Here is a 144,179-nt window from a genome sequence, read left to right on the forward strand (position 1 = left end):
AAAATCAACGAAGGAATGAAAATTGATTACAAAGGATAAAGAGTATACAATAGCGATAGCGTTATTTTACCCATTTTTCTTATCTTTTCACCTCTAAGATTTGTCGGTACTCGTACAATACAGTTGGCACGTTTCAAAAAGAAATTCCGATTTCTCACTCATCAAATATACTAGCATTCTGTTAAAATAATATTTTCCTTCTAATGCTATTTTAATCCTTTGTAGTTCTTTTGCATTTCCCGGTTTTGTCTGAACATATTTGAATTAATTTGCCAAATTAGTGTTGGTATTTAAAGATTTATTTTTCTAATATTAAACAAAAAAGGCATAGCTAGTTGAAGATGTCAAGTAGTAAGCCGACTATTCTTTATGTTTTGAAGATTTTTTTTTTTTTTTTTTTTACTTTTTAAAAAAGCAAATATTCACATACAGCCTAAGTTTACGTGAATGTTTTTCAATGAACTGTCTCCTTCCTGTTATCCTGTTTCTTTCTGTTTTTACACACAGTGCAGTCATTTTGTTTAATTCCCCGTTGTTTCATACAACAATCAATACTACCGTTCAACTTTTCTTCTTATCCCATAATTGAAGGGCTACCAATCTTACTTTTTTGTCTGTTGCGCACGTCCCCAATAATAATCGGAGTTCTTTTTGAGTTGTATATTTGATTGGTTTGTGTCCAGAGTGAAACGTATATAACTGCGGAAAAGTGAATACATGCTCACTAATGCTACTATTTTAATAGGCCAAGGAAATCAAGGTACTGACACTAGACATTCGAAGACATCAATTTAAGAAATCGGGAATGAAGTTAAACGTTGAATCCGACTCGTCAAAGAACCTCCGCGGGAGCTCAAGTGGTTCGGGTTCCACGTTAAGCAGTAGGTACCAGAGATGGGCATTTTTGCTAACCCTCACTCACCCTCAATTGACTACCTCACCCTCACCCTCAGCCACCCTCACCCTCAGTTGGCTCCCTCATAGTCACCCTCAGCCACCCTCACCCTCAGTTGGCTCCCTAACAGTCACCCTCAGCCACCCTCACCCTCAGTCGACACCTTCACCCTCACCCTCACTCACCCTCAACCTCAATCGACACCGTCACCCTCACCCTCAGCCACCCTCACCCTCACTCACCCTCACCCTCAATCAACACCGTCACCCTCACCCTCAGCCACCCTCACCCTCAGTCAACTCCTTCACCCTCACCCTCACTCACCCTCACCCTCAATCGACACCGTCACCCTCACCCTCAGTCGACTCTTTCACCCTCACCCTCACCCTCAATTGACACCTTCACCCTCACCCTCAGACACCCTCACTCTCAATCGACTCCCTTACCCTCGCCCTCAGACACCCTCGCCCTCAATCGACTCCCTTACCCTCATCCTCAGCCACCCTCACCCTCAATCGACTCTCTCAGACACGCCCTCAGCCACCCTCACCCTCAATCGAGTTCCTCACCCTCAATCGACTCCCTAACCCTCAGCCACCCTCACCCTCAATCGACTTCCTCACCCTCAGCCCCCCTCACCCTCAATCGGTTCCCTCACCCTCATTCACCCTCACCCTCAATCGACTTCCTCATCCTCAGCCACCCTGTATCAACTCCCTTACACTCACAGTTTCTTTCATGTACTAAATAATCAATAAGTAAGGGTTAATATGACTCTCATTCAAGTGATTGAAATTTATATTACGTAGATATACGTTATATCTACGGTATAATATTATTTATATTTCATAGACTTGTATATATATAATAAATGGCCATTTTGCACTGGGATCGCTCGCGCTCGGGTTCACCAAGACAAGAAAGAATATCAAAGGGTCGCAGACAATAGCTCACCGGCAATAAGCTCACCGGGCATAAGCTCACCTTTGTTAATGCAAAAGCGGACAAAAGCTCTCCCGACATAAGCTCATCACTAATAATATAATTATATTATAATATTATAAGATAATTAATGCAATAAAGAATACAATAATGATAATTAAATACATTTATAGGTTAACTAATTTAATTGCAAAGGAAAATAAACCTGAATAAAATTTTAAAAAGCACCTGGAAAATGGCAAACAGAAAATATGACAAAAATGAAAACCAGATTTTGAATGTTAACATGAAGTAGATTTTGAATATTATTATAAAATATAAATTGAAAACGGATTCGGACAAACAAAAGAGTATTACTTCCTTTTACTGAAGAAAGTAATCCAACCCCCTCCCCTATGCTGAAACTCTCGGTGCAGGAAATTTTGCAGCACAGAAATATTGGTAAACGAAATTTTGGTGAAAGTATCTCTCCTTGTTATTTTTTTTACTATGGCTTAAATCAACTCAGAAATATATCATTTTCCTTTAGAAAAAAATGAAATGAAATCTTTTAAGTTTTACGTCCCACGATTATGCCGGTTAGGCTAAAGAAGACGGATGAATAACGAATGAAATGGTGGAATGAAGAAAGTGGGAGAACCCCGAGGATACCCACGCACAAGGTAGTTGTCCACCACAAGGTTTACTTGGCGGGGACTGAGATGTAACCCGGGATCCAAGCACCAGAGGTGAAAGCTCTACCACTGAGCTACCGCTCTCCCCCTTTAGAAAAACGTATGATGGGTATGAAGAGGTATTAAAATCTAGACTTTGACTAGTAATAGTCCTAATTCAGTAGAAAATAGAGCTATTAATGCTATATATCAGTTGTCAGATATCAGAATAAAATAATAAGAATGTTGCAGGGTTTAATGTGTTAAACGTGGGTTGGCTTTGAGGAACTTGTAATAAAATGCTCCAGATATTTAAATCTGGGCTTTGACTACTAGTAGGCCTACCTTCTCAATAGAAAGTAGGCTATATTACTAACGTCATATAGGAGTTATTAGACATCAGAATAAAATATTAAGAATGTTGCAGAGTTCAAGTCTTAAGGCTGTTATTATACTTGCAGACCAATGCTCATCAAATGAATCTCTTTCTTATTTTATTTATTAAGAACTAAACAAGAACTTATTAACCAAAAGAAAAACCTTTGTGTTAGTAAATTAGAAAGAGATATCTGTGAGTGTTAGGCTGCAAACACGACGACAGCACTAAGAAACAAGCCCTAATTACATCTGAGTATGATAAATTCGTAAAAAAAAAAAAAAAAAAAAAAAAGTTACAAACCAGAATCGCGAATTCCGTTAGGTAACCAAATTCTATTATGTAAGTATGCATGCCTAATCATGAAAATATTTTAATGCAGTGATGAATTGTCCGACCTATAACAGGCACGTAGCCAGGATTTCATGAAGGGGGGGCGGGGGTCCGTGACATGAAATGCTGTGGTCATCACACCAGGGGCTCGATCATTCTAAACAATTTTACTGGAACATATATTGGTTTGTTTAGCCAGGATTTCATAACGGGGGGGGGGGGGAGACATGAAATTCTGAAGGCCTAGGAGCTCGATCAATCTAAACTACTTTACTATCAACATATATTGATTTGTGAGGATATATCGGTAAGTATTTTAATAAACTATGAAGAAATCTCTAGTAAAAAAGACGTATTGAAAAAGATTATACAATATTTACATCTTTCGTCTGTTTATTCTAATATAACAATTTTCCTTTCATTATGACCTCAACTATTATAAAAAGTACATATTCACTATTATAAAAAGTACATACTCAATAATGTCTTGTAAAATATTTTGCAATATCTGCGTTCCTTTTCCTGTAAAATCAAATGTTAACAGAACTTTTTTCCACATATATTTTTGTTTTATTATTCCGTCAACTACTGTCTGTTTCACATTACAGGTTAAAGGAGCAGTAGAAAATTGTTTTTGAAATAACATATTCGATATTGCAAGAGTGCGATGACGAAAAATTATGATAAAAAATGTCCACACTGTTACATAACAGCACTATGCTTTCGGAAGCTTGAGATCTCCCTGACTAGTAGCAGAAACTCTGAGAATTCCGCAACTTTTCTAGAAATTTCGAATTCCCTGACTCATCCAAGATATATCGCTCACCTCGCAACCATGTATTGCAAGTAAAACACGCTGATCCTTCTTTTCCTCATTTCATTTTCTTTCATCCTTCCCTAATTTTTTTTCCATTTCTGGTCTCGAAGGGGGGGTTCCGGACCCCCCCTTGGCTACGGGCCTGCCTATAAGAAAAATTTGGTTCCAAAATTTCCAGGGCAAAAATTACGCCTACTGTCGCCGATGCTTAATACATTAAACTTGCAAAATTCCTATTTTATTCGGATATCTGATAACTGCTATACAACATTAGTAGCTCTGCTTTCTACTGAATTATTAGGCCTATTTGTAATTGTAGTCAATGTCTAGATTTTAATATCCAGGGTATTTTGTTACAAGTTCCTCAAGGTCTGTCCACGTTTAATACAACGCAACTCCCAAACTTTTTTTTTTTTTTTTTTTTTTACACCTGATAAATGATATAAGATAGTAGCTCCATTTTCCGCTTAGGTAGTAGCTAACGCCTAAATTTCAATATTCGGTGAATTTTATTCAAAGTCCCTGAAGGGAGCTTATGTTTACTATCGGTGAGCTTTTGTCCGCCCCTGTAATATAAGACTACCGGTCAGCTTATGTCCGACGGGCGGCGGTAATTTTGTCACCGGAAAGTTCGTCACGGTAACTTCCTCACCGGTAATTTTGTCACCAAAATATTATCTCTTATCTCAAATATGATATCTAAAATACGTAACTATTTATTTAATAATAATAATAATAATAATAATAATAATAATAATAATAATAATAATAATAATAATAATAATAATAATAATAAATTATTATTATTATTAATAATAATAATTTCAGCACGCAAAGTGTCACACATGTAAATATTTCGTGAAAGCAGAGAATTGTAAATAGCTGTGGGATTCTTCCTGTTATTTGAGGAGTGTCTGCAAATTTTGTCTACAATAGCTTTGCTCAAATAAATGACACATTGCTTCAGAAAAGTAATATTGTTCTTCTCCTATTTTTATTGCCTACTATAAAAAAGGAAAGAGCTTAATACTATTCAGTACAAAAAAGTCTGAACCTCTGTAGGGACCTCTGATTACAGATTCCGTTTTTTGGTAACTTGTTTACTTGCAGAGTTGCAGGGCTGTTCAACAATAAACCACATGTGTTCAGTTGCAGTCCAGTCTAAATCTGTAAGAACGTTTGCCTCCAATGAATACGATAAAAGATAATTTCCGGCCATACAAAATATTAAGAAGCGAAGTCAGCACTTTATTTGCCATGATATGTGGGGGTGGCGCGGTAGCTCAGTGGTAGAGCGTTCACTTCCGGTGCTTGGGGTCCCTGATTCGATCCCAGCTCGCGCCATGTCGACTTTGTGATGGACAAACACCGTGTTCGTGGGTTTTCTCAGGGTTCTTACGTTTCCTCCCACTTTCTTCATTCCACCATTTCACTCATCTCTCATCATCACCGTTTCCTTTAGCATAACCGGCATAACCGTGCGACGTAAAACTCAAAGATTTCATTTCATTTTTCTACCAGTGAGCCATCGCGACCCCATAAACAAGACAGAGAACAATACTTCACACTGCTATCATTTGTTGTAGGCCTACATCTTTATGAAGTTGTTTTCCATAGAAGCATAACCCTCTTTTCGAAATAGCTCCTTCGTGTCACAGAAGTGTCTAATTTAATCTTGTTTCGAACTAGAGTGAAACAGAAAAATGCAGCATTTGTTTCGCGGTAATTTTTTTTTATTTTTATTTATTTTGTTATTATTATTTTTTTAAAGATGAGCGAGAGTAAGAAACGAGATGAAACTAGGAGATCTAACAAGGAGTGACTTTCGGATCCACAATTTAATAGGGTTTACAGTCCGCGTCGGGAATCGATACCAATACTAGGTATGAGCTGTTGTAACGTAGAGTTCTTTTGTAGTAAAAGTGAACTTCAGTATCACACAAAAAACTTCAAGCATCTAGTTAATGTAATGCAATAGCAAAATACTTTGTCTATTACTACAGGTTTTTTTTTTTTTTTTTTTTTTTTTTGCAAGGAACAAGTAATGTGCAGCAACACAAAAATCTTGTTAAGACCAGAAAATCGTATTGTGTTTCTTTGCCGAACATAACATTCCCTTCCAAAGTATAGAAAAAAGCATGCTGTTCGTTGAAAAAAAGTTCACATTGTTTTTAAAATTTTTTTTAATATTGAGCCAACAGCTTTGTGATATCATACATTTCTCATATTGTAAACTAGCAGCGTTCACCCCGCTTCGCTGCGGTCACCCCGGAACGCAATAAACTTTGTTACTTAGATAATTTTTACTTTTTCGCTTTCAAGTGATATGATAAAAACCATATCGCCTGTCATTTATGTTAACCCGCCGAGTGACACGGTCATGCGGGTTGCATATAAATACGTTTATTTTTACCTATGATGAACTAACAAAGGATTTGTACGTTATGGACACTTGAATGGTCAATTATCTCAAGACACTGGTAATTAAAAATTAAAGTGATAGGATAAAAACCATCTAGGGTCCAAATCCTAATAACCCCCCAAAAATAAAAGAAATTGGTTCAGCCGTATTAGCGTGGTGAGGGAACAAAGGATTTGTACGTTCTCTTTTATATAATAGATACTGGCTTTTATATTACGAGAATAAGTTCAACTGTACGTTATAGGCCATCTAAAGTGACATTTTTCAAAATTATTTATCACTAGATGTTGTAAATTGTCTCTCTTTTAGTTGGCGGGAAATATTGCGTCTAATCGGTAAATTTCACGGCTTCGGACGGGAAATTAGCTGTTACAAAACTGGCATCACTGATTTGAAATTAAGTTAGCAAGTTTTCCATCCTGACGTGGTTCTTGCGTGTAGTGGCGGATCGTGGACATAAGCTCACCTATATTGATGCAGAAGCGGACAAAAGCTAACCGGACATAAACTCACAGTAAATAATCAATTGTGTTACAACAAACTATGTTATAACAATGATAAAAGTTATGTTTGTAATAACCTAATAATAATCAGCGCCGTTGCTACAGAGGGTCTGAACCTCTAAACCCTCTGAAAAATCTATCGTAGTGGCAAATCTCAGCATGTCATAGAAAATAGCATGCCAATCAAAGGCACTAGTGTTTTTTTTAATATTATTAATTTACAATAAAATGATAGAGAGTACACACTCCACAATATGGGTATACATTATTTTGTATTGTACATAGTTCAAAATACATTATTGTCATTAAATATATTAAAATACTCAATTGCAGCAGCTTTGTCGAAGTACTGCATAATACATATTTTTTATTAAACCGTTTGAGACTTACGCTTTTTTAGGTAAATTTTAGACTTTCAGTCAAGCAACTATTTCGTCGAGACTATTTATCGCAGGATCATGGTCCATACCAGGGATGGGCATTTTTGCTAACCCTCATTCACCCTTACCCTCAATCAACTCCCTCACACTCACCCTCAACCACCCTCACCCTCAGTCACTCTGGTCACCCTCAGCCACCTTCACCATCAATCGACTCCCTTACACTCACAGTTATCTACATGTACTTACTAAACAATTAGTAAGGGTAAATATCATTCTCATTCAAGTAAAGTAAAAAAAGAAAAACAGATTTTACTATTTTTTAGGATTTTTGGATATCATATGACCCGTTGCTGTTGACAAGTTTTAAAAAAAGGAGACAAGATGCCAATAAATACCATAAGCGCTGTTCTTGCCTTCATTAATTAGTGTGGTAGTGTAGTTAAAATTTTTCCTTTTTTTCTGGGAACAATATGTGGCTTCGCACTATATTGCACCAAGCCTTCCTTATATATATATATATATATATATATATATATATATATATATATATATATATATATATATATATATATATATATATAGATAGATAGATAGATAGATAGATAGATATAGATATAGATATATATGGGAGCAGGAAAACTTCGGTGTACGGAAAACTCGGTGTGTGTCAAGAAAGATTCGTTGTAGTAGGTCGTAGGATTTATTAAAAACTCAACTTTGAGGATAAATGAGCGTATTAGTTTCAAGGATGTAATGGAGGATATACGCGGGTATACGGCGTATACCCACCTCTAATTTTTGGAAACTATCGCATAGCTACCTAAAATTTAGGAAGTACGCCGGTATACGCTACATTCGATCAATAGTATACTCACTTCATTGGAACAAACAACAACTGCTTTTCACGAAATTTTCAAAACAAAAATATCTCACTAAACAGCTGGTCGTCAGGCTGTTACCGCGAATGATGTCTAAATTCTTTTAAAATATTTGCGTTTTCGGGGTGTGGGAATCAAATTTTCTTAGAATCTCTTCTATAATGGAAAGCAGCGCTCTGAACATGCAGTGATTTTTCCTCAAGATGTCACATGCGTTGTTCCTACCTTCCAAATTCCAAATTCAATTCAAAGTCTGTCGATTGGATACAATTTGAGCAAGGCAATATGGAATAGAAAAAGTTCCTTTCTTAACGCGGAAGGAGGTTCCGAAAAAAATGTGGTCTTTACTTTAAGAGTTAAGAGGAAATTAAATGAATGTATTTGCGCCAAGAAATCGTTGGCCTTAACAAAAATAACAAAACATCTGACCTATCGTTGGTCTAGTTCAGCGTTTCCCAACCTTTTTCAACTTGCGGCACACTACGGGTATTACTTGGATTCTCGCGGCACACTTATAGATATTATTTGTAAATATTAAACACAGTGGTATTTTTTCTGTGATTATTGATCTCCTTCTCACAGAGAAGAAAGCTCGAACACTGTTTTTTCCCCGTGGTAAATCAATATGCTTATTTTTCATTCTAATTTAAAAATAGAAAACAATTGCAATGAAATATTAGACTCAAGTTTTTAAAAATACGCTTTCTTTTTAAAAACTGTATCCAACCTTTTACTAAGAAGGGAAATCACTAAATAACGAACGAACAAACAAATATCATTTACTTTTAAAACACAAATGTAGGTACTTTGTCGAAAGGATTGAATGATATTTTAATTTTTTAAGTTAGGAAATAGTCTGCAACAATAAAGAAGCAATAATGGTCATAACAATGGTAACCATTTTTTTTCAACATTAGAAATGTACAGAACAGTAACCCGGTATGAAACTTAAAATTGTAGATTCACAGTAGAGGTTCATAGTAATGTGAAATACAAATACGCATTTTTCCCTACCTTTTGCAATTTGATTGCTATAAAATTAATAATTGTTTCGATTCCTCGCGGCACACCAGCGGCCCATTCACGGCACACCAGTGTGCCGCGGCACACCGGTTGGGAAACGCTGGTCTAGTTTGAAGCATTCACCGTCGTTCCGAATACCACCGAATACAACAGCGAACCTCGGATTAATACTGTTCATTTGTAGCCGCAGTTGACATCAAAGAAAGGAGCGATTAATTTCGATAAATAGTCAATAGCTAGTACTAGTAGTAGTTTTTCCTCAACCTACTGAAGAAAAAAAAGGGGGGACGGGGTAAAAGTAAACATATTTCTTCGTTATTTCATATTCTTTCAGATAAAAAAGAAAATTGAAGAAAATTTGTTAACAGGAAGAGGTAGAAAACAAAAGTCAGGAAAGACTTGTAGCGTATGAGCATGTCACACCAATCTTTAATCATTTCGATACAGCCGTCACTTCGAAAATACAGGTATTTGCTTAGTAGTGTTTAACCCTTTGGGAATTTATGGTACGAATCGGTACTATGGAATAGTGCTGTGTTTAAACGCTTATTAAGCTCATATAACACGTATTGAACACGTTTTTTTATTGGTCAAGTCAACCATGGACCAAAGAGCACCCCAGATGCGTTTCGGAACCGGATGGTAAACTTGCCGGTGCCAAGTGGGGGCGGAGGGGTGAGGTAAATAAAAATATCACCTTGATATTTTGAAAATAACCCTTAGTTTTCAAAATATCAAGATTAAAATTTTGCATCAAGTTTGTGTGCACCTTTGAATATTTCTCTCTCTCTCTCTCACTTTTTTTGGTGCCAATAAATATCATAACTGCTGTTCTCCCCTTTATTAATTGTTAAGTTGATTTTGGTTTAGCGTCCCTTTCAGCAGCAAGGCTATATGAGACGTGGACCTACTGATTAACGTGGAATCCGAACCACATGAGCTCCCGCCGGGAATCAAACCCGAGTCTCCCACGACAAAGGCCCGTACGCTAACCGCTTAGCCACGGAGGAGCTCTATTTTATTAATTGTTATGGTAGTGGAGTTGAAATTTTTCTTTTTTTTCTGGGAACAATAAGTGGCTTCGCACTATAGGCTATTGCACCGGGAATCTGGGACTCCGCAATAGTGTTCCCAATCGTGCCCCGCACTTTCTAACTGGATCAGATTACCTTCTTTTCCTTACTTTGAAGCAAGAAAACTAATTTTTTTTAACAGTGTGACTTCCCTCAAGAGCAGCCTCTACTTTTAATTTTGTGCTTGGGAACATATTGTCCTGCTAGAACACATTCAATATAAACATTTCTTTATTAAATCCAAATTTAATAATATAAAATTTAAAAGGGCGAGTTGATTATAACCTGTATTTTGCTAAAACAACAACAATTAAAGTGAATGAAAGCTCAAGTAAGAGGTTTGTGACTATGAAATTTACGTCATAACACCACATTGAGTCTAGAAGTTATGCGTAATACATTTGAGAATGATAAGCATAATGTGATTCTAGTTTTCGATTCATCTAAACATTTCTTTAAGTATATAAAAACCGGTTCTTAAGTAGCATAATATAACGGAAAAATAGTACACTATATAAAATGAGTTAATATAAAGGACTCCGTTAAAAGAGAAATGCAATTTTCAATTTACGAAGCTATCGTGTAACTTAGGATGTTTTGTGTTCATTTGGAGCTAAACATTTTTTTCAGCAGCGAGATTGTATGGGACTTCTCTCGTCCTGAAGGCGAGAACACTCACCACTCATTCGCATGAAATCAATACGAAATATATGTGCCTGGGAACACTTAGCTGTTTCTTCAGGTATGTGGTAGTCTTTACTGGAAAAGGAACTGATATATCCTCAATAAAAGTATTGTGGTAAACAACACCTAACTCGAGTTGTGGCAAACGACACAGCGTTGGTTCAGAGTAGCTTTCGAAAAAAAACTTTAATAAAAGAAAGGGTGTGTGTGTGTGTGTGTGTTCTAGGATGTTTCTTTTGGGTCTAGGATGTTTCGGTGTAGGACGTTTCGGTGTAGGATGTTTCAGTGTACGGATGTTTCGGTGTACGGACGTTACGGTGTTCGGGCGTTTCGATGTAAGGACGCTTAGCTGAAAAGGACGTTTCGGTGTATAGCCTAATATTTGATTCTATTAATCATATGGTTGTAATGAACAGTCATTAAGTGTCACAGTGTAGCTACTCTGCAATAGTTTAAACTGATTAACATTGTTATTAAGTCTCATTGTTATTGAGACAGTATGATAATACAACACCAATCCATTCGTAACAATAATTTCGATTCAGAGGTGTCCATAGGCGAGTTTTATAGAAAAATAATCAAATCTAATTCAAAAATCAAATTTACTGCAAAATATTCAGCGTAATTTCTGAATATAAATAAATATATTGCACAAAGTTCCTGAGATATAGTAATAATATATACAAACTGAATAATACCCCAAAGGAATTTTGTTAAAAAAAAAATAAATATACATAGAATCACTCAACTCAGAATCTAAAATTGTACGCAATTCCTTTTAAGAATGAAATTACATCAGATTTGTAATTTTCACAAACGTTGCTCAGTCTCTTCGTAACATCGGCGTATTTTTTCTTTATTCTGACTTTATGTCCGTCAATTATTTGTTCCATTTGAACAGCACTAACAAGGAGACTTACAGAAGTGTAATTTAATGATTTGAATTAACTTTGCATACTTGTAGAATATCAATAATAATAATAATAATAATAATAATAATAATAATAATAATAATAATAATAATAAAATCGACACGTAATTTTTTTATTTCGGCAATGGTGCGGGTTTAAGGGTAGGAACCACCCTTTGAATGTTAGTGGTGACCTCCAAGCACAAACAGAAAATAATCATTAAATTAGAAGATTAAATGATACGGCCAGCTTATTGCCAAGTGGGTTTTAGGACAGATGATTCAGAACCAGACGATATAATTACAAGATTCAAATTGGCGGATCCAATATGATTACTACAATTACAAATAATCCTCTGGTTTGAAATGCTCTGCAGTTAGCCAAGAACAATTATATTGGCAGGGGCTACTGCGAGAAGGTGCAGACTGGTTTGAAACCCCTTTCTGTACTTATTTTAACAGGACGCTTGATTAAAGTAAATCTATAGCCAAATTATTTAGAAGCCAGACCAAATGCATTTGTCGCGAATGTGAAAATCCTATCACTGATTCATAATCAGTTTTCTTCTCCTAGATTTTAATCTTATTGGGTATGCATGATATAAAAGCGGTTATTTGGAAGAAAATCCACCTGTGTTTGAAAATTTTATTTCAAAGATTGTGCAGCACTTTGCGATTCGTGCTCAGTTATTGCCGTAATAAGGTGTGTGTGGTGTAAACAATGTTTATGCATCACACACTTTTTTACGGAATATCATTACTGTAAAACATTTTCTCAATCAATTCATAATTATAACATTTGAGTATGAAGTTCTGACATAGAGTGAGGCGAGGGGACTCACTATAAATAAGCACCTCGAATAGTGGGAGGTAGAGACTTACTTTAATCAAGCATCCCATTAAAATAAATACAGAAAGGGGTTTCAAATCGGTCTGCAACCTTCTCGCAGTAACCCTTCCAATTATAACAGCATTTAATTTTTATTTTATTTATTAAATTATATTGTCTATTTCATGAATTTATTTCTCCCTAACGAATAATTTTCATTTTGAAGAGTGGACGTTTCGGTATAAACATTGGACCTTTTACACCGAACCAGCCTCACACCTAAACGTCCTTACTCCGAGACACCCGTACACCGAAACGCCCTACACCAAAACGTCCTACACCAAAACATCCTACACCGAAACAGCCGTATCCCCTTTCTTTTTTATTCTAGCCCATTGTTTTATTAGAGAAAGTATTCTTTTTTAATGTTCGTGATTTAAATTTTTTGATTTTACTAACTTCTCCTTCTGGCCTATTTTGGTGTCCCTTGCTTTAAAAGTATTCTTATATATAATGTTATGTTGCTTTAATTTTTAATGATAAACAGGGACATACGCAGGGGGTCCTGGGGGTCCGGACCCCCCGAAATCCGGACTTTTTTGTAAATTTAGTCTTATTATAGGGGCAATATTACAATTTTTAATATAATTTAGCCTGAAATTCTGTTTGAACCCTCCCCCGAGAAGCTCTGGAACCATCCTGAAATAAATTCCTGCGTACGTCCCTGTTCATAAATATTAAAATTACATCATACAGTGGAACATTTTGCGTAGTATACATTTAAAGATCTCAAGAAGAAATCAGTAAAATTTTCGTTTATTTCAAAGAATAAATAGAATGTTTCCTCATACAAGTTAATGGGCTGAGAAACCATGATGCTGTCGACATTCAACACACTTAAGTGCTACTCTTGTTTGTTGGGATTTATAAAACCTACAATTAAAATAATACCTATTTCGCTAGATATTTCTATGAACGCACGGGTTCATTAGTTGTTAGTATATAAATTTCCTACCTTGGAAACTCAACCGGTTTCCCTACTCTATGATGTTTATGTAAAAAGAAAAAAAAGATGCCGTGGAATTTGTTACTAAAACAACAAATACAAATGCCAGCCTCAAACACCACTCATGAAAATATATGAAAAAGACATTTCTATTTCCAAAACCAGCCTCAAATGTCACACACTCTTCAAGTGAATAAATATCACACATTACTAATAGTACATCGACTCTCTCGCCCGACTTCCGACGCAATCGACTCCCTCACCCTCACCCACCCTCACCCTCACCCACCCTCACCCTGACCCTCAATCGACTTCCTCACCCTCACCCTCAGCCACTCTCACCGTCAATCGACTCCCTCATACAGTTACCTTTGTCATTTTTTATTGGGCTCGCTTGGGCTCACTTCGGTTAGCAGTTGTGCTCGCACTCATTTCGGCTTGCTCTGACTTATTTTATTAGGATTCGGGCTCGCTCTTAATTATTGAGCCCGAGCTCAGTTGAGCGCGAGTGACTTCCTCGAAAGTTTGGACACCTATGTCCTAAGCCAAATTTGTAAAAAAAAAAAAAAAAAAAATAGTATTCTTGGATATCATATGACCCGTTGCTGTTGACAAGAATTAAAAAAAGAAGACTAGATGCCAATAAATACCATAAGTGCTGATCTTGCCTTCATTAATTAGTATGGTAGTGCAGTTGAAATTTTTATTTTCTTCTGGGAACAATATGTGGCTTCACACTATATTGCACCAAGCCTTCCTTTTCTATATATATATATATATATATATATATCAGATTATCTTCTTTCCCTTACTTTGAGGCAAGAAAACTAATTCTTTTAACAGTGTGACTTCCCTCAAGAGCAGCCTCTACTTTTAATTATGTGCTTGTGAATATATAGTCCTGCTAGAATACGTTAAATATAAACAATTCTTTATTAAATCCGAATATAAGAATAGAAAATTTGAAAGGGCGAGTTGATTATATTTTTATTTTGTTTTATTTATTTAACAATCTAACTCCAACAGGGACGATCATCTCCAATTATAGGAGCTTTACTACAGTTGATTTACAATTTTGTATCCTCTATTTTGCTAAAAAAAATAATAAAATAAAAAATAAAAAAATAAAGTTAATGAAAGCTCAAGTAAGATGTTTGCGAGTATGAAATTTACGTCATAACACCACATTGAGTCTTGAAGTTATGTGTAATACATTTGAGAATGATAAGCATAATGTGGTTCTACTTTTCGATTCATCTATACATTACTTTGTATATAAAAGTACACTATATAAAATGAGTTAATATAAAGTACTCCGTTAAAAGAGAAGCTATCGTGAAATTTAGGATGTTTCGTGTTCATTTGGAGCTAAATATTTTTTTCAGTAGCGAGATTGTATGAGACTTATCTCGTCCCGAAGGCGAGAACACTCGCCACATTTTTGCAAGGGATCAATACGAATATAAGTTCGCGGCAACATTTAGCTGTTTCGTCAGATATGTGCTAATCTTTACTGGAATAGGAACTGATATATCCTGAATAAAAATATTGTGACAAACAACATCAAAATCGAGTTGTGGGAAACGACACACCGTTGTTTCAGAGTAGCTTTCGAAAAAAAGACTTTATATAAATTTCCTACCTTGTAAATTCAAGTGGTTTCCTTATTCTGTTTTTTTTTTTTAAAAAAAAAAAGATGCCATGGAATTTGTTACTAAAGCAACAAATACAAATGCCAGCCTCAAACACCACTCATGAAAATCTATGGAAAAAACATTTCTATTTCCAAAACCAGCCTCAAATGTCACACACTCCTCAAGTGGATAATTATAACACATTACAAATAGTACATCGACTGTCTCGCCCGACTCCAGACTCAATCGACTCCCTCACCATCAGCCAAGCTCATGCACCCTCCCTTACCCTCAAGAACTGTTGGTAAGCCAAGCTCCTTAAATACGAAATTAGAATGGTTAGTTTAACGTTCCACGGCTATGCCCTTTATTCTAAGGGAGACGGGCGACTAATGCAAATGAATAAAGGTAAAATTAAGTCCTTGTGTTCGCTCACCGAGAATTGAACCCGTGACCCTGTGCATCACTGGCGCACACGCTAACCACTAGACTAGCGATGAGGAAGGTTTTAAATTTGTATTAGTTAAAGTTGAACTAACCACTAATTATATTTCCATATGGGAGTGGCAAAACATAATGTGTAATGACATTTAAGCAGGCAACCAAATCTCAAACTTATCAATTAAATTTAAAATACTTTAAGTTCAGTGGTGAAAACGATATATATATATATATATATATATATATATATATATATATATATATATATATATATATATATATATATATATATATATATACTGCTAAGCAGGCATGTAGAAGCTAATACGTCATTCTATTAAATTATAGATCATCCGTTACAACGAATGTTATGAGAATTTGTGACATTGACACGTCTTACAAGGAATGCTTTTCCAAGAATTACAGAATTTTCGTGACCTTTCCACCCCTCTCGAGCCTCTATAGTTTGCTTCTGACAAAAAGAATGTGTTTTCCGCATGAGTAAATAACTATTCCAAGAAAAAAGTGTGTGATTCTAACGACTGCAAAAATGTTTATTACCTGTTTTAAGTCAGACATAAATGTTATGTTTTTGTTTGGTTACATAAAATATGCTATCTTTTCTACCTATATGAACACTCGAAAAAAATACTAAAGAGGGGAAAAAATGAAAATGTTCTTCAGGGAGAGAATTAAATTTTTGTCACACGGAATATCTCTTTCACCATCCCCATTAATTCGTACACTGGGCCAGCTGATGTTTTGTGACCTAATTACGTGACTCTGTGCCAACCAGGTTGCTACTCTATTTGAAGTTCGCAGGAAAGTGCTATTTCAACCACTTCCCAAACAAATAACTTTCAAGCAAACATCCTTCAGGAATTCATTCTGGTGATGGGCATTTTCGCTAACCCTCACTCACCCTCACCCTCAATTAATTCCCTCACCATTACCCTCATTCACCCTCACCCTCAATCGACTTCCTCACCCTCAGACTCAGCCACCCTCACCCTCAGTTGGCTCTCTCACCCTCACCCTCAGCCACCCTCACCCTCAGTTGATTCCATCATACTCGCCCTCAGCCACCCTCACCCTCAATCGACTTCCTTACCCTCACCCTCAGACACCCTCACCCTCAATCGACACCTTCACCCTCACCCTCACCCTCACTCACCCTCACCCTCACTCACCCTCACCCTCAATCGACACCGTCACCCTCACCCTCAGCCACTCTCACCCTCAGTTGACTCCCTCACCCTGACCCTCAGACACCCTCACCCTCAATCGACTCCCTCGCCCTCACCCTCAGACACCCTCACCCTCAGTCGACCCCCTCACCCTCACCCTCAGACACCCTCACCCTCAATAGACTTTCACACTCACCCTCAGACACCCTCACCCTCATCTACCGAAATGAGGGTGAGGGCGGCCCTCTTGAGGGCAAAAATGAGTGAGGGTGCCCATCTCTGGTAGGTACCGTCTCATATGGTTTCGCTGCTGAAAGGGACGTTAAACTCACATTCAGCTCAGCTCAACTCGACAAGAAACTGCTTATGTAGGGAGGTTTGAACTTCAACCATATTTCGTTTTATAACTAAAGAATTTTACTAAATCATGCTAATTGTGAAGTATACGTCGTTAGTATATCACCCAGGTATATTTCTACTACTAACTGAAGGTCAGGGAAGCACTGTTTTGATATCCGTCAGTTGCCGTACTTGTTATTGTGAGTTTCAATAAATGTAGGTAATTATAATATAGTAGCTATAGATTAAAAGAATGAATATTCGTTTATGTTAAGATACGTTTTCATTCGTCAGCCGTTTGATCAAGAAGTGTTATTTTTAAAACAGTCAATCGAATAATATTATTGTCAATGGAACCATCACACACACACACACACGTCTGAATTGAAATTTCTTCCATTCAGTGCCAACTATTGCCTGCCATAATAAGAAAAGATAAAATGAAAAGTGTAAAAAATGGAGTAATACTCGTTATGCGATTGACTCATCAATGAAAACTCGATTTACATTAATTCCTGTTTCAATCCTACTCTTTTTTGCACTTTCCAACATTTATTTCATTTGATTCCACCTTCAACCCAGAATTCGGTCGCAGTTTAAAAACAGCTTAATCAAGAGATATGTTGACAATACATAATTTAGTATGTAGTTATGTTAATACTAAACTAACTCTTGGCACAAAGTCCCTAAAAGTTTAAATAGACCAGCCGGCGATTTTAAGTTGGAGAATTTGTTGCCACTTACTGGTTCTTTTAACCATAGTATGTTACTTAAATTGCGCAATGATGAACAATGTGCAAAAAATCCCGAGCGTCTAACGAGGAAGTTCCATAAACCATGAGAGGTGAATTTTGACGAAAATTAGTGACAAGATTCAGTTCGAGTTGCTAAGCAACGTAGTAATAGTCACCCGATGCACAAATACTTCGTTGAGCTGCTACACCGACGCCATCTTGATATCTAGTAGGCAATGTCCAAGAATACCCTTTTGGCACAAAAATGAAAAAAAAAGTTTGATAGATCTGACTTCACCAATGTAAACCATGATAAGTCACTTATATCTGGGGGTACTTCCAGTGCATTATCGCTATCTTGAAAGGCGCTGTATTAAATGGCGGTCAAAAATAATAAATGGCAAGTTGAGTCATGTGGGATATCAAATAGCACTGGAAGTTACTCCTGAATCCATTTCTGTAACCAAAGTTTACATATCTCATTTCACTTCAGAGTTAAGAGCTCTCTCACCTAAGGAACATATAAAACTGTTCGAGTTAAATTTGTGTTATGAAACGCGGTCGTACGAGCAGTGGCAGAGTTTCAATTAATGCAATAGAAGTCACTTGATGTATAATAGCCACTATGACAATCAGGTCTTGAGCCTAGTGAGAGAAATCGTTAATTGAATTGAAATACCTGTAGCAAAAAATGGAATAGCAGCATGCTACAAATTATACCTATTTCGAAGCGCAATGGAATAGACTGGTGGTCGATGAAACACATGTTTAATAGTACTGACGAGCAGAGAATACCAGAGAGATTGTTCGCATATAGGCCTATATTAGAAAATGATATAAACTGGTGTATATTAGTTGAACAACCAAAGTGGTTCGGATTCCACTAAAATCAGTAGGTCCACGTCTCCTTTAGCGTAGCAGGCATACTTGTGGGACGTTAAACTACAACAAACCAAAAACCTATTTAAGCAATTTTACATGATCCATTATAGTGTTAAGTTTTGTTCTCCAATCTTGAAACCTTACACAAAGACCCTCATTCTTCCCAATTTTGCGTTCTTTTCCAATTCTCATACTTGACAACCTATACTTTACAGTGCATATTACGAAGTTAAGATACTTGAATGCATTTATTGTCAGTTTGTCTAGATATAATCGATTTATCGCTGACGCATTGAACAATGAAGGGAATTTAAATTATCAGTTCACAGCCTATTCTTAGAAGAAAATGCATCTGGAAACTTAGAATTTACTTTTCTTGTGTCTGTTCTGCTATTAGTGATAAGAGAATGCATACACACCTGCTAACAGCAGATGGCAATAAAGATTATTACAAGATTCAATACCAAGTTGCAATCCATAAAACAGCCTCTCTCTCTGGCCTTTTCCTTCAATATTAAATAATTAAATAGCTGCATCTTTCCACCTTTAACGATGAAAAACTCGCTTATAATAAGGGCTTTAACATTCACAAAGATTGGTTAAAAAGGAAATATTTATTTTAAAGAATACATTTTTTCCTATATTGTAATTGTGAATACTTTATTCCAGTCTTTTCCACCCTGTGCAAACGCATGATGTGCACTTACGTTAAAGTCGGCTTATATGTGTAAATATTTTTGTAATACAGCACTTTTGTATCTTGAATAGATGTTAATGTCTCAGTTGTGCGCAAACTTCAGTGAGGTATATGCTGTCTGTCTTCGAATGACAAACTGTAGTAGTACAGTAATTTTGGTGCGCGCACGCGTGTGATGTTCGGTACGAACATATTTGTTGGACTTTCGTTCCGTACATAAAATGCGAACAATTAATCCGATAAACGTAGTCAACATTTTAAATCAAACAGTGGTGGAAAAAGATACTGTCGTGAGTGAGAATGGAGTAGAAGATAAGACATTTGTAAGTACACTGCTTGCAATGATAGCAAGCAAATATGCGTGTGACGTTTCTCTAACAGTTAGTGACACATTAGATGTAGACACTGACACAGAGTGAACATGAAGATTCGATAAACGAAATGGATTTGGAACAGATAACTAGTCCATCAATTAGTGACAGTGAGCCTCCTACGAGCGAATATGAGATGTCATTTCCAAGCCGGACGAAATATGTACGTGTAACAGAAGCTGTCGTCAACAAATACAAACAAATTCAAACAAATTAGTTGAAACCCTGCAACTGCTCGTACGACCGCGTTTCATAACACAAATTTAACTCGCACAGTTTTATAGGTAAGAGAACTCTTAACTCTAAAGTGAAAAGAGATGTGTAAACTTTGGTTACGGAAATGGATTCAGGAGTAAATTCCAGTGCTATTCGAAACCCCACATGACTCTCTTGCCATTTATCATATTTGACCGTGATTCAATATGGCGCCTTTCAAAATGGTGATCATGCACTGGAAGTACTGTCACATATAGATGACCTATCCTGGTTTGCAATGGTGAAGTCAGATCTATCAAAAGCTTCCTTTCATTTTTGTGCCAAAAGGGTATTCTTGGACATTGCCTACTGGCTTTCAAGATGGCGTCGATGTAACAGCTCAACGAAGCATTTGTGCATCGAGTGACTATTACTACGTTGCTTAGCAAGTTGAACTGAATCTTGTCACTAATTTTCGTCAAAATTCAACTCTCACGGTTTTAATGACCTTCCTCGTAAGTCTTACGCTTCTAGGCTGCCCGTTGACCTTGTCTAACTGTGTGAAATATCTAGGCGTAATTTTTGACAAGCATCTCACCTAGACCACCCATCTTTCCCTTTTAAAGCTAACATTAGACGTCGTATAAATTTGTTGCGAAGCCTCTGCGGCACCAACTGGGGTCTCAACACCAGGCTCATTCTCAATACATATAAAGGTTTTGTCTGCCCTGCCCTTACACATGCTCATGTTGCCTGGTTGTCAGCTCCACAGCACTTCTACGATAAATTACAAGTCCTGGAACGTCATGCTCTGCGTATTGCTTACTCCTTACCGCCACATACTCCCACTCGAGAGGTCTATCGCCACATACCGCCTCTTTATCGCATCATCACTCGCTATATTCAGCGCCGTATAGCGGAAGTACATTCAATCCTTGGTGAACTGCTAGATCAGACTCCTGTCCGACCACGGCATGCCTACGCACCTGTTGGCCATTTACTCGCTCTCCATGAACTTGAACAGGCCACTGCTACCTATAACCCTCGTCGTCGAATATATCATTGCCATCCGCATATCTGTAACCCATAACCTGTCCCCACCACATTTGCTTTTCATCCACGCCCATGCACTTCTTCCTCCGAATCTATAAATATAATTATGAAACTTAAGCTACACTTCTCATACCTCCCTGAATGCCCTCTATAAACCATAGCATCTAACAACTCCGTTTTCACTGGCCCCAGAGTGGGCGTTACCTTCTGAGGTCCGCCCAATTTCGACTGGGAATGAAATTGCAAGGTAAAAAAAAGTACAATGTGGCGAAATGGCTAAATAAAAATTTAATTGTTCATTTGTTTGTGATTTAACTACTCTTCCCATTATCACTACAGTTGTGTCAAATATGAATCAAAAGTTTCACAATAACCTCATATGTTTCAATCGGGAATGAAATTCAATATGTAGCAAAACAAAAGCACAAACAAAAGCTATAATATAAGTTCGTAAAGTTTCAGAACTTACTCTTTGTGACGCTATTTAGATAATATCCTTTCGCTGAAGTGTATCAAACTTAGTGCTATAGAAGTTACACACCACATTTTCCGTGAGTAGTGTTTTGGAATACATATACGAGATTAACTCAAATTCGCAAACAAGAATTCCTATGAGCTATCTCTGCTCTACCATGTGAATAACGTAATTATATATGTATAAGAAATATTTTATCAAAGAGTGCACCAAGGATACTAAAATAAATACAATTTGCAAAAATAAACATAATTTATTGCAACAACATTTGCTCATCACAGACAAACTTGAGCGGCAACAACAAATAACAAATACATTCTCAAACATATTAACAAAATATATATTCTCTCATTTATACAAAAATAACATCACACAATGCAAACAATAATATTATTAGAATAAAAATAAATTTCATTGGTACCTGAAATACGCACATATAAAAGCACATGAAGTCACAAAGGCACACAAATAATTAAACAAACGCTCTAGCATTCTATACACGAACACAAACGCACACGAACATTCTTCTATTACTACATTGGAAATATTATAACTTATAGTACATATTTACAACTAGAATCTCACCAAATACTCGTGAAAATGTGTCACCCAAACACTTCAAGAAGTTAAGAACATTTTCACTTACCCTACTTCTATGGAAAGTGCCATCACAGTCCAGATGCATGTTCGTGTAAACAAAAGAACACTGCAAAAATATCCAAGTACAGAAGTTTGCACAGTCTATAACTAAGCCTTCTGCTCAGAGTACAATATTGACATTAATTTGCTGCAATAGGAGTTTTTGCTTTTAATACCAGAAAGTTTAAATCTTTAATAAATTAAACAAAGGTATTTACCTGTCCACTATTTGTAAAATTTTAAGAATTTGTGTATTTAACTTATACTCTTTTATTTCAACACTTAAAACCTTTTAAAAAAACAAATGTTATTTTTGTTTACACTTGCATTTATTTTTGACTGAAAATACGGCAATTGCTGACCCATCGCCATTGTTGTACTGTTCGTCAGCCCAAAAACTATGCAACGTAGAAACCCGGTCGGATTTTGAAGCTTCACTTTTCAAATCACTTTTAAAATTTACTTAAAACAATTTAAATTTAAATATATTATTTTTACTATCTATATCTCTAGCTTTACCAAAGCTACCGATGCGATGGATAAAATGAGTATAGCAAGTCCCACAAGGATTTAGGTCTCAAAGCATTTTTAAACAATCCAAACATTGAAGGTGCATGAGGTTCTGGAACAACGTGGTCTTTTTTTCTATAAATATCAGGAACAGTTTGTTTAAATGAATTTACTGGTAATAGCACTTTTTTCGATGTTTTCGAAGCAGCACCATAATCAAAACCTTCTCTTGCAATGAATGGGAAGTGATAGAACAAAGACGCAGGCGTTGTTGTACGTTCAAACAATGGAGGAGGTCTTGGAGTTGTCGGATCTTCCAAGGCGTCTTCTGGATTTGGTGGGAACGTGTGAGGTCCTACATTTTCTTTGTTAACAAGCTGCATTATTGGTGATGGCGGTGGTTGTAGTTGTGGTGGAAGAAGAGAGTATGGACTTAGGCCTTTGTATCGAGTTCCTCGTAGACTGTTTCCTAGCAATCCAGTAGATCCATAAAGTCCATTGTTATTAAAGAAAGCATACGAACTATGAGCTCCTCCTAGAAGAGGGCGTTGAAACCGATTTCCTAATTGTAGGGAATTGAATGAAGGAAACCTTGAGAATGTTAGTGGAGACCCGCCTCCATAGGGTACTTGAGGACGCCCAAATGGCTGTTGAAATTGGAGAGGTAAATGTGCCTTTTGTGGAGTAAAGCTAAATTGGTAAGGAAATCGAACAATTACAGGACGATAGAATGTAGAAGATCCTTCTGGAGAGTGGTGAGGAATTGGCCTTGTAAATACCTTGTTTGGAATTCCTGAGATTGCTTTCCCTCGGTATGGAATATACTTAAGATTAGTAGGTACTAGAGGTTGTACAACTGGTTGATGGGACGAACCAGAATCCGTTTGATCAGCGTTGTGATGTACAACATTCTGGTAACTAATTGCTGGACTTGGACTTAAACTTGGAGAAGCGGTTGAACTATATTGATAAGTCTCCTGGGTTCGCTGTGGATCAGAGGTACTTAATTCTACTTTCTGTGAATTTATTGCTTTATTTGGATTAATAGAGTTTGCTGGTGGACTATAAGTTGTCACTTTACCATCAGTTACACTCTTTGCTGTGTTCACTTTAATAGGATTTGACGTTGTTGCATAAAAGGATTCAGTTTGTTGCGTTACATATTGAACAACCTGCTCGTCTCCCATTTGTGTCGAAACATTTGTGTAAGCTATCCCAGTTTGAGGAATGCTTACATATTTGCTTTGTTGAATATTTGGTAACTTGTAAACCAAAGCAGGTTGGAAATTTCTTATCAAAGGCTTAGATGGAATCCAACCAGATGTTGACAATAATGGAGATGACGGAAACACAATGGTCGCACCATGACCATTAAACGTTGTGGCGTTTTGAGTATTATTGGTTGTAGTAGATTGTGAGTCAACTAATTTCTCTGCCACTGGAACATTTGAATCAGACTTATCTTCTGCTTCAGTTTCTGAACTCCTGCGATTTGCCTGTTGATTGTCATCAGTTGCCGTTACTTTAGATGAATCTGCATTTACTTCAAGGTTGCTTTCTTTAACATTCTCATCCATACGATCGATTGGTATATACGAACTTCTACTGAAAGATTGATCCCATGTGTCGGTACTAGAAATACTAGTTTCCTCAGGTTGTACAAATTTTTCCAAAACATTTAGAAACGCCTTAGAGAAAGAAGACTCTTCCCTACCTTCTCTTTCATTATGTACAATAGGTTTCCAAGGATCGTTATTTTCGTTATGTTTCTTTACAGGCTCATCATCCAGACTTTGTGTTCGGCTTGTAGTATCTGCATACACAGGCAGAGCTAATGGCTGTCTGAAGTTGTTGCTTTCTACGAATGTTGGTGGTTTTATTTCAGTTGTTTCATAAGGTTTGCTCTCATATTCCTTCGGAGCACTTTCTTCAGCAATGACGTCATTAAATAAAGATTTGCCATCTAATTTCTTTGGGCTTCTGGTGTTGACAGGTTTAAATTGTACAACTTGAGGTTTGGCAGTAACATTTCTGTTTATTTCGAAACCATTTGTTTTTATACTGCCCTTTTCTTCAGCTTTATCCGAGTCTCCATTTATTGTGTTTCTTTTTGAAGTACCATTTGAGAATAAATAATCAGATAAAACCTCTAACAGAGGAGAATAGTTGGATTCTTGTGCTACCAAATCATCACTTGATTTATTTTTATTTGCAGTCTCATTCATATTAGTGAACGAATTAGACAATTTAGGTTCTACAGTAGATTGGGGTTGCACAGCGTCCCCAGAAAGTGACAATTTACTTGAAAGAACTCGAACTCTACGTGGTTTGTTTGTTATAGATTTCTCGTTTATATCACCTTTTGCTTCATGCGTTGGTTTCGACGTTGAAGTGGTTACAAAGACGGGACGGTTTTGTCTGATTGTTTTGAAACGATATGAGCCACGTGGTCCATGGATAAATTTAGGAACTTTACCATATCTGTTACCACGTGTTTGAGGTCCTCTGTTTCCTATTCGATACCTCGACGATATTAAAGACAATGGAGGAGAGTATGTTGTAGGAACAGGAAAATTTCGCAGCTTGAAGCTCATGACCTGTCTCTCACCATTTGTTGCAGGCTTTTTGTCCACATTGCTGTCGGACACTGCGGAAGATGTTTTGGTTATATCTTTCAAAGTAGAAGGATCATCTTCATCATCTTCAAATATTCTTTCGAAGAAGTTCACATCTTCTTTCTGTCCACTTTTACTTCTATTTACTTGTGTTACTTTCGTTGGTTTCTCAGTGTTATCTCTAAGTTCTAAATCTTCAGTAGAAGTGCTAGATTCAGTGGTGTCTGCGAAATCAAAGAAATTGTTAGTCTTGTCTGTGGAATCTCTAATTTCTTCGATATTTGGGATATCTGTCACAGACTCTCCATTGCTGTCTGAACTTGCTACTGTGTGAGATTCAATGGACGATTGAGTAGTTATTTCGTCACTATTTTTCAAAGAACTGTTGCTACTTATAGTGTCATTTTTCACCTGAAATTTTCCATTATCCTGAACAACTAAAACTAAAGACGGTTTATCTAACTCAGGTTTCTTCACTGACGTTTCTTCAGCATCATTTGTTGAATCCGACATAATTTTACTGAAATCGTTCATTGTAGACTTCTCTAGAATGACATTGTCTGGCTCATTATCATCGATATTTTGAAATATAGAATTGTCAAATTTGTATTCAGGAACATCAGTTGATAGTAAATGCCTTGTGTAATAGCTTGGTTTGTTTTCGTCTTTGGTTTCTAAATTTTTAAGATTAAATGTTAATGTTTTACCCATTCTGTGAGAAGCTGCTCGGTAATTTCGGATTGGACTGGACGATCTTTTATGAAATACAGAAAATTTTGTGAATGGTGCATGAGTTGCTGGAGGTTTATTCAGGGGTTTCTCAGTTACTTCGTACCACTTGGGAGTTCCAGTTGTACTTGTATTTTCAGGAGAGTTTGTAGCTGCAGTTGTATTTTCAGCTGTAGTTGCAACAGTGGTATTTACAATTTCTGTTTCAACCTTCTCCAATTTTGTTTCTGAATTCACATTATCTCCATCTTCGCCTTCATTATCAATACGAGTTTCCTCGAAAGCTGTATCTGAAGGATATTCTTCCTCCTCTGATTCATATTCTGGTTCATACATATTCAAATTGTCATTTCGTGGTAATCTCATAGCATGTTGGTAATCATGATCCATGGAAACGTTGTCTTCTTCTTCATCATCATCTAATTCATCCTCATCATAATTTAGCATAGTGTTTGATTCTGCTGCTACATGATCTTCGTGTTCTGGCAACATGATAACTGATGGGACAGGATCAGAAGCTGCAAATGACATATGTCCTAAATTATGCATAGGATGGTTCCCGTATCTGGGAACCGAGCGAAACCCACGAGTATTTCTTAGGTAAGCCGGAACAATAACTCTAGGATGAGGTTGATGATTTAACCTATGCTTAGGAGGGTTTGTAACATCTTGAATGATGGGGAATGTATTGGAAATTGGAATATGCTGTGTTAACCAAAATTGTTTCGTATGAGGATTTTGAGATATCTGAACATTTCCTGAAGGATATGAAGGAAGATGGTTCCCAGTGAATGGCAATTGTTGGTCAGAAGCCAGCTGGAGAGAAATAGGAAGTTGCTGCGTAGCTGGAAGAGCTTCCGGTAGATTTGACGATGGACGTTGCGATCCGAAATTATGTTGGTTGTTTAATATTGCAGGATCAGATAATGGAATAGTAACTGGGAGAGATGAATGTAACGGAGAAAATTGTAGAAACGGATCGTGGGCTAAAAAGTTATTTTCATAATTAATCGCCGATATTGATCCATTACTTACTTGACTCGAATTGTTTGTAGCATGGAACAAAGCCATATTAACTTCAGAGTTTTCATTTATAGCTGGAACTTCTGTAGTGGTCAACAAAGTTTCGTCTTCAGTAACTTGATCGTATCCTTCTGTTGCAGTACTATCTTCTGTAGGGATTTCGGTTGTTATTTCGTTTTCCTTCAAATTTTCAATTAAATTCGAACTAGAATTATTTTCTGGTGCCTCTGTTGAATTATTCTTCTCTATTTGACTTAACTGTATAATTTCATTTTGCGTTTCTGAGGCATCTTGTTGAGAATCTGCAGGTGCTTCTTCAGAACTACCCTCACTGTCTATTAACCTCTTAGATATAACTGACTGTGTAACAGCTAAAGCTGCTCGTGCGTGGCTTTCTCCTGCGTTTTCAAAACTATTTGTTACTGTTTCCGATGGAACAAGTTGGAATATAGGAACATGTTGTTGAGTTACTGTAGGAGAATTGTTCACGTATAATGCATTTTCCTGGTTCTTAATGTTTTGTATGCTTTCTGCCAAAGTTTGTTGTAAACTTGTGCCTCCTCCATGGGAATTATTATTGATTGCAAATGCCTTATTTACAGGGACTGAACCAGTAGGAATCTGTGTTCCCAATAATTGATTTCTCCACAAAGCAGCGTTGGTCAAACCTGGAATGCTAACAGGAATATGTTGAGATGAGCTAGATTGGAAAACAGGTGTTTTCACCAAATATGCTCCGTGTCCTGATTGACCGTGCTGATTAGTTAAAACAGGCGTTGCATGAAGTATCTGCGTCATAAATGGATTTATTGGATATTGATGAGTCAGAGTAGTTTGATGTGTAATTGGTAACTGATGGTGAATAACAGAGGGTTGATGAATTGTGGTTGTGACCATTGGTGAAGGCGACACTATTTGTTGAACGGCTGTTGGAGTTTGGAACACTATAGGTGGTTGACTTAAGGGTACACTTTGTTCTAAGTTTTGTGTAGATTGTGACTGTTGTATTGTATCTGTGGTGGCAGTCGGTTGAGAGTGGCCATTTTGTACTGGTAATGAAGAATCAGTTTGGCTAAATGGAGTTATAGTAGGATTCTGCTCTTGAACTGTAGTACTTGTAGGTATAACAGTTGGGTGTGAAGTTACAAGAGCTTGTCGATAACCAGCAGGATTGTGTGTCGTAGAAATCAGGTGATGTGTTGTAGGTTGTTGAGATGCAAAATACCTGTTTGGCGCAGGAACTTCTTTAGAATACGCAAGCCCATTTTGAGAGACAGAAGTGGTTAACCTGAATTTAAGATTCTGATTTCTCCCACCAAGTGGATGAGTAAACGACTGTTTAGTGTTTATTGGAAGTTGGTGTGAAGATAATGGATTATGTTTGTATGTTGAAACAAACTTCTGTTTAGAGGAAGCTTTGTGGTATATATTTCCATGATTGTCACGGACAATGTGATCAGAACTGTCCGGTGAATTAATTTGGTATGAATTTCTTTGACGTGGAGCCACATAAGCGTGATGGTATTTTTTATGTATATTTGTTCTCTTCGTTAATCTGCTAGAGGGAGGTTTCTCAGTATAATGCAATTTATAATCCCCGCCTCCTGGTGGTTGGTGAGAATTTCGGCTTCTGGAGCTCCTATGGTCTACAATAATGGGATTTTGCTGAGTTTCTTCTGTGTGTGCCGTAGAGTTTTCTTTGTCATCATCTTCCATGGCATACACAGGCGAAATAGGGACTATAGTCATTACAACCATAGGAGTATGCTGTGCCTCTAATCCATCATCATATACAGCTGTTCTAATTGTAATTTTTGTATCCTGTGAAGAACCGTGTCCAGAGGAATCTTCGTCGGGATAAGATTTAGAAATGGACATCACCGTGCTGGGCGACCGATATATGACTTCCCCATCTTCCGAGTCTGCATCCAAGCGATCCTCTGCTGTGGGAATCTTTCTGGTGTTGTTACTGTGAGGCTTGTCCGGATTTTTGTCATCTTTAAATTGCAACTCTTTTCCAGTTCTTATGACGAAGGTATAAGGTGGACCTATAATTGGCTCCAACTCTTTTGGTTTCGGTTCTTTGTCATGTCGTTCTTCGTGTCTTTGCTTATCTTCTTTACTTCTGTGATCTGTCACGTTGCTTTCCTTATCGATCGTTTCTGGAACAGCAGTTTGAACCCGTGCTCCAAAGTCAATGTTATCGTGGACTTTGGCCTTTGAAAGAAACAAAAGAAAAAATAAATTTAGTAAATTCATTAAAACGCCGTTGCTAAACGCCACACATTTACAAAAGTATATATATTTTAGACCTGAAATGCTGAATTTCAATGATTTCATTAATGCAAGGTTTCAAAAAATGAGATTGCAAAAATTAAGAGATTGACTGAGCCAACGTACAGAATAAATGTAATTAGTTCCATCGTCATAATCATAGAGAATGACAAGGCTTTCGTACTAAGTTCCAAATAACTAAGTATCAGTTTCGTTATTGTAAACTAGAGATTACTTGACTTGATTTATTTGAGACATGTTATCACACATTAAAGAAACTGATCGACTTTACCTACGTATTATTAATAGTTTATTACGAAACAAAGCTTTCCCTCACGAAAAATAATAGATTTACTCAAGTATATGTTTTGCCACTAAATAATATCCTACATACCAGGAACTTTCAGTTTCAATTTCTGTAATACTCCTAAAATGGCAAGGCATTAAATTTCTTATTTTCTTAAAAGCAAATGGACGGTAGTACTGCATATAATTCTGAGCATATGTTTTCCGCGGGTAAATGCCATGCACAGTGTGATGTGTGGAGGAAAATTGTCAGGAATCTGGGACTACAGTGAATGAAACAATGAAACTAGGAACAAAGCAGAAGCGTATTGCGTAATAAAGTTTTTGCACTTGCTGAGCAGAACAAGGAATCAAATTTACGATCAAATGGCCACCGTTTACAAAAATGTTGGCTTTCCCTTTGACTCTTTGACACCTACAAAATATAAAAACCCTTTTGTTTTTCGAACGACCAGGATTATTAAACTGTAGATATTGTTTGTGATCCAGACCGAGTACTTCTATCACATGCATCAAGACGGTGAAAAGCGATAATAGAAATGCCCCAACTTGAGCAGTAAGTATGCAGAGAATTATTTTATATACTAATTTCATATAATAATGGAAACTTTTCCACCGAACCTCGCCAGTATTGTTTAGAAAAGTGATTTTGTTAAAAGCTCTTTACTTCTACTCATGTTAGCATGTTTTGATATTCAAAACAGGAATACGAGCGTCTATATACTCTATCCACGAAAGGTCCAATCCATAAAAATAAAAACTTCGCTATGTGTTACAAGATGCACAAGGCATAGATATCCAATGTTGAGAGAAGCAGTTGCTGAATCTACCACTTCGGTTTCTAATAGAAGGATACCAACAGAAATTAAATCTATGATGTAAGGCAACATTTAAAGCTACATAGTTCTCATACAAAAAAAAATCTATCTTTTAGTACTTCTACTTTGTCGATAGACAGAAAGATGAACTGAAAACGTAATCCCATAATTCCTTCTATGCTTGTGGCTAGGATAGTTTACAGATCTAAAAACTTGTTAGTTGACAATTTGAACCTAACTTTCTGTAACGTAGAAAAAATAATATTTTGTTTAAGTAAGAAAATATGGACTCAATTAGTTGGCTGTACTGGATAAAATGAATTGTCAAGCGGCCATTTTCTTTAACTACCGACTATACTTAGCTTTATAAGAAACTTTAGGAAGTTAAATACTGAACAAATAAAGCGAATGTTTGTTTGTAATAGTGATATAAGTATGAACAAAGGTACACTAATATCCAAAATTATTGTCGCATATCTATAAATATGTTGTTGTAGAAATATAATTTGAAAACGAATTCGCCGGGTATTTCTTACAATGTCATTATATATATATAATCGGCAAAAAGATGTATGTGGAAAATGTCGTGTCAAAAGAGCAGTAAATAAGAACAATAAAACGAAAATAAAACTTTCTTGTCCATTTAGCAACATTTTGTTTTACTCATTCTAATTTTCGTATTTATAATTCTTTTCCTATGAAATTTATGAAAAATATACATTTCCCGATTATACACATAGTGTCAGTATTAAAAGTACTCTGCAACATCATTATCAAATTATATTCTTACAAGAAGACAGTTATAGATATGCGACAATCATTTTGGACATGAGTGTACATAGTTCGTGAAATAGAGTTGAATGTTATTTAAAGAAACACATATATGTAAAGGGTGTGGAAGAAAGATCTGTACTTGAAAAGCTACTAAATTCAAAATCAAACATGTGAATTTATTTATTTATTTGTTTCTGGAAAGTACCGGTACACAGAATGCTATTTTAAAATCAACTTCCAATAAGAACAAAACAAAACATCATTCAAATGGTGTTCTTCATTATTGATACAAAGCGTGAAGTAGAAGTGAAATTCATGCTGGTTCCTGCCGAAGACCAGCCATTTCTTTTAACCTAATCAACAAAAAGGTACAATGTTCTCCCGACCACGTGATAGTATAGATTGAAAACAGTACGTACACCAATGTTTGACAACACACTCTCCACTGCAGTAAACGCTTCCCACCCGAAACTATGTTCTCCCAAATGTGGGGGTTCTTTGGTGCTGCAGAACGGCAAACTTCCCTATTTGGGAGGGTCATAGCTATGGATGGGTTCTACGTACAGTGGTGCGGATTGTGTGATCAAACAACGATGTATCTGCGATTTTTAGTGTAAATAATGGCATGGTTGTGGGCGAAAGAACACTTTTTTTTTTTTTTTTTTTTTTTTTTTTTTTTTTTTTTAGATTGAAGAATGATCACTGGTAGCAACGCAGTGCATATTTCGCATCAGCTTTGCGTTTCATGACCATAATGGAGATCACTACTCAAGTGATATTTTGCTTAAACCGGCATCCTGAGCACTTTCCAGGTTGTTTTTCTTTAATCCGTATATTACTTGGTTTTCCAAATTTATTAGTTTTCTGGCGCGCCCTTTATATGTAAATAACGTCCCATTTAAATGTCAAATATTACTTGTAAACACTTCTACATTTTTTCCTCTTCTTTGCACAGATGTGTGTGCTTAAATGGAATGAACAAATAAATTAATATAACGAGTTGTAAACTACTGAACTTCATCATAACCATAGCTACTTCAGCTCTCTAGCCTGTTTTCGTATGAATTAGCCGAATATTATTAAGTGAACTGCATAGCATAAAAGAAAGCATTCGTCACTAAAAAACAGAAAAGACATAAAAGCTCTCTGAACTTCCGGGAGTATTAAGAATTACACTTGGCACCCAATGCTGTTTTCATGCAATAACTGTTTTGTTTATTGAAGAGACAGGTCGTAGTCAATTAGCTGGAATCACATGATGTCGTCATACATAAAAATATTAAGATGAGTGAGCACGTTGTTTTCACATTAAATAGAGGCAAATTTCGGAAACCTGAAGAACACAGGGCTTGAGTTCGGATAGACAAAGAAGGAGGAGGAATGATCGTATATAGCAGAATATTAAGTAGGTGGGTAATAATCCAGACAGGTTTTGCTAAGCAGAGAATAAAATCAAATGGGGAGGTTATGCTAGGATTGCTACCTTTCCCGAATAAGAAAGGACATCCTGAATTTTAAGAACATTTCCAGCTTCCTGAACTATGCCTATGAGGAACACATTATATGATGGGCGCCAAATTATTCAAAACGATTACAAAATAAGGTACAGAAATTCTTAGGGGCGTTTGTAAATTTCGATCAACGATGTGTGCCTATGACTATCGAGATATCAGCGCCTATGACTGCGATGTGTCGCTATAGGGACAGTCCATGTGAAATCAACCAATGAAATGAAAAAAATCTGACCTGAAGATGTTAGATTTTTAGTAAAAATCGGTGCACAGCTTTATTACAGTGGGAGATGAAAAAATCTCAAATATTACCTCTCTCCTTTTGAAAGTGTCCCCATACAAGGTGTTCAAAAATGCCAAAAAGGACATTTTTCAGTTACAGTGATTATTAAAAATTGTCATAAAATGATTAATATGTGCACTAGAGACATGGAACAAGCACCATTGGAAAGCTTAAAGATTGCTCTACAAGTTGTACTATATTAAAAATACCTGTGCAATGAAAAATAACACTTCAAAAATTTAAATTAAAATTTGAATTTTGAATTTCGCATAGAAATGTTCTGTGAATTTGTTCAAAATTGACCAGATTTTAGTCTCATATCTGTGCTGAAACACCACAAAGTTACATTTTGGGCACTCAATGGGATTCGATTCAACATTCAACATAAATTAAGCATTGCAAGATAATGACCATGTGAATATCTGGGTTCAGATCGATTACCATTTGCCTGTAGCTATTACCTGCAGCATCGAAGGAATTTATATTCAACTTCATTCGTTTTTTGATGTTTTCGTTTGAATTTACACAATTATTCACCTTTCGAGTTATTTAGAGAGGTATTACGTTTTCGAACAGTACTCAATATAGGTCATAATTCTTGTTAGTCAGTGCGCATGTTTCAAAATTTATATTGGCTACATTGATTCGTTATTTTCATTTCTTTGTTTCAAGATTGCTGTTACAGAACTTGTTATGAAAGGAAAGGATATATTTCCCTCCCATTCACAATATTTTTATCAAATGTGTTATGAAACACAGTGTCACTGTTCACAATCACTTCACACACTTTCAGCACAAACAATTAGCCAATAAATTCTTTTTTTTTCTATTTCAATTATGCACTTCCACATGCCTGTAACAGCAATCCTGAAACAAAGGAATAAAAATGACTTCTTTCAATGTAGCCATAATATAAATTTAGAAACATCCATACTGACTAACAAGAATAATGAATGTATTAAGTAATGTTGGGAAACGTAATACTTCTCTAATTAACTCGAAAGGTAGATAATTGTTTAAATTCAAACGGAAACATCAAGAAACAATTGAAGTTGAATATAATTTCCTTTGATGCTGCAGGTAAATAGCTACAGGCAAATGGTTATCGATCTGAACCCAGATATTCACATGGTCAATATCTTGCAATGCTTGGTTTATGTTAAATTTTGAATCGGATCCCATTGAGTGCCCAAAATCTAACTTTGCGGTGTTTTAGTACACATATGAGACTAAAATCTGGACAACTTTGGACAAATTCAGAGGAACATTTCTATGCGAAATTCAAGATTTAAATTTGAATTTGAATTTTTGACGTGTTATTTTTCATTGTACAGGTATTTTTAATATAATACAACTTGTAGAGCAATCTTTAAGCTTTCCAATGGTGTTTGTTGCATATCTCTTGTGCACATATTAATCATTTTATGAGAATTTTTAATAATCACTGTAACTGAAAAAATGCCCTTTTTCGACATTTTAAATACCCTATATGGGGACACTTTCAGGACGAGAGCGGTAATTTTTGGGATCTTTTAATCTCCCACTGTAATAAAGCTGTGCGCCAATTTTTACAAAAATCTGAGATGGATTTGACATGGAATGTTCCTATAGCTTTTTAATTTTTTTCAGGAGCGAAATCACTGTCAATGATTTTATTCTTTGGCCGGTTTAGTGTTCAACAAGCTGATATGTGTGTGGGGGGGGGGGGAAGAAACTCAAAATCACCACTACCACTAACGCTAAAGTAGGTCAGTGTTTGATGGGTAATTGTAAAAAAACAGATAGTGTTGATATTGTAAGGTATATCTAGTGTCTAAAGACAACAGGAGAGCAACTTGAATGAAAGAAATGGCAGATCTCGGTAAAAAGTTTTAAAAAATAAAAACTAACACACCATTGGATGGACCATCTGAAACCATTGGATGGCCACATAAGTTCTTCAAGACTTCGTGTTAAGGATATTTTAAACATTCATTTAGCGTGAATTTCAAGAAACTGCATTTTTAACAAGCCATTTCTCGCATACTAATGATTATATACTAATAGCAATTAGGTGGTTTATTTTAATAAAGGAAATTGAAAATACTTTCATTTGGTAAGACGAGAATTGATATTTTGTTTCAATTTCTAGAAGAAAAATACAACAAAAATTTGAAAGGTTTAATATTTTGAAACTAACAAAGTATTCCACCCCCAAATAATGCAAAACGAGGATGAAGATTTTAGGATAAAAGAAAATAAAATGAACAAAACAGTTTGCTTGTTCAGCTGTTTGGACTTTGAAATGCAGAATAGACTTGCAAAAATTTATTAAACAATCAACAAATTTGAAAATAAAGTGAATCACGATCTACATCTAAAAGTACCATCTCAACAGTCATATAGTGGAACTGAGAAAAAACACTTGAAAACTCTATCAGAACAATCGACTACATATTTCAACTCGAGATATCTCGATTACGAATGCTAAAATAACACCAACCTATACTTGTTGTAAAAAATAGTTATCATCACTTATTTTGGATTGGATTATTTTGAATTTAACGTTTCTTTTCAGCACTGAGGCTAAATGAAACAAGATATATTGTTGGTACCGAATCACTATTCTGGATTGTACCCGAGGCAAGTATCCTACCGGAAATCGAATCTGCAAATCACATACACAAAAAGCACATGCATTAACAACTCGACTAGAATGTGCCACTGTATAATTGTCATTGCTTCTTATTTGGCTAAGTTTTCTGTGTTTTATTTAATTAGTTCATTAATACGTTCGTTAAACTGCAAAATTAAGCCTCTAATTATTGAAAGAAGTACAATTTTGAGTTAATTATTTTCTGCTTATTTCGGGCCCATTTGATTATCACACGAGCTCGGACCTAAAGATTAAAACATTTCAGACTCTGGTCGGGCCACACGTTATAAAGTCACGGGCCGGGACGGGACCGAGCTAAAAATTCAGGCCCGTGCAAACGTCTAGAATGTAGGAACATTGTAAAATCCGATCTCGAATTCAAAGTTTTCCACAATCATTATATTTTCTTCTCTTCTATCGCCTCTTGAAAGCAAAAATGAACATATGCTTTTATCGTTCTACGAGGTACAAAGAGATAAATCTGGACCTATTCATAAGACTATCACAAGTAATACTGGAAACCCGTATGTTGCTTTACTATGTTACTCAGACTAAACAATGGATTCTTTGCCAGATCAGTATCCTTGAAGCTATGATTTGGCTGAAACTACTGTACTCTAGAGCAGTGGCGTTCAACTTCAGGTACGTGATGATTTCTTAAGAAGTACATAACATTTAAAATAGCATTGTTCTATTTTGTAACATAATTCCGTTAAATGTAGCATAATTCTCCTTGTAATAAAACTGGTTTACAGAGTACTTACTTTGATACAGACCTATAATTTTAATTAAGCATAGCTTAAATCTCAGAGTACATACTTCATTAGAAAAGGGGCCGCGCTGGCTCAGCAGTAGAACGGTAGAAAAGGGGCCGCCGTGGCGTTTACCTCTGGTGTATGGGGTCCCGTGTTCAAACCCTGATCCCACCAAGTGAATTTTGTGGTCAACAAACACCATATGCGTGGGTTTCCTCGGGGTTCTCCCGTTTCCTTCCACTTTTTTCATTCCACCATTTCATTCATTTGTCATCTTCACCGTCTCCTTTAGCCTAGCCGGCATAACTGTGGGACGTAAAACTCAAAGATTTCAGTTCATTTTTTTTTCACTTCATTAGAAAATTATTATTTAGGGTCCACAAAAATAAAAGGTTGAATATTATTGCTCTAGAGTGTTAAAGTTTCATGAAAATAAAGTTCCCAACTGAGAAGAATCGTAAAAACCCTGCGTAAGATGGGAGCTCCCTCGTGAGTATGTAGTTAGATAGAGTGTGCACCTTTGGCGCAGGAGACCTGGGCTCGATTTCCGGTGGAAACTCACGTGATTCAGAACTCATATTAAATTGTAGGCCCACTTTTTATATGGTCTGGCTGCTGAAAGGGATTCTAAATTAAAATCAAACGAAAACTTGGTGAAGATGTTGGTGTAGTTAATAGATCACAAATGCATTATTTCCATCTGTTTTCAGATGTATCATTTCCATGCTGCCTTTATTTCACTCGTACTAAATTTGGTTCATTTCTGTCACATAAATGACTTATTTATATAATTTTATTATTTACTGAATATCATTCCTTATCTTTCCTGGCATTGCAACTTTCCTGGCATCTTAATTTTAATAAATGCCTTTCTACGACAACACTCATTTGACGAAAACGTTCAGAAAATGATTCGAATTTTACTAGCGGCATAAGATCTTTATTTTTGAACAAATGCTTGAATAATAGCTTTACAATTTTCTTAATATTACATAAACATATTATACTTCATTAACCATATCAGAATGTATTATATATTCTTTGCCTTTAAAAAAATAGAAAGTGCAGTTTCACTGTGCTCTGGATTTTAGTTTGTTTTTTTTGAATGTGTCGAATGGATTTTATTCGAATTACTTAATGATATAATCCATTGCTTTCCATAAGAAGAAGAGGAGGGAAAGTGCTCTGGTTGGCTGAGTTTTGTTCGGGCGAAGCTTTTCTAATAGCTCAATAAGAATTTGGTTTGTATTTCATAACTAAATACTGTATAGCAAATACAGTTTGAAAGAATAATACTTACCGGAGCATTATGGCTGTCTCTGTCACTTGGTTTTGGAGTTAACTCGATGTTCGTAGCAGACACAGCAACAATTACGAGCAAAATTAGACAATGAACCTGTAAAGAAATAGTTTTTTAATATAATATTATTCATGGGCTGCAAAAAGGGCAAAATTGCATAATGTTAGTAAAATTAAAACATCATTTGGAAAAAAAAAGTAAAAAGTAAATAGCACTTTATATTCATGAAAAGATTTGCAAATAACTTTCTTTTCTTATAAAAAGGATAGTATACTTCTGTAAGTACATTGAACACTTTAATATTTTTTGACTGTCCATTTCAGAAATTATTAACATTATTTTACATTGCAGTCTCTTGTCTGAAAAGTCGAAGATCTGTTGGATAAATAAGAGGTGCCGAATACCATTTTAATTTGAAGTAGAACAATTATAATTACTTATTGAACGATTATAATTAACATTCGATTCTTCAGAGTTCACGCTACATAAAATTTAGATTGAAAATTTTATAAGAGCACATTTTAAAAGTTACTACTTTGACTAATCCTGTGCTTCTTAGTTCAAGAATAATGATACGACCACGTAAGGTATTTCAAAACTACTTAAACAGAAATTCATCAGGATTTAGGATTTAGATTTCTGGGCTTTCGGCATCTAAGGCCACTTAGCCCATTGCGTATACGAGGGACGAAATCTCTCGGTGAGCACTGTATCCGAGAAAGGAAAGGAAGAAAGGATTGGGGAAGGAAAGAAGCGGTCTGGGACATAAGTTAGGTACTATCCTTGCATTTGCCTGGTGTGAATGAGGAAAAACCACAAAACCTCACTCAGGATGGCTGGCCTGAAAAAGTATTTTACAGTTTGTCGACCGAAAGCCCCCACCGGGAATCGAACCCTGGACCGTTCGTACCTAAGGCGAGAGCACTGAAATTCATCAATTACAGTTTTAGACTGAGATTATAAATTTTTCACACGAAAAAATACTGTGAATTTATTTATAAAATCTATCAAAATAGTAACAAAAACTTTTAGCATAAAATATGAGTGTAATCAAAAATTTCTATTTAATTTTCTCGTTATTAAACAGTGTTCTATTCTTGCCCAAGGGATCTAAGTTTGACCAAGATAGTAGAGAAATTAGTTCACATTCAAATTTGAATCGGTTCACATCTTATATTAGTCTAAAAAGGGAGGAAAAGGATAATAAATACCAACCATTATTAGTAGTAGTAATGATAAACATATCGCAATAATAAATCTGTCAACATTTTCTTATAGTGGCTCGTTTGATATGATTAGTTATTAGTTTGTATAATCGTTATCGTGTCTTGTTTGGTTATACACCTGGTTTAGGCTCAAAATAATCTACCTCGACTACGAAACTTTTTTTCCATGATGGGAATATACCTAGTTATATAGCCTGAGCGCTTACATCCCATCTAAACACTACTTTATCAATATATTGGATTTTTAAATCTCACGTTCCAATTTTTACAGTTTAGGCAAGGAGACGATATGGTATGAAAGATGACAATCATATGAATGGCGAAAGAAGAATTTATAACACCTTATCGGAATTCAAACACGTGACAGATATGACCCGCAATAGCCAGTCTAATGCCTGAAACCACTCAACTTCGTCAGCCGGCTAAAGAGTTGTGTAGTATGTAAGGTCTGAGCTTCAATTCCCTTCACTCAAACCACTCATTAAAACACAAAAATCTATTGTGCATTTACCATCCATTTGCCATAACACATCAATCAAATTGTTGTGTGTAGCTTTACAAAACGTTTTGTAAAACTTGGAATTGTTGTTCAAAGTAGAGCTTCTACCACTGAATTACTTAAACTGGCATTACCGGCAAATAACTGTGCGTCTATCGAGATTCTAGTGATTCTATACAATAGATGATGTAATGATGATATGATTCGTTAGAATTCTTTGTGTGCTATCGAAACGATATAAGAAGTACTTAATTTTTAATACAAAAGCAATTTTATAGAAGTGATACTTTTTTCTTTAAAGAATTATTTCATACCATGCCGGACTGTACCATTTGCATTACTCTCCCGGACCGGGTTGTACCGTTGCATGACTCATCACGGTCAGGTGTATATAGGAAATAGGTAATGGTAATGAACCCTATTATAGTTCGATTTGATGGACACCTAAAATTTACTATTGCGCTGTAATGTACTTTCCCTACTCTTCCACGGGGTAATCGAATATCTGAGTATACCAGCAGCTATTTGAATATGGACTAATAACCACCGGAAGGAAAAGGTGCAATAGAGAATGGGATTAAAATCTTAAAAAGAGCTTTAAATTGAGAAGTTTTCCATTGTCAGTAATATTTTCATAGTGGGTATAAGATGTTTTGATTAGTACTTTTATTTTTCTATCGAAATTATCTCAAAAACGAGTGGTCATGTTATATTCAAGGTCGTACTACTAAGTATGTTCAGGCCAATACAGTATATTATTATTACGCTAATAGTAGAAGAAGAAATAAAATGTCATTTGTAATTAATGAATATTTTTTACTCTCTTGTTAACTTCTACGTTTCTTGCAACCCTGATGCGATATGTCCAGAGGCATACAGAAACTGGAAGACATGTTGGACACGCGATATTTACGAGGATTTTGGCTCCAATCGATTCATTTTCTTTAATTGATTCCTCGTGTCAGAATGATCTGTTTGCTGCTTTCTTTTTCTCTCCTTTCTTTCCATAGAAAAAAACATTATTTGATCTTTCCTTTTCAGTCTCCAATTGATTTTAATAGTCGTTTTCTATTATTTTAAAAAAGATATTTTCCATGCCTAAAATACCATGCCAAGCAAGTAATAAACAGTAGGAACTAAAACCACGACCAGATGCGTAACTAGAAGGAGGAAGAGAGGGCTAGACGCCCAATGAAACATCGTTGGCCTCCCCAAAATGTTTCATTAGATAGGCCTAACAATGGATGATAACAATGGTAAGTCTATCGCAGTTTATACAAAGCGATTTTTTACATGTAATAATGACTCTACTTCGTCCCCCTCTCTACCCGAGTACCACTTTGTTTGTTTTCTGCATGTGGTTTTGAAATCTAAATGTACACTCATGTCCAAAATTATTGTCGCATGTCTATAAATATGTTGTTCTAGGAATATAATTTGATAACGAATTCGCCCGATATTTCTTATAATGTTAGTATGTGTATAATTGGCAGTCATGTATGTGGAAAATTTCATGTCAAAAGAGCAGTAAATAAGAATAATAAAACGAAAATAAAAATTTCTTGTCCCTTTAGCAACATTTTGTTTTACTAATTTTAATTTTCGTATTTACAATTCTTTTCCTATGAAATTTACACAAATATACATTTCCCGATTATACACATAGTATCAGTATTAGAAGTACCCTGCAAAATCATTATCAAATTATGTTGTTACAAGAAGACAGTTATAGATATGCGATAATCATTTTGAACATGAGTGTACACGCTACTAATAGGTTGCCAAGCATAAAGACAAATATGGAGCACGTATATTGCCTTGTATTTTTGAGACTCAGTGGTATTTCGTCAGTCAGATTTAAGATATCTATAGATAAAAGATGGATTATGCAGCTTACATGACAATATTCTGAAAGGAGTCGAACAACAGTAACAAAACTAAAATAGTCGAACAAACCGAAAATAGCTTTTGAATTTACGTTTTCTTGATCTTCATCTGAGACACTCAACAACACGCAACACTCACAAAGAAAAAAACATTGTGTATGTATTATACAAATAATTTAGATAAAGAAATGTATTTTAGGTATTATGTTTCAGATGAGAGAAAAACAGCAATTCTTATTCCTAGTGGTGGTTATACGTAGTTTATTCTATGTTGATTGGATTGTACGGCATCCTTACCTCTTTTGTTTATTCTATTTTAAAGTCGAACATTTAAAAAAAATACTTTAATTTGAAATGTGTTTCTAAATATCCAAATATTCTCAAATAATATTTCTGGTTGGTTTGTTCAAGAAAATATAATACAGTAAAACCTGTTTTCAGCGGACCCTTTATTAAACGGAAAACTGTCTTAAACGGAAATATTTCACGGTCCCATGAATTTTGGAGAACAAAACGTGTAAAAGTCCCTTCATTAAGCGGAAACTGTGTTACGCGGACAACGGAAAGAAAAATAAACATTTAACGGAAAATTCTGAGTTCCGGACTACAGCGTTTAGATGTTTAGACATTTTGTGAGACATATACATTACACTGTCTGCGATAAAATGTTAGTTCTTTTGTTAAATATTTCTGGACAGTGTTTACCTTCCCCAACCACTACTCATATTCACCCCCCACAAATTGTCCTTAATCCCCGCAACTTAATCAAAAATCATACGGAATGTCGGAAAGAAGAAAACGAGATAGAGGAAGAAGAGGAATACGATACCGAGTTCGAAGACGAGTGTAGAATAAATAAATATCAAGATGCTCTCCGAAGTTTAAAGGAACTGAAAAATTTGTCTTACGGAAAAATGATTCTGATTCACTTAGTATAATTTCTCAGGCTAAAGTGTATGCGGAAAGTCAAGCAGCCAAGCAGCAATGTACACAGAAAACCGTGCTTGGCTATTAGAAAAATAAAGAAAACGAGTGCATAGTATATTTTGTATTCATTTTAATTTTTTTGTGCATTTATTCGTAGAAGAAAGAAGTACTGTAATCGAACAATGTACGTACAGCAATATATTTTCTCAGTATGCCCCTTTATAAGCATGTAGTTTTTTAAAAGGAAAGGTCTACCTCAACTAAGCGGAAACCTGACTTTAACGGAAATTTTTGCAAGTCCCGCTCGATTCCGCTAAAGACAGGTTTCACTGTATATGTGAACTATGAAAAGTTTTTATTTATCTGTTTGTATTCGTTCTTCCGTAGATGAAGAAATTCCTTTATTGTAGTTTTAATAATCAAGCAGAAGGTTTATTGACAAAAAAATGCCTAAATTTTTGCATGTCCGTACACAGCAGTGACCAAAATGAGTGAATTTGTGTCAATCGCTCACGCAAGCAAGTTAATTTCATAATCCGAAATTATAAGCATCTCAAGTTGCTACCGAAGAAGGAATAATATTTCTCCTTTTGGGTAACAATTAACATTCTGTATTATGAAGTATATGTATTTCATTCATCTGCAATAACCCTTCAGCACGACCAGTTCTTTTAGCGCAAAAAGACACAACAATATTTTTCTTAAAAGGAAATTCCACGAAATTGGCGAACAGGTAATCGCTAAGAAGTGAAATAACCTGTGTCCAGAGGAACGTTTCTGGACACCCGAAAAGAGAGGATAAAAGATCATCAATATCTTAGCCTTAATTACATGTAAAATTATAATTATTTTCAATGCTTTTGTAAATCCCTTAAATAAGTGAAATAAATATGCGAAAATTGTTTGGAGCACACCAAATTTTCCGTGAAAAATAGTGATGAGTACCTACATATTTAATTGTTTTAGATTTCAAGCTTTCATTGAATAAAATGCTACTAATAGAATTGTCTTATATATGTAATACTCTTAATTAATTAGTAAATTATAAAATCAACAAGTCAGTATGCTGATTTATTTAAATACCATAAGGAGGGGGTATTAGTTTCAAAATCGTAGGAAAAAGCTCCGTTGTAACCGAAATAAGGTATATTTCAGCTAAATTAGTAATGAAGTTTTTGTTACAAATAACATCTTTTTTTCGTAACAGTCTCTCACGCGCATGTTAACAATGTTCCGTTCTTTGTCAAATAATAATAATAATAATAATAATAATAATAATAATAATAATAATAATAATAATAATAATAATAATAATAATAATAATAATAATAATAATGAAATAAGTAGACGTTGCTAATATCAAAGCTTTACGCTACTAAACCTTTTCGTTCGAATAATTGAAAATTTTAATCAAAACCTCATGTTCTAATAATAATGAGTCAAAATGACTCTCACCGTCCTTGTAGGTATATATAGCAATATCTCGAGAACTAATCATCTAAATGTTTTTAAAATAGATATATAACATACCGAGAAAATGATGTGATAAAGTCAGGAAAGGTTGAAAGAACCGAGTGAAAAACAGTTATTTTTTTTCCATTTGAAAAATGAAATGAGTCATTTTGACTCATGCTGTCCTTCAAAATAGTTTCTGAAACGTACTCATTTGAAAACAATGGGATTCAGTAGAAATTGTTAGAAAAATTACACAACAACTAAGACAACCTACACCGTACAGTATTTTTAAAAGTGGACTTGGCAATTTACAAATACCAACGTTTATAGAAAACTATAAAGTACTTATTCTTCTATAATTTCTCGAATTACTTTAGATTTCAAGCAAGTGTGCTTTAGAACTAGAAGTTAAGACTAAGTTTTTATATTAGCTCTTTTTAGGAAGGTACAATACATTAGTTAACAGAATGTTGAAGCAATTAACCTCAGAACAATTATTGACGCAACTAAAATATACTATACCATCCATCAAATCCCTCACAATACCCGTTTTCTTGAATATCCTAACCAGTTTATTGTTTCCCGGTTTGATTACCTCCAACATATATCTTTTTTCATGGATTTTCTATTCGACTGATCTAATTCTTCATAGATTTTCTCATTCTTCTTCTCATCCACATTTTGGAAGCAGTTAGGTTATTTTCTATTGCGTACTGTCTCTGCCCGTAGACTACAATATTCACAATGAATCATTTGATAAGCCTTTCTTAACTGTTTATTTGAAAACGCACAAAAGTGTTGTTTGATTCTTAGAAACTTCTCTCTTCATTCTAATCCTTGCTTTTGTTTTCCGTTCGCGCTGTATATCGTCAGCAATAATACCAAGTAGGTACCGAAAAGTAGTTGGTTGTGCTACTTTCTCCCTACATTTTATTTTATTTTTTTATTTATTTATTCATTTCTATTCATTTCTGCCTCAAGACTAGCAGTGATCCTCTTTTAGTTACCGGCATCCATCCTATCTATTCTGACATATGGACCACCCATATACACAGGACAAGAGACAGAGGAATGACCACATTAACGTTTGGCGTGGCTTCTAAAATTTACATCTAGATAAGTTGTTTATAACAACCAGCTCTATTATTTTTATTTATGTGTATTAATCAAAGTTTTATTATTTTCTCTAATGAGGATTGGGTGAAGAACTAAAATGTGTGTGGATATTATGAAGTGCCTTAATTATTATCTAAATGAAAATTGAAAAAAAAAAAAATAATTTTATTGCTTCATATACTGCCTCTAAGGTGATTCAGTTCACTGATCATAACTTATTCTATTAAAGATATATATATATATATATATATATATATATATATATATATATATATATATATATATATATATATATATATACAAAAGTCAAAGCAAAGAAAAAGAGTAATTTTATAAGTAACGTGGGACTCGAGGCCTAATCAGAGCTAATTAGTGCAACTGCCTGTTTAGATTACTAAATATCGGATTAACCCAATTACTGTTGTAATTAAGAATACTTATTGCCTTTTAGACACATTGTTTAGTTTTATAAAGGAAATTTCCTTATTATATAAATTTTACTTGTTTTGGTGTTCATCCATGTTTTATTTATTTTATTTTAATTTACTTTCAAACGCACTGAGTGTGTTCACCGTCGAAGTTAATAAAACACGAGTGGAATACCAAAAAATGATTTTATTTAGTTACAGATACCTCCATGAAAATTATGTGGAATATATATATATTTTATTGCGTTCTTTTTTCTCATTCTACTGGTTTTCTTCATAACTATAGCAAAATGTCCGCTTCTTGCAAAAAAAAAAAATTCAAATAATTTAGCCGTCTTGTTTTGTTATGAAAAGGTGTCATACAACGTCAATTTGATTTATATATAGAGAGAGATTTATAGGTGTGTTAACATGTTATTTGTCTTTTGTCTCATGCGTTTCACAAAACAAAAAAAGTTTCAGTTTGTTTTCATACATTAGAGACTATTAATATCATAAAATTTCCAAAGAATCACAATCTGAATATTACATCTATTTACAAGTAAATATTACAAATAATTTGTAGGATTTTGTAAGTTTTAGTTAATATCAACGATCTTTAAACAGTTGCAACTATAAAAAGTTTAACAAAACGATCATGAAATGGAAATGTGATTAAACAAACCATATTTTTATTTAAACCTAAACAGTCGAAGAATGGTTTTATTTGGAAGATGTAAAGTCAGCAAATCGGTCCCATCGCTGTTTTATGTGAAATTTTATACAGTAGGTTTTTGTCCGTCCATGACTTGGTAATTAAAAGCCTGTACAACATACTATATACATTACATGTTTATATAAAGGTAACCAAGGAAGTTCTGTCGCTTTTTGTGGGGGTCTGTGTTCAATTGGCCCTTACACCGTGAGTTGAATGCGAATGGAGATAAGGCTAAGATCAGTTGTTGGTGTGGGTATATTAACATATTACCTGGTTGTGGCAGTTCAATTACTCAGTAAACTTGCGTAAGGACAGAATCAACTGGGAATTCCACAGAACGCCATAAGGATGTGTATGCTGTACGAGTTATAACTGGGATCAAACGCCGCTGCAGTGGGGCGCAAGTTATGCTAATTCTTTGGTGAGGGTGTCGTGACTACGCAGTCAATGCAGCGGTGGTTAACAAGCTTAAGGACGATGACGAAACAAACTGATGAGAGCGGGACGAAGCAAGCTGACTGTGCTTGCAGCGGGAATCGAGCCCGGGAATAAGTATTGACCATCCAGAAACAAATATAAAGCAGTGAAACATATTTAAAATTGTCACTGCAAACCCTATGTAAATCTGCTAACAATAGTTGCACAGAAAATATTTATTTATTTAAGTGCCAATTTTCATCTTTCATTTGATTTCTCCATAACAAATCAATTACAGAGACACTATATTTCTACGAGGATGGCAAAACAATTGGCCACCCACCTTGCTTTCGAAGGCCGTATTCTGGCATAGAAAATCTCATTGCCCCAAAAAATCACAGTTCCTCGATTTAATGTCAATTTTAGGAAAGTTCCGCTTTCGAAGAGCAGTGGGTAGCCAGTTTATGTATATATATATATATATAATACAACTGTACATCTGTACAAGCAAGCAAATTCCAACTTCATAAATTAGACCTATACAAAGATGACAGGATATGATATGTTACTTTTTCGGTCATGTTCTGATTTGGAAGTATATAATATATTTCGTTTTCAGTAGTGAACTAAAAGTATTTTAAATGTAATTCATAACATTGTAATTTGCTTGCCTGTATAGATGTACAGTCAGCGACAAAAGCTTTCTCTGTTTGATGAAATCTGTTTCATAAATAACTACAAGATCAAAGGACAAGTTGAGTAAAGTTTTGAATAAATTAAAAAAGAATGTTATTTTCTGTACGTTCCAGCTATATCACCTTATTCCTAAAATAAATTTTATCAAACTGTAAAAACTTTTGTGGGTGACTGTACATATCATGCTTTGTCATCCTCGTGTAGATCTATGGCACGACTTCAACCAAACTAAGAAAAAAAACTGGTTCAAATTTGGTGTGGTGGTAAACCTTGACTTGTTATACAAGTTTGTCAAATATTATGATGTACAGACGTTTGAATTCTAAGTTATACATGAAATAAAAGTCAAATGAAGAACGATTTTCTTTACGACTATGTGTAAAGACTTGGCCTTACAAGCAATATATAAGACATGCATACTTTTTTGTAATAGTACAATATGTAACCAAAGTATCTTCTACTAATTCTTGTAAGTTGGTTTATTAAGAACTTGTTTCCATATATATAAATGAAAAAATATAATGATTAACTTACGATATAAATAGGTCTTGGAAGAAACGGTTTTCCACTTCTGTTAAGAAACATTGACAAACGAAAGAAACTTTTCATTTACCACCAAACAGCAAAACTACGAACATACTGACTGCGTAACGGAAAGAAAAAAGTGCGTTTTAAGGAAGGGAATCGACTTAAAATCGTCAAAAATATAAAGGAACAACATATATCACATACGTGTGATTTTATTCCAGTAAATACCTTGGGAATAAAGCGCCTTGTTTGTAACCACTCGTTGGGAGTTTATGTATATATACTCGTAAAGCGGAATTGTTCATACAGTTTCCAAGACAATAATATACGAAAATAATGCTTAAAAATTAAGAAACAGGCAATTAAAGCCAATGGTTGCAGGAAGTAGCTATATTAAAGTTGATTTCCAACCTAATAAATAATGATATAACATTTCTTATAAGTAATGATCTGAAACAGAAATTATTCCTAATATTAAAATATTGTAAGAAGACACTTGGTAAGCTCGTAATGTGACAATTTCTAAAGACACATATCTGTTTCTTAACATGAGATACATATACAGGATATATGATTCAACTAATTAACTCTTACGAAATAAAGCAATGGAAGGATAAAATATTCCAACGTATAAAAACGCGTTGTTGCGGAGTAAAGGCCATGGGAAAATTGGCACAGACTACTTCCTCTGTAAGACTCAGAGAAAAAGAAGTGAAAAGAAACAAGATATAATTGCAAATAATCTACTGAATTTTACCTGCAGAAACTGGTTTGGTGAAATATCCAAATCATGTACGAAAAATTTCTCTAATTTTTGAATGGGACTATTTCATTTGCCTTTGAAGAATATAATTCCAGATTGGATTCTCGATAGGGTACAATTGCTATCAGTCTTTTGTATGTTGACACAGTAATATACTCTGAGAAGCTTAATTAGAATCTAAATCTGACCTTAGAATAAATGCATACATTAATGCAATGGTGTTAATGAGTCTAATGAAGGCAATTATGTATCGCAATCCAATGATGTTAAAGTATCTGATGAAGGCAATGATATATTGCAACGGAATTATGTTAGTGTGTCTGATAGACATCCAATAATGTCATCTTGTCTGATGAAGCCAGTAGTATATAGTAAAGTAACGATTTTAATGTGTTTGATGAAGACAATTCTATAACGCAATACAATGATATTAAAGTGTCTAATGAAATCAATGATATATTATAATGCAATGGTGTTGATGTATCTGATGAATTCAATTACACATTGCAATGCAATAATGTTCAAGTCTCTGGTAAAGACAATCGTATATCGCAACGAAATTATATTAATGTAATTATATTTAAGATAGCAATGTAATGATTCTATTGAGTTTGATGAAGGCATACATTGCAATGATGTTAATGCATTACAATGATATAGGTCTATTGTCCAAACTATAAAAGTTTTTATTAACATGTGTGTTTCTAGTTTAACTCCATTCCTGCTTTGGATCAAAAGATCAATTTCAATCAAAGATTTTCTTGTATGCCTTATATCTAGAGAACTACATATAGTTTAGCCAAGCCCAAAGTATCACTTAACTCAGTATGATGTGTTTATTCCGTAGAAAATACGAAATCTCGATTTAGGGGCCGTTCAAAAATTTTGTGGCCCTTGATCGAAAAACTAATTATTGGCCAAGATAGCAATCTTTTGATGCATTTTTAAAAATTATTCCTAAAATTCTTGGCCAAGATCACAATCTTTTGACCCATTTTTCGGATCATTCCTAAATTTCTTGTTTATATTTTTCTACTATTCTCCTTTTGTCCTAATACTTTATAAAATTGTGTAAATAATTCAATCTCAGTTTCTCTTATTACATTTATAAATATTATCATAACTCTATGAATACATATTTATGTTGTAATAATAAAGACATACGAAATGAAATGACAAAATAACTGTACTTAAAATTGGAATATTAAGAGCTTCAATGTGCAATTAACAAAATAATTATGCGTCTATTTTATTCCCTACACTGTATTTAATTTTTTCTTTAATAAATCTATAATAATAATTATTTACAAAGAAACTACATGATTGGATACCCAAATTCAGATCAGCAACCAGTTATCTTCCACGAGTGTGAACCAATGTTCAAAATATGTCAATTATGTCCTCATTTGGAAGAAACTTTGTAGACAGATGTCCGATAGCTTTTGAAAAACGTTTAAAGGAAAAGTGATTTTTTATATAATTACACTATGTGATATTCAAAAGTGTACTATTGTACATTATATATATATATATATATATTCTAATCATACGTCTCATCTAGCCTACAGGGCATAATCGTGGGGAGTAAAACTACAAATTACTTTAAATTTCATATTCAAAAATTCTTAAATTTGCTCAATTGCTCTTACCTTCAATTTATATATATAGTTTTACTACCCACGATTATATCCTGTAGGCTAGGGGAGACGGAAGATTAATGAATGTAAACAATAATGAAAGGCTTGGTGGAATGAGAATGTGGAAGAAACGATAGGATCTCAAGAAAACCCACGAATATGATCTTGTCCACCACACTCATATGGCCTAGGATCAAACTAGAGAACTCTCAGACAAGACGTGAATGTTCTGCCACTGAGCCACAATGTTCCTCTGTTGCTTATTATGTTGGTGTGTTGATAATGATTCTAGGATATTTTAATTACAAACAAAATACTTAAAAGGATAACATTTTTGTGAAAATTAATATGAACACAAAGGTTTAGAGTGTTTCCCCATTTTCTCTCGCGGGCCGCGGTGGCTCAGTGGTAGAGCGTTCACCTCTGGTACTTGGGGTCCCGAGTTCGATCCCAGCCCCCGCCAAGTGAACTTTGTGGTGGACAAACACCGTGTGCGAGGGGTTTTCTAGGTGTTCTCCCGTTTCCGCCCACTTTCTTAATTTCATTCATTTCTCATAATCACCGTCTCCTTTAGCCTAACCGGTATAACTGTGGGACGTAAAACTCAAAAATTTCAAATTTTCCATTTTCTTTCGAAATGAGCGAATCTTTGCTAAGTTTTCTCCCATTTTTTGATCCTTCTGAATAGTTTAAAGACGAAGAACATCAAACATTTCAAAAGTAAGTCAGATAATATCTGGAAAATAGTATGAAAGGAACTAATAATTCTTTAGAAGACCTTTCGAGCAGTGCAGAAATTTTAGTTCTCCACAATTACGGCACCATAAACTCTGCATCCTTATTTAATTACTAAAATTCGAAGAAAATGGCGTAAGCGTAGCAAAGAGGTTTAAGTGTAATGAACAGTAGAAGTGCGTATAAAATATTAAAACGATACATGTATAAGTATTCAGTGATAACAAAGGGTTATTACGTTGGGTTACCGACAGAATTTCAAGGTTTTAAAAATACAATATCATTCTTAACCTGTTTTGAGCATTTTGAGCGATGGCGGTAATTTTATTTTTCAGACTTGATAACCTTTTTAGCACGCCACAGACATATGATCAAACTCATAGAAGTTTTCTCAAAGTAGTAAAAGCACTGACCAAGTTTTCTACTTCATTATCTTTTTTATCTTCATTAGTATTACTAGTTGCTGCCCCCAAGACTTCGCCCTCTGTATACTGTATGTTAAAATGGTGCTTAATTAAAAGTTCTAATTATTTCACTTGAGTTGATTTTGAGTTTAACGTACCCTTCAGCAACAAGGCTATATGAGACGTGGACTTACTGATTAACGTGGAATCCGAACCATATGAGCTTCGCCGGGAGTCGAACTCTGTCTCTCACGCCAAACGCATGTACGCTAACCACTTAGCCACGGAGGAGCTCCTCTAATTATTTATTTGTGCTGATAATAAATAGCAAAGCACGTCCACGTTTAGTATCATCATTATCCATTACCAAATAATAAGTCATAAATAATAATAAATAATAATGAATCATAATAAAAATTCAAACAATGAATTTTAAGTTACAATTAAATCGTTAATGTATTGCTGTAGAAATTAGCAAATAATTATCTACAAATTGTCCTGCGTTAGTGACATCTATTAGTATTAGGCAGGCCGGTAGCGCAGGTATTGATACTTATTCACTTGACCACCTATAATTAGGAATTAGCGTTCGCACAAACTAACACTTTTTGTAATATAGAAATAATAATAATAATAATAATAAAACTATTTTAATCACTATCACACGTTTTATTTCGAAGAATTAACATCTAAGGATTATGTGGTGTAATCTATAATGTAAGTAGTTGTGAGATAGTTAATCGTAACGTGTTATTAGCCTTCATATCCTTTATCAATTTTCAATAAAGCACGAGAACGAAGATTTCTCTCAAAAAAGACTAGAGTAAACAATAATGGTTGCAGATCTCCATAGAAATCGTTATTGACCTAGATTGGAGCGAATTAGCTCAAGTGGTAGAGCGTCAGCTTCGCATTGAGGAGGTCGTGGGTTCGATTCCCGTTGCCGACAATCCTGACTGGGGTTTCCAGGGTTTTCCTCAGTCCTACCATGCAAATGCCAGGATGGTAACTACTAAAATAGGTCCTTTCCAATATATTCCCAAATCCTTTCCATTGTTATTGTCATTGTTAGATATCCAGTATAAAATGACCCCTGAGCTATATCTGGTGATTGTTAAATAAATAAATATAAATAGATTCTGAGATTGTTTCGCCACTGAGTTCAATGTTCCTTTTCAGGACTTATGTAAAAGAAAAGTCTACTGTTTAAAGTGTGTTTGTTTGTTTGATTGAGCAATGCATTCAGATCAAGATGAGAAAGAGAACTAAACTCAGTTACCAAAAAATGGAATCTGTATCTGAACATTTCTTAATCACATATTCTCTTATTCCTGCCTCCCCAATACATATTAAAAAATACCATTAGCTAAATGATATTAACTTAACTACTAGCTACAATGTGTATGAAATAAGAGAAATGTCATTAACCTCTTAAAATTCTTGTTGATATGTACATATATGGTATTGGTTAAAGGATACCAAATTTGAAAGTGTTTGACTCTTAACAAATGTCACCCGGAACCACGAAAATTAAAGGAACCTACTGATACTAATGGCATAACATGTAGTTCGTTTCACGGCGATATTTAAAAGTAAAAATGATAGCAGGCTTTCTAAAAAAGATTTTTAAAACTGACCTTTCTCCCTATAATTTGGCACGTAATTAAATATGGTTCTTGATGACTCGAATATAAGGCAGAAGAAAGTGCCCATTGAGAAAAGAATGTTTGAGAAAATCACGTACGCATGATATATTCATGACAATCATAATGGTAGAGAAACGTTTTTCGGGGCTTAAGTGGACTAACTTGGCTGGTCACTGAAGTTCCTTTTTTTTCGCATCCCGCTTTGTTGTTTATGTGGTGTATACGTGTTAATTTTCACTTTGGTCACTTCCAACAGACCTTATTCTACTATCATATTGACCTTGCGCTAACCTCTTGTCTTCATACTCCCCTCCCCGCCGCGTCTTCCTTCTCCAAGTTTCCAGTTTGGAAAGTCTTTCGCCGGCTGGAGCATCTTTCTGACTGCAATCAGAGCCGAGGAGAAAGTAGAAAAGGCCCGCGAGCACGGCTTTAAAAACAGTCGTCCTCAGACCAAAAACCGGCACCTCTGGTACACCGCAAGTAGGCCTTCTGCTACTTCTAGGATAACAGCAGACAATTTGAGGGATATTGCGAAATCTCTCACGTGAATATTTCTGCTTCTTTTGAAATCAAGAACGCTATAACGCTTGCTCTTACTCAAAGATAACTGGTATGAAGAGACTGTAGTTAGATAAAATGTTCATCGCTTTGACATTGACTGAAAGCTTATGGAAAAGATGTAATTTAAAGTTCTAGTGTTACATTCATAAATAAAGATATTAAAGACTATAATCCTTCCATTATATCTGATTATGATTCCCAATCGCTGATAAAATTATCCTTCATTGGTGTCGGCAAGTCTTTATTATAACTAGGTGGAGCCACGGTGGCTCAATTAATAATGGGTCAATTAATATTTACCACGTGCTATGAAATGAGTTAATAGTTAAAACCCGCAATATTTATAACATTTAACAAAACAAAATGATCAAAGATGAATCATATACCAATCCATAGATCTCATTGAGCTTACCAAATGATATGGAGAATCTTAATCCTCAATCATAGTATTCTTGAAAAAAATCGAGAAAAACGATTTTTGTAAACCTAAAATGTGATTCTATGTAATAACTACGCTGCACATTATGATGAAACTGATCCTGGAGTAAAGACTAATTAAATTTTCCATTACAACACTAGGGAGAGAAGAGAGCACGATGTCTCAGTGGTAGAGCGCTTACTTCTGGTGCGTGGTGTTCCTGGTTCGATCCCCGACAAATTAAGTTTGTAGTGGACGACATCGTGTCCGTAAGATTTCTCGGAACTCGTTTTCTGACACTTTCTCATTCCACCAAATCTTCCATTATCGTTCACTTGCTTTCATCAACGTCTCCCTTAGCCTAAAGAGCATAAATTGCGACGCTAAACTGAAAATTTCATTTGATTTTCTTTATTATAACTACGCACACGCTGCATGTGCAGGCCAATCAACATATCTTTTCATGGTGGAAAATGTGTGCCATTTTTCACTTGGACTTGGATCTTGGTGGGTAATGTCCACAAAGTTTATTAAAATACAATAAAGGGGCTATACCATTACTCAGATCATCCCCAAAAATTGAGAATGTTCGGCATCCACACCTAATGGCTGTGAACAATGTATAACTAAATATTTTGAGGATTCTTCTCATTATTCACTTTATTATGAATCATATTAATCTATAACAGGCTTGTTCTATGTATTTTTTATTTGAAGTAGCAATTAGTGAGTGATTTTTATGTTCGTCTAATTATTATTATTATTATTATTATTATTATTATTATTATTATTATTATTATTATTATTATTATTACTATTTTACAAAAAATTGTTTAAGACCGAATCCCAAATTCAATAATTCTGTAACCATAAGGTTTATTTTCAAAATATTTTACATGCATACTAATCAATAAGAGCTCTAGATCCACGGCAAATTTCATCAGCATCGTTTGATTTCAATAGATTGCGTATGGTATTCTCCTTGTGATTTTTTTTCATTCGATTCAGTGATGTCTCAATTTTCAACCTTCTTCATTGATTGCTATCCTGGAGTAAATTATGTAGCTACCAATTGTCAGTTACACTCAATTTCAGGAATTTCTTTATTAGTTTCTTGTCCTCAAGTATAAGAATAAGACGATAGATATTTTAATTACTGATGAGCTAGATATGACACGAAAATTTGACACATTTACTCTTTGAGTCCATAGTGTTTTCATTAAATTTACTGCTGTTCTCTGAATATACACAATGTTAACATATGCTATTTGTAAAACAACTTAATGAAACTTTTTTTAAAAAGTCTGATTAGTAGTGGCGAATATAATTGAATGTCGTTTTGGACGTACCGTCTTTAAGATATAAGTATGAGTATTATTTTCATGAAGACTAGTAAATATTTCTCAGGAGTAGCCATGCCCTCTGACATGACATATATCTTTATATCCACTTGATTCATTCTGCCAAACAATATTATTTGCCTTTAAATTTATTCCATGGCTCTCACCTCCAATCAGAGACAACGCTAAAGATGGGATGTTAGCTCTCCCAACTGCCACCCTCAGATATGTTGAATTGCAATACAGATCAACTACTATTTTTCGGTATACAAAATAATATATGTCCTTCCGCTTGCCTCCTAACCTAAGAAATTAAAGCTGGTGTCGTTACTTCCTTCAATATTTTCCTCTTCTCAAACCCTGATTCCAATCCTTACTAGAAAGATGTTATTCTATAATTATATACTTCTGCATTTTCTTTCATTTTGTCGCTAGTTTCAACTAATTTTCTTCCATCCCCACTGATGTAAAGTATAAATTATGCACTTTGAGTGAAGGTCCCACCTTCTGGGTAACCTGATATTTCTAGCGCACTTTTAGTTCTCCTTGCTGACATTAAATTACAAATAATAATAATAATAATAATAATAATAATAATAATAATAATAATAATAATAATAATAATAATAATAATAATAATAATAATAATAATAATAATATAAAATAAAAGTTTTACATATAAAAGTATCTTTATAATAGTTTAGAAACTATTAATAGTGTAGAAAGTTTAGAAGTATCTTTTTAATAGTTTAATAATTTAGTTTCAATAGTTTAATGTAAGACTATGCGGTCAAATTTCCGTGCATAATTTTTTCTGTCTTGTTTAGAAGATTCTGAATGTCAACCTCTTTGAACAAACCCTTTACTTTCATGTATAGTAGTAGAATTTGCTTCTTTTTAATGTGAATCGAATTTTGTGGTTTCAGACTATGTAGCCAGGGTCCCAAATTAAACTTCCACGAATATTATATGTCAAGGTTCTAAATTATCCTAGTACAATGTTGTCTTAAATTATCCTAATACTATCATTATTAGTTAAGGTCCTAAATTTCTCTAGTGCGATTATTATCCAAAGTGTGAAATTACTGTCATACAATTATGATTAGCCAAGGGCCTAAATTACCCTAGCAAAATTGATATTTACCAAGGTCCTAAATTACCCCAGTATATTTATATTATTCATCAAGATCCTATATTATCAGTATACACTCTGTAAAGAAAAAATAGCGACACTCGCTCGGATATAGTTTTCACAACATACATTAACCAATAAGAGTTTTTACATGAATTACTGATAATATCACAATGCATATTCTTAATGAGCAGTTCATTCTTAATACTTGCGCCGCAGTTTCAGGTTTTTTATATGCATATAATGAATTTATATGCATATATTAGTAGCTATATGTGTTTTCAGCAAAAACGGCTGTGGGAAGAATTATACATAAAAGTATGAAAAATCAACAATAACAGCACAAAACAAAACAAAATATTTCTTAAGAGTAAGACATATTGTGTACGAACATTGAGAGATACAATACATCAAACTTGATTTCGTATGTGGACCATGAACTCTAGGAATTGCAAGGGAATCGTCGAGACCTTTTGGTGACAAAGCTATTGCAAAATGCAACCTTGATTTCATGGAATCACTCCCGGATTATCTGTTCCGTGAGTTCCATTCTATCCGAGATAGTTGTCTATTGAGTCTTCTGCTCATATCGACCCAAACTTTACAATTGGATTCATTTCAGGTCAGTTTGGAGGCCACATGAGTCTTTGAATAGTCATATTCTTGCACCACGTATTAACGATTTTCGTTCATTGACATGAAGCATTTACGTCCTGGAAAATTAAGTAGTCCATATCTTCTTCAGGAAAGTTATCTTTAGCTGTTTGAAGAATTTTACGTACCAGAATTTGAAGACATTTTTGTACATCAAATGACTCTTCACATTTATCCATTGTTCTGACGTGTTTGACAGTGAAGCAAACCCATACCCTCACTCAGTAACTGAATATTTGCATCTCTTAAACAAAATCCTATCATGTTTCTCGCTCATTCACATCCACAACTTCACACCACTATCCTTTCCAACTATTCTAAACCTTTTTCAACGGAGAAAACAACATCCTTCCAGTTGTCATAAGTTCAAGTAGCATATCGACTCATAAACGTACGTGTTGAAGTCTTCAGTGTTTTTGTTAGTTTCGACTTTCCAGGTGTTTTTTTCTTCGCAGTATCCTCCTCATACAGTTAGCACAATTCAGTCGTACGACTGACTGCAGTTCCAAGATCAAAATGATTTTTGGGGAAGTCATTCCTTAAATCTGCAGTGCCATTGATTTAATATGGCGATCAGCTCTGGGTGATGCTTTCTTTTTTCTATTACACTGTTGACGAAGGAATGATTTCTTACACTATTTTTGCTTGTTAATTACTCTTTCCGCCGTCGAATGGTAAATTCTGAGTATTCCAGCCATCTCCCTTAGAGATGTAACTTAGCTGTGCAAAGCAAGAAGTATGCATTGTTTACGTGACGACAAGTCACATTTCTTACCAATCATACTTGTTTACAGTTCACATGTAGCAACAATTTCATACAAAAACAACACTGCACAACAACAATATTGCCACTTGACACTGCTCAAACAATTACAAATCATAGAACAATCACAAAATGCTAATTACCTGGGCTTACACATCACAAATGTAGTGCAGAATTCTCACTCCAATAACTTACTAGACGCTTTGAGGTGCCATCTGGAGAGAATATTACTGATACATAAATAATTAGTAAGCGCTATTGTACACCATAGGTGTCACAGATAATGGAAATGAATTATTACACTTATAATTTCCTTCTATTCCTCTTCTAGCCGGCTGCAACTATGGTTTTCTGTGTAAGTTACCTTGAGAATTGAGGTGTCGCTATTTTTTCTTTACAGAGTGTAGTTATTATTAGTCATACCACAAAATTACCCTAGTACAATTATCATTAACTAAGGCCCTAAATTACTCTAGTACAATTATTATTACCCTAAGTCCAAAATTTGAATAGTATACTTATTATTATCTAAAGTCCAAAAACTATAGTACAATTGTTACAATTATCAATAGCAAAGGCCCTAAATTACTCTATTATGATTGCTATTATCGGAAGTCCAAAATTTTAGTAGTACATTTATTATTATCTAAAGTCCAAATATCCTAGTACAATTAATACCAATATCATTACCCAAGGTCCTAAATTATTCTCCTATTATTATTATTAGCCGAAATCCAAAATTACTCTACTAAAGTGACTTTCAACGTGGACGTTAACGTCCTTAGGGCGTTATTGTTTTCAAAGGGTGGGGTGGAACAAAAAAGAGCTGTTTTATCGAGGCTAATTTTAAGAACTGAAGCCTTTTTCTGATTCTTAGATTGCTTAATTCAAGTCTTACGTCCAATCTCGTACATACGAGATGAATTGGGTTAAGATGACGGGGTAGCCCAGGGCAACCAAATTCATCCAGTGGAGTGCTAGGCTCGAAAAAGTTGAGAACCGCTACCCTAGTGCAAACATAATTAGGTAAGGCTCAAAATTATTCTAGAACTAACTAGATTTTGTGAATGAAAAGTTGAGAACCGAGTCCGAGAAAAGCTATGTCTTCATCGACAACTTACAAACATTAGTCGTATTCCTCTATGCGTAATAGAATGTACGTACATTGTACAAATCATTTGTTAAATTCCTTTAACTATAAACATTTTTATCCTTATTCTTTTTTATAACAAATCTTGACGACTTAAACATTAAGTTAATTATACCTTTAATTAACAAGCTATTTAAAAGCATTTTTAACATGTTTAAAACAAAACTTCTTACTGCATTAGAATACGAACGTTAGTATTCATAAGTTATTTACAGAATAAAAGGGACTTCTTACTCCAATACTTTGCTGTTGAGCGCATTATTGTAAGAAAAGTTTGGTAGGATAACTGAAATGGAAATTCGAAATTTCTCTTCTTTAAACGAATGTTTGAATGTCTTTTCTTTACGTAACATTGTTTAATAACATAAAGAATTGTCTTGCTAATTATGAAAGGGTAAGGAAATGAATATTTTTTCAAAACATTCTTTAGGAGAAAGTGTCCAAGTTGGACTTTAAAAGTTTTTTTTTTCACACAATAGTAATGTTAATGAAGTAATTAGGAGTTCATTTGTCATTCATACCAACACGGAAAAGGATACGCTTCTCTTTCTGTCATTGGAACTACCTGAATCTAATTTTCTATTACAAAAACAGTTTTCACTGATACAAAAGAAGTTTCCACTTCTACAAAAGCTTAAGAATGAACAGAAAAACAGTCTTTCCTGCGCTTACACACTTTTCTGAATTTTAGCTTACAGAGTAGTAACAGCCCTAACTCATAGTCTAGTTTCAGTAAACAAACACGTAGCAATGCCACGTACACATTGGGTATTTAGGTTTGTATGGCGTAATATTTTCTCAATCAATATTGAAACCGAAATGCTAGTAAATTTCTAGCACTTCCGGTTTTAGTTGAGAGGTTAAAGTGGAAATGGAATATATTCCTGAGACGCTTAATTGATTACGGAAAACCACTTCTTCGCTATCTATTAAAAGTTTCACTCTGTAACTATTAACGCCAAAACCGGAAATGGTTGTTTTCTTCCACACTTCCGGTTTGAATAGAAGATTAAGAGAGAAGATGGTACCTATTTTTAGAACGATAAATCGATTTTCAAAGAAACGCTTTTCACTATCTCTTATAGTTGTTGCTCTATGTAGACCAATATTGAAAGTGGAAGTGGCAGAAAATTTCAGTTAGATATGGAGATGAAATATATTCTTGGAACGCTGGATTGTACATACAAAAACCTTCTTGCTATTTATTACCGTTTTCGTGCTATAGTGACGAACGTTTTGAAGTCGGAAATGATTGATTACTTCCACTTCCGGTGAATGGATCAATTCCTTCAACTAACTAGATTCCTTACTTTTGATCTTAACAATGCTCCATCGAGTACTTCTCGAGATTTTGTCTCACAAGCGGACACACACGCACACCCAACAGGCAGTGTAAATAGGCCTATAAAGGAGTTTGGTAAACCAAATTCTTAAAAAACCGTTCATCAGAGATTCCAGAAAGTCTTTATTATAGGTACGTACGCACTGTATTTATTTAACATGTAATACATTAAAGTTTATCTTCAAAAATAAATGATTAACAGGTTTGAATCATGTATTTTCCTCTAGTTCTTGTTCTAAATAACAATTAGTGCATTTTCTCTTGATAATTAGACTAACTCCAAACCACAATGTTAATAGACAATAATTCTGAAAACGAAGTCTGTACAGAAACATATTTCACATACATACACTACGCAAGTCTAGTTCTACCTTCATACCAAATTTGATCAATATCGGATGAGTTTTGTAGATCGCATTGATATAAATATATACTCTCCTTGAGTATTTAACTGATATTTAAGGAGTTCAATTTGCCAGACACTCCTTTATATATTTTTTCTGAATGTTCGGGAGACAACATCTCAAGAACTGCATCATGGATCACGAGTAATATTGTTCAGGATGTATTGCGTCAAAGTTAAGAAACGAGTTCGTGGATGGAGGTGATCCATCCAGTAGATCCTAAGATATGGATATTTTTTTTTTAAAAAAAACGCCTTACTATGTGTTCCCATCGGACTATTTATGAATACCATCCTTGTTTGATAGACTTCTTGTAGTGTTGTTGCGATTAATGGGTTTGTATAATGCTCAGGATGCAAAAAACTAATCTATTCATGGAATAGAACCATAATGTGAAACTAAGTTACTCTCTAACCGATAAATACTCGTATAAAGACTAAACTATTTTCTATTTTTCAATATTCACCCGTCTTAACATCATTTAATTTGAGGTAAAAATACTTGATTTAAGCCTAGACTTGGTACAATTTTGCTTGTTAAGCAGATTCTTTCACCAAAACCCAAACAAAAACTAGTTTTCGTGATGTACAATGTGACATTTCTTCTTGATTTAAAAGGCAAAAATCAAATCAAGGACAAAAACAGAAATAAAATGCTTTTCTATGCTCAGTCATTTTTCTCCTTCGTCTTAATTTTAGCAAATAACTTACTGAAAAAATAAACGAATATTAAAATAATATTAAAAAGTAGGGTTTATAATCTGGATGACCTGTTCGTGACGCAATAAGTATTGGAAACACAAAATTTTAGGACAATATGAAACATTTTACGAATAAAAATTAGTTTAATAGCATTTGTAAATATGAAACGACGTACTTTTAAAACTTGTTTTAGTATTTACTGTTATTTGGTTAATTATAGTTTAATGATGGTGGCAAGCGCAATGATGATTATTAATAGAAATTTGACTATTGTATTCTAAATGTTGAACATTTCTTATTTATCTACTGTGTTCTTAAATTGTATTTAAATTTGAGTATTTCCAAGTAGGGAAATGGGAATATATTCGCTTAATTGACTGTAGAAAACTGCTTTTTACTATCTATTACCATTTTTAATCTATAGCGATGAACGGTAATTCGGTAATGGCTGATTTCTGCTGCAATTTCTGGTTTTAAGGGTGAGATTAGGGTGGAAATGGAATATATTCTTGGGATCCTTAATTGACTGCAGAAAACCAATTCTTGCCATCTGATACTGTTCATATTCTACAGTGGTCAGTGTTAATAGCGGAAGTGGTTGATTTCCTCCACGTCTGATTTTAGTACAGAGTTTACTGCGGGGATGGAATATATATTCTAGAGACGCTTAATGGTTTGTAAGAAAACGTTTCTCACCATCTATTATGTTTTATAGTGATAAACGTTAAAACCCGAAAAGGTTGATTCTTACCACTTCCATTTTGAACATCACCTTCATTAACGATCTAGATTCCAATTTTTTACCTTTTACATCCTGGCTATATTGATCCATCAAGAAGTTCTTGAGATACGTCTTACGGACGGAAGAACGACACACAAACAGACAGTGTAAATACATACATTTTCCGGCAAACCAAACTACATATTTTAAAAAATATATCAAAGATAATAATTTTGAGTCGAAATAACTTACAGGAAAAAGTGTATAGTGTTACTGTCTGAACAAAGTATTAAGAACGTAAACGATACATCCCAAATGTTTTAACGCATAGAGAAAATAAGATATGGGGAATGACAAACAAAGGAATAGTTCTAAAAAATGGAAGATGTGAAAAGAAAATGAAGAGTAGGAGGGTGAGAAACTTTACTAAAAACTTAGCCAAAAGAAAAATAACTGATTCCGCTTGAGACAGCAATTTAGCTCTAATTGAAAAGAGGAGATCAGATGTTATTTATGATAGAATCCTTTTGAGAGAAGTTATGAGATCTGTGGTGGAAAAATAATAGTTCTATTCAAAATAATAACCTATTTGGGAATTAGAAGACTAAAATGAAACTAGATTATTTTCTACTCGACAAATATAAAGACAAATATTTTCTGTTTTCAAATATACATTCATCTTAATGTATATACCTAATTTAATACGAGTTAAAATTCCATATTTAAGACTAGGTTTGGTACAATTTAGCTTGTTAAGGAGTTACGTTTGCCAAAATACAAGCGAAACTAGTTCGTATTGGAAATTCCAAGACAAAGGTAATTATTTGTTAACTCTTCAATTCGTACCAAGTAATCTACCAGTAGCGACAGAGCACTTCAATTATTACCCATTATACATGACTTGTAGCTCAGGCGATGCAAGCAATACAAAAACAACAATTTCTGAGCAGAAATATCTACGTAGAATTGAAGAAAATGCTGATGAAAACGTATATACGGAATCTTACATTATACGGATGTGAGTCACGAACTCTAGTAGAAGATTTAAAAAACTTAGAATGAAAGACTTCGAAATAACAAAAGAGTAATGGAAATGGTAGGAGATAAAACGAAAGTCCTGAAGACTAAGACGAAAATAAGATAAAAAGTAATTAACACATTAAAACGCATGAAAGAATTACGCTATTGCGTACGGAGGAAACGACAGAAGGAAAATATCCCAGACGAAGTATATGGAACAAATAATACAAGATATAGGGAAGTAAAGTTACAGGAAAATGAAAAGTGTGGCTCAAGATTACTCAAAAAAAAATGATAGCTGCGTTAAATAATCTTGCTTTAGTTGATTCAAGAAGAAGATTAAATAACGTTTACTAATCTACTAAATTACGTATGTACTATTTCACATTTTGATTTTAAAAATATTCACTGTGAAAGCATATAACCTAATACATACTTTTATGTATATTTTACTTCTGGTGTTCTCCGTAATCAGTTTTGAAATTGACACGTTTAGTATTTTGCTAGCGAAGGTATCCTTCAATTCAAGGAAGAGACAAGAATAATTGAAAGTATTTGAAAGGTAGACAGTCTCCTTATTTCAGGGTATTCATTGGCGCAAATTTGAACCCACAGAAGTTCTATATATCGCTCGCAAAATCGTTCCTAAAAGACTTTCTGCTGTATTGAGACCTAGCTCAATCTCCTTCCTGTAACCGACATTAATAGCTTCAATTCAAGTCATGCAAATCGTTGGACAAATCGTTATTTTCTATGAAATTGATTTTTACAAATTCATTCCGAAGACAATCTCCGGTTCAATAATTTTCTTCTAACCTAAAATGGAGAATTAATTGTTAAACTAGAATTGTTATGCAAAGTCCCAGAACTCAAAGAAGTAAGTTTCCAAGTTGTCTCTAAAGTACTGACAAAGCCAATGTCAAATAAAGTTGCTTTTTCACACCAAAAATGATGGAATCGCACATCCCATCAAACTACTACTCACTGCCCTCAAAATGAGTTTTCTCTTACCAAAGACTAGACCTATATCAGTCAATTTCTAGCACCTCAAAAACCGTAAATATATCACATGCGCTGAAAAGTATTAAAAGCAAAATCATCAGCATCTCTCCCAAAATGAATGTTTTCACAGCTATCTTTAACTGAGAGTTAGTTAACCTGCATTCCTGTACAGAAAAATAAAGAACTTGGTTTCTTGGAAATTTAGACGCACATTTTCTGCACGCAAGAACAGTAGGCTCACTGCGTTATGCTTAAATTGTTAGTTAAAATCTTTAAAAAAAACTCTTTGCTAGTAAGATTTTAGAATTACCAAGTAAGAAACTATTTTCACACTCAGTAGGTACTTCAACTATTTCTTTCTCCTATACATTCATAAAATCTCATAGAAAGTGTTAAAAAAATATTACAATTCTGGGAAATTAATTTATCCCTGAATGAGGTTTTCCTTAGTCGAAATTTTGTTAAATCTTTGTCGTTCCTACAAAACACTAAATTGTACAGTAAAAAGTTTCCAAAGACTAGTTAGTCAGCCAGTCATATGTAGCTTTTATATCCGTCTTTCATCCGGCAATCAGTATTTTGCTCCCCGTACCCTCACTTTATTTTACGTCCATATTGAATTCGTTTCAAGTGAACAATAGATTTCAGTTCTGTACAACAAGAACTCAATGTACCAAATGTAATCTTAAAATGTCTCCCCTTTCTCTACTTCTTCGTAATTCATAAAAGTGAACCTCGTAATCGTATTAATTATGTGAAAAGTCACACATAATATCAAATTTCATGTTAGTATGTTAGGAAACTCAACAAAAACATACAACAATAGTGATAAGTCATTTTACTTCTACTCAAACCAATGGATTCTAATTTCTGGAATTTCTGGAATAATCTAGGTTCCAACGAGAATATTTGCACTAAATTTTAACTTCCTAGGTGAAACGACTTCAGAGATTTCGTGGAACCCCTTTTAGTCTTAGAAGTCAAATCATCAAAGACTCCATTTTACCCACATTTTAAGGTTCAATGAGTACATTTGTCCGTAAACTTTCAAGTTTCTACGATTAACGATTTCCGAAATTTAACATGAGTAACTCAGTGTGTGAATCAGTAGGTTTATTATTTTTAATTTATTTAACAACGGTGAAAATATTTCACATTAACTTTTAAGTGAAATGTGGAACTGTGGAAGGAAATCAAGTAGGACTGTATCTGAAATTATCATTTAAAAAATAATTCAGTCAGAATGGACAGCTACAAGGTTAGAAATCTGAACCTCTCAACTGTAAAACAAGAGAATTGCTAACCATTTACCGTAGTTCACTCAACCAATATCATATTAACTTAAATACAGGATGCCCAAAAGTAGGTATACAGTCCTGTCCAGTATTTTATATCATTTCTTATTGTCATCAAACAGGTAGACCTAGTTTCTTTATTATTTGTTCTTAACGTCTTTTTACTTATAACTTAAGCCCGGAACAGTCGAAGTAAATAAATTCATAAACTACAATGTTTACTTGATCAATGCAGGGGTTTACACTTACTTTTGGGCTACCCTGTATATAGTGAACTGTATTAACCAAACCTGAAGATTCAATACAGAAATTTTTTACGCTCACGTGTTAGGCTATGTATTTTGAATTAAATGTGGCTTTCGAACACCGAGGTTAAATGAGACATGAATTTACAGTGTGACACTGAATCACATATACCTACACCGAATATGAAATTTAAAATCAGGCGTACAAAAAGTACAATAGTCGGCTATTCGAAAATATATTTCATGTTGAATTTAATCACAACTGTAAAACATTAAATTTTCTTTCAATTTTCTTGAGTAATTTTTACTACGTTATTTTTTCACTATCACATACTATCTTAATTTGAGGGCTAGCTAGTAATAGAGTGGTCACCTCTTGTGCGAAAGTTCCTGGTTCAACCTCCGGCCACGTCGTATTCGTCGATTTCCTCGGGTTCTCTTTTCCTTCCACATTCTCATGCCACAAATTATTTCATAATCATTCACTTTCATTAATTATTTCTCCAAAGGTATTATCATTACATAAAGCTAGGAATTTCATTTTCTTTCATTTCACTTTTTCCATCTCTATGGTTAGAAAAAAGCATTGATTTGTACGGAATAGACATGAGTATAGCAAACACGACACACAAAAATACAAAGTCCATTAGAAGAGATTTTGTTCATCAATATACGTATATACATCTTATGACTGTGGCAAAAAAGGAAGGTTCTTCAATTTCGCTTTCAAACACAGTAATAAAATTGATCCAGATAAAATGAAATAACTCATCCAAATATACCTACCTAATGTAAATGTTAGTGTTTAGTAATAATAATAATGCACTATTATAATGATAAGTAAATGTACTAATAAATCAAATTAAGAATTTTCACCTTATAAAATACTTAAATTATGACTTAGCAGAAATGATATAAAGTGTTACTCGGTATACGTCAAATTTCCATTCATAGTTTAATCTTACTAGTATATTTCATTGAATGAAGTCGTAATTTTATACAATTTTACGTATTTATTGAACAGAAGGTTTTGTTCTGTAAATATAACTACAATAAAGAAAACATTTACATTTATTCATATGAAGTGTGTAAAATGTCTAGTATGCACTATTTTGCTTTCTAAGCAATATCAGTTTGGAAATAAAATAATCACAAAATGCTTTTTTCTTTAAGCTACTGTTATATAAATGTCTGTCCATAAATATTGTAATGTCGTTTTGGATTTAATAGCACCAGCTTTTAGTGTCAATGTTTCAACTATAAAAACAACACACACTTAGCAATGATTTCACTGCCAAATGCTGGGAAGATGTTCTAAACAAGATACCACAAGGCATATACAAGAGAGAGAATGAACAACTGTAAGTTGTAATCAGGCTTGAGAACATAGCACAGAAGCCTCGAAATGACCACTACTTAATGGACAGCTAACGAGACGAAAGTGCAGGGGACGATGTAGAAAAAAATAAGTGCCTTAAGTCCAAAGCGAAGAAGGAAAGATTTGAAATCAGGTGTTGAATCAACACGCCATGATATTAATCTATAAGACTGGATGGACGGATGGGGAACCAACGCCCATCAGACCAACAGCTAAACTCATTAGCTGTTGGGACAGAAGAAGTGGAAACGAAAAAATCCAAGAAGACAAGACTGGTAAAGATAGATAGGCACAGATGGTCAGATATACTGTACCCACAAGAAGATATATGTATGCAACCTACAGATGTTGTATTCATGCGTAAAAATGATTGTGGGATGGACCTTTCGTTAATAACAACCATGGAACAAGAAGTACGGAGGCGTAAATGAATGTTTGAAATTGCAGGCAGAAGGTTGGAACTTTATTTATCAAAGGGACAGAAGATTGATTCTGCAAATCGTATTAATGTTACAGTACGAATTTATATGTTATTTATCTACGGGCTCTACGTACTTAATTTTCTGTAGAAAACCAGCATATAAAGTATCATTACCATTGAGTGAAATATATGGATATAAGAAAAATTAAAGAAAGTAACCATTACTTTCTCAGAGTCATTACTTTCAATTCACTTCAGCACATTCAAATAACAATATTTTCAATTTACTTTAATACACTTTTCAGATAATATTAATAAGACCTTATTTGATACTGAAAAATAAAAATCAAGTATAAGAATGACGAGAAATTAGAAAAGTGTATTTTGTGAGTTTTTGAACAGAGCGTTACAGATACGTTTCATAAAATGTTCCACGTAGTATATTGCACTGTAAAGGATGCGGGAGTAGAAATATGGACCTTACATAAAAATAATGTAAAATACTAAAACAATCTTTTTAAGTTTTACGTCCCACCGTTATACCGGCTACGATAAAGGAGATGGTAATAATAAGAAATAAAGGAAACGGTGAAATGAAGAAATTGGGAGAAAGCGGGAGAACTCAGAGAAAAGAAAACCCACGCATACGGTGTTTGTCCACCACAACGTTCATTTTCCGCGAGCTGGAATTGAACCAAGAAACCCATGTACCAGAGGTGACCGCTCAACTACCGAGCCACCGCGGCCTCTAAAACACTAATAGTTTGGAGACATGATAGCTCAGTGGTAAAGCAATCATCTCCTTTGCGAGGAGTAGCTGATTTATATTTAGAATTCTTGGCGTGGCACGAAAAACTTTCAGAAAAATTTGCAGTGCGGTTAAGATTAAATGAGGAATAAAATCATACTCGTGAAATCAATTCGTATCTCAAAAGTTTAACTGTATAAATAACCTTTAATGTTTTCTTTCACTGCGAGAAAAAATGCTATGTCTAATTTCTTTTTAAGCTCTTTCTTAATGTAAAATATACTTTCTTGTGTTTCTATGTTCACTTGTCTGATATTCATATTTTAATCTGATCAGTTTTTAAATATTTTGTATTCGCTTCTACATATAGCACATAGAGCAGCAACGTAAACTACCAACGACATTTGAGTTATTTATTATTATTTCATGAAACAAGAAAGAAATGACTGAAAGCGTACAGAAAACGGTTATAAGCTACTTCTAACATTATCTCAAACTATATCACTTACACTTTAGTTACAACAGTCTTTTACTATCTTGATCTAAAATCTCTTCCAAGAAGAAAATAAGAGAATGGAATCAATGTTCATTAAAAATTAGTTGGAAACAAACGAGTGAATTTATTTTTTTTTAGATATTATCCTCAATTTCAGCTTACAAAGTAAGAACAAAATACCTGTATATTATCTGTAAAGGAAAATAATATTAATTATACGGTATACATTAATTTTACTAGATAAAGCTATATTATATATCTTGCTAATGATAAATGGTAACGAATATCTCAGCATGTGTCATACCTGTATATACAAATTGTCTGCATATCTTCATATGTATTGTTTATGTAACAATGTATCCTAGAACTTTTCTGTATGACGTCTAAATAAAATATATTCATTTGCATGCATTCAATGTATATAATAATTTCATTACTTGAATCTTCATTCAACCTGTTATGTACCTATTTCCATATATTATTATTATTATTATATTTATTATTATTATTATTATTATTATTATTATTATTATTATTATTATTATTATTATTATTATTATTATTATATTTATTATTTATTATTATTATATTTATGATCATTAACATTTCTCAGTTTAGATCAAAATGATATTTTTTTCTGTACGAAACTAAGTAAAATCATGTTCATATTGTAGATTTATTTATGTATCATGAAGGGGTTTCTTCCTACTGTCATGCGAATATTTAAAATATTTTCTTGGTGTTTGAATTTATTTTTTATGTACGTTTTTTCTTGCATAAATCTACAGTATTATTATGTTTAAGCTCTTGTATAAAGAACATACAGTTACATTTTGAAGAGTACTCATAAATGACCTAAGAGTCTTAGTAGAAAATGCAGAATCAGCATTTTACTTTAGTGTTGGTGTCGTATTACCTTCAAACCACGTAATGTAATGTGTGATTCTTTAACATTTGCTGAGCAAGCGTCATGTATTACATTTCCAATGAAACTAACATTTTAAAAAACGAGGTTGATAGTCTACCGCACGGTAATGCGTTCCCATACTTCCTCATCTTCCTTTTTAGGTTACATACTGAATGACATGAACTTAATGACGTTTAAGCTGGACAGTAACCGTGTAAAGTATCATTCAAACAAGTTTGACTAACAGGTGTTCAAAACAATTAAAATGGAGGTTCAATGTAAAAGTCCCTTGGTTTACTGCTATACAAAGAATCAATGAACAATAGAATAATAAGGAGAACTATCAGGGCCTTAAACACAATGTTCATTGTTTATTACTGGTGAGGAATTTAATGTTACATTATTAAGTACCATTTGCTCTTTTAAAAGAAGCCGTTGTTCCTCATTATATGTGCGGAGTATGTAGAAAACCTAAACACTTTGGGCCTTATGCAGAGTAGTTTTGACGAGTGATACTAAGGGTTTGATTAACGCATCGTTATCGTAAGTGTATTCAGAACCTCTCATTAGCACGTAATTGTTGACTACGTTAACCCCATATGTGACTAATTAATTCAGTGCCGAGGGTATCCTGGTTTAGCCACAATAAACTTACGTTATGAGAATATGATGGCAATACTTGTCTTTCTTTCCTTTCGCCTCATCGGGTAAGTTAACTATGAATCAGCTATTAAGCTGAGTCTTCTACAATAGCAGAACTGTTTCTTAAAATGAACAATGAGAGATGAGTAGAAAATTTCCAGTTTTCTGAGGGATCCATACAACTGATCGATAAATTATCTTCCCTTATATGTACAACATAATCCTTCTATTGTTGCTAATACTCATATACTTCTACTTATTCCGCCTGCAAATATATTCCTAAGAAATGAATACGTTAATTATATTTCGATTTCGTAACTATTTATAAATGTCTTGATGTCAAACCATTTTTATAAATTTCTTTATTTCTTGTGATGTCAAATCACAATGAAAGTATTTCAAATTTCATATTTCATACATTTTCATTTTTATAGACTGCGCACATCTAGATTTCCGTAGTTTCCACATTTATTTTTCTCATTCGAGGTATTGGGGTTTTATTAGTTAATCATACCCAAATCAACTTATTAGCTGAACTCCAAGCAGATTCAGAATACCGAAAAGTACATCTTTCTTAGTATAAAGCTAGTACGACACTAACATCGTGTGACTTGCCCTTGATTAACGAATTATTTCTGAATAGCGCCCTTTATTGATAATTCAAAAAGCTTACAAAAGGGGAGCCAGTGATATGGTACTGTAGCCCAACTCTCTTGGAGGTAAGATAATGCAGTGAGGAACGGCCTATACTGTAACGATTGTTCTCTTACATGATAGTCTGAGCGCCCGCCAACTATATCGGATTCAAGCTTCAGTTGTGGTTTGGAGCTCACGTTAATAGTAAGTCTCGTCCTTCATAACCTCGATCTTCATAACGACGTAAAACACAGAAGCTAAAAAAATACAAGTAGTTGATTGGGTATTTTGTGAGAAGTAACTAACCCAATACCTCAAGGAAACTAATTGCAGAAGCGAGGCCTACCATTGGATCCTTATCCTGTGGGAAGAAAATTAAGCTCCCTAATGTTTCTATCTTCGTTCTCCCCCTAATGTTTTATATACGTATGTACATTCGCATCTTTTTCTTGGATTCTACAAAGGTGTCTTTTCGACAGGATTCACGTGTCCATTCTGCATGTATTTCTCATAGGAGGACCCATAAGTTATTTTCACCTAATGTATATGTGGTCAATTCAGTTACATTCATGTTCCTTCGGTTCAATTCAACTATATAAAATAGATCTCTGACTCAGTAAGCTACTGATTAAACTTGACGAATCAATTGCCAACTGAATTGAAAGATATTTCATTTTTTCAGGTCGATTTGATCTGATCGACCAGCACGGTCGATTAGATCGCCTAGTGGAAACACCTATCTCTAGAAAAGTTCTGTGAGAGACAACAAAGAAGATCGCGAGTTCCCATTACAAGTATTTTACAAATATAGTACTTATCTGCTTTCGAGTTACTAATATGATATTACTTCTAACATTGTAAGAGAAAATGAGTACCTATAGAATAGGACGAGCAGTTTTTACCAGAATTTCGCGGCTAGACATGCCGCACTAGAAATGAGAGTAAAGGAAATTAACTTGAAATAGGCATTTTCCGAATTATACATTAAACTTTTTTTAAAACAAACATTAAAACGACAACCGTAAATTCGGTAAAATAAGTAATCTGATAAAACATCTCATGTTGTTGTAATAGGTGTCCTCTTGGACATTTTTTAAATTGCCGGTACGTTTCGAATCGACCAAAACAGACGAAGGCGACAACCAGCATTCAACTATTGTTACAGAGCTTAGTTTACCAACACCCCTTTCTATATTCACCCTGTCTGTCAATGTACGTGTCAATCCATCAGGGGAACAAAAAATCTTAGAATAAGGGATCATTAACAATTTTTTCTGGGATGAAGAGGGTCAAAAGTTAGTAACGAAATTCGTTTGATGAAGGTGATCTACCGATCCGAAGTGGTAATCTTCCAGTTTCAATATTAATGTATATACAAAGAGTAGAAACGACAAGAGATAGTGATAAGTATTTTTATCATTAAATCGATTTAGCGTTCAGAATCAATTTTTGTACTGTCTTCTCTCTGACCTCTTATTCAAACCGGAAATGGCATGAGTTAACCATTTCCAATTATAATGTCGATACCCTTACTGTAAAAACGATAATAGATAGTGAGAAGCTATTTTCTGCAATTAACTAAGCATCCAAAGAATATATTCATCATATTAAAACCGAAAATGGTGGAAATCTAATACCACTTCCGGTTTCAATATTAATTGAAAAATATCACTCCATACAAACCCAAATCATTGGCGTGGTATACATGTATTCGGTTTAGACTGTTCGATTTAGCAGTAACTGCAGAAAGTCAATTAACGTGCGGCCAAGCTGAGTAAGTTAAAACTCAGAGCAAGACATTACTGTGGTATTTAGTGTTTCTATTTAGGACAAGCTTGGTTTAGTATCCGAAACACATGTTCTCGCACCGTGAATCGGACCCGCCTCTTCCCGCAATAAAGAAAAAATAACTTCAGGGATACTCTTGGAGTATTCAATATAGCTTATTTAACAACTAATGATAGATACATACCGTCGGTTATATACATTATGTCATTTTTTCCAATTCGCTCATTTTTTCTCTCTTCATTTTCCTCAAAATTGGGTTCTTCAGAACTTTCAACCCACTTCCATTCCTGATAGTGAGCTTGTTTGTTATGCATTAAAACCATGTTCAACTTTACTGACATGGAGAGCTGTTTAAATGACGTACGCACATGAAACATACAATGAAGTCGATTCGTGTAAGATATATTAACATGTCTATACTGTCATAACCGGAAATGTAAGTAAATGACTGAACTTTCTTACTAACCAAAAATCCTTAACAATACATTCTATGGAGATGATTGAAATTGTAGTTGGGGAATGTGAGGTCAGCATTCTATTCTAATAATCGTTTATTTTGAGTTCTTAGAGCAGAGTTTGCTATTTCTTAAGTCCAGTAATCATAAAGTGTTTTCATTCAGGAGATTTAATCCTGGACCAGCTGCGCTAGTCACTCGATGATACGAAAGCACATGTTTTGTTATATTTACAACTAATGTATTTGTATAGAAATATCATGTACGTAGATTTTAACGTGATTTTAACGCGATATTTCGTTCAATTTCTTATAAATAATAATATACAAGAAACTATTTATACATTATATACATATAATATAATGTGTAAGTATCCAATTCTATGTTTTATGAGTTCCATGATTATGTTTTGCTGATTAAAGAAAACAAATATGAACAACGATTGTAGAATTGGTAGAATGGGAAAGAAATAAAAATAGAAAGTTGTGAGAAAATTTCTGAGTTGAATGTTGCTCACGATAATCTCACATGACTTGGATCAAATACGAAAAATAACTTGCGCGAGAGATGGATTCTCTATCACTGTGCCCTATACCCTCTATCACTTGCCGAATAACCGAGCATTCATGGACTACACGTTATAACAGCGTATATTCATTGTGACAGAGTACCTCACCAGCATTTATGCTTTGACCCAGAGGGCCTATAGAAAAAAAATAAGGGACAGATATTCTAAAGAAATCCTCTATCAAGTCGTTGTAAGACAAGATCCAGGAGACTTTTAGTGTAATGAACACATCAAAAAGCGGTCGATGAAAATTGTAACCAGAACAGTTGATCGAGATGCAAGCTATATATGCTGTGAGTCCAAAAAAAATTACGGTGACTTTTGACTCAGTACGGGTTCTTCATTGACAGAGCACACATGGCCTTGCGCAAACGTTTGGAATTGTTCCCCCATAAAGTAAGAGTGGTTTAGCAACTGTTCTCTAAAGACATGGTTGTCCAAAACACAATTATAGTTGATTCATGGAATATGTAACGCCAGAAGAAAATTACTTCTTGCAAGATTATCTTTAGGACTCCGTCTACATTACCCATCTCATTGTATTCCGGAAATGGAAGACAATATTCGTTGCTGTGTTGTCAATATTTCGTAGGTAATACTGAAAAGTTTTCTCAATAACAAGGTTCGTCGTGTCCATTTGTGTGAAGAATGGAACGCCAATCACTTCCGCATTAAATGTAAAAAATGTATAAAAGAATAAGAAATAATAGAAAAAAGTTTTACCATAAGTTTGCGTAACTATTTGAATACCCAGTGAATCAAAGTTCAAACGATACGTGTCAGATTAGAAGTGTGTAACGTCATGGAGCTGAGCTGTCAGTAGTAAATAAATTAACGAATAGAAGAACCCAGTCCATAAGTTTGAAAGAAATATGTTTCACATTATAAGTACAATGCACCTATGGTCGCTATATTAGCCCGAAAGAAATCATTTTATTATTAACATTATTATTATTATTATTTGTTAAAGTTTAGTGACCTTTTAGTACCAGGGAAGCATAAGACATGGACCTAAAGATTAAAATGGAATCCGAACCACTGTAATGTATTCAAATTTCAATCTTCTCCTTCCGGGAATCGAACTCGGTACACTTGTACTAAAGGCGTAAACTGGTCACTAGACTAGGGGAAACCCTATTATTATTATTATTATTATTATTATTATTATTATTATTATTATTATTATTAGACCTATTAGTGGTGGTAGTAGTAGTAGTAATAGTGTTCTAGAATTAGTGGTAATAAGAATAATTGTACCTACTATATTTTTATTCGTGGTAACAGTATTTTGATACAACCAAAAAAAAATACAAGTGTGATTGTATGATATATTCACCTCGAAAGAGAAGATAGTTCAGGTACTAAGGTGGTATCTTGCTCATTCTTTCTTACTGTTACCGAAAGATTAGTGTTACCATGGTAACTCTAGTTAAAACAGAACCTTTCAGTTCTCAAAAGTGTACAAGTAATGCCAGAAGATATATACAAGTAACTACAAACATTAGGAATAAAATAAAAATAGTGCTTACCTTTGGGATGGAAACCATGATATAACTTATAACAATAATTAATTAAAAACTTAAGATATAGGTCTACATAAACCCGCTACTAAAACGCTTTCATTACCACAGTTTATACTCTACTAATCAAAATCAATATTATAGTTCTGCTAATAACATGAGTTTCATTTCATATAGTTTACTTTAATAGCCTGTAATAAACATTTCTGAACATTCGAAACCATTATTTTGGAAAATTATTATAGAAAGTTACGGAAAACAGAACATTTTTTTAAACATAATTTGCAACTAATAAAATAAATTGCTGTTAATTTACACGTGTGCGATTACCGTGCTTTGAAGTACCGATTGTACATGTATTTTCGAGTAAAGCTGAAGGTCATATCATTCCGGAATGTCCACGTGTACAATTCAAGCAGAACAAAGGAGTAATTAACTTAATTTTCATAAATAAATATTTTGCTAAGTATGAATATCACTTTCTCCCTCTCTCACATTCTGTCAGGCTATATTCAGCAATAACTCGTATAAATTCAACGGAAACAAACTCACACTCTGTTCAAACAGAGGAACAACAATATACCCTCCAATTTATTATTTAATTTTTTGACTTGTGTATTGAGTATTTCCGACTGAAGGCTATATTTTCTATATTGAAAAACATCTTGTTACTGAAAAGTACACTATATTGTTTCTTTTTATTTATACCTGTATACATGCCTTTGCTCTATAAAATTATTTTACATACTGTATGTAAAATTCATATTTCAGTGAATGAGCTGGCAATTTTTGTACCTGAAGACATCTTTTTTTTCTGATTTGTGTGCACCTTATGTTTATTGCAAGAAGTCATAAACAGAATAATACCTCATGTAGGTTTATATAAAGTGGCAAAAGTTCGTAGCTTCAAAGATGAAAAGAGTTAATTTTTAGGCCATCTTTAAAAAGTTCAATCCCAAAACTAGAATAACTATCAAATTAATACATAGATAAATATTTGATAGGCGCGATGGAAATGTCCGTATTTGGAAACTACGAATGTAACGAAATCAATGGATGGGCCATGCTCACCTGTAAGAAGTCACATACTCCGTGCATGTTCCGTAAACAGGTAAGGGTGACCAGTTGTTGAGCAGGGTTGTGTTAAAGATCATCACACAGAACACAGAATTGCGAGTGATTCATTTTGATGAGTTCAAATAAACATCAACAGTGTGTTTGGATCAGTAGTGGTGCATGAATGTGACATCGAAAAATGTGTCACAGACAAGCAGGATATTTTGATAAGCTCCATAGGAATATCGTGCAACCATATATTCGGAAAAAATATTCAAGCAATTAGACGAAATATTGATACACCAACTTTCGTTCAGTAGCTCTGCGCCATCAGTGTGGTCTCATGGGTGCCAATAAGAATAGTTGTTGTCTAAATGTGTGCATAGACAACATTCTCTGAGTGTATGGAATAACCGGAAAGGTTTCTTGTACTGTATTGTCGCCTCTGATAGACAAAAATGTTCTACTGCGACAATTGTAGACAGTTAGGATATTGAACAACGTCCAGAACGTTTTCCAAAATCCGTAGGTGTCCTTGCTGGTATGATGAGTTATAGTGTGCATGATCCACTAAGACTTTTTGCATAGAGGTGAAACCATCATTGCGAATTGTTACAGTGGAGAACTTGGAAACGCATCGCAAACTTATTCGCAAGCATTCTGCAATGGTTAACAATTTTCACGTTGCATGGATTGCAAAATTATGATTGATGACTTTTAAACTTTATTTTTTGTTTAACTAAAATATTGTCAAAGATGAAACATATAATTTATGAATCGATAGATGGCATCAATGTGAGAAAAATACACGTAGCACAGTTTTTTTTTTTTTTTTGTTGAGAAGTTCGAGAAAAAGGAATTGTTATGATGTTAAAAATCGAGTCATTTCTTGCCACTCTGATGCAGTTGATAGTTGTTATTCTGCTGGAATTAATTTTATTTATTTATTTATTTATGTACTGTATATGAAAAATATAAACTAGACTGTTATGTAACAGAATGTATTATATTCTAGTTGGATTTCTCTTAACACTAATAGTGTCACAATACTATTTGTAATAATAATTAAATAAATAAGCAAGTAGACGCATATTTTGCCATTTATGAAATTAGGAAAAATGAAATCAGTAACTACATAAAGTTTTTAACAATTTATTTTCTTTGAAGTACTCTTATATAAAAGACATTACTGTATTATAAAAATTATTATTGCAGTTTGCTAGATAGAAAAGGGCAGAGACTTATTTCTTTAATAAACTTTCAACACTGCCTAGTTCCTCATAGAAATATTTTTATTATTACCCAGAAGCGCAAGACCTAGATCATCATATTGACTGCATAAAGCTATTAAATTTGTCTAAATGATAGGCACGAGATGAGGATATTATATATATCCTGTCTATTTTTATTTCTTTTACGTCGTAAGTTCTTTATCAATTTTGTATTCTTCATTTGGAGTGGAGTGGAATCATGGCCATCAACAAACTCATTCTTTGCTTTGGGCTCCCGACATCCTTGCCGAAATTAATGGTAATCAGTCATGTAGTTTTTGAAATCATTTATATCCGTAAATATATAAAGAAGTTTTGTTGAACCAAATTACTTAAAATTGAACTTCAGACAAACAATAAGGGTTGTTGAGAGTAAAAATAGTTATACAGAAGAAAAATTAGAGGCATGGGTAAAATATAGCTATAAAAATAATAAATAATAGAGTTATAGATAAACGAAAATAAATCTTCGGAAGGAAAACTGAATTAAAAAGAAACAAAATACAAATTATAGAAATATAAAAATAAATTATTTAGGAACTAAGAAGTGATAGTGTGGCAGGGTAGAGTTTGTTCTATGCAGCTGCAAACTCACTTATTCAAGTTTCGGAGTTTTGAATTTGCTTAAATTATAAATTCTATTCTTCTTAATGTATAGAGACGTCTAACTAAGATCAATCGAACAATGTAAAGATTAATAATAGGGGAAAAATAAGTAAAAATATAAACCTAAGAAGTAGACCTTTAAAGGCACCAAACTTATGCAAAATGACGTTGTTCCAATACTGAGTTCTTAAGCAGAAAAGAAACTTGAATAGTGACTCTACATAGTGTATTTTTCACTTTGTGTACTTTACAAAGTGACTTTAGCGATGTTGATGTTATAACTTTATTGTTGATGAAAAACATCTAACCGTTTAATAGTATTATTGTATTTATATGAGAAATAAGGTAAATAAGAATTTTAGGAATGATTTAAAAATGGATCAAAATATTACGTTCTTTGCCAAGAATTTTAGGAATGATTCAAAAAGTGCATCAAATTTTGCGATCTTGGTCAACAATTAGGTTTTGAATCAGGGACCACAAAATTTTTGAACGACCCCTAAATCAAGTTTTTTTTTTTTTTTTTTTTTTTTTACGGAATAAGTACATCAAACTGAATTAAGTGATAGTTTGGGTTCGGCTACACTATATGTAGCTCTCCAAATATAAGGCGAATAAGAAACTTTTTGATTGAAATATAATGATCTTGGATCAGGAGCCACAAAACTTTTGAACGGCCTCTAAATCGAGTTTTTTTTTATTTACTTACGGAATAAGCACATCATACTGAATTAAGTGATAATTTGGGTTTGACTACACTGTATGCAGTTCTCCAGATATAAGGCGTACAAGAAAATTTGTACCTGAAATATATGGGATCTTTTGATACAAAAAAATTATTTTAAGATTTAACGTCTCACGGTTATGCCCTTTAGGTTGAAGGAGACGGGTGATTAGTGAAAGCGAATGATCATGAAAAAATTGTTAGAACGATAATGTGAGATGAAGTCGTAGAATCTTGATCAAACCCACGAACACGATGTTTTTCGCTCAGAATCATATATCTGGGATCGAACCAAGGCTCAATCGCACCAGAGGTAAGTGCTGTTAAACCAAAAGAAGGGGAATGCCATAAATTTTGTTTCTCTATTACTTCTATATTAACATCAAAATTTTGTTAAATGTTTCAAAAGGTAATTCGAGTGGGTGACTTTTCATGTCCTATATCTTGCACATGTAGACTTTCTTTCAGAAACACAGCAAAAGCAGATAAAGAATTAAAATTATTAGGAAATTTCCAGTACCTAAGTCATCATTATTATTGATGGTAGAGTCACGAAATTTTTGCCACGTAATAAAAATTTAACACATGCGTAAACACAAAATTAAGAAAACGATCTCGTGCATGAAAACATAAGGCTTAGTATTAGCAAGTCAGTGTGCAAACGGAACATAAATTATAGTTTTAAAACTTCAGTGGAATTAGGAAAGGAGGGAAGAAAAAGAAATTTTTACCTCATAAAATTTACGTGTCCGCTAGAAGCTTCCACGAAGAAACCTTTAATAGCAAATATCAATTGCGTGAGTTGCAAAAAATATATAAATAAAAAAATAAAAAGTAAGCCGAGAAGAAAAGTCTTAATTAACGGTTTGACAGACGGTTTAGGGAAAGAAGAAATAGAAAGCCCTTTGAGGCTGGGTCATTAATTAGGAGATTTCAACGTATGAATGGAAAGGCAACTGAGGCACACGCTTGCAGCGAGTCATCAATTGGGAGATTTCAACATATGAACAGCGGGTAGCATTCATTCGCTCCGACCTACATCATCAGAACTTAACAAGATGAAAGCCAATCTGTGATATCAGTAGGAACATAATTATGGCATCAAAGAGCAGAGGAAATATTATTCAATACGATACACACCATCATTTATGTAATTTATTAGGCAGCCTTTTATGATTTGCTACGCCCGGAACAAATTGGATTTGGTTACTACAAAATAAAGAAAAGAGATACTTTAATTCCATAAGCTATAAAATAAACTGAAAAATCCTATAATTGTAAATTTTAGGACTATAATTCTATATTTAATGAATAGTTTGATTTTGGTCTTCTAATTCTGGGTACCCAAAAAAACAGCAATCACATGAAACAAGTCTCATTTGGCGTGGTTTCTTGAGGTTCAGGTTTGTTTGTTCTTAGTTCGATGCTAACTGCTGTTCGATGCAGACTCCACTGTGTTATGTACTTCATTATTTTTAATAAAGATATCCAGTCAAAAATAATAAAAGGAAATGAAATGTTTACTTTGAGTTTGTTTGCTTGTTTGCGAACAATATACTATGATATGTTGATCACAGTCGTACTATTTTAGCGTTATAACAGCCAAGGGCAACCTTGTATTTCACGTATAGTTTTAGATTAATGTGTGAATTTATAAATATTAATAATATAATTTAAAACGACAGCATAAATCAATTATTATTGACAATAGAATGATTACGAAACTTACTACTTAGATCTTTCCGTTAAAGTAGCAATTAGCAAATAATGGTCATTACTTAGTTTCGTTATAATTTAAAATGAATTTGAAAATTTAGATGACTTAATATTAATACAAACTTCTCTATAATATGATTTAATACAGAATATTTTGAATGTGAATAAGAAATTATATTTTGTTATTATAATAGCAATGGAAGGAGCACGGTGGCGCAGTGGCAGAGCTCTTACTGTGGTGCGTGGGGTTCCTGGTTCGATCTCTGACCAAGTAAATTTGTTGTGGACAACACCGTATCCGTGGGTTTCCTCTGGTTACTCCCGTTTCCTCCCACATTTCATTCCACCAATTCTTCCATCATCATTCACTTGCTTTAATCATCATCACCCTTAGCCTAAAGGACATAAATGTGGGACGTTAAACCGAAAGATTTCATTTCATTTCAATTCATTATAGTAACATTATCTGATCTTTCAGAGACATGACGTGCTGTAATGTGCGCGTCTAAAGAATGAAGGTAAAATACAAAATAACTAAAGACGTGTTACACACAAATAAACAACTATTAAAATATTTTTAGATTACTATTGTCTCAGTTCATGTATATTTATATGAATTCAATGTCTAGTAAATTGAAACTATCAAGTCTTTTCACTCATACTTTCTGGCACTCAAATGTCAAACAACTATATTTCTTATATTTGGGTTATTAGCATAAGCTAATATGAACGAATACCAAACTTTTAAGATTTATTTGTATATTTCTTCTTAGCTTTTAGATAGAATTGTGAATAAATGAAATAAAACCTTTGAATTTTACATCTCACGGTTACACCGGCTAGGCTAAAGGAGACGATGATGATAAGAAATAAATGAAATGGTGAAATGAAGAAAGTGGGAGGAAACGGAAGAACCCTGAGAAAAAACACGCGCATGGTGTTTGTCCGCCACAAACTTCACTTGGCGCGAGCTGGGATCGAGCCAGGGATCCCATGCACCAAAGGTGAACGCTCTACCACTAAGACACCGTGGCCGGTGGAATTGTGAATAAATTGTGTAACTAATTAGCTTAAGGAATAAGATAATTTTTCCTGGTCCGGAAGTGCCCAAGAATTTTTAAAAGCAATCGTAAATTTAATATTAAAGATGATTGTAAAATTGCTCTGACGTCAAGTCATAGAATAAAATATTATTAAATGATCATGGATATTGTTTTGCATTTCTTTCCTTTTATAGTTGAGAACATATTTTGGATCAGTGGTAGATCACTCACTTCTAGTGCGAAGAATCCATGGTTCGATTCCAGCTCGTGTGAGTTTGGAACTGTTTGTGGATTTTCTCATAGTTCTCTCGTTTGCTCCTAGATTATCATTCCACTGGTTTCATTATGATCGTTCAAATGTGCTAATTATCGCTCTCCGTTGTCACACAAATCGCAAATATGGGATATACAATTGAAAGTTCGCATTTTCATTTATGCGACAATTAATTAGACAATTAACTAAATTAAAATAGTAATTTGAGCCGTTACAGTAATTTGAGCTCATCAAATTCTATTGCGTATGAGTCAGATAACTCCATTACAGATAACTATGGTAAAAAAAACGATCAATTTTTGAACATAGAACGAAACTATTTTTCTATTGATAACAATAGGATAAAGTACATTTTCAACAAAATGTTATAATAGGCGTATTCTTATTCAATATATATCAGAGGATGGCATAATTAATCCATAACTTTACATTGTTTTCTTCAAGTTTTGGAATACATTTCATTAAAATCCCATAAGAATTTGTCCAAAGTATTTCAAAAATTTAAGTATGCAAGGAACGTTTGCAGGTTAGTTATGTCGCCATCTGATAGACACACTGAATACATACATAGACCATCCAAAACATTATGACCACCCGCTACGTTTTGAACGAAATCGTTAGGCCGATGTAAGAGACACGGAACACAACAGACTTCCTAAGCAGAGGTGACAGGAATCTCACTCGATTAGTCAGTTTGATGCTTGTGCGTAGAATGGGGAAGACAAGGTGCTATATTAGAGTTTGAGAAAGGCCAGATTGTGATGGACGAAGGGTTGGGAACGAGCATATCGGAAACATGGCACCTTGTCGGGTATTCATGAACTGCGTGGTTAATGCTTTTCAATTGTGGAAAACAGACGGTGAAACCAGGACCAAACGACGAAGCATAGGGTGGTCACACCTTGTTAAGAATGTCGGATGTCGTAAAATGTCAAGGTTAATAAAGTAGTATAGGGCGCAAATTACGGCACAACTAATAGTAAACTTTAACGGTGTCCAAAGAACAAGTGTGTCTGAGCACACAGTTCACCGTACGCTGTTAAGTATGGGCCTCCGCAGCCAACATCCTACACATGTATCAATGTTAATCCATTTCATCGTCGATTATGACTAGAATGGGCACGTACCTATTGTCATTGGATCGCAGAGCAATAACACAGCATTGCATGATCCAATGCACCGCAATACTGCCTTCATTAAATAGAGGGCCTTATCAGAATCCGTCGTCTTCCAGGAAAACAGCTGTTCGAGACATGCACAATGCAATAACGATAAGCAAAATACTGTTACCATCAGTTTACCGGTTGATGGTGTTGTTTGAAACTCTTTTGTTAGTGACAAGACGGGATGTTTCCACACCATGCTCTGCTGTTTCGAGAATATAATGCAGTATCTGCATTCCGTCGCCAATGACAAGTAGGTCCAGTAAACTGTCTCTCTTCTCGAAGTACCGTTGCAAAGCGTTCAGTGATATGACCATTCGCTTCCTCTTGTTGGCATCACAATGAAACTTAGAAACTCACCGATATGACACTTTGCGGTATTTCAACGAACATCGAACAATGTCATAAACAGTGCCAAAGGAAATGTCAAAACCCCTGTGAATATCCTTCAAATGAGCACATCGATCTACTTTAGCCATTTCATCAACACGTGTAATGTTGTCCAATGTCAGCGAGGAAAGAGGTCGGCCCGATCGCTCATTATCCTGGACATTTTCTTGTCCATTTTCAAACTCCTTGCAACACTACTGCACACTTTGCACTGCTAAACACTTGCTCCTACAAACTGATTCTATTTCCATCGGGACATGTATGGCTGTATGTTCCTTGCAGCATAGAATAACACTTCGCTGCTCATATGGCGTAGAAGCCCTGAGCACTCCGGCAGTCTTTGACAACTGATATCAGTGCCAAGCGATGGAAGTTACTCTGTGGCCGTTCGAAGAAAACCTACAACATCGCTCGTATATCTCCATTTCGTATTAAAATGTATTACATGCTCGAAAGAAATAGGCGCTAAGACTTTTCGATTATTTATCCCTAATAATTTAAACAAAATTGTCATTACATACCTTCTTAGAGATATTCGTTAATCTCATTCTAACTTTGTTGAACTTTAGTGTATAATTCGAAGACAATGAAGAGCATCAAAGATTTGGAAAGTAATCTAGATGGTGTGTTCAAAATACTAATACATAAACTAACAATCGTTTTCCATAGGTATAAATTTCGGTGCCCAACAAGTATAACGAAAGAATATGAGCACCCAGATTTCTGACCTACAACTCAAGGTTTCTAAACAAGTTATTAATATATTTAAAAATATTTTGTACATACTGACTGGCTCAGTTTTAACATTTTCAATATTCTTCATTGCCTTTAAGTTTTAATTAAACTCGAAAAAAGTTAGGAAGAGCTTCCGATATTGTTTCACCAACGAATTTTAAACTAAAATTCTATGAACAAACTACCATATATATCCAATGGAAGCGACGTTCTAGCTTAAAAGACTTAAGTGTCTGTATTATGTATACGTGCTATGGAGTTTCACCTAGTCTGGCATTTTCTACTGATCCGTTTCTTCGTCTTTTTTTAAAAGATTTACGTTACTTACTTTACGTTTTAGTTCTTTGTTTCCTCTATATTTAAGGAATTAATCAATCACAAAGATAATGTGTATCGTACGAAGTCGTTGAAACTTATCCGATCTCAACCAAACTTATCATACTGCTGGACCTTGACAAACTTAGTTAGTATATGAAGTATTATGGTATGAAGGTGTTTGGTTCCTAAGTTATAGACCATATAATTTGAGGTTTGGAATTAGTCCAAATTTCCAAATAATAATAATAATAATCTCTAATTGCTATCTAAAACAAAAGAACATGAAACACATTCATTATTAAACGCTAATTTTAGGTATAAAAACCAAGTGTTGAAAATTTGAATACCTATGTAGTAAATACAGTGGGTGTTTAGAAGAAAGATTTGCTTTTTAAAAAATCAGTGAAGGACGACTTTCTTCTAACGTTACAAGTAGTTGGCAGTAATATATACTTGTAACGTTAACTGGTACTTGCAGTTAACTGGTGTATATATACTTGAGTAGTTTTTGTATCACTCAGTGTACGTCTGATGAGGATCTTGGCTAGAAGATCGAAACGTCACTTGTAAATGTGTTTTTATATTAAATAAGTGCAGTCTTGTTCAGCAGTGTGTTTATTTTTCTGATTTTATTTGCAAGACGTATGACTATGATTGTGTGTTCTACTTCACATTGATTCAAGAGAATATAGGAAGACTTGTGAATGGGTCCTGAGGGAATGGAAATCTCTGCTTCACTTTGATCCAGGACAACATATGAGGTTTTGAATCATGGATCATGAGAGAATGGAAGCCCTGGTTTCACTTTCATTTAAGTGGTATAGAAAGACTTGTGTAATAGATCATATAGGAATGAGAGTTCCTGCTTCATTTCGATATAGCATAATATAGAAGAATGTGTCATGAATCATGAGAGAATGGGCGTCTCTGCTTCAATTAGATTCAGAAGAATATAGGAATACTTATGTCATGAATCATGAGAAGAGTGTAGGTCCCTACCTCCCTTTGAGTTATGGATCATGAGGGAATGGGAGTCCCTGATTCTCTCTGATTCAGGAGAATATAGGATGTATTGAATTATAGATCATAAGGAAATCAGTCTCTGCTTCACTTCGATATTTTCAAACAAATATGTAGACACACGATATTATGTTATGATGAAACAGTACTTCAACTTGAAGCAGTTTAACGCAGTCTTTTCCATGATTATCTTCAGAGTATTATGTACAAGTATTACTAATGTCATATTGTAGACACTGGCTCAATAGTTGAGTGCTCATCTCTGGTACGTGGGTTCCTTGGTTTGATGTCAGCTCCCGCCAAGTCGGCCTTATGACGAATAAAAGCCGTGGGTTTTCTCGGGGTTCTCCCACTTGGTCCCACTTTTGTTATTGCACCATTATCATCAAATCATCACCTGTTTTCTTTAGCCTCGATATATATTACTGTATATATTTTGTAAATATAAAATTTGTCATTTATGAATTCGTAACGGAATGGAATAATGCGTATGTTGAACGTTTACTGCTTAAATTTGATTGTTTTATTCTGCAGAACCTAAACACATCACGTATTCTCTTATTTCAATCTCACGACTAGCCTTAATTCTCTTTCTTAAGATTCCGCGTTTAATAAAACATTTATTTCTTTCATAATATGAGAGACGTTATCAAAACAAGTAATATTTACAAATTTTTTGTTTAGCAATAATAATAATAAATAATGCATCCAAGTCACGAAAAAGTAATTCTTGTTTAAGGGAAGAACGCATTTTTCTTTATTATTCGTAATAAAGCCTGCATTATCGCTTTAGCCTAAATGAAGCATCTAAGCTGAATGGTTTTGTAGGTGAAGTCGTTTCTTATTTGTGTCATTTTCTCTTTGCGTCTACATTTTTTTTTCGTAGATTCCTCATGCGTGTGGTACCTTTTTAAAGAACTTTTTTGTTTTAATCTCGTAATTACCTAATGAAACACATTTCCCTCTTCTTTGCGCTTTGGTATGAAAGCATAACACACTCCTCATGGTCACGCTAAGGTGGGTTAACTGATAGCGTAGCACCTTGTACGTCAGAAAGAGAAATTTTTATAGGTGTCAAGAAACTTCATTTTTTATTTCAAAGAAATACTTTTCCGCATCTATCCACATTGTTATTATCATCTTTTTTTGCTATTTTTACTCTTTCACTTATAATATGTTTCACTTGAGGAAGTAAATAGCCTATATTATTCCATTTTACTTTAACGATTGTCCTTATTTTAACGTTACAAGTTCAAGGTCTATTAGGTTTAACACACAGTTCGATGTTTCCTTTTATTATTATTATAAAACAACATTAAAAAGTATTGTTTGGTGAAGGTCGTTAAGACGTTGTAAGAAATATTAGTTCAAGTCTGTTTGATCTTGTACACTTCATGTTTTTCTTTCTTTTTCTCTACAATTTTTATGTTATTTATGTTTATCATTTGTGTAGTTAAAGTGGGACTCATTTGTGAATCTGTCACATCTTCTTGAAGAAATCGGACATTCTTTAAAGACGAAAATTATGAAACACACCAAAAACAAAACTCTTCATAATATATATGAGAATTCAATAAATTTGACGGAGTAAATGGGAAATGTAATGGTAGGAAGTTACGACACTTCCGTAATAGATTAATCACATAGGAGTTCAATCTCTAATAGAGTCATTTACTTTATTGTAGCCTTATGTTTTCTACGTTTCGTCTAGTTCTTTCATTCTACAAACTATTGGATTATTTATTAAAAAATCAAAATCAAGGTCACTATTAGATTTACTGTTTCCCAAGAAGTTTATGTTTCACTGACCTTAACTATACTCTTGCCATATTACTAGATTTTAGACTTATGAACAACAACCTTTCGAATCATGTACTTATTTTACCATCTTTCTATGAACCTTAATGACAGCACTGTTCCACACTTGATTTACAATCTCAATTTGTGAAAATCATCGCAGCAATTGAACATCGATATATCAATATAATAACTAAAGCTTAGCTCACGAAATTCTTGCCGCGATTGGTACCAACAAAGAATTTCCTCCAAGACAGATAATATTGAAGTAACTTAAGTATAATACTTATAATACTTAAGTTACTTCAATAGTATCTGTCTTCGAGGAAATTCGTTTGCGTTAACCGCGGCAGAGATTTGATCTAAGTTCTACCAACTTGATATCCTTAAATTTAACACTTTGCTAGTATACATGTTTGCAAAATATACGTTCTATCAAAAATCTTCTATTAAATCTGCACAATCGGAACATTCATACATAATAAAGAAGCAATATAAACAAACATAGATTAAAGTATCTCTAAAATATTACTTTCTGCTCAAACCTATTAATTAACGTAAAAATAATTTTTCAACCAAATTCTAACTAACTAAAATAGCTTGCTAAGCTCGAAGATTCATTTTCGAAAACACAAAAGAACAAACTTGTCCAAAATAATCTAATAAGGTCTATTACTACTCTCAATTCAAAAGAAAACGAATTTCTCTCAAGCATAGGTACTTAAAAATGTTCATCCTTTTCCAAATTTAGTGAACCTAGATTCAGTGAACCTGAATTTAGTGATTCATTTTAAATTTTAAAATATTTTTTTAGCAATCTAATTTGTATTAATTCTTCTCATGCAATTATCAGTAGTCAATATTAAGAGTTTAAGAAAATATCATCATGGATTCGTATGGCTAGTTTGTACAAATTTTAAAACAAAATTAACAAGAAAATAAAGGATATCATCAAACTGTAGACTTATGAAGCATTATGAAACTAAAAGAGCGCTGTCTTTTAGACTCTTTTATTACTGTATATTTCTGCAGGTATAATAGTTTATAGACTGTTCATTTAATAATAAAACTAGAATCAACGCTTATTAATTTTACCATAAAATTTTAAATATCAGTCGTAATAAGAAAATATTTTATAGAGAAAAAATATTTGTTCAGTGAAGAGTGATCGATATTAACGTTATACCAATTTTTTCTTCAATAATGTTTATGTTTTCCTCCAGCAGTTTGTTGTACTTACTAATATAGCGAAAATTAATATCAGGTTTGATAAATTATATTCTTTACTTGGTTATGCAATTTATAAGATTCTGTTTGTAGATTACAATTCCATGTGATTTTAGTAGCTAGATTTTATATTATTTTCTTCGTAAACGGCTATTTAATGTTTACTGGCTATAAAATCCTACTAATGTTTCAAATGTTACACCATTATAAATATATCAATAGCAATAGGTTAATAGTAAAATGAATAATAGTTTATAGTTATTAAAGCCTGTTATTTCAATAGCAGTCAATATTTGTTTTAGTATCAAGTAATTGCTCATGGTACATACGTCGCTGCAATTTAACATGGATGGAATGGCAGCACGTTTTAATGATCCGATATATTTTTACAAAACAAACATACAGTACATTTTCCTATAGACTCGTGGGGCAAAATCCAATGAACGACAGAAAAAGCGGAAAGTTCAATCAAGACTCTCAACTTTTTACTTGAAATGTTATTTAGCCTAACTTCGAAATATTAAAAGTAACTTTCTGTTACTGGATTCCTGTCACTAAATAAAACGACACAAAAAATATGTATTTGTAATAGAAACAAAACCTTTGGAGAATTTCTAGTGATTCGACAGTCCTACTCTTGTGGTAATTAATATTGAATGATACCACTCGAGTACTGGAAGGCATGGTCAAGTTTTTCAAACGTGCTTGGTTAAGTAAAATTGTGTATAATTTTCTGCACGTGTTTGACCATGACAATCTTATGCGCAATCTACTTACGGGAAACAACAGTATAGCATTACTAAAGATTTCCCTCTATGATTTAAAGAAATAAATTATTTTTAAATTAATGTATTGGCTGTTGTTTGACGTTCATCTGAGAGCTCAGCTTTAAGTTTATGTCCTTGTTAATGTTAGAGAAGAATACTGAGTTTGGCTTTTAAGTACACCATACCTTTATTAAAGATTCATCTTAATACTATACTTAAAGTGAGGAAGCATTCCTTTTTTATGTATTTTAGTGTTAGTCTTCGAAGTTGAATAATAAGTAGGTGTTCATTGTCTTTTAAGTTATACAAATATATTATTAGGTATGATTGACAGAACAACAATCTCGTCTACAGCATTGATTGGTTCAGTTTGAATTATACAGTTCATATTTGTATTTTATCACACTGGAAGTATGTTAGAGAGATGAACTCCAAAGATGGCCAATTGGCAATTGGGATTCACTCAAGCTCGCGCCGACTTGTGCTCACTAATCTCAATGACTTTCACGCTAGCTTAGGGTCGCACTCACTGGAGTTCGAATTCATTGTCCTTAACGATGCTCACACTTATTCTCGTTGACGCTCACTAAAAGCTTGGTCACTCCTGTCTTAATGATGTTTGCTCGTGGTAGCACTCACCTCTCTCATTGGGACTCGTGCTCCTAAGACTCAGGCTCTAACTCATTATACTCGTGGTAATTTATTGAGGTGAGGTCGATTGATTGAACCTGAAATCCCAGCTCGTGAGTTTGGGCAAAACATTAACCATTCATCTCCCTTTTGAAAATTTTGTGCTCTTAAATCCTCGGAAGAAGTTTCATAATACTTAGATTTTAAGAGTTAGTGATCTCTCATTTTTGAAAACAGTGGAACGAAGTGGATGCCAGGTACTTTTGAGCATAACTGTACGTCGGAAAACTCATTGAAAAGATTAAGTTGTCCTATAACTTACCGCTGGTCACAACAAAACAGGACGTACATTATTTATTCTGTTTGAGAAAAGAAAATATTCTGTTTTTCTTTTTTTAATCGTATCTTAACGATAGCTTAAAATGTAAATGGACAATTACAGTGACAAGGAACCAATATTAAGATATACTAGTATTAGTTACGTCGGTGGTCTCGGGAGAGACGCAAGTTAAACTGATCTCACTCAGATTCAGACCTCGGGGGGGCTATGGCCGACTAGAGGTCTGTTTGATAAGTAGTGAGCGGCTATTTCATTGATTTTCATCGCAAGTTATTTGCATTTCTAGACCAGAATTTGTTACTTTTCAATTCTATTAGCTCCCTATTTCTTATGATTTTGAGTCGAAAATTACACCTCTTCATTTAGGATAGAACATAAACTAAATAAATTAAAGCCACTCTTTCTAATCATTTGAACACATGGCATCGCAGTAATCGATGTAATTAATATTGTTAGTGTTAATAATATAAATATGAAACATTAAGTATAAATCGGAGAACGAAACTTAGATATGACAATAGAAAAAAAGGCTTTAACGAGTAAAGCTAAGGTGAGTGAGGGTTTATCGTTCGCGCTTCATAATTAGAATATATTGAATTCAAATCACCAGTCCAGATACTCTGGCTGGGGTTCATTAGAGTTTTCCTCATTTCGACAACTTTAATACGCGTATACAGATCTTTAAGACCAAGGTTACTTCTTTATATAGTTTCTTATATAGATATATATTTCTTATTATTTACAATGTTGTCAGTACTTCCATTGTAAAATGGCCTTTCAAACCTTCAATTTTGTTGATAAATAAATACAAATGTAAGACAAGACACGAAGTAATTACTTGCTGACTTAAGATTTTTAAAGCTTGAGTTTAAACAATTTCTTAAGTAATCAACATAAATCACTAAATATTTAGTACTGATTTTAAGTTCTAACTTTCTGAATTATGGTGTTATATAATATATACGCTACTTCTCGGTTCCAAAATATGTATCGTTGAGTCTAACATCAAAAGAAGTTCTTTATTAATCGTAATTTAATAGTAGTGTATGAAATCTCAAAGTTGGATGCCTTGACGGTAGAATCACAAGTTAGGTAAACAATATTCCTTCCTTAAAATACTTGTAACGAAAGAAAACAAGGAAACGGTTTGAACAATGGTCACTTAAGGGCGATAACAATATCATAAATAGGTCAACGGAACAAATTTTTGAGTAGTAATGGAGAAAACAGCACCTTTCTAGCGAACTTTGATTATCAATATCCATTTAATTTACATACGAAATATTTTATTGTGTGCTGTAAGTTTTGTTTTTCTTTCTTTTAATATTTTATTTAAAAAATAGAGGAAATACAACTTCCTACTCCGTCTCTAGATTATACCTCATAAACATGTATTTTTTTCTAACGTGTATATATATATATATATATATATACGTTAGATTATACTGGATTTGCAAAAAGATAGAATTACTCATTAACTTTTGGAAGAGACTCCCCAAGCAATAAATGGAGTTAATTTGACAACTAAAATTAGTCATATTTCTAAATGAGGGAAATTAGATGAAAACTTATAAATCTCTACGTAGAAATCTAGTAAGGTTACAAAACATGGTCGCTTACTTTGAGGGAAGAACAGACTAAACGTATTTAAGAATAAAATTTTGACAAGAGAAACGGGAGTGGAGAACGGAGGAAACTTCATAGCGAGGAACTGCATAATTTGTACAGTTTACAAATACTGTTAGAGTGATCGAGTTTAGGCGAGTCAGGTGGGCATGTCATATAGCCAGAAAGTAGGAATTACTTTCAAAGTTTTAACAGAATATTCATTCGGAAAACGACCATTAGGAAGACCTAGGAGCAGATGGGAGGATAATATTTAAGAGATATATTGCAGAAATCGGAATACAAAGTAGGAACAGGATCCAATTGACTAAGAGCAAAAGTCAGTGAAGAGCTTTTCTGAGCGCAGCATTGAACCTCCGGATTCCGTAGGCGATTGAGTTCGTTAATAGAAATCTAGTATTCATATTTACATCAATATAGATGGGGAAATTTAATCCTAAATAAGTTTCACAATATACGGTACTACTAATGTGTATTTCTCAAGAGTACTACAACATGATGTAGCTGCAATTTAAGACTAAAATAAATATTTTTTTTAAACTTTAATATTTATGAAAAACCTCATTTCCTTTTACCTTATTGTTGTCCTTAACCTTCATTATTCATCCGTTCTAGTAATCACAAAGCATGAATATGTAAAAAGGCTAAATTCTATATGTTCACATACCAAACTGCTTCCTAAGAGATTAATATTTATGATTCTGGAAGTAAAGGAAACATGTACTTCTACATGGAAACAAGTGTTTCTCTAAAGAAATAAAAGTCAGTCATGGCAATTCACGTATGTGTGACATCTATAAACGAAATAAAAATCTGTACTTAAAATGTAATTTATATGTAATTATCTTATATTAAGTAGTATGTGTACCACTGTTAGCAGTATATGTGTCACACTGTTAGGAGAAAAGATAAATAATAAACCTAGATACAATCTGCTAGTTAAGAATGTGTATTTTTGCATATGCACTACATAAATATGATATATAAATAATTTGTTGCACAAAACTAAAAATAATCAATTATTATTGGCAACGAAGTACATACTTTCAATTACGATAAAAACCCATTTCTCTCAAAAAGTACGCATGAAAATTTGCTCTCAAACATATGATTTTGCTTAGGTACATCACATAGCTGTACCAGCCATGCTATTCAGGTACGGCTGATCATGAGACGGAATTTTTGTCGCAAGATGCGACACGATACCAAGCTCTCCCAATTGAAACAGTTAGCCTACATTTCCAAGACTACATAGCTTCAATTCTTGTCTCCTAGACAACCTTACACTCAAGTAAGAAGATTTTCAGGAAAGTAGATTGACAGAGCAAATGTTATAACTTTTATACTATGAAGCCCCAATTTCATCTCAATGTATTATTATTATTATTTATTATTTTATTATTATTATTATTATTAGTAGTAGTAGTAGTAGTAGTAGTAGCAGTAGTAGTAGTATATTTTTTATTTTTTTAGAAGCTAAGTAGAACGCATCGTGCATATAAAAAATATCAGTCACTTGATCAAGTGCGCCAATGATTAACAATAACCATACAACAAATTACTATAGACATCTTCACCTTGAGTGTTGATGGAGATGGAGAATCAGTTTGATGTCTGTAGGATTGTAAATGATGAACATATTGAATAATACTACAAGACAATTAAGTTTTTGCCATTACACTTGCATAAGAATGTACATCATACCTTTTGATTAGAGATTTAAATTTAATTTTAGAAAAGCTAAATTTAAGTAGCATTCGCTTCACTGTTAGGAAAACACAAGTAAATTCTAATACTAACTTATATAGCCTACTGTACATAAATAAATAAGTAATATTTTCTTATAGATGTATAAATATAAACGGAATAAAAAAATCCTATGATATCATGTATCTAAAAAATCCTATGATAATCGGCTTGATATCATGTATCTACTGATATAAGCATTAAATTTGGACATTGTTTTAGGTATGCATATATTAAAACTTTAAAAGTTAATGATTATTTTGGGCTATGTCTCGTTAATATTAATCACAACTGTCATCTTGTTAATGTTATAATGAAGAACTTAATAAGGATATATTTTAGTATTCGCCTGTTACAGGTAGTTTGGTTATCATACAGCATCAATTTTTAGATTTACAAACAAATTCGTTTTTCTTGATTTTCTAGAGAAACTACGCATGAGATTATATATTCACCCACATAATTTTGTTAGCTTAATAAGATGTATCAATTGTTACATGTCATATGTTTGAACATTCTGTACCATTGAGGAATATTTCGCCAACATATTGTGGAATATTTCGAATACTCTGTACACTCCAAGTTATGTTATTGTAATTGGAAAGTGGTTGAATGAAATTGAATACAAATTCTTGACAGGCCTATAGAAAAAACCGTATATTTATGTGCATTACCGAAAACCTGTTTAATTTCGTCTATTCATTTCGAACCATAATGGCCAATTCGGAATCCGGAAAGTAAAATTTTTAAAAAATCCGAATTTCGGAAAAAAATCGAACTTTTCTGAATTCTGGATTTTTTTTAATTTCAGTTTTTTGCGGATTCCGAATTTTTCCGGAATCTGGAAAGTGAAATCACCCATTCCGGAAAATTTTGGCCATCCCTAATTTTGAACTTGAAAAAAAAAAACACTTGAAGCTCTGAAACAATTTTGTTAACCACTGCACTTGTATTGCAGATACTAGGCTACAAGTGTTAGAAAAGGTACTCCTCGTGGTTTTCTATTTACAAAACCTGTTATTTTTATGACCATTCTCTTTAATGAATTATCCTTAATATTCTTCATTATTTTTAAGAATTGTTGCATTTTAATAATTGTTGCAAATGGACCGATTCATTGAGGAAGAACGAGAATACAGCTAGGAAATTTATGCATATATTATTAGTCTATCAGATGATGTGAGAGATTAATTCGCTTCAGAAACAAATATTTATAAACTGATGAGTATATGTATCAGATATAGAATACAAGTTGTTTAAATTCGTTTGTATTATTACGAATATTTTGCACTTTTTAAATCCTATTTCGTATCTTTTATTATTTGTCATCTACAAAAAATGAAACAAGAAATGGAAAATGAAGCGGACCTGAGTTATTTCCACATAATAAAGCAGGAAAGAACATAGATCTCCACGCACGTTTAGTGGCTAGCGCATATCTTTCATACATGTGATCCTGGGTACGATTCTCGGTTGGAGAGCACAAAAAGCTTTAATTCTTCTGTCTCCTTTAGCCTACAGGACAAAACCATGTGAAGTTAAACTAAAAGAAAATATCACTTACATGGGACAACACACTCAATGTTTTATTTTGTTCTTATATTTGAAAAAAATCTCAAGAAATCAGCCATAAACAAACAAAAATTCTCACTGAGATTTTGTAATAAAATAAAGTTCTACAATAATATTAGCGAATGAAAGAAAATAATAATAATAATAATAATAATAATAATAATAATAATAATAATAATAATAATAATAATAATAATAATAATAATAATAGTGTAAAACCACATGCGTAATTTTTTTGAGAAAATGGAGGATAATACCTTTTGTAAGAAAAAGATATCTTGTACAAGAGCCATAAAAGCAACAGAGGTGAAATTGACACTGAAATATAAATTCATCAAACTCATCATTATGAAACTAACAAGATTTTCTTTTCAGTATAACGTCACATCCTTTAGGCTAAAGGAAATTTAGGATAAATGGAAGTGAATGATTGCGAAATTGAAATTTTTGTGGTCTCCACCGGGAATCGAACCCAGAACCACATACAGCAAAAACATACGCGTAAGATACTACATCACCGCGGAGTGTTACTAACAATACAACATTACATACTGTGCTTAGTGAGATATAGTGCAAAATTATCATTAAATGATAAGTTTAAATTTGTTTAACTAAAATATTTTCCGAAGATGAGATACATCACATTGAACTAAACAAATGAACATCCTTGGGATAATTTTTTATGGGTCTGTTTCGAGAAAATCGAAAAAAAACTGTTCTCGCGCTAGAAAGATATGTATCTCGTTGTAAATATAATAAAAACTAACAGTTTCTATCGTGCTAGAACAAATTATTAATTTATTTATATATTATACATGTAAAAAAAATATGCTGTTACTAGCAAAATGTATCTATTGGTGTTGGTTCTCTTCTAACAATGACACACACACTTCTAAAAGTTATTCATACTCCTAACTGTTGCGGACATACTACATGTCCAAAAATAGTAAAAAATGTGTCATCATTGGATCAAATTTTCTCATGATTTCGTTAAGCACAAGTAAAATTTGATTATAATAATAATGAATATGTAAAAATTCAACTACGTTCTGCGTTACAAATAAAATGGAAGTGAAATGTTACCTAATAGTTGCCTAAAATACAATAAAAGAATGAATAGAGTAAAAATCATGGAAAAAACCAGGAGAATCTAGAGAAAAATACATAAATAGGCCGGTGTTCATTAGCACTTTACATGTCCGGGAATCGAACTAGGAACCTTTGTACAAGGCTATAAACTGTGAGTTTGTATATACCAGTCAAAATTTGATAACCTTTCCGCTATATTACTTTATAAACCTGCAAATTAACCTGGTAAATAATTAAGGTTAAATTGCAATGATGTGAATAGCAAGAAATTAATAATGAGCCGTTGAGATCCTAATAAATTGAAGATAATTGTCTATTTAATATATTAGAGGAGCTTTACTTCACATACTCGAGTGTTTGAATGATAAAAAAGAGATAGCTAAATAACATTCGATTTTAAGATTTTGAGAATATTTTAACAACTGAATTTGTTAAACTATTAGATGCTGGATAGCTTGTTATAGTCACAATACACGTCATTATTGTGTATATTGTATTAAATATTGAAAAGTCGCAGCAAAATCGGATTGCAATTTCATACATAATATTTGCTTACAACTTTCGAGTAAAAAAATATTTTTCAGTACAGCTTGTTTTGACAAGCAAATATGAAATGAGTATAAGATGCCGGTTAAAATTTTTGCTTCACAGTCAGAACTCCGCGGACTACTATTCTTAGTGAGGTTTTCAGTGGGGTTTCCCTCAGTTTCACCAGCAGAAGAATGTCGGGATGATTCCTTTAAATGGACTTCGTTCAACTTCCTTCTGGTTGTTGAATTACGTATTTAAATAATTCAAATATATATTGGCATTATATACTATGTCTACAAGTTTGTTAAATAAATTAACCTTTTAATTATAGATAAAATTTTCATCAGTAGTTGTTAGCTATTTCACCGTAAATGTCCGATTAATTCCGTATATTTGACTACGTTCTTAGAAAAAAGGAAATGATGTTTTAACTTTTCGTTACAAATTAATGCAATTTTAAACAAATCTTACGCATGAACACAGAAGTATTAATCACACTTTCAAAAAATTCTGGTATTTTCTTACGTAATATACAGGTCCGGCGATAAGGCAATCAAATTCATCTGAAACTTTTAGCATGAATAAAAAAAGAATATAATTTTTAGTATATTATCAGAAACCGTCATCAAATGAACTCATTTGTTCCAAATGGTCGACAAAAGAACTTACACTTATACCGATAACTGCATGAACATGATATTGAAAACTAAAAGTTAAAATTAGTAATATAATAGTGAAAATAACGGATATCAGAAGCAGTCAGTATGCCGTAAAACCTACGAGAACGTTCGTTTATGGTCATAATTTTGATATAGTTCACTCCATGCATGAAAGTAATAAGATAATATTAAAATTTTCTATTTATGCTAAATAGAGTCATTGAATAAATATGAAAACTTGGTTAATACTTGCAAAGAGATTGAAAATGATTACTATTATTCAGTCGAAATAAATAAAAAATGAAGGCGAATGAGCGCTAGATCCTACTGTAAAAAAGTCTACCAGATTAGAAAGTTTGAGTATAAATAAATCATGGGTAGGCTATGATCTTCTATTTATAAATAAGAAAATTTCGATTTTAAATAGATAACATCGTAATGTAAGGAAACTTTATACACGAAAACCAGAAGGTAAAAGCAACTATAAATTATAGTAAAGAATGAGAAAAACTATTTATAAACTGATAAGTATTTAGGAGAATTCTAATTCATTGACAATTTGATAGGTAGTTATAAGTTCTCTGTCTTAAGTTGAAGTTAAATTTTCACATAACCAGACATAATATATTGAGAGAAAAAATCAAGTTTCTCCGTAGGACGAAAGTAAATAAGATACTATCAAACGTGAGAAACCAAAACAAAGATCTAGATTAAGAAGATTGTTATTCGTGTGTTCTTGAAACAGTAGGAATACTAATAAATAGCTTCAGGGTATCAAGGACGAAAACTGAATCCATAAATAGGATAAATACTTTTTTTAAAAAAATACTTTTTCGATTATTGATTTCGATGGTCTCGTTCTCCAAAGTTAATTGTAAGAATTTTTCTGTATATACGATTAAGTTTCTGTGGGCAGTAGTTGATCATCACTTATTTACTAGCCGTAAGCAGTGATTTCCAACAATTAATTTCCTCTTCTCCATAAACACAAGAAAAACAAAAAGAACAATTAAAAAAACACGTCCGTCCTGCACGGCCGGTATTCGAGAAAGTTCACTTATGACATCAATTGGATTTTCTCCACTGTAGTTTTCCAGTCTGCGGTACGAAAATTGTAATTAACAGAAATGTTTCTGACACTTAGGCTTCACTTCACATCTTTATTCTTCAAGAATCCTTTAGTCACTGGATTGAAAAAATAAAATAAAATAGCACTGTCAATCACTGAATCACACTGTAGTGGTTGCACATGGTAATATCCAACAGTCCATTTAGAAAAAAAAAAATCACTTAAAATCACTGCACTGCACTTGGCTTGACATAAACAAATCCAGAAGACGCGGGAGGAGGGGGGTACTGTAAGGATCCAGATTGTTTCAACACAAAACACACAACACAATCACAGTAAACTTACCTGGAGCTGAGCGGCCATGTCCGTCTTCAGAGCCGACTAAGGAGACATTTGACTGCTTCGCATCCCCGTGGTCAATGTTTAAGTAGTCAGGTTCCGCCTTGGTGCGGACGAGAGTCGGAGTGCTCGTGCTTTTGCCAGGAAAAACCAGGTCGCTTTACGACGCCGAGCGAGCATCCGAGCAAGATAAGAAAACGTGTGGAATGGAGGATGAGTCTGTGGTGTCCAGTCAGCGCAGGGTTGCCAGTTAATAATCATGGAAATATTCTCTTCCCCCGCCGCGCGCTGGAAGGAATGTGAGGCTATTAAACCATAATGATAATGAAACAAGTCGTTAACTTATAAAATGTGTACTAATGTTTATTTTTTGTATAAATATTAAAAGAGAAAAGTGAGAAGGGTTATTTGATAGAGGTGCATTAAAAGAAACATTACCTACATTCTTTTAATACATACTACATATTAAACGTTCATTGTCCTATAATATGGAAACTGTTTACTTCATGGAACTCACATTCACGTAATATTTCAAAGCATGGGCGTTCGTAGAGGGAGGAGTGGGGATTTGCAATAAAATTGATCACTCTATCGTAAAGGAGCCAGTTCTCTTTCAGATCATCGTACCTGCCTAGCACTAATGGGGATCAATGTGTTGGGAGATGAATATTGGCCATTCCCCATATAGTTTATAAATAGCGTTAATAGAAAAATGACACACTCAAAATCATAAACGCAGTGGCTCAGTGGTAGAGCGTTTACCTCTAGTGTATGGGATCCTTGGTTCGATCCCAGTTCGCTCCAAATGAGATTTGCGTTGGACAAACACCGTGTGCATGGGTTTTCTCTGGGTTCTTCCGTTTCCTCCGACTTCATTTCATTCTCGTCTCCGGTTTGGGTACAAAACCTCGCGGACCAAAACCTCGCCTGGTCAAAACCTCGCCTCCCAAAACCTCGCGGCCAAAATCTCGCCGGGCCGAAACCTCGCCTGGCCAAAACCTCGCGCCCCAAAATCTCGCCTGAACAAAACCTCGTTGTAATGATCTCGCGACACAGAATCTCGCCTGGTCTAAATTAAGCGAGACGTAGTGTCGCCTGGGAAGAAATGTCGTCAGGATAAAACCTGTTCACGACGATTTCTCCAATGTAGAATATTCTATATATTACTATATGTATGTATTTAGTAATAACACATAATTACATTAAAATAATGACAAGAAAAATTCTAATGCATGCTTTGGAAATATATATATATATATATATATATATATATATATATATATATATATATATATATATATATATATATATATATATATATATATATATATATATATATATATATAAAAAAATTAAATGACTATGTTTGTTACATTATACCTCTTGAGCCATCCTACAGATCTCAATCAAATTTTCAACATAGATGAGGCTCGAGCCTAGGATATCTTTTATAATTTCACTTTGTCGGCACAACAAAAGGGAGGGGGAGTGGTATATATATATATATATAGAGTCGTAGCTAGAGATTTCGGCGCCCGTGGCGAAGTAGAATTCGGCGCCCCTACTCTCACCACACTAAGCTCTTCCTTCCTTTTTTTCTTTTTACTTATAAGAAAAGCAGCTGATATTGTTATACTACACTGAATTTTTATTAAGCTGCAAGCGAGATTTTGCCCCACGAGGTTTTGGCCACGCGAGGTTTAGGGCGGCGAGGTTTTGGCCACGCGAGGTTTTGGGAGGCGAGAGTTTGGCCACGCGAGGTTTTGGCCGGCGAGATTTTGGGCGGCGATGTTTCGGCCGCGAGATTTTGTTCGTATCCCCTCATCTCCTTTAGCCTAGCCGGCATAACTATGGGACGTAAAAGTTAAATATTTCATTTTCATTTGAAAATCATCATCAACTTTCAAGAGAGCGGATTGAAAGTTGCACTGCTGCAGGTTACAATGGACCGATAAATGACACTGCTTCCTATACCGATACCTACAACGTTTTTTCACAAAACTATCCTAGCCCTGAGGAAGTTCTTACACCATACGTCGAAAAGAAATGAAAACTTTTAGTTTACGTCCTACGATTATGCAGGCTAGGCTAAAGGAGACGGTGATGAAGAGAAATAATTGAAATGGTGGAATGAAGAAAGTGGAAGGAAGAATAAGGATATACTATTATCTATAAAATATTTTCAACCTGTGCCAAACTAAACAAATTAATATTGTTTTGCTAGGCACAACTCCCAAAATTGTTCGTAGATAACACACTGTAAAAACTGTATAGTTGGAATAACCCAGAATTCTGGGTTGAAAAAGTGACAACCACGCCGTATTGTCTTAGAAATCAGAAAATATGGTTATAATAACAATACGAAAAGTCAAAACTAGTAAAAAATAAAAACCTCTGGCATGACCTGGATTCGAACTCACACCGCGCGGCTGCTAAGCGCGTGCGTTATCCACCAGACCAACCGGAATCTTAGCTTAGGCTGTGTGATAACAAGAATTACAGCATACTTTGGAAGCAATTTTTAGTCACTTTGAATTTAAAACAAGTCAATTAAAAAAACTAAACCAAACCAAACATCACCCGGAATATTGAATCAATGCCATTAAAAGCTAGTTTAGTACAGCAGCTATTTATCAATGTTAACGTATGTTTTGAGAGAAATTTTCTTCACTCTTGGCGAAGTGCACTGCAGTTCACTCAGTACACTTCGCCAAGAGTGAAGAAAATTTCTCTCAAAACATACGTTAACATTGATAAATAGCTGCTGTACTAAACTAGCATTTAATGGCATTGATTCAATATTCCGGGTGATGTTTGGTTTGGTTTAGTTTTTTTAATTGACTTGTTTTAAATTCAGTGACTAAAAAATTGCTTCCAAAGTATGCTGTAATTCTTGTTATCACACAGCTTAAACTAAGATTCCGGTTGGTCTGGTGAATAACGCACGCGCTTAACAGCCGCGCGGTGTGAGTTCGAATCCAGGTCATGCCAGAGGTTTTTATTTTTTACTAGTTTTGACTTTTCGTATTGTTATTATAACCATATTTTCTGATTTCTAAGACAATACGGCGTGGTTGTCACTTTTTCAACCCAGAATTCTGGGTTATTCCAACTATACAGTTTTTACAGTGCAGTGATGAATTATTTCCCGCTTTTAAGGGCTTTATTTTTATTATTTTCAGCTTTTTAGCGCATTAATTATTATTATCTACTTCTAGTGTTTTTGTTGAAGTCAGTTAATATTTTTAAAAAAATATTTTCCAGTTTTTTATGCATTTTTGAAGTCGGTTATCTTTCTTCTTATGCTTAGTTCATCTAATTATTCCACTTTTTCCTTACCAAGTACTTTAATTACATACCTAAACTAAAGGCAGGGCACTAACTTTGTAGAAATCGTGAAGGAATTTATTTTTATGGTGTGATATTTTCTCAAGTACTATTGAAACCAGAAGTCGTAGTATATTGGTAACCAGTGGCGTATTTAGGGGGATGGCTTCCGGGCTTAAGCTCCCCCCCCCCGAAATCTTACTTAGTATAGTAAAGTAAATGAAATATCTTGCTGAATTTTCACATTTCCAGGCAAAGCACCCGCCCCGAAAGTTAAATACGCCACTGTTGATAACACTTCCGGTTTTAGTAGAGATATTAAAGTGAAGATAGAATCACTTAATTTTTTGGGACGCTTAATTATTGCGGAGAATCACTTCTCCCTATCAAGTACTATTTTCAGTGATCAACATTAAAACTGAGAGTAGTTTATTTCTGTCACTTCTGGTTTTAGTAGAGCGATTGGAGAGCAATTGAATATATTCTTATGACGTTTAATCAATTGCAGAAAACCGCTTCTCACTAATTATTTCCGCTTTTACTCTAGTATAATGATTGAAGTTAAAACCGGAATTGGATTTCTGACACCCTGTTTTAGTACAGATAGTGCAGCATAAAAGGTACATATTATTGGGACGCTTAATTGATTGCCGAAAGTAGGATTCTTGCTAGCTTTTACGGTTTTTATTCTATGGAGATAAACGTTAAAACCGGAAGTGGTTGACTTTTGCAACTTCCGATCTTAATACAAAGATTAGAGTAGAGATATAATATTTTCTTGGAAATTCTTTATTGATTGCAGAATATCGCTTCTTTGCTATTACTGCTTTATTTCTATGACGATCAATATTACAATCTAAAGTTGTCAACTTTTGTCACTTCCGGTTTGAATAGAGGGTTGAGTAGAGAAAATACGGTTTTTATTCTTAAAACAGTAAGTCGGTTCCACCGAGACTGTTTCTTGCTATCTGTTATTTCTTTTGTTCTTGGACATCAATATTGAAACCGGAAGTTGTAGTGGATTTCAACCACTTCCGGTTTTATTAGAGAGTGAAGGATGGACATGTAATGTATTTTTAGGACGCCTAATCGATTGTAAGAAACAACATCTCTCTATCCATTACCGTTTTTTCCTACAGCGATGAACATTAAAACGGTTTAAAACGAAGTTACTAATTTCTATCACAAAACGAATTGATAACCCTCTATATTCTGACCAAATTTGGTGATGATTTTTTGTCTCCCGGACTCACGGCAAATATGGTACGTATATAACCAAATCGGACGAAAATAATCGAGCTCCTTCGTGGCTAAGTAGTTAGCGCACGTGCCTTTGACGTGGGACACCTAGGTTCGATCCCTGGATGGACCTCAGGTGGTTCGGAATCCATATTAATCAATAGGTCAGGTCTCATATATCTTCGCTGCTAAACAGAACGTTAAACTCAAAATCAACTGAATTCAACTCCTTTAAAAAATCATCAAAATCGGAACATCTGTATTGAAGTTATCCATAAATATACATAAAATGAAGTCGGTTAGTTACAATATTAACACTGTCAGCCGTTAAAGAATTTCATAGACTCGCTCTAAATGTTATTGTTAGATTCTTATGAAGTTTACAAGAAACAGCATCTAAAGAATAAATACTCTTTCAAACAAGAAAAGAATCATCAAAATCGGAATATCTACGTCGAAGTTTTGCTTGATAGTACACACAATTTTCGGATGAACACTATCAACCATTGACGAGTTTTATAGTCTAGTTCCGAAGACTATTTTTAGATCCTTGTAAAGTTTACGCGGGAGCACAAGGAAAGAATACTCTTTCAAATAAAGAAAGAATTATCAAAATTGTTGCACCTTTGTTGAAATTGATTGATCATACACAAGAAATTTAGTGATAAAAATTGTCAGCCATTGAGGAGTTTCATGATTTAGCTCCAAAATTATTGTTAGATCCTTACGAAGTTTACGTCGGGCCACAAGTAAAGAATACTCTTTTTAAAAAATGCACCTGTTTCTAAGTTACGTGAACATACGCGTATTAAACTCGATTAATTACGGTTTCCACACTACATCCATTGAGGTATTTCATAATCTGGCTCCAAAGGATATAATTACATTCTAATGAGATTTATGAGGGGCCACCGGGTAAGAATAAGAAAAGAATAATCAAAAATGGTGAAGTGTGAACATAAACACAATATATATATATATATATATATATATATATATATATATATATATATATATATGTGTGTGTGTGTGTGTGTGTGTGTGTGTGTGTGTGTGTTTCGAATTGAGAATCTCTTCGTTTTCTTGAAGTCGGTTGCAGGGGAGACTGGTGTGTAGATACATATCTTTGGTAGTTTACAATTGTTGCATGATGACAGGCTTTCCTCCATAGAAGTCTGTCCTGGAGGAGGGATAAAATCAAATTTTGAAGAGGCTGTACTAGGCAGTGACGTACGCAAGGAGATTCTAGTGTTTAAGTTATCCTTGAACAAGATAATATGGTCAAATAAATGTTATTTAAAATCACATTTGTCCTGGAAGGATATTAAGATTGTGTGCTTTAATCCCTCCTTTTGATGAAATCCTGCATTTGCCACTGGCATTGGGACGCCATTTGTTAAAAAACATTTCCTACACAAGAGTAACTGGTAAACGCAATGTAATTTGTCTTTACTCGGGGAAGTCGGTTGCTCAGTTCCAGGGAGAAATTAGACCCCTAGGAAATACATTTGGAAGAAACACAGCATGGTAAAGTAATTCTAAGGTTCAAATGAATTTTTACCATCTAGAATGTTTGTGTTGTCTGAGATAATAGTGTGGTGCTTGTGCATCATGATCTGCATGAGTTCGAGTCTCATCTAAAGTAGGACAGTGTTTCTTCCAGAAATATTTCCTGGGATGCTGTACTCTGGAGCTAAGAAAAGTTACTTTGCAATTTTATGTTACTCTTGTGCAGGGCAAGTCATATAGCAAATTGTGGCCCAACACAGCTCCTTCACATTTTGTCTTTTCCCCTTCCCAAGGACAAAAGTTTGTGGAAGAATATCTAAGCATGAATATTTTAGCAATAACTTGTTCATTACTGAATCAGGAAAGACAACAAGATACTAACGCTACTTGTTTGTGCACCATTTCGTGCACACCCTTCACACGATAATTAGAATAGTTAGTACTCCTTCTTTTACTTCATCACCATGCGACTCATGTGACTATGCTTTCTGTATTCGTAATTCCGAGTTTGATATCCAATTAAGGCGTAAGAGCGTCGAACAAAAAGAAGTAGTGGTTGGCTCCACTGTTTGCTGTACGTCCTCATACAGTCTCAGTGCTGCAAAGTGAAGTGCAGGAGGTAATTTCATGTCAAATGGCGCTTATTACACAAAGTTTCGTACCTTGACATAAACAGTGAAATAAGACAAACGATGGGCGTTTATATGGGGAACAAGAGAAGTTAGATGGCTTCCTTGGTACTTCAAAATTTTTATTTTGAAAAAATATAAAGAAATATTAAATACAGGTGCAAGAGTAAAAAATTTGCTATTCATTTTGTTACTCATAATTCTATATAAAATCTGTATTACTTGGAACTTTGTGTTCTATGGTATGAAAGGCAATACAGTAAAGTTTTCAACTAATTGCGAGGGGCATGCCGAAAGTTTTTAGATACTAAATTTCAAATAGTGTTTTCGCACTGAAACGTCTACATTTAAAAGTACATGCCCTCTAGTGGTGAAAGGCATAACTCCAAGGTTGCTTGTTTGTTCGTTTGAAAATCAGAGCTCTGGAAATGTGGATTAGTTTGAACTTTTCGGTCGGCAATAATGGAGCTCGAGAGACGATTTCGGTGCAATTATTTTTAACGGTTTAGCGCAAGAGCAGTGCCGTGATCGTTTAGAAAAGTGTTTCGGAGACTTTGTACCTTTCTCTGTAATCGTTTTTAATTGGTTTGCTGAATTTAAACACGACTGACAAACCCTAATAGATGAGCCTTGCTCTGGGGGCTCAAAAACTTCAGTTACGGATGAAAATGTCGCAGCAGTAAGAAATGTTTTGGAAGAGGATCGCCATATCAGATACCGAGACATTCAGTCAGCCTTGAAGATTGGATCAACTGCAATCCAGTTGATAATAAAAGATTACTTCGGTTTTTCCAAACTTTGCAGACACTAGGTCACATATGTGCTTACACTTGAGCAAAAAGATAACCGCTTGAAGTTATGCCGCTTTATGCTTAAAAGATTTTTGCAGAGGTAAAGTAAAGAATCATCACAGAGGACGAAACATAGATGTACAACTATGACTCCCGGAACAAAACAGATTCGACAGTACGGTGTATTCAAAATTAAACTCCGTCAGTAAAATTATTGTGGCCTGTTTTCTCTCTAAGACCAGCCAAGTAGCTAATACACAGTTAGATGACTGATGTACAATGACAGCAGAGTGGTACGTTACATCTTACTTTCCGAGTGTCTTTGAAGTTTGGATATGTGTCCACCAAAAGCTTCCACTATGACGACAATGGACTGCACACACACCAGCTAAAACTTGGGAATTTCTACAAGAAAGTGGAGTCCGTATTTTACTGCAACTGGTTTCTTCTTCAGATTTAACATCTTGTGATTTTGCCTTCTTCCCAAAAGTCAAGAGAAAGATTCGAGGACAGCACTTTCAAACAAGTGAAGAGGCTATCGCAGCGTATAATAATACAATTTTTGATATTCCAAAAAGAAGAATTTTTAAAAATATTTCACTCGTAGTTTTTTAAGAATGGAAAAGTTTATTGATGTTCATCTAGAGTATTTTGGAACATTGTAAAAGGTTTTATGTAAATAAATTGATTTTTCAAAGAATATTAAAAAAAATTACCATGCTCCTCGTATATCGTATGTCTTTATATTTCTTTTATATTTCTATTTCATATATCATTGAATATAAATTTATGCACATCATAACAAGGAGTTGTATTGTAATTATTTCATAATAGTTCTTGATTTCTTGGATGCAACAATCATATATTCAAGTAGGCTATTTATTTATGTTCATTTAGGTTTAAAATAGTTACTTATACCCCGAAGTGTAGTATGTACCGAATTTCAGCCAAAGGGAGAAAGGTTGCGATTTTTGAAATTATTCTGTTTTATAGAACTTTTAATGTATATAGTTATATAAAACTTCCATAAAATAAGGACTCGAACCCACTGTAATGCTAATGCATTAGTTGAAGAACTAAAAAATGAAAAAAAAATCAAGATAATTTTTTGATTTTGCAATACTGGCTTTTTCAATGTAAAACTCGGACGAAAGCGCAAAATCAACCTGTTATCAAGAAATGAACACATTACAACAGTTTTAGTGGAACGTAAATTTAGTAATGGATAGTGCAGTGATACTAGTACAATATCCAGGTAGGTGGATATCTTAAATTTAATTGTACGGAAAATTGAAGAGTTTGATGCAATAAATGCAGTTTGAGAAAAACGATGCTGAAAATTTAACCACTGTTTTTTTCTTATATAAGTAAAACAATGTGATATGCAGCATTTTATTCCGATATTGAATTGAAATGTTACCAAGAGGCTAAACAAGCATGGTGAAAACCACAAATGCGTTTGATGCCAAAAGGCCTTTATTACATCAAACTCCTCAATTATGAGTAAAGTGTTAAAGTTTTCCCCTTATAAAACTTGCCGTACTTAGGAGTTGCATCACGGTGATATTTTTTTTTTTTTTTTTTTAGGGGAGAAGAATATCAGACAAATTATGAGTGACCATGCAGAAAATTATATTGCTGAGTAGATGAAATCAGAAAATTTAAAAAACAATTAAATATCAGTTTAATTAAAAGAAAAATAAATATTTCATGATATAAATGAATCTAAAAATGCAAGATAGTACAGATATTTAATAATATTAAGTGAAACCGAAAATGCTACCAGCTATTTTCTAAGAAACGAAGTAATTTGGGAAGAACTACTCGCATATATCAATCTATATATTTTACATTGTATTTTGTTATATTTGGTAGATAATCCTTTTCTTCTGATATTTAAAATATGGCATAATATAAATATTATACTAGAGTAAAAAGTATGGAAGTGAAAAGTTTATATTTCACTAGTTAAAAGCCTCACACAAGAAATTATATTCTTGTTCAAAATCCATGTGTGGAACACTATCGTGATGCACGTGGAAACAACGTGGTAAGAGAAGCCAAGAGGCTAATAAAATACACACGACAGAAAAAAGGTTTATTATTCATCTTTGTATTACAAAAGCAAGAACATTTTTCTCTGAAAAATGTCAAGTTTAGATTGATTTTTTTTTATTTAAGTATAAATGTTACGTTATAAGTCCTAGTATTTGAAGGAAAGTGTCTTGAACAACTAATCTATCAATTCGTAGTATTATATCACTCTTTATTATTGTAGTTCATTATAGTTTATACATATTAGTAAATTTCCCGAACCTCATTGGTTCGAATACCACATTAAGCTGATAGGTTTTCGTTTCATATACTTTTGGCGCAGAACGGAATCCTTAACTTCAAATCAATCAACCTATCAACGTATTAATAAAATTCATATATTCATGGGTCAAAAAAAAAGTATGAAATCATACCTTCAAACAAACAATGTAAGCATGTAAACATTAAGTTCTTTTCTATTATTACTACTACTACTATTATTATTAATATTATTATTATTATTATTAGTAGTAGTAGTAGTAGTAGTAGTAGTAGTGGTAGTAGTAGTAGTAGTAATAATATTAGTAGTACTAGCAAAGAATGTTCTTTGATCTGTCTTCTTTCTTGCATCACTTTTGTTTTTTACTTTTTGATTTAAATGAAGAAGTATTTCTGTTCTCTTTTTGTACTGAATTAGGGGGGCACGGTGGTTCAGTGGTAGGACATTTACCTCTGGTGTCTGAAGTCTATGGTCCGATCCCCGGAAAATAAGTTTGTGGTGGACGATATCATGTCCAATGGTTTTCTTGGGGTACTCCCTTTTCCTCCCACTTTTTTCATTCCACTAATTATTCCATCATTATTCACTTGCCTTAATCATCTTCTCCCTTGGCCTAAAATGACCTAACATAGGAGTTAAACCGAAATATTTTATTTTTTCTTTGAAGTAAATTGGTACAAGTATTTCAAGGATTTAATTCTACATGAAGTCAGGTTAAATTAACTGTACCTTACTTTATCATAATGAATTTACATTATAGATATGTATATTCAATATTACTTAAATCAAATTGTATTTATAAATATTAAAACAAGTAGTCTCTCACAGTGTACACTACGTGAAAGAGTTTTGGTTTAAACCGTACTCTTAACGAGCTAAATTTTACTAAGCCCAAGTTTAAATAGAGCATTTTACCTTAAATTAAATTAACTATACTTAAGACGAATAAATATTTTACGTATATTACAAAATAAGTATTTAAGTCTTCAAATTTGAAGAGTAAAAAGTCATTTAGTGACATTTTTGTAGCGTATTACACGGACAGATTAGTGTTTTGCATCCTGCCTGAACAGCGCTGATGGTAGTCTAACAAGCAAAGCTGATATCCATAATTACTTCCATAGGAATACATGAGTAACCGACTTTTGATATTCCATATCTTGGGATCAACTGAATATATCCGGTTCATCAACAAACTCGAGTGGAATGTTTTGACTTGTGATTTGACAATCAGTAACTTTTCATCTTCTATATACTGACCAAAATTTGTAGTGATTCATCAAATTATTTTTGAGATTATGTGTTCCCCACCAAGCTCAATTATATATATCACAATTCTTTTTACAAAACAAGGGATATTTAAATTGATTTGAAGAAATTAATTCAATCAAACAATTAGTATCGCCGTTCATTTCAATAAAAAATGTACAGTAATTTCTCTATAAATACAAAAGTACACAACAGTTGTAGTTTCTTGTCTACATTGATAGTTTGGCGTACTTTGTCATTGTGTGAATGGGAACAAAAAAGACACCGATCATTTTCAATTTAAGTTACTTGGATCTCAGATACACAACAGATATTAGAATATAAATGTTAATATTTTTATTGAACATTGCTAATGCTAAACTTCATTTTTTATTTGCTTTTATATATGTAATGTTTTATACATAAAGCTCTCAAAAGGATAAAATAGATGTCTCTGGTCTTAGACAAGGCATACCTTCTGTTGCCCGTCAATATTCAGATAGGAATAATATTATTCTTTTTAAAGAAGTGCGTAGAAACTCTACAAACTGCACTGAAAAAAAAATGTAATTAAATTGCCAAACATCAATGTAAAATCATTTACCCTTCATTTTGAAAGTTGATATACATTTCTTTAGATTAAATTACAAACTTTGCTGGGTCATTTTACAAATTTACAGTAAATTTATAAGAAAGGATGATATTTTTATTGATAAAAATGTAACTTTACACCATTTCATATTAGTAATTTTACCTTATATGCGTAAATTGATTAACATAGAGGCGTGGTAAAAAGATTGCCACCGTCTATTGTAAGTTTACCTATGAATTTTTTTTACAGTGTGCTGTTGCGTAGTAGGCCCTATTTGTGAGCTTACAAGTTACTAGAAAATACAAAAGAAAAACTAAATATTAAGAAGATTGCTCAGTTTGAAAGAGGAAACAAACAAAATGAAGACGACTCCACCGATTATGCCTGTTAGACTAAGGAAGACGATGATTAAAGCAAGTGAATGATTATAGAACAATTGGTGGAATGAGGAAGTGGGAGGAAACGGGAGTACCCGAGAAAACCCATTAGCACTATGTTTTCCACAACAAACTTATTTGGCCGGTTATCAAACCAGGGACTTCACGCACCAGAGGTAAGCGCTCTACCACTGAGCCACCGTAGACCCCCGCCCCCCGAAAATGAAAAAGAGTAAACAAACCAGAAGAAAATGCATTCAGTGTCTTGGTGAAAACAAAAACATACAAGCCCATATTTCTCAACTGAGACAGCCAATTTACGCTTAATCGTTCAACGATATTCAGGAACAGAAACTTCAAAACGTAACTTAGCATCTAAATCATAATAATCTAGAAACCAAAGATGTAGGATTTAACCCCGAAAAACTTAGACACAGCTGTCTGAAAAACAATTAGATCACAACTCTGTATGCAGCACATCAAGATTTGGTGCAAAACTTGCAAGTGTATTGACAATTGTAATAAAATAGAACAACACTGAATCTTCTTAAAATTGAAAAAAAAATCTATAAATATTCGTGCAAGAAACAATTGGGATCATTAGACCCTACAGGAGTGTAAGTGTAACTCACTTTAACTAGAGTAGTTAGGAATTAAAATTTAAAACAAACTTTCTGATAGAACCTAAGAGTATGATTTAGACAGTAATCACTAATAATCAACAACAAAGATAACAAATATTGGAAAGGAATTCCCAGGAAGTCGATGAGAGCTATATAACAATAGCATCCTGTCAATCGTCCGGTGAAACTGAAGAGAGATTCTGATTAATGCATTAATCAGGATAGTCAGCCATGGAGTCTGACACCGGAATGCGATTTCGAAGCAAGAAACTCGATTGTACAACCTTGGTATTAAAAGCAAATTGGTTAAGCAACATTCACGATAACGGATGATTGGTACAGTTTCATGATAACAAAATACCGGCTTTGATGTTTAGTGGGAAAGTTACTTCAGCAACATAACACAGGAAAAAACTAACGTCATGTATATAACTTTACAAACTCTGTGCACATTCAGCAAATAAGGCTGAGGTACCTAAACAGTTAAAAGGTAGCAGGTTGTTGAACAGAGTCGTTTGGAAATATACATTTGCGAGTGATTTTTTTAATAAATTCTACACAGAAAGTCGTAATATTGCATTGCACGAATTTACATTGCATTTGAGTTAGACACCATTCGTCGTTAGCTTGTCAAATTTTGTTCTGGTGACATAGCTTTCAAAATTAACACCGTAATCGCCGAACACCATGTTCGAATGAGTTCCTCAAGAATATCGAAGAAGCGGACCCTCGAAAAATGTTTTGTGCTATTGCAAACGAGTTATGCATACAGGATAGCACTGTGGTTCGGCGGCTTCGTGTAATTAGTAAGGTGAAAACTTTGGGCTCATAGGTGCCACCGGACAACAAGGTTTGCAGTTTGGGAGTGTTCAGTTCTCTGATTGTGTGAAAGAACAAGGAAAGCTTTCTGCCTGGTATTGTCACTTTTGATGAAAAATGGATCTACTATGACAGCACTAAACGGTAGTGACAGTGGTTGGATCTTGTTCAACGTCCAGCACGCTTTTTTAAATCCCTAGATGTTGCTGGTATCGTGCTCTCTGGTGGAAGTAATCCATCATGTTTTTCTCAAGCAAGGTGAAAGCGTCAATTCAAATTGTTATAGTGCTCAATTCCATGAAACGTGCCACTACTTGGCCCGCAAGCACCCAGAATTTTTCGAAAGATATGTTCTCCCTCATCTTGCACATCAATGCACCCGTAAATGTTGTTCAAAGGAATTTACACGCTCTGCATGATGGGATGGGATTTTAGATTTCTGGGCTTGCGGCATCGAAGGCTATTTAGCCCTTCACGTTTTTGAGGGATGACGTCCCTAGGCGAGCACAAAATCCGGGGAAAGGGAAGGAAGGAAACGGCCTGGGACCTATAAGTTAGATACCGCCCCGGCATTTGCCTGGTGTGAATGAGGAAAAACAAGGAAAACCTCATTCAGGGTGGCTGGCCTGAAAAAGCGTTTTACATTTTTTCGACCGAGTGCTCCCACCGGGAATCGAACTCGGGACCGGACTATGCTTCTCGGGGCCACTACGCTCGGCATGAATTGCAGTTGGTAACCCTTTTTCATCCACCATGTTCTCTGACGTTTGCCCCACCGACTGCTATATCTGCAGCATCTCAAGCACTTTTGTGAGGGAAGACTTTCTTTCTTGATGAGACGATGCAATTTGCTGTTGAGGACCTTTCCGCTATGAACTCAAATCTCTGGCTGATTGCAGACGCCGATTATTTTGATCAACCACGTTTTATAATTTTCATTTTTTTGGCCTTTCGCAATGATGTACTTCGGGTAATATTTCATTCACAACAATCTAATGCTTATTAGTTCAATTAAAAAATCCTACGTATATTTTGCTATTATTGTATTGAAATGTTTAGATAATACCAAATGAGAAAAAATAACCTCAGTATTATGAGTTGTACTTCTATTGCACCTGAAGATCTGTATTGTTCATATTCAACTGACTTCAACCCATATTAATATTTTATAGCTGTTTGTAGATAGTAGAGACTCCAGTAGACATAATTGAGAATCCTCAGAGAATTTTATGCCAGTTGCATTTCGTTCCAAATCATCCATATCAACAGTTAATTTATCGATATAAATTTTGAACTTAAGAATATACTAAACTTATTATCCATAAATAGTTGCTTTGGAACATACAAAATAACACGGTAGGTATTAAAAGTCTCATAACATTAGCTTGACCTATTTTCTACTTTCTTTTAATTTTTAGTGAGTTTAGATGGTCGAAACGAAATTAGGAGTAAAATATTAGTACTGTACATTCCATAATCAATTTTTGGCGTAAAAATAAAACTTCATTGAATAATTTACGGAAGTAACGTTTTCATAAATGTCATAGTATTCAATTACTGCAGTGAATGATAAGTAGATACAACCCTTTATATTTGTTTCTCATCCACTGTCGTAACTAAATGATCTATAGTCTACAATAAACGAGATGTGCACCCGCTACGAAAATAATATAATTCCAGTAACTAGAGCGACCCAGAAACACAGAAAGCGTCATAACACTTCAAGCATATCGTTGCTACCCTCACTGTCATTTTCGTTAGATACTAAACTAAGCGCTGAATAAAGTAAACCGATTTTTATTCTAAAAAATAATTTCATGTTTAGTTGATATAACCGTTACACAATATTATCTCTATACTTATAGTATAAATGATATAGGGTCAAGCAATGAGTTAGTGAATGACTGACCGACTGATAAACCCCCAGGCCAAACCGCTTAAGCTAGAAACTTCAATTTGTACAGAGAATAGGATTTGTGATGTGAGGTACTGCTGAGGATTTTTTGTACATTCAATGAGGAAGGAGGAAATAAGGTAAAAATAATTATATTAAAAAGTTCGTATCTGGAAATTTCTAAGAGTTAGAGACATGAAATTTGACTTATCATTTAAAATAATTTGATACATATTTAAGTGCATTTTTTGGTAATTGATCTAGAAGGGAAGAAAAAGGAATTATAAGGGGGAAAAGGTGGGGATTATAATCATTGCAATAAGGTGTCCATATCTCAGAATCTTTTAAGGTTAGAGATTTGAAATTCAGTATTTCGACTTCTCATTCAAAATAATCAGACACATATTAAGCGTTCTTTGATGTTTGACCTAGAAAGGAAGAAAATGGGATGGGAAGATAAAAGGAGTGGAATTACAATTCTCATAAGATAACAATATCACGGAATCTCTTAACGTTCCAGACACGAAATTCGGTATTTTGACTTTTTAAGTAAAATAATAACGTGTTTTAGTAAATTTTTGATATTTATCCTATGAAAAGATATGGAAAGAAAGAGGAATGCCGTTGATATTATTATAAAAAGATGTTCATATCTCGAAATCCCTTAAGGTTAAAAACATTTAATGTTAGACCCTTTGTTTGAAATAATTAAGTACGCGTTTCGTCATTTTTTAAATATTTATCCTACAAGACGAGAAAAGACGTGAGAAGAAACAGGGGCGGGGTTGAAACTGTTAGGTACGTACATAAACGTACATAATATAGGTCTATATCGGAATTCCGTTCAGGTTGGATATATGAAATTAGGTGTTCGAGCTTTTCCTCTAAAGTAATTAAACACATGTTTCAGCGTTTTTAGATCTTTAACCAAAAATCTAAATGCTTTGTGCGGGACTCCAAGTTCTGACGAATATGAAAGGTTCCGAAGGAAGAACACAAAATACTGCCCACTGTAATACGTGGGGACATTTGCTAGTTTTTATAATAATAATAAAAATCGGTTTGCTTTCCTCAGAGATTAATCCTGAATATTCATTATCTATATAAACAAAGCTGGTATAATAAAGAATATCATTTTCCTTATTTAAGAACCTATATAAAACTAATTAGAAAGCATAATTCTAAAAAAGTAAAGCATTATATGCAAAATAAATCATACATCCTGAAAAATTAACTGCCTGTTTAATTATCAGTCACATATTTTTTATTTAATTATTAAAATAACATATAACTAGTCTTTGCCACAGAAAAAAATGATTGTCATAGACAATTATGGACAGAAGATACATTACACTAATTCAGTCTAATTATTATAACCAAGAATTATTTTTTTAAATTTTAATTTCTAGCAACAATGTATATCCAAGCATTTCAACAATAGATATTTAGAGAATAAAATATTCTTTTCTTATATACCTATACTGAAATTCCAAAGACAAGAATTTTTAAAAAATACCCTAGAAACAGGATAACAATGAAAACCACATCACAGTATGTAGAGTTAAGAGGTTTCATGATCAGCCCAAATTTTGAATCAGAGCAATTTATCTGCTTCAGTTGAGAGCTTTTCTATTTTTGTTGGATTTCGAATCCTAAAACATGGTGTCTGCTTTTTGAGGCTCACCTAAAACCTCAATTAATGTACTCTTCCAATTAATGAGACTCTTCAGGGTGATCTAGTTGAAGAGAGACTGAAACTGACATACAAAGCTTATTTTTTAAACGTTTGCTTTAAACTCACGTTGGGAAATCTGTATGCTTGGCGTTTTGCATATGTGTGTTAGTTATCGTCATGTCTTAGATGTAAACGTACGTCATTTGCTCATTATGAAACGCTTGGTGTTGTTGTAGTGGACAATGGAAGTTGTCTAGGTAATTGAAAATTCGAGCGAGTGTGAAATAATGATCAATGATCAGGTTTTTGACACGAAAAATGTAAAAGAGGCAGACATTTATCGCCAGTTACGTGAGCTGTATTGTGAGAATATCATCTGTGAACATAAGGTGATAAGTAGGTACTTCGCGCGGTGGTCCAGGACAAACTACAAAGAGGACGCCCATCAATCAACACGGACTCATTGGTGCATGACATTCAGGTGCGGATAGACCATCCTTCGTACAGTCCGGATCTTCTCATATCGGTTATAACCTATTCCTCCACATGAAAACATGCCTCCCTAGAAAGTGATTCAACAATACCTATTGAAGCCAAACAGAACGTAAAGGATTGGTTATCTGAGCTGGCGGCACATTTCTGTGATGTCGACCTACCGCTACAAGTGTCTCAACTACCTTAGAAACGTGATTTACTGTAACAAAAAGATGTAACTTTGTAATTTTTACAAACAACATTTCATTTCAGTTTATTGATATGAAACAAACTGTAATGTATAAAACATTAATAAATGGATAGTTCATTATTTAAGCAAAAAGCATTTAAAATATTGTATAATTTGCAGAAAAAGATAAAGCACAATTGTTTTTAAAAAGTCATCATGTGGATTATTCTACTTATAACGTTTGGACAGTTTGGATGACAAATGATGTTAACTCCAAAAATCGATAATTTTTTAGAATAGAACTTGGAAATTCAATATTCATATTTGTTTCATTGTTGCAAGGACAAACATAATTATGAATTTATTTTCTAATGCTGATAGTAAATAACATTCTATAGATTCGACTTACATGAGATGCTGAAGTTCAAAGTTCTCTAGTGGGACATTTCAATTTTGGAGTTACTCCAATTGATTACCAAACGGTCCATATAATAGTAATCGATAATTGCATGATATACAGTCTGATCGTTGATTGTCAACTTCATGACACTATAATTCCTAATTTTTAATTACCTTAAATTACCTTCTTTATTCAAGCAGATTTTCGTTGATCACGATTGAGCCTTTGGAGAAAAGCAAAAATTCGTGAGTTCATAATTAAAATCAAACTCCGGTCCATGCGAATGATAGGCGAGTGTAGTAGCCATAAGGCTTTGTGAAGATAATGTTTACCTGTTTCCAGATTATAATATTTTTGTTGCACATTTTTAGTTACTAACATAAGTCACTGAAAAGATTTTGATACCTTAAATTAATTTTTAAATTACATTCAACACAGAAAACAATTTTTGGCTATCTGTTTTCTTACAAGTATGCAATACTTAGAAAACTGTTCTCATCATGTTGTATATTTTGGTACAGAGAAACTGTGATCATAATATGTAGCGAGAACATTAGGAGGTAATAATAAATCATTTATCCCAGCAGTTTGTATAATAGTGTGTCATGTCACGCCATAGGTTGAACCCACATCATACACACTACATGGAAGAAAAGCAAGTGGGTAGGCATTCGCAGAACTGGAAGGCAAGACACAGCTTGTGGTATTAGAAATAATGCAGAGTCAGGCAATCCTCTTAATATTGCAATTCACTTACACATACATGGTTATTCCTTCAGCAAACATAAATAAGTTTAATTTGGGATGATGTTGCATCGTTTGGCCTAATCCTTGTTTCGCCTAACCAATTATCTGACACTTTTATGACAGATAAAAGATAAGATTTATGTCCGCCATTTTAGGCGAAATAAGGATAATTGTTTGGCCTAATTCTCGTTTTGCCTAAAATGGTGGACTATAAAAAAATCGTGGAGATAAAACTGGAGGGAAATTTTTCGAAGAAAATATTCCCTACTATGTAAAGAACTGAGAAATACAAATTAGTTTTCCCGTAACTAATTTGTAATAGGACTATTTGCTTTCGGAAACGTTTCGACAATTGTACACTTATTTTTCCGTTCTATTTTGAGAATATTAATGCCCTCACAGAGTGTATAGTGCCTATATATGAGATGAGAGAAAAACGACAAGTTACACCTGTTATTAATTTTGTTTAAAGGTGAGTGCTGTTCAAAAGTAACTTTTAGTTTGCAGTTTGTTTCCAAATATCTGATATTGTCAAATAGTACTGCTAATCGGTATGTTAAAGGAAATATACTTCGTGTATTTCTTCTTATGTGGATGCAAAAGTGATTTTATTGTAAGTTTTGCTGATCTTTTAGAGAATTTCATTCCAGTTTCAATACTTTTTTTTTGAAACTGTCAATGCATTATAAGAGATTCTATTGTCATTCTATTGTAGTTGTAATTCGTATGAAATTTGTAAATATTTCGAGCTAGATCTAACAAAAGATCCCTAAATTTGCTCATAACTTAACAATGAACAACTATAAATCGAAATGAGCGATTTGTGACAAATCGCTCCGCTGACAAATTGCTCTTTGAATAATTCCACAATCCAAACATTTCAATGTGTTACCAACGAAGTAAGAAGAAAAATATATTTCAATTTTTATTATTACTTTTGAAATTACAACTTTTGAGTTGAATTTCCACTCGTTTCACATACTACCGGGAATGTCCATAGCGTAAGTCTCTGAGATGTACAATGAGATCGAAACCCGGGCTTCTCGGTGGTTATTTCAGCAGGAAGAAGTGGAATGCTTCTCCAAGCAGATGGTGGCCAACCAGGATCTGTTACGAGGGTGGTTATCCTGCTGGTACACCCCATTTTCACTCGTATGACAGAAATAAATAAAAATATAATTGACTCTGGGGATCTATGAACTTCAATACAATACGGGTGAATAGTAGATACCAAAGGTCCAAAACATTGCTTCCATAAAACACTCTAAATCAACATGGAGTCTCCATTATCTGGTACAGTTTCAACTTGACACGATTTCGTTGTTCTGGTACCAAATTATAGATCACTATCGGCGTGATGAGATTGAAATCGAGACTCATCGCACCATGCTACTCATTTTTATGGTCACGGAATTCTATTACAAGTGTAAGACATTAACCGCAGTGACGTATAACGACAAGTGTTAACCTCGAGGGTTATCGGCTTCTGAAGTCCATACGATGAAGCGAAAGTAGTCTACTAACTATCCGGCTGAACCCCTTATTCAGTTGGGTGGTAGTCTGGGCTAAGGTTTACTGGTGTTCGGTGCAGTAGGCCCCTAATAAAAGTTATGAAAACATTTATACCTTGAGTTTCTTTTTACATTGTTAAATTACTGTAGATTTCCAAATTATGCAGATTCAATATTGAAACCGGAAATATATCTATAACTTCGGCAGCAATAAAGTGATAATGTGAGATATGCAACCTGTTTATCGGAAGCTGAATACTCATCAAAAACGATTTCCCGTTATATCTCACGATTTTTAATATTTAGGAATCAATATCGAAACCGGAAGTTGGACTAATTCTTACTACTTCTGGCTTCAATAGAAGAATGAAGCTGAGATGAAATATATTCTTAAGATTTGGAATTCATACCGTAAGTCGTTTGGATCGATAGAGAAAAAAATGAAATCTTTAAGTTTTACGTCTCACGATTACGCTAAAGGAGACGATGATGATGAGAAATGAATGAAATGGTGGAAAGAAGAATGTGGGACGATGCGGGAGAACGCCGAGGAAACCCACGAGCACGGTGTTTGCCCATCACAAAGTCCATACGGTGCGAGCTGGGATCAAACCAGGGTCCCAAGCACCGGAGGTGAACGCTCTACCACTGACCCCCCGCGCCCCCGCGATAGAGAACATATATATATATATCTATATATATTCGTATACGTATATACATGTTCATAGTAAATACGTAAAGGAGTTTTGGTAATCCTAACTCCTCGAAAATAGTTACTATAATATCAATCTATATATTTTGCATTTCTTAATTCTTCATATACTAGGGAATTTTCTCTTATAATTTCCCTCTAGTTGAATTTCCACGATTTTTTCTTATTGTCCGCCATTTTAGACGTAACGAGGATTAGACTAAACGAGGATCATTTTTCGCCTAAAATGGCGGTCACAAATCTTATTATTTATCTGTCATAAAAGTGTCAGATAATTGTTGTGCGAAACGAGGATTAGGCCAAACGTGGCGACACGATTTGGGATAGTACTCGCAAATAAGTTACTCTTTGCACACACAAACACACACACACACACACACACACATGTATGTATATATATATATATGAAATGTGATTACAACTAATACAAATTATGCAAAATGAGAACATTGTTGACACACACTTTAAACGAAAACTTTACACTTACTATTCAGTGTTAATAAAAACTACGGATGATACAATATCGCAAACATACGTAAATATCCCAAATTTGAATGCCTCTACAATAGTAAGAACGCAAGTGAGACGAACGTGCAAATGTGCATCGAAAGTACCTTACTATTCTATAATATGACCATGATGTATTTCTAACAAGAAGAAAATTACAAGGGTTTAAAAAATTTTATCTTCTTCAAAGTTATGTTTTGAACAAGTGTCCAAATAAGTATTATATACAACCACATAGATCGTTTGCAATGAACATAATGATCGTAATTAAGTACAATTGACAATATTCAAGCAGTACTTCTGTAAATCATTTGTCTCTCTGTCAGCAATCGTAAATAACTAATCAGTTTTTCTCTTTTGTGTAACAGCCAATATTATTTTCAAGAGTTATACAACCACACAACCTGTCTTATCTTCAAAGAAAATATTAATAATAAAAGTGAAATCAAAACTCGATATTAAAATATTCTTTGGCAACGTTTCCAGAAGGCGTATTCACTCACTTGTCCCCGTTAAGAATAAATATTGAGAAAACGCGTTATATTTTAAAGTTTGACAATCATTTCTATCTGGAAATACTACTGTATACTGTTTCTATCTGGAAATTGTTTAATAAGAGCGAATAACTGCAATATATTGTAGTTGGTTGTTAAGATTTACAAATGATAGCAAACAAAATTCTCATTGTTCAACTGGTAGAAAATTGAATTCATGTCTCTAATTCTTAACACTTTTGGTATCACTTAATTACCAGAAAAATAAATTCTTTCGAGAGCGCTTAATGGAATTGTGTGAAAACTAAACATCTTAAAATGAAGCTTTCATAATGTTTCCAACAGTAATAAATCTCGTATTCCCGGCGGGAGCTCATTCCACGTTCGGATTCCACGTTAATCAGTAGGTCCACGTCTCATATAGCCTCGCTGCTGAAAGGGACGCTAAACTAAAATCAACTCAACTCAAATCTCGTTTAAAATACCTCTGGAAAAGCTTGACCTTTGTCAAATAATTTCAAAAATTGTTGGGATAACGGGAGCTTACAGAGTAGCAAACACAAGAAAATATCTTAATCAATGGCAGTTCAGCAACAGAAGATGACCCAAAATGCGGTAGAAATTCGATGATCATACTCCAGAAGGTGATTCCGCACATCAAATAAAAGAACAAAAACTCTAACAAACATAGATCGAAGAACGTATTCTTACAGAGTTATAACCAGCCGAAAATGTGAAACTTGACGTTTTAAAACGGCTTAGCTTGTAACGTATGGCAGTGTTCCACAATCAGTGTGCCCTAGCAAGATGTAAGATGCGATGCGAGTTATGATACACTGTGAGAAATTAATTGTCGAGTTTGTATTAATATTTTCTTCACTTACGTTGTTTCATATATTTCTACTGTATTTTCAGGGATGTACGCAGGGGTTGGGTCCTTGGGGTCCAAAATTCCGACTTTTGTGTAAATTTAGTCTAATTTTAGGGACAATTTTAAGAATTTTAATATAAAATATCCTCATATTGAGTTTGGACCCCTCCCGAAATAAATTTCTACGTACGTTACTGTGTATTTTATTCTCTCCTTACAGGATTTTCAATGGTAGTTGAAACAAAACAAACAATAAAGAACGTTCATAACTGCTACAATATGTGTTTTGGAAAAAGTGCAAGAAGCGAGTCATAAGGAAGCTGGCATTATAGTTAAAGCCAAGAAACCACAAAAAGCTGAGGTGTTCTTAATGTTGATGTTAAAAAAGAATAATGTGAAAATAGTCCTGGGTTCAGTTACTAGTGAAATTTCAAAAATTCCTGAATTTCTGCTGACACAATCAGTCTCCAATTTCATTTTCAACTGAATATTTGTGTGGATTTGGTGTAATGTGATGATCTGATGCATAACGTGTCTCTCTTAACATAAATGCAGCTATAAATTATGAATTTTTGTATATTTACTAAATTGTATGTTCTAATGAACCGATTGAAATTTCACATGAAGATATCCAATACTTAAGTAAGGCGATTTTCCTGTAAAAATATTCACTAAATACATTTCTACAGTTCCCATTTGGCTATCTGCTAGGTACTAGATCATTCTGTTCTGTGTACAATCACATAAATAATAAAACAAACCCCAACTTCTTTTGATGTAATGTACGTACACAGAAGTTAGACTTCTGCAATTAAGAAGGAAATGATGTAAAAATTTCTGGAAGGGTTGAAGTTCATATCTGATGCAGCATACGTTGCTTATGGAAGAAAAAGAAGACCAACAATCAAACTCGTTTCGTGGGTATAAAACTGTTTGATTTTAAAAGTAAGTAACTTGTTACTTAAAGGAGTTAGTTTGTAAAGTGTAACAATGGAATGTCCTTTATACGTCTGGGCTCTTGCACATAGGTCCCGGAGTAGAAATACTAGATTTAGTAAACCAGAGAACTTATCAATTAAGAAACTCAATTTTGTTGATCCACTGGTTGAGATATTATGATTCTCAGTCTCTGATTGGGAGAAAAGAACCTGTAATATTAGCATCATCTTCACCTGGCGTAGCTCGATAGCCTTTGTCAGATAGAGAACTTCGAAATCTGAGATAGATACGTATATATTGTACTAGTAGAGGGCACATTGCAGTGTCTGATGTTGATCCTTCTAAATTCCAACATGCTGACACATCTGAAGACGAATTTTGACATTATTTTAAAACGTGTGAAACACCATTTTAATTAACGAAATCTACTGGTTTTTAAGTTCTTTTAATGATTTCATCCAATCTTCTGGTTTCATCCTATGTAATAGCTGAAAAAATCGTTGAAAAATTAATACAAATTGGTACTAGTAACAACTTGTACCGTGTTCTTTTAGACATCCAAACTATTCTTTACAAAACGGCTATGTCTATTCATTTCTTTACCTTCTGTCGACAGTTACCAGAGCTGTAGAGTAAAATGTATCGAGAAATTATTTCTTGTAGGCACCAGAGGTGGTTGAAAACTGTAGATAATGATAATAGATAAGAAGAAACATTTTTTTTTTTTTTTTTTGTATGAGATTGGTTTGAAGACAAAATGTGTGGAGCACTTCATGGAGTTCAGTACTGTAAATGTCTACATTGATGGTTTCACCTCTCCTAAGAAAATCATATGAATTGAACACCATAACAATAAAGACACTTTCTGTGGGTGGACAGGTGGTTTATGGAACCCATCCTGGACGTTGAGTACGATCCACTATTGTTCCGCCCGTTTATGAGTGTCATAGCAATTCATTTTGAATCTTAAGTGTCAATTCAGTACAGGAATTTTTTCTGGTTATATCTTACATTCAGAGAACTGTACACTTCGAGACGGCAACTCTTGATGATCGGTATCAATTCATGTGGCATCCATGCGTCCAATTGTTTCACCTTAGTGATTGCACAGAACCACCCAACAATAATGGTATGTTGCGTGCCTAACTCGTCTGGAGTGGCACGACATTTTCAAGGATCCACTTCCATCATGAGTCTGAGGATCCAACCTAAACATCATGTGGGTAGGTTCCCATGAGGTTCATTTCTTATGTTAGTTACCGGTATGAAAATTGAAAAACCAATGGCGAATGCATAGTTAGTTAATTTTTTTTCTGCTTGTACAGATTGTCACAGTTTGAATTCTGAAAGAAAAAACTACTCGCAATAGTGCGTTTTCTATTATGCACTTTCGTATGACTCTGCTCTTAGTTTTCTTCTATCCCTGCCTGTTTGCTGCATGATTACAGAGTTGTGAATTAAACCCATGAACTTAATCTTTCCTTGTGTAGTTTTTTTTTCTGAGGTAAGTTCGTTCCCTATTAGAAGTCAAAGTAGCCATTTGATTCGCACCAACCTAATACAAGGAGTAAGGATTGAAGCAGTAGATTTACCACTTCCGATTTCAGTACTGAATGTCTTTAGTTTGATACTTTCTTAATCTTATGGCAGAAATCTCTTCAATGCAGTGATGAAATCGTTTTTATGTCTTACTTTATTTTAACTCTATAAAGCAATTTTCAAACATTTATATCATAGCAGACCATACGTTTTTTTATCAGATAATGTTCATTTACCTTTACTCTACAGAAAGAGCATTATATACTCATTATAACTGGTTTATTACTTCCATCAACTTTGCTCTGAATGTTTAAGCGTACTTTCATTTTATTACGAAGAAAACTTGACTCATACTTTTCCAGAACACTATTCAGAATATCATATTTTAACATAATCCTTTGATATCTAATAATTTTCTTTCTAAAAAGCTCAAATGAGATGTAAGTATAGTTATCTTACAATCTAGTAACCTCAAAATATACTATCACTAATCATATTAAAAACTTTGCCATACACCCACATGCCGTAGATTAAGTACTTTCAATAAGGAACTAAAGTAACATTACAGAAAAATAAAAGCACCTCATAAGCAACATCCTTCATTAAATAATAATAACAACAATAATTAGGTGAATGAAGAAGGAAAAGGATTTTTAGTCAAATATATAAAGAGAAAGAAAGTATGTTTATTAAAATTAATTACCGTAAAATGAGCTGATAATGACAGTCAACAGGTTTAACTGCAATAATTGTGGAACGCAACGTTATCATACAAAATGGAATGAAAGCTTGGGCACATTTTCTCAGTAGGGAAATATTGCATTTAAGTACTGAATTATGTTACTTTCTTCTAAAACGATTATTTCTTCATTACTAGAGCTAAGATATCTTTGAAATATCCGGAAGATGAAGGCAGGGAATATAAATATGTGTATGTACTTACAAAAAAAAAAAAAAAAAAAAAAAATACACAAAATCATAACTTAAAAGTTGGAAAAAGGTAAAGAGTGGATTTCATAAATTTTAAATCATGTAAATTTTACGCTCCAGTGAAACATGTGTAAGTTAGTTAATTATAGGATAGGTTCTTATCCTTCGTAGATGTTACTACCTTATGAGAATGTTTAAATGAAAGTAAGTTCCAAGTGATAATATTCTGTACTATAACTTTCTAACTGGTTGCTTGGAGTTTAGCTATCCTTTTTAATAGTATGGCTATATGAGACGTGAACCTAAAATTTAAGGTAGAGTCTAAACTACTGTGACTCATTCAAATTTTAAGGCACTCCAACCGGTAATCGGACACGAGATCCCGTGCGCCAAAGTCGCGCACTAGTCCGGTGGAGATGGCGAACTTTTAATATTATTGTGTTTTGTTTCTTAATTTAAATAAATCTACAGTAATTTGTCAGTTTGCGCGGGAACTATTAAAGGATTATAAATTCAAAATTTACAATTCATTAAACACTTTATTAAATATAAGATATTGCATATAACTGTACGATTAGTACCTTTTTATGGGTGATCAAGAGATGATTGCGAATTTTTGAAATCATGACCAATGTATCGCTATCACACGTTGTCCAATTCCTATAGAAACTTGAGATGGTGATCACTCAGTATAGAAAACTACGAATTTGTCACAAAAGATACGAACCAGTTCCACAATTCCATGGTTTTCCATACCATCTGCAATAACGAAGACTTGATAGGGGAAAGTTTTATTCTGACGCAACAGCAGGCGACGCGATTTAACGGACTCCAAGTATGAAAGTCACTTTATGAATCTTGTGGATAAATATTGGCTTTTACCCTTTCACTCCTATAATACGTATATTTAGGTATTTCATGGCAAGTAAATGGAATCTTTTAATTTAACGTTTTACACGTATACCTCATAGGAGAAAGAGAACTATGAATATTCTAATAAATTATGAGGAAATGTTTACTAAAACAAAGTATACACCCACAAAATATAATGTAAAGTGAGATGACACTTCAAGGACTATCAGAGTGTCACAAAGTCCACATAATAGACTAGGCTAAATAAAATCATCTCTGAGTGGTAGGTTCGTTCTCAGAAAATTTAAATTTTTCATAAAAACTGGTAAGGATCTTGAACATGAGTTCGATTAAGGAAGGCTTATTATTACCTTGAAAATTCCTTTAGCAAATGCCAAATTCATACCTAAAGTTGAGAGAATGCCAATTGCTCCTGAATTCTAATTATAAAGTGGTATACATACTGTATTTGAGGGAATATTTCGCGTGGATGTCAAAAGTAGGAATTATAAATTTAATAAACATTTTCACAGACCCAAAATGGTACATTTCCTACAGTTCTTCATTAAGTACTCAGTTAATTTTAGGCAAACGTTACTAATACCGAAGTACTTTATTTCATAATGCACCAGTTACTTATTTATGTGCATCTTCTGTAGGTCCTACATGTACGGGTAGTTATCAAAGTAAACATACAGGCGTAACAGGTATGGTTTAAGCCTACCAGTTAGCGATTTTAAGTTGGAGAATTGTATCCCATTGACGTTGTTGCTAGTTTTTTCTTCGTTCATTCAAGTACTTCCCCAATTCCACTCATGACACTCGCTGAGTACTCCATTATTGGTTTTCTCTATTGGTCACACATTCAACTGCCGATGAGACCCGCTATGGTCTATTTCGGGTGGCTCGAAATATGGCACACTTCAATAAGAGATGAGCGCTCTATACTTTAGTTATTATTATCTCGAGTATGCAGACTGGAAGCACTTGAAAATAAAATCCTGAGACGAATATTCAAACTCAAGTGGAATAGAAACGGTGAATGGTGTAAAATTCATAACGAGGAACTGCATACACCCTTTACCAAACACTGGTTAGGGTCGTTAAGTGCAGGAGGTTCAGGTAGGCAGGTCAAGTAGCCAGAATGGGAGGAAGAAGAAACTCTTTCAATGTTTTAACTGGAGAGCCAATCGGAAAACGATCATTAGGAAGACTTGGGAGCAGGTGGGAGGACAATATTAAGATGAATCTCGCAGAAATAGGAATAAAAAGTAGAAAGTGGATGAGTGCCGTGCCATGGGGGAGGGCGAGCGCGGCTACGGTCCTGGGCACCGAAGTAAGGGGGCGCAAAATTCAGGAGGAAGAAAGAAAAATGCGAATAAAATGAAAGAAAAAAGTAAAGAAATGGTCAAAATCAAGAAAGAGCAGGGTTTATTTTTGAAAATTTTCTTACATTTCGTGCCTACCATGGTGGCGCTTCTTGATTGGTCTGTCAACCTCACTCAATGTACGGGGGCGCCGTTGTATACTCTCGCTCTGGGCACTGATTTTCCACAACACGGCACTGAAGTAGATCGAGTTGGCTAAGAACGAAAGTCACTGGAGAGCTTTTGTGAACGCGGAATTGAACTTCTGAGTTTCTTTTTTAATGAATTCCTTGTCCTCATGGTCTTCTTTCCACGATTCTATGTAATCCAACACGACAGGGACATCAACAAAAAACTATCAAGAATAATTAAAAATACGCCCATGGTCTTCACAGGGACTTGAACCTCCAATGGATCTTGTCTCTCAATCATCAACCTAACACCACCGCTCCACCGCTCATCTCAAACCGCTCTATCATCTTGCACCAGTTGAGACACAGTGCCCATAATTATAAAAAATATTTTGTAGTTCTTTATTTAGTTCTCATCGTATTTCAACTCCAAAAATTTAAATTAATTTTCTTTCTACTCTTCAAAAATCTTCAGAGAGAAATGTTCCCAATATGAAAGGTGAAAGAAACCATTATACATTCATCGAAACAAATGACAATCATTATTACAAAGTAGTTTGACTCCGGAGGCTAAAGAAGAAAGAAAAGAGAAAAAAAGCGTTTAGTAGAAAAACTAGCCTCGACTTCAATCAAGGCGCATCTGTCTCGTTTATCTTCCCCTGCCAACCTATACTTTCAGTTGTTTTATCCTAAATATAACTTAGGTGCTCATTATGTAGTTTTTGCTCCATTCCAAAGAGGTTCGAAAATAATTATAACGGAGCATATTTTCTTCCAATGACATACAAAATATCAATATTCGCTAAAAATGAAAAGAATTTTTTTTAAAAAAAAAGTAAATTCACTCTCTTTTAAGAAAAGAAACAAGATATTCCTAATGGACACTTTCACGAAATTACTTCATTTTTATATTTTCTTCTGAAATGTGAAAGCTATCTATGCGAGCTAAAAGCTAGAATAATAATTTGTTTCACTACATTTAACTGGAAAAGTACAGGTTGATCTGTTGTCTCCGCAATTGTGGTTATTTCCACATTTAAGATCTTACATTTATGAATGTATATGTATAAAGCTGTTTTCTATCATTATTTATGTTATTTTGTGAAAATCCAGTGTAATGGCTCATTTTATATTATTTGGTTGGAGTGCAAACACTTTTAATCCTGCATTCGCCAACTACTCGGACAACTTTCATCTTATTTTTTAGTAGCGCGGTATTTCTTGTAGATCTACCCCATTATTAATGTATAACGAAAAACTGTCACAAAATGAGACTTTGACTAATCGATTGATCTCACTGGGCAGAGCAAAACAATATGGCTCACTGTAAATCCTCATGCGTAGTTTTCGAGAAAATAAAAAAATGTAAACCTAAGAATTGACTCAGTATGATAACCATGCTAAGAGAAAATCAATAAGATATTAGAAAACTTAAGGAGGGGCTGTGAAGAATATGGGATGAAAATAAATGTTAGAAAGACAAAAGTCATAGTGATTGGAACCAAGCTGTCGATGTCAAATAAAGAAGTAGGAGGGAAGAAAATAGAACAGGTGACTAGTTTTCGATAGCTGTGTAGTATTATTAGTGATGATATTGGAGTGTCAACATGAAATAAAAGCAAAGATAGGAATGGCGAAAGAAGTCTTTAGGAGGAAGACAATACTATTTTGTGGGACCTTGAATAAAAAGTTGAGAAAAAGACGCGTAAAGTGCTTTGTGTGAAGTATTGTTCTGCATGGGTCAGAAACATGGGCATTACGCAAAAATAATGAAAAACGACTGGAAGTTTTCGAAATGTGGGCGTAGAGAAGGAAGGTAGGAATGGCGAAAGGATAAGAAAGGGCGTCAATTGAGTGAATGCTTTAAAGCATAATATCAAAAACCTTAACATTGACATTTTACGAAAAACAAATACTTCAATGCTATAGTTCTTGTGTTCTCTGCCAAAATACAACTACGTCGAGTTTGATCTTCACAAGTCACGTATAAATCCAGATAAGTGTAGCATCGATGAATTTCACGTACTATGAGTTTTCGTAATTGTTTGAACGCACTTAATGTAATTGCGTAATGTGGAATTTATAATTACCTCACTCTAATATACCGATCAAGACTGGAAAAAGAACAATCATATTTTGTGTTCATAGAATTGCTCGCCATATTTGAAAATCTCTTGCAAGCAAGACAAGTGGTATTTCTTGTTCGACAAATTAGCTATGTAATATACTGACAATTATTGTATGGAAATTTATTTTTCTCCAGTGGAAAACGCTTAACTGCACATCATTAAATTCTTGTTCTAGTTTCCAATTATTTTAAGAATTTAGAGAGCAAAACAAATGAAATGGTATGGTAAATTCTTAATTTAGAACAAGATAATAAATAGTTTGATAATTTAAAACTTTATTTCAATATAAATACAGCCTTGATCATAGTACAAAATTTATCAGCTAAAATATCTATACCCTCCAACTCCAGGATAAATGTTACTGCCTACTCTTCTCACAATGGCATTGAAACCATTTACATCATCTGCAACATATGTGACTCGTCTTAAACTTCCGTCAGGTTCAACGAGACTATACTGTCCTCTAACAACAGGACCATCACGAACTTCGGTCTGTTGTTTGTTATCTCCTGTAAGGTGGTCGTTTACTGCGTAGCCAAACTGGTATTGCGGATATGCCTATAAAGAACAACATTATGACATAAATAATTTTATATTACATTTGACGATTTAGTGATCTTATTTCTACACTATGGTGTAATATCAGGTAGTCTCAACATTATTGAGCATTTTGCACACGATATGGTGTTACTGTCCGATCTCTGAAGGTATGTAAGTCGCAGTAGATCATGCCTAATTTCATTTGACAGCTGACAGTAAAAGCTAGTAGTGCAGAAAGTAAAAATGAAATGAAATGAAATTTTTGAGTTTTACGTCCCACGGTTATGCCGGTTAGGCTAAAGGAGACGGTGATGATAAGAAATGGGTGAAATGGTGGAATGAAGAAAGTTGGAGGAAACGGGAGAACCCCGAGGAAACCCATGCGGCGGTGTGGGAAACCCATGCGCCGGTGTTTGTCCACCACGAAGTTCACTTGGCGCGAGCCGGGATAGAAGCAGAGACCCCAAGCACCAGATGTGAACGCTCTACCACTGAGCCACCGCACCCCCGGTAGTGCAGAAAGTGTTGTAATTCTCATAATCAGACTTAAAATATAGCGTCATGAAGACAAAATAGACTTCCGCTTACCTGCACTATACTTTACAATATTATTTCTATTAAAGCGCAAACGCTTTGCAAGCCTGTGAAGACGGACAAAGACATGTACACTCATATCAAAATTATTGTCGCACGTCTATAAATGTGTTGTAGGAATATAATTTGATAATGAATTCGCCCGGTATTTCTTATAACGTTAGTATAAGTATAATCGGCAAAGACATATGTGCCAAATTTAATATCAAAAGAGCAGTAAATAAGAATAATGAAACGAAGGAAAAACTTTCTTGTCAATTTAGCAACATTTTGTTGTACTAATTCTAATTTTTGTATTTATAATTCTTTTCCGACGATATTTACCATAAATATACATTTCCCGATTATACACATAGTATCAGTATTAAAAATACCCTGCAAAATCATCATCAAATTATATTCTTACAAGAGGACAGTTATAGATATGCGACAATCATTTTGGACATGAGTTTACATAACAAATGTAATTGTCCAAAAAGATTGAATCTTTCTTGTTCTGAAAATTTCGATTTCCAAGATGCTCCTCACATTTCGCAACAAACCACACAAAAACAAATTATATTCTGGAAAAAGTCGAGCCATACTGTTAAATAAAAACTCAAGACACCGCTAATGAAATAGACATGAATCAACTAGCAGCGTAAATGTATTTGAAAAAACCTAGCTACAAAAGGAAGCTCGGCATTTCGGTTTTACAAGATCTCGTTCAATAATTCGACCAATTTTCTTTTTGCAAATCTCTACTCAAAGAGAACATTTCTCAAATGGCTGATCACGAGTGATAAGAAGTGGATAACCTATGATAACAATGTGCGAAAAGTATGGTGATCGAAAGTTAGCAAGGCTTCACAGTCTATGGCAAAGCCCATACTAATACCCTGGAAGTTTGCTATGTGCATCTCGTGGAACTGTGTCACTGTCATCATGAGCTGCTGTCGCCTGTAAGGACTGTATAGTCCGTGAGAGATAGTAAGCCAATTTTGAAAGACTTCTCTGAAGACAATTTTTCACAGTTTTTTATGAGAAATAACAAAAATTCTTAGTTTCTGACCAGATGTCTCTGAAATACGTTCAAAAATAGTTTCAAAACTTGTAAAAATAAAGTGGAAAATGAATTGTATAGAACATTATTCTGAACCCTCCATAAGGTATGTTGTCTTTTTGGTTCGTTAATAAGACCATTATAAATAACATTACGATTACTGAGTATTAAAAATATGTATAAGAAAGTATCAAATTTTATATTAAGCGATATAGTATAAGCACTTAGAACAAGCTAGTAAATAAATTACTAATTCATATTCAATCTATTGCCAAAATTTAATTGACTATTTACTATTACGTCACACAAAACGTCTGTATATTGCTATACGTAATTTGTACATTTGGGATATTCTTAAATTCACCACATAAATTGAAAAAGAATCAAGTAAATACGGTATGTAAAAGACTTTCAATGGTTAGATTATTATCGTTGTTTGCTTAGCTTGATAGACTGGAATTCGATATCGATGATAATACATGTGTATTCTAATGTTAAATTGAATTATGTTGGTATGTCTAACTTGATCTTATGTTTTGATCCCTAATGTTATGATCTGATATTATGTTCTCATTTGACTTTATAGTTGATGTTATGGCAGTGAAACTCCAAACTGTACTTACATACTTCAGGAGTGTGTTAGTAACAATTGGTTGTTATTATTTAATTTTTCTAATTAAGCAAGCAATCCTAATGATTTTCGCGAATACGGTTTGTGATATGAAATACCAATTGACACTTACGAATCAGCTTCATCCAACGAAACGTTTGCCTTAATATAAACATCAGGAAGGGTTTCATATTTCAGTTTTAAAATTAGTGAATCTCATATAGCTTTCCGCTACAAATTCATTCAACCAATTGCACACTACTTACATAATAGTCAATGTTGTTGTCAAATCCACCAACTATTCCGATCGCAAAAGCAGTTGATGTCAGGGCGACGAAAGCAAAGATGATCTGTAAAAAGGAGATAGCATTATATCATCTACAGAATTAAATTTTCAAATATTTAACGTGGTTTGAAAGAAATATTTCACATGATGTTTAAAAATATAATTGCGACGAATATTGCTCAGTAAAATTTAATTTTGCTTCTATATTTCTCTTAATATTAAAAATACCCGTATTAGACAATATTTGATTTACCATAAGTATGTTCATTGTTGCTGATATTCAATCGCAGTTTTGTGATACTGTGCATTAATAATCCTCGGATTTTTATATGAACTTACGAAACGGAAAGAAAGTCATAAAATCGTTAACAGGGAAGGAAGTTATCTGCCTTAAGCATTCAACCTGTCATAGTGTTGGTAATATTTGCTTGTCTGCGGGAATATCAGATATTGATTTGTGACTTTGTAACCTTTCTCTTCAACGTATTTGAGAAATTAATCGAAAATATTTTAATTAAAATTTCGTTAATTTAGGATATGCAGAGGATATAATTGTGATGTTTCTGTGAAAAATATTAATTGGAATGATATATGTAACAAAATATTTCCTTAATGGCTTTACTAGTTTCCTGTAAAATACTAAATAAATAGTGGAAATTAATGAAGTAAACGCAAAGTTCATTTGCTAGAACCTGTTTGCACACATAAGAAAGTGACCATAAACAAAATGGTAATACTTAGATTTAATACTATTTCTTGACCATTTGCTCATCGTTTATATTTCTTATCGTAACTTCTTTATTAGAATAGTAGCGTTTTATCATGATATGCAAATAATCACTTATCAGTTAAATTTACATATGAGGCAATTCCGTTAAGATGATATGAAAATTCTGTCTGTATATATTGGACTGTATTAGTTTTGCTTCATTATGATCACTTTTTTTTTGTTTGTTTGTTTATATTTGGGTTGTACAATGAAGCGTTGTGTATAGGTCATAATTTTAAGAGCTCTTATTTTAAATGTAATTTATAGCAAAGTAAAGAAAGGCATTTCAAATTGTTTATTTCTTTATCACTTGTTGATAGAATATACAGAACAAATCATTGTTACGAACAGTTGGATAATAGAATGTGTTGTTATAACACTAACATCAATGTTTCTTTCGAATAGCAATGAATGTCTTATTTTATTACAATAAATATTTTATTCTGAAAATTAGTATTTCATTAACATGAAATAATAGACGCTATAAGACAAATAATTTTGTGTATCGTATCACATGAAAAAGATTTTATTCTCATAGAAAATTCGGTTATGTAAATAGTATATTATAAACTAAAACAGTAGACTCTAATGTACAGGTATTGAAAGTAGTTAAAACTTACCTCAAATATGCCAGAATTAAATTTGAGTTTTCATATTTCCAGGTATCCTCCTCCTTTGTCGTTCTGAGCTTTGCCTTGGTCCTTGGATCAGCATATGGTAAGGCATGATCTCATTTATTTTCCAAAAATTTGATTTTTAGAATATTATTAATAAAATTATAATTCAATGCTGTAAGAAAATAATTCACTCTTAGGGCCTGAATTAATTTTTGAATCATTTTTCAATACGTTATTTGAAAACTGTACAATTGTCTGAGCTGTTTGCTTTCTGTGTGCGTTGCACTCGGATGAAATGTTAGCAGACAGAACGCAGATTACTATCTAGATCTCAGGTTGAAAATTTTAAGAAAAGAAATCTTTCAGTTTAATGCCCCAAGTTTATGCTATTTGTCTAAGGGAGACGCGATTAACACAAGTAGAAGATGATTGAAGATCGGTAGATTGAGAATGTGAATTGAAATGGGAGTATCGGGAGAAGCCAAAGGGAACGACGTTGTCCATGCAAATTTACTTGAGCGGGAATCAAACCAGGGACCTCACACACCAAAGGAAAATGCTGTTACACTGAGCCACCGTGCCCCAATATCCCAGTTTCTGTCTAATATAGAATCGCAGGCAGTATGTTACAATCAAACATTCAGAAATCAAGGACACTGTTTCATATCCCTATGCCTGTTTTGACCTAGAGAAAAATCCAAAATAGGCAAAGATTTCGTAATCACAGAAACAGATTTGAATTTAGTGCAAAATTTGATTTTGAGTGTTTATTAGGCGAGTTTGTTTTGGAATATATCATTTTGTGTCATTTCGATTATATAGTACATGATGCAGTATTAAGTATAACCGTGTATATTTTAGGTGTCCATCATGGTGTTACCGGAGTTAGTAGCCAAAATAGCAACCGCATCTCCGTTGAAACAGTACCAGTTGCAGGACATGGACTTGCCACGGGTGTTAGCAGCCAAAATCATTATAGAATCAATGTAGGAACTACTGCAGTTGCTGGACATACACTAGCCACGGGTATCAGCAGCCAAAATAACAACAGACTGTCTATTGGTACAGTGCCATTAGTCCTGACCACTGACAGATATGGAATAGGAGGAGGATATGATTTATCAGGAGTAGGATATGGTCTCACCGGATCTGGAATTGGAGGATATGGTATCGGATTTGAAGGATACGGAAATACTGGATACGGACTCTGAGAATATGGTGTATCTGGCCTACAAGGGATCATTTACTACACTAAAAGGTTGAATGTAATGTTGGATAAATAAATATTTAAAAAAAAAATTAATACTCTCTCAATTGCTAGTATATTCATTTATTTCCCTAACTTTTCTAACTATTTCTATAGACTTACTCCACCGCTACTATTTCACATTCCCATATTTGAACTCAGCTCCATATACGTAGAAAGTGGCAGCACATTTTGATAACATTTCAATAAGTACAACGAGATTATATGTCTTCTAATTTTCAAATAACTCACATCCGTTTGCAATTATGAATATTTTAACAAGTTAAAAGTCTTGTATTCTTAGTTAGACGTTTAAGTCTTAGAATGCTAAGGAGAATTCTGTGTTTAAAAGATTCCAGGAGCGTGTGAAAAATGCGAGTGCATACGTAGAAATGTAACTTAATAACCAAATAGTACACCCTAATAATGTATTCAATGGAAATAAAACTGTGATTGGTTGTTTACTTTATGAAATATTCATTGTTACAAATAAGTACTGACTTTACAAGCACCCTGGAAGATATGTAACATTGAATGGATTCAATCAAAGTATTTTTTTTTTTTTTGGACCAATTCTGATCTATTGTAAATAGTTCACACTGAAAAATTAGATGGTTCAAATTCCTATGTTATTATTGCACCAGCAAAAGTTTCTATTCTTCCTATTAATTAAATGTAATTTTGCGTCGTGTTAAATATGAGACGATATATTAGAATGGTTTATGATCTGGTCGACTCTTGTGTTATTTACCATGGTTTGATAAAGCTTAGAAAAATGGTCTCAATAATATTTTCCTAGACTTTTTCTACTAGCCGAAATTTATTTATTATTATTTTGATTGAAAAGACGTGTACAGATGAAAAAAGACATTCTTATATATTTTGACATGGAATTAGTCCCACCTTGGTTATGGTTACTGATCACGAACCATTTTCACTTAATACAACTTCTGTTTACAATGAGACAAAAAAAAAAAAACATTGTTATTATATCTTTCACGCTTAATTAGGCAATGCTCATGCTTTTCACGTAACGAAACTCGTAAAACGGGAGACGTAATGATAGTTATGAACAAGTACTTTCCGATAAATGCATTGTTTCTGTGTTTACCTTTTTTATGTTTTTCGTGTATATTTTTAACAATTGTTAATTATACGTGTTGTTATAGAGGAAATGCCCTGGGCAGATTAGTACCGGAAACACAGAAATGTACTTTAATTTTAAAAGCGATAAGAATACATAAGTAGGTTTCTAAATTTGAGACATTCCAAACTTTTATCCTACTTATCTTCTATCCAAGATTTTATTCTATACAATTCTAGTCCACTGAGAATTAAACAAAATTATTAGTGTTTAACCAAAAAAAAAAAAAAAAAAAAAAGTCAAAAGCTGAAATATATAACAATCGATAGATTCTCATAGAGTTGAAAGAAATGCTGTAGCGAATGTAAGTCATTATACCTAGTTTTCGATAATGTATAAAAATTATATTACAGAACGATAACCACACCACGTATTAAAATTAAACTAACACTGAATTATTCCTCATCAAGCTACTGAAATATATGATATGGTTAATAAGGTATAGTCCAAAATTAACATGAACTGGGTTTTTCTTCCTCAAAGAAAAATATATCAATCTAGTTAGTAAAAATGAGAGAGGCTTGAAGGTAATTCTTATGTGTTATATTTCATAAAATCGAGAAAAAAAATCATTTTTAGCTTCCGGTGTAAGCATGCCTATATGGGTGCTCGTAGTTTCACTGCAGGTATATGTGTGATATTTTATTTCTCTGTAACTACTGGCCGAATATGAACCAAATTTGGTGGACAATTAGCCCATGGTATAAGAAATATCCCTATCCCAATATCCCAGTGTTCTAATGCAATCCATCAGAGGCTACAGGGAATATTATCAAGCTGCATTCGATTGTTCTTTCTAACACTGGCGCCTCCCTGGTTGAATCATAGTCAAATTTTTAAAATGTTCCATCGTGGTGATATTATCATAATTAGTTGTTTGGTTAATACTTTGCGTTAAGTATACCAAGTACATCTTATTCCAAATAACCCTTGAGCTAGTCCGAAGTTAAGTGGTTAGCGTACTCAAATTTGGTGTGGGAGACTCGGGTTCGATTCCCGACGGAAACTAATGTTATTCAGATCCCACGTTAAGCTCGAGGTCCATGTCTAATATAGCCTCGCTGCTGAAAGGGACGCTAAAACCAAATTAGATCTAAATAATCCATCCTTAACATTTTACTTCAGTGATATATAACTAGCTTATTTTACCTCTGTATCTTACTATGCTTTTACTTACAGTCGTGCTTATTCTTCGCACGGGAAACATAACGTTTAATAAATGTGAGTTTCGTTTCAGTGTAAAACTACAGTATACTTTGATACTATGCGAAGTTAATACTCAAAGTTGAAGGAGCACATCTATAACTACTGATTGGAATAAAGGAATAATTGATCAAATATAGAATTTGCTCATCAGATGCTGAATCCATATCAAAGAGTCATTTTTCCATATCCTTTACTTCTTTTGCTCCTTGCAGGAATAATATTGAAATTAAAGGTGCTAATTAACTTCACTTCCGGTTGCAATAGAAGAATCAAAACAGAAGTGAAACATGTTCCTTCATTACTAAATTTATTAAGAAAAAAAAAAAACTAGTTGTCGCTTTTATCTCCATTATACCATCAGTCCTGAGACCAAAAATCGTAGATTTTCACGACTTTTGGTTTGAACAGATAGCTAGAAATTGAAACAAAACTCATTATTTCTGAGTCAGAAAAACGCTTTTCGATATTTCTTACCAGTTTTGCTCTATGAAAATCAATATTGAAACCGGAAGTACTAGAAAATTTCAACCACTTAAGATTTCGGTAGAGTGTTGCAAATGGTGATGATATGTTTCCCTGAGACACTGAATCGATTGAAAAGTCGCTTCTCGCTATTATTGTTTTCGTTCTATGGCGATCAACGTTGAAATCGGAAATGATTAGTTTCTATTACTTCCAGTTTAAATAGAGAGGGGAAACTGAGCTTATTCTTGAGACGCTGAGACTAAATCGATTAAAAAAAAAAAAAAAAAAAACTTCTCAGTATCTCTTACCGTTTTTGTTCTATAGAAATCAATATTGATAAAATACTAGTAAATTCCTATCACTTCCGATTTTGGTAGAGTATTGCGAATGCTCACGATATGACGTAACTTTCGAACACACTTTAACGAAAAGTGTAAATAACACATTTCATACCTTCAATTTAAACGTCTGCTCACTAGGCACTTTATGAACAAAAGATCGGAAATTAAATTATTATAGCATTACTAGGTGTAACGATTAATAATGCAGACCATTTTCAATACATGGAGCTGCAGTAGAATACATTAGATGCGAGATATGTGTGGGCTATTTTGTTCCAAGCAGAGTCAAATCTTCAGAAGTATTTACTTCGTAGCAAGGGCGCTCCTATTAGGGGGGCAAGGTGGGGCGCTCGCCCCCCTAATTGGAAATTGTACTTGGGAATATTGAAAACCCAATAGAATTTTTACATTAGTTACAGCAAAGTTTGAAACTATATTTGAAACGTCGCTTATACTTGCCCCCTTTTGGAAACCACAACATGGGCGCCCTTGCTTGGTAGATATATTTACGCAGAAACGTGGTAAATTTTGTGCCAAAAAAGATCATATGCGAGAGGTGTTGATTCATTACTTTATTTTGAAAAAAATTGCTGCTGAACGTAATCGTATACTCCAGGAAACTTATGGTGAACGTGCTCTATCTAAGATACATGTGAACAATGGGTTTAAACGCTTTAAAAAGTTGTGATTTTGATGTGAACGACAACGAACGGCTAGGTCAACAGAAAAAGTTTGAAGACGAACAACTGCAAGCATTATTGGATAAGGATGCGTCTCAAACTCAAAAACAAGTTGCTGCAAGAAAAAACGTTGTTCAGCAAACACCTTCTGGTTTATTTCAAAGCAATGGGAAAGATTTTAAAGGGAGGGAAATAGGTATTACATCAACTAACGAAAGATAAATGGAAAATTGAAGTGTCACCAGTGAACTCTTGCTTCAATGGCACCAAGGAAAGTCCTTTCTACATCGAATCGTGACAGGCAACGAAAAGTGGATTTATTTTGAAAGTCCTAAACGCTCAAAATCGTGGGTTGATCCAGGTCAATTATCAACACCGACTGTACGGTCAAATTGGTTCGGAAAGAAGTTAATGTTCTGTGCGTGTGGATCAGGAGGATGTAGTGTATTATGAGCTGCTAAAAAATTGTGAAACCGTTAACAGTAATCGCTACTGACAACAAATAGTCAATCTGAACCATGCTTTGACCGTCAAACGACTACAATGAGCAACACAACACGGCAAGGTAATTTTGCTTCATGATAACGCACCATCACACAATTCAAAACTTGTTAGAGATACATAAAAGGACCTTGCCTGGGAAATATTAGCTCAATCGACGTATTCACCAGACCTTGCCCCTTCAGATTACTACTTGTACTGCTAGATGGCACACACACTTTTTAAGCATCACTCCGCAACGCATGAAGAAGTGGAAAAGTGGGTCTCATTGGGAAGGTATCCACAAATTTCTTGAAAGAAGGAGGAAATGCGTAGCTAGTGATGACCATTATTTTGACGATCATGTGCTGTTTCTGTTAAATTTATCGTGTTTTCTTCACTTACAAAATCCGGATTATTACCAGAGTAGAAGTGGAAGTTTCAACAAGTTTGTGTTAGGTTATTTTTAATTATATCATATATACGAATTTCACACCTTCAACTCAATCGAATTTACACATTATGGGTTTATGAATATAAAATCGAAAATTATCCTATTACAGAATTCATCCCACTTCTTTAAAAACTGTAATTTTGGAAAATGCTTAAAAAACATGTTTTTAGTTATTTTTAATATAAAGTTTACATGCCGAGTATCATCTCTTTAACTTCAAATACTCATGATATACTCTACCCGTGGGGAAATACTTGAGCTTCCTTTACCCCCTTTAGGATACACATTTCAAAAGAAAATATACTTTTCCCGTGCTTCCGTGATGAAAGAAATATTCTGTCCGAATTTGACGTTTCTAGCTGCAATAGTAGAGCCTGAGTATTTTCTGTTTTATATAATAGTGTAACTAATGATGCTGTGCATGATTAATGAACAACCCTTCTTCTCACTATTTGAACTCCAAAGTATAGGAGTATGTCTCAAATGTCCGACAATTCACCTAGAGTGTTCTATAAAAAAAAAAAAAAAAAAAAAAAAAAAAAAAAAAAAACTATGTTTAATAAATATTCTGAAATGAGATGAGATCTTTCAGTTCAACGTCCCACGATTATACCATTTAGACCAAGTAAGATGATTATTAAGGTAAGCGAATGATCATCTAAGAATTGGTAGAATGAGAAAGTGGGAGAAAACGAGAGTACCCCAAGAAAACCCACGGACACGATGTTGTTTACCACAAACTTACTTGGTCAGAGATTACTAAGTATTCAGGGAAATGCGTTATATGAAACAGGAGAGAACATGTTTTCTTATTTATTGGCCCATTTTAACTTCAAGCAATTGAGACGATTAGAATTATCAAAATAATTTTGATCTATTAGAGTTTTTCTTTTTTCTACGAAAGTTATCATTGAAGTTTTATTTAAATCTTCAGGGATTGGATTAAGTTAGTTTCGATATATTGATTGATTTCAGCTGCAAGAGTGGAAATTATGCCAACATTGTAATAAACACATACATCATATTATGTTAAAATCTAATAATTAGAGACAGGATGTTAGGCAAAATGCCTACTCTTTAATATTAAAGACATGATCAAAAATAAAGTTTTAAAGTCTATATGGGGTATTATATTTTCCAGTTAAGCCAATTTTATTTTCCCTACTTTGTCTATTTCGCCCCTTCCTGCCTGAATAATTGTTTTAGTGCCTAATGTTGCCTATTCTCAAATGTCTCAAATGTCTCGGATGGATAGCGGTATATGCATTTTCTTCAACATAAGACATCATTGGCAAAAAATATATAATTTAGTGTTTCAAGAAAAGATTCTGCCTCTTCCGAGAAAATGTGCTGTTTGCAGTAATAAGATACCGTAAAATTTTGGCCTGCTATGTGTACTGATAAAGTGCTGGAAAACTTTGGACTGCTATGTGTACTGATAAAGTGTATAAAATTTGGCCTGCTATGTATACTGATAAAGTGCTGGAAAACTTTGGACTGCTATGTGTACTGATAAAGTGTATAAAATTTGGACTGTTATATGTTGTGATAAAGTGCTGTATAGAATGTATTTACCAAATATACACAAAATACATGTCAAGCTTCGTTTTTCTATATACAGTAAAAGATATCAACAAACAGGTATGTTTCGATATTCTTTCAACATTATCTATGACTTGAATTCATTTTTAAATTGTATTGAGTATTTCTTTTCATTATTTCGAGTCATTTTATTGCTTATTTTACTGCCTATTTTTTAAAGTTTTAAGTGCCTATTTGCCTACCCATTTTCCAGGTTTTTAATGCCTAAACATCCAGTCTCTACTAATAATATTGGCAACTATCATTTAACATTATTTTAAACCTAAGAGGGAGGTTCATTCTCTCTTTCACGGAGAAAAATCCGTTACCCGGACAGCGGTATATTGTACAAATATATGGAATCCATACTACGGAAATCTGTACGGAGTATATGTTATCCATACATATGTACTGTCCTTTATCCGCTTAGATATTACATCATACCACTGCAGGATATTTGACAACTAACAGTCTTCCTTATGTTACATACGTCAGCTATATGTTACATACGTCCATCTGTATGTGAGATCCTTACTGCGTACATGCAGTTCTTTCTTTCATACGGAAAGTACATATAGATGGAACACTTATGGAAAGTATTAGAAAACACACACTTTCAGTTATATGTTAGTTGCAGAATGTTACATATAGTCGTACTTTAAGTCCAAAAACTACAGGATTTACGCATGTAACCTACGTTTTACGTACGCCACGTACTTTTTCTCTGCGTTCTCACTTGATTTTTAATCCAAGAAGTGGAAGTGATTGTGAAGACTCAAAAAATAAATCCCATGAAAATTAATATTTTAACGAAAGTTATCTTGCATAATATATATATATATATATATATATATATATATATATATATATATATATATATATATATATATATATATATATATATATATATATATATATATATATATATATATATTAATTGAAAAGATGAAGGAGAGGAATCAATACTACATTATGAGAAAATTCACTGCTCATTCATAACTTACTTTAGTCCTAAACACAGGGAATTACACAAGTTATGTAAGTTATCAAATTATATGTAAGTTACCGTGGAATTCTAAACACAATTAGGTAATAATAATAAAATAATAAAATAATTTGGAATTTAGCATTATTTTGTTCTTTACTAATTTCAGCTTTGTGCACAGTAAATGACTATGAAGCCTTAAACAAAATGAACTCATTATACCAAAATCGAACACTTGTAACGGGAATTATGGTAGAATGTGTTTGTAAAATCGTACGGGAGGGGAGTAATCCATTCCATATGAGGAAATTTAATTTGCCACTCATTCATAACTGATTTTAATCCCCAAAACTGGAGATTACAGAAAATACCTAGTTAAAGAAAATGTACAGGATTGTACACTGTATTTTATCAAAACCGTTTTAATTGTAGAAAATTTATCATGAAATTCTAAAAAATCGAAGGAAGGAGGGACTGCTAAGAAGGTAAATCCTCTACTATGTTCCTTACTGATTCTAACTTCCTGCAGAAGGATGATTGGGAAGGCTCAAAGAAAAATGTACGACTTATTCGTAAAAATCGAACATTTTAAACGAAAATTATTCTGAAACATACTTTTGATATTGAAATGGGGAGAGATGAATTCATACTTTCGTTCTTTGCAGATTTTATCGATAAGCTGGGGGATATACCCAATGCCATGATGGAAATATACATTAAGTTTTATCATAATCAAAAATTTTTAACGTGCTTTAAATCAGAAAATTGTCTAGGATATACATGTATAAACTTACTATGGAGTAGAGTTTAACCCCCCCCCCCTTCATCCTCGTATACTTGGTGGTTTGCAATAAGGTTATTTCTGTAAGTGGAAGGAAGGCAAATACCAAGCTTCATCAAAAACAAACAAGTTTTACGAGTTTGTGAAACAAATGGACAGATATACAAATGACAATTGAGTCAAATGGTAGTAGATTTACCAACGCTCTCTTCAATTAAAGTATAACATATGCTATAAGGGACCATCAACTGAAACCCGTTCAGTACTCATAATTCATGAAATAAATTTTATTTCAAGCGGAAACTGGTACACTATCTAGAGACGTCTATGGTTAGCGTGCAATAAAACTATTGTTCAGAAGAGGTCACCATGAGCGTTGAGACACTTGTCTCACTGTGTTATTAACTTACAAATGCCGTCCATGTAAATTTTGACGACTGATGGACTGTCTTGGTTCCTTGAAGTCGAGCAATAATGGTCCATGGCAATCAAAGAACACAGACACCATAACATTCCCCGCAGATGGTTACGTCTTGAACTTTTAGG

General features: G+C 33.9%; 1 protein-coding gene across 1 annotated transcript; it reads right to left on the reverse strand.

The window, feature by feature from the left end:
- Window positions 1–21,976: 21,976 nt before the first annotated feature.
- Window positions 21,977–99,171, reverse strand: LOC145686454 (uncharacterized). The gene is made up of 3 exons (XM_081759766.1): window positions 98,989–99,171; window positions 37,908–38,003; window positions 21,977–29,468 (listed from the first exon to the last, which is right to left on the reverse strand). Exons 1-3 carry the CDS (start codon window positions 99,004–99,006, stop codon window positions 22,899–22,901), a joined length of 6,684 nt encoding a protein of 2,227 aa, XP_081615892.1. The 5' UTR covers window positions 99,007–99,171; the 3' UTR covers window positions 21,977–22,898.
- Window positions 99,172–144,179: the final 45,008 nt, after the last annotated feature.

The sequence above is a fragment of the Thermobia domestica genome, chromosome 5, assembly GCF_964235325.1.
Source record: "Thermobia domestica chromosome 5, izTheDome1.hap1.1, whole genome shotgun sequence".
Taxonomy (NCBI): domain Eukaryota; kingdom Metazoa; phylum Arthropoda; class Insecta; order Zygentoma; family Lepismatidae; genus Thermobia; species Thermobia domestica.

Bases quoted from the DNA above. Each gene is read 5' to 3' on its own strand.
- LOC145686454 (XM_081759766.1), bottom strand. The intron at 29,469-37,907 runs GTAAGTATTATT...TTTCTTTCAAAG, and splicing joins GAGACAGCCATAATGCTCCG to GCCAAAGTCCACGATAACAT.